Source organism: Trachurus trachurus (assembly GCF_905171665.1).
Source record: "Trachurus trachurus genome assembly, chromosome: 18".
Lineage (NCBI taxonomy): Eukaryota > Metazoa > Chordata > Actinopteri > Carangiformes > Carangidae > Trachurus > Trachurus trachurus.
In genome coordinates, this window is record NC_139909.1 from 6,384,785 (window position 1) to 6,528,963 (window position 144,179).

Here is a 144,179-nt window from a genome sequence, read left to right on the forward strand (position 1 = left end):
CAATAAATCTTTAAATGAAACTTCATGATAAAAAATATTAGCTGAGAAAAAGCTAATTAAAGTAATTTTGACAAAGCCTCAGTGTTTTCACCATTGAGGCAACTGAAAGCATCATGATCATTTCTAACCAGCAGGTGGTGGTGTTGCTGATGGTTTTACTTTGCCCCGATAGATGAGAGTGAAGTTGGATGGCAGCCCCCGTCTGATGAGCTCATCTCTAAGCTGTAGAGAAAACACACAGTGTGAGAACAGGAAGTCGAACCCATATTCAGATCAATAACATATAATCACAGTCATTGTAGATTAAATTGCCAAATTCATCTACTTTCCATTTTTGATACTGTAAGTATCCTTCCAACACGTTTTACTTATGTTTTATCAAGATTGATTTATATTCATGTTTTTAATGACACATAGTAAAACATATTTTTTTTCAATGAATACAATGATGCATATGTTGTTTACACATGACTATTCATTTCTGCATGCTCTTGCCTGATTTTAAAACTATGGCACATATTGTTACTAATTTCTCCAAATTGACCTGTGGAGGAGAAGACCAATGCTGCAAATACAGAGTTGTTTTCACATATTTTTTTGTTTCTCAGACTGAGCTCCCTCTGTTCATTTTGGTGGCAGATTGCTATGATTTACTCACTGATAAAGTGAGGCAGTGTCCGCCTGAAACAAGTTAAGCTTGATTTCTGTTCATTATTAGCAGTGGGATGAATACTACTACAGGCTACTGTAGGAATATGGACGTCTGATTAGATAAAAGTCGACTGACTTCTGAGATGATGGACATCCTGATGTCGTCCTCAGACAGAGGGAACACAGATGAGGTGCTCACTGTCAGACGAAGGACAGCTGTAAAGAGAGTCAACATCACCAGAGAGGTCAGGAGAAAACCACAGGGTATAACTACTGTTACCACACAACATACGCTCCACCATAGAATTATTTTACATTACACTACCTGATTATACTCACTAATAATGTCATAACTATTCATTATGAGAAAACAAGCTCTTCATCTGTAAATGTTGTTGACCCAGACAAAGACTAGCTATGACTGGGATTCAAACCACCAAACTCCCAATCCAAAGCAAATGCCATTATCCAGCTAAACATGGGTTAGGGTTAGGGTTAGGAACATGGCCAGGAGGAAGGTTAGGAAAACAGAGGAAAAGCGACCGGACTTGCATAGTTCCCCTCTAAGTAGAGTGATTGACTCTGCTGCTATAGTTTATATATATAATGGTTGTACTTTGTTCGGATCCAGGTGTAGGTTTCATTGTAGTTTCTGGTGTAGTTGCTGGTGTAGTTTCCGGTGTAGTTGCGGGTGTAGTTGCTGGGGTAGTTTCCGGGGTAGTTGCGGGTGTAGTTTCCGGTGTAGTTGCTGGTGTAGTTTCCGGTGTAGTTGCGGGTGTAGTTGCTGGTGTAGTTTCCGGTGTAGTTGCTGGTGTAGTTTCTGGGGTAGTTTCCGGTGTAGTTGCGGGTGTAGTTGCTGGTGTAGTTGCTGGTGTAGTTGCTGGTGTAGTTTCCGGTGTAGTTGCGGGTGTAGTTGCTGGGGTAGTTTCCGGGGTAGTTGCGGGTGTAGTTGCTGGTGTAGTTTCCGGTGTAGTTGTGGGTGTAGTTTCCGGTGTAGTTGCTGGTGTAGTTTCCGGTGTAGTTGCGGGTGTAGTTTCCGGTGTAGTTTCCGGTGTAGTTGCTGGGGTAGTTTCCGGTGTAGTTGTGGGTGTAGTTGCTGGTGTAGTTTCCAGTGTAGTTGCTGGTGTAGTTTCCAGTGTAGTTGCAGGTGTAGTTTCCGGTGTAGTTGCTGGTGTAGTTTCCAGTGTAGTTGCTGGGGTAGTTGCTGGTGTAGTTTCCAGTGTAGTTGCTGGGGTAGTTGTGGGTGTAGTTTCCGGTGGACTAGTGGTTTGAGGCGGAGTGGTCATGTTTGATGCTGAATCAGTTAACAGAGGTCAAAATAAAAGTTTAATAAATCAACTTTATTTGCAAAACAGGATCAGACAGAAAATGGCTGCCACACTCGCTCTCACCGTTTCCAACACTGACGACGACACATCGCATCTCTGAGTGGTACTTGGTTGAACTGAGGAAAACAACACACCTCAGTTAGACGGTAGACCAAATAACCAAGTATTGTTAGAGGTCATCTAGAAACTCAGAAACTCTTTTAGACAAACTTGTTCACTGCTTGGACAACGAAGCAGATGGGTAGACTCTGTCCGTCTTCCTCCTCAGATGGTGTCCAGGTCAAGTTGAACTGTCCTGATTCTGGTCCAGTCTCATTGACATTGTGCGGTGAGCTGAGGAGCAGCTCAGAGATCCTTCAATGAGCAAGAAGAACAACAATCAAAGTGGTTAAAAAGACATGCATAATCCTTGTAGATGACTTTTGACACTTTTAGGGACATTTTTGAGAGAATTAAATTCAATGAGTTGGTCAGATTTTCAGAACTTGTAAAGCTTTTAGAGAATGCTGTTGATTGCTTGGGTCCCCTATTTATAAGCAGTTTCTGCTTCTTTGGGTTTCCCTTTTATGTACATCTGTAGCAACTGCTCATCTGTAAGACATTTTCTTTCTAAGTACATGAATAAAATATCTGAATATCTGAATTCCATTCATTGTCACAGGAAGAATGGCTTCTGTCTTTGCCCCCTGCTGGTCTGACTTTAAAACTAATTTGGTTTTTGGTTCAATTTCAATTCAATTTTAATTTATTTAAAAGGGACAGTGTACAGTTAAAATATAAACGTTGCCATTTGATGCACTGTACCAGATTATAGCTTTAAGATAATTTGCATCTGTAGTCCCTTGGTTGAGTTTTCACTCACATAGATATGTTTGCTTCTGCTTTGATTCTGATTTCCAGAGTCTGGTTTACAGGGATGAACAGGTGAGCTCTGTTTTCTGGAGTTGGAGGCAGGAACCTGGGCAGGTAGACTCCTTCAGTGCAGGAATCCACTGCAGGATCCACTGGAACAACAAAGAAAATCAAAGCTGGTCAAAGATCAACTCAGCAAAGATTCTCAGACTTTACTGCTAAAGGTAGAACATGTAAAACATCTCACCCTGTACAACAAACTGGACAGGTAGTTTGCCGATTGCGTCGTTGGGAGTTCTGATCTCTGTCGAGCCATTGGACTGAGTCAGGGTGATGTTCTGTCTGGGAAAGTCCTCCATCACCAGCTGGATGACATACGGACCTCTAATGGTGGTGTTGGTTGGTCTGAACGACAGAGAACATGACTGCAAAAGGATAAAACTAATTATTTAAAAATGTGGCTGCTTTTTGAAGCTCCAGAAAACCAACAACTTCACCGATGCCACTTTTCAAACTATTGAAACTACTTAGCTACTCACTGATGAGATACTGAGAAAAGACGGTGGTGAGCAGGGTTCACACTGTGCCAGGGATGTGTTTCCATATCTGCATCTGACCTCATCTCCATCAGGGTCAAAGGCCAGCAGGTTGAAATCTCTCTGACAGTTTACAGGAACTCTGAGAAGGAGAAGAACAAGTCAGATGGACGTGTCTTTGACACAGGGTGTTTAGGAGTCAGAGGAGGCGTACCTCAGTATAGGCACTACGGTGGTTTGTGGTGATCTGTTGGCTCGGCCGGTGTCCGATCGGTTCCTCGGTTCCACCAGACCCGGAATTTCCCACAGTTGGTCGCCATTTACAGTGTTGTTTGTCCAGTCACCCCTCAACCTGAGGTCGAGGTTCACAGGAAGTTGCTGTGTCATTTGCAGCATTTCAAATTTAAGGCATAAAAATCTCTTGTGAGTTGTGGTTGTCATGGTCCTCTTACGTAAAATCTATGGGAGTGTATCTCAGAAACGCAGTGAAGATGAACTCAAATTGACACCACTCTCCACTGCTCTCATCGACCTTCCCACAACTGAGGCACAACGACTCGTCTATTTCAGTGCAATTATCATAGTTCAGCTTCCAACGAACAACCACCTGCAACAGAGATAAAATTATCAAAACATCCACAATGACAGTTTAGTTTTCCATCTCCTCTCTCAGCGTCTTTCAGCTACCTTTATACTGTATGGAGCTTTAATACAAACATCTACTTTTATACCCTATGGAGCTTTAATACAAACATCTACCTTTATACCCTATGGAGCTTTAATACAAACATCTACCTTTATTTTGAAGGAGCTTTAATACAAACATCTACCTTTATACTGTATGGAGTTTTAAAGGACAATTCCTGGCAAATTCAATTCGGGGCTGTATTTTCCTAACACTTAAGGTCTAAAAGAATGAAACGGAAGATTTTCAGTTTTCAGTTCAGCTACTGTTTTGTATGATGTTTTCTTCATTTTTTTTTGTCTTAATTGCTTTATTATCTCAATTATATTGTATTTTGTGAAGCACCTAACCCTGGTTTTTGAAATGTGCTATATAAATAAAGTTTATTATTATTGTTATTATTATTATTATTATTATTATTATTATTATTATTATTATTATTATTATTATTATTATTATTATTATTATTATTATTATGTCTTCATATGTAGTTATTAAAGAGGTTCAAAAGTTGTTTCAATGAGTATTTTTATGTGTGTCGTATTCAGATTCAATCCAGACAATGAAACTATAGTGAAGTTGTCAGTTTTGTGTGATGTTGTTGGTACGATGTCAACGATCACCATCAACATCTTCAACCATATGCAACACAAATCACCAGCAGTACAACAGCATTTAAACACTCTAAAATATGTTTGGAGTGTGAATCCACTTTTTTATGTATCTGTGAAGCACTTTGTGAGTCTTCTCTTTGAGAAGTGCTATATAAATAAAATTTTACTTTTATTTACTTTTTATATACGTACCGTGAGTCCAGTGCTGTCCATCTCCTTTGTGTGGTAGGTAAGGACTGACATGAAGGATTGAATGGCCTGAGAGCCACAGACCAGCAACAGCAATAGAAAGAGCAACATGGTCCCTCAACAAACAGTGAATAAACACACACACCTTTCCTCTCTCTGTCTTCTTCTCTCAGTTTATCTCACCAGAGTTTGTCTTTATCAGTGAACCGAACACCTGGAATGAGGAAATGTTGTAGAAAAGCTGTCCTGGGGAATGTATGGGTAAATTCCATGTTTGTGGCAGTGATGGACTTGAAGTGAGAATAACCTGGGAAATATAATAACACTATCATTTAAAAAAAAAATAAAGCGTAGTGAAAAAAGCTCAGCAGAGACAATATTTCATCAGGCTGCTGAAGAAGCCTGGACTCAAACATCCAATGGTATTGCCTTTTAAGTGACATAAATGTGACTTAATCTTTTTTATTATAGCCTACCATCAGTCTTTTTGTGTTTTTATGACAATAGTCCACTATTGCCCTGTGTAGGACAATATTGGATATTGAAAATTTAATTATCAGTGTTTCAATTTTCATATAAGGATCATATAAGTTTGTATAAAAAAAATGAAAATTGGAGCATTATTGCATTGTTGTTTGTTTGTTTTTTCTGCTTAATTTTATTTTAGTAAGGTACCCAACATTAGACCTGGGAAGAATGAGTTTGTGGCTGAGCAGTACGCTGAGTACTAGTATGCACTCAGTTTTATGAAGAAAAATGAAAACACAAGAGCAGATTCACTTGCTAGAAAGCTACAGAATAACAACCTTACTGACTTCTGGAAAGAGGTCAAAGTCATGAATAACAATAAAACTCCCCTTGAAGGTGTTAGCAGCCCAGAAAAAATGAGTAACCTTTTAAATAGTGTCAAAGGTAACTCAGTTAGAAGAATCAATCATACTGATCTCTCTGCACACATTATAGTTAGGGCAGCAGATGTCTGTAATGCCATTAAAATGTTGGATAACAACAAAGTATGTGGCATGGACTGTATCACTGCAGAACATCTAAAATATGCCAGTGATAAGCTCTGCCCTTTGCTTTCCAGGTGGAAAGCAAAGGGCAGAGCTTCCTGGTTCATGGGGTCCTGCCCAGTTCTATTACTTCTTAGTGCCTGTGCTTAAAGACAAGGCTGGTAAGCTCAACAGTATGGACAATTATCAACCTATTGCATTAGCCAGTCATTTGTCTAAAGTACTGGAGAGAATATTGTTAACAAAGCTGGAAATGTAACTGTAAATTGAAACAATCACGAAAAAGTATTCTTAAAATTGCTAGATAGAGGTGTTCCTAGATTTTTAGTGAGAATTTAAGTGTTTTGTATGCCCATCAAATGTTTCAGGTTAAATGGGACAATGTGGTATCTGCTCCATTCTGTGTTAGTAATGGAGTGCGACAAGGAATTTTGTCTCCAATTTTATTTAATGTAGATGAATTATCAAATCAGTTAAATTGGTTAAAGAGTGGCTGTCTTGTGGGCAACACCACAGTTAATCATCTAATGTACGCAGATGACTTGGTCCTGCTCTGTCCATATAGTGCTGGACTGCAGCAGATGTTGAAGGTGTGTGGTCTATGTGTTCTGATTCTGTGAAGTGTTCTCTGTTCAGAACATACATAACACCTTTACTGCTCAACTGTGGTCTAACTATAAGAAAAAGAGCATGCAGAGGCTCAAGGTAGCATACAACGATGCAATGAGGCTACTGCTTTGTGTCCCTAGGTGGCACATTGCCAGTCAATTGCTTGTGTCCAATGGAGTGCCAACCTGTGAGGCACTCTTTAGACAGGTTTTATGTATCACCTGGACAAATCAGAGAACCACATAACTGAAGCCCTAGTCAACCCCTTGAAAAGCTGCTACAGATTCACGTCTAGGCTAAGGTGGCATTGATGCAATAGCCTGTATATTTTATAAAATGCACAATTTTCTTGTATTTTTGTATTTTCCTTTCTTTTTCAACTATTTATATTGTATGATGTGTGATATGGACCTGATTTGTGTCTGAAATAAAGCTTATATTATTATTGTCATGCTCACAGAGTATAGATGTGTTCTGGACTCTATTCACTTCCTGTTTTATTTTGTTAAGCTCTGTTTCATCCTTGTTTCACTCCCACTTCCTGTCAAGTTTCCCGCCAGTTCTCAGCCACACCTGTTTGCCATCACTAATCATCCACTCAGTACTTATACACCGAGGGTTCCATACCTACCTTGCCAGATTGTCAAGGTTCCTCGGTTCCAAGCTCTCACGCGTTCTTCAAGTGAATGTATACCCGTGTTTGACCTCTTGTCAGTATTTTTGACCCTGCTCTTGCCTTGCCCTGTTTGATACTTTTGCCTGTGGTTTTTGGACTTTTGGACAGTTTTTGATTCTGTCTTTGTCTAGCCCCTGCCTGTACTTTTGCCCCGTGGACTGCCTTTCTGTGAATGACCTCTGCTCGTCCTGTAATAAAGTGTGTGTTTGATCTCTGCACTTGAGTCTCCAAGCCTGTTCGTTACAATTATGGTATTATTAAGACAGTGCATGGTGTGGGAAATGGAGAAACATCAAATGTTTTAATTGTTAAATTGTTATATAATATGGCGATAATAGTAGCCTGACGAGCCAGACTATATCACTAAAATGTATAGTCTGGAAACGACCGGTAGACCTCGGCTCAATCCAGGGGGCGGGATGAAGGCTGTCTTTCAAACTGCCTCTGCACGCAATAGGGTAGCGCTAGCTAGCGCTACGACCAATCAGAGCAAAGAGCAGGATGACGTTAGCCTGACAAGCCAATTAAAATGTATGTCGTCATCACGTTAAGCCCGCCCAACGACTCTCTAAACAGATAGAGCGCTGTGATTGGTGAACACAATCGGTGTTCGAGACTCAAAAAGTTCCTATGGCTCGTTTCTAGACCCACCTGCGGAGCAAATATTTTTGCTGCCGCTAGGGTGCGTCTAGATTTCTAGGCTACGATAATAGTGCAATTTGACCTGATTCTACACTTTATTTCATTTATAGAAGTAACCACAATCTCGATACTGATAAAAACAACAACAATGAAGTACTATATATTTTGTTTTCTCTTGCACTGCCGGCTCAGTTAGATGGATCTCAGCTGTCAATGATAAAATCAGTTTGGAAGGTTTTGACTCAGTGTTGGTTTTTGATGTGTCACTTTGGCAACAGCTCCCTCTGCCTGTTTGCTGCTGGTTGTTGGATTTCATATTTCATAACTGATCCAACTGACATTAAAGAAGATGAGACAAATTTGAATTTGAAAAACAAAAAACATGCAAAGCTTTTAATAAAAATAAAAAAAAATTACAATTCAACACCCAATACATTTGTTTAATCATCTGGAAAAGAGAGTTCAGACACTAATGTTTTCTTGAGCCTCCATATATCCTAAATTCATCAGGAATATATTTACTAATTTTCATTATGGTGTGTGGAGATGCTGAGATATTAGAGGGAGAAATAAATGCAGGTATGTGAAATCAAGTGGGGGAAAAAATGAACCCTGATGACATACATTTAACTCAATACTTGATATATGAATTCATTCAAAAACATAAAGTACATATCACTATACTAGTTGTAAGAAGTAGGGGGAGGTGAGGTGGCACCTTTACCCCTCTCTATAGACCGGCCGCTCGTAACCCAATATCTCCTCACGCTCAATATACTTATTTATGCTAATTCGCCTGTGCTCTGTTGGGTAGATGATCCCCACAACCCGCAGTGTAGCGTCCGCTGGCAGTCCATGTCTTCTCAGTAGTTCATAAAGCTGGAGGTGAAAACAGGCAGTGGAGTTGAGATGTGAACATTGTCACCTCGCTCAGTACACACAAACATTACAATATTACTATAACAATACTGACCATAGTGGGCTGTGCTGGGGATTTTTTTTTAGAGAAGCCATGAATCCAAATTTGAATTTTTATTTTAAAGGGATAGTTAAACCAAAATTCAAATTGCACTCATTATCTACTCACCCTCATGTCGACTAAGGGCTGGGAGAAGTTTCAGAGTTATCCGTGGCTTCTCTGAGTTACAGCGGGGTCTTGGCGTAGCACTGCATGTCCATATAACGGTTGCAAATGGATACCACCAAAAAACATCCAAATACCTCCATGCTGCTCATATGTAATGTCCGTCTTGTATTGAAGCCCGAAATGCAAAATTGTTCCGAAAAAAATTAAATAAGTCTATATTTCAAGCTTGTTTAGCGGAAGCTCCTCTTCCTGGTTCATCCAAATTGGACGGACCAGGAAGAGGAGCTTCGAGAAGCTTCCGCTACAAACAAGCTTGAAATATAGACTTATTTAATTTTTTTGGAACAATTTCGCATTTCGGGGCTTCAATACAAGACGGACGTTACATACGAGCAGCATGGAGGTATTTGGATGTTTTTTGGTGTGTCTTTTTGTTACGAAGACAGTTGGTATCCATTTGCAATCGTTACATGGACATGCACTGCTACGCCGAGACCCCCTGTAACTCAGAAAAGCCACGGAGGACTCTGAAACTTCTCCCAGCCCTTAGTCCACATGAGGGTGAGTAGATAATGAGTGCAATTTGAATTTTGGGTGAACTATCCCTTTAAAAAACACATAAAATATGATTAATGTCTCTGCAGTTCGACAAACAACAATCTTGCCTTGAAGCCCAAAGGTGACAGAGGCAGAGGGTTATAATGACTCGTAGTTGTCTTTGTTTCTAGGTGACATCTAGTGGCATCTGGTGGTCAAAGCAATTATGACATGGGGGAGAAGTGACTGACCTGCTGTCTGATGAAGTACGGCATTCCCTCATGCAGTGGAAATGAAGAAGAGATCCCCACTCTCAGACCAATGACAACTGGAATTGACATCACAATGGAGAACGGAAGGGTGAATAATACAGGATAGGACACACTCTGTAATGTCGAATAATATTAATAAGAGTTGCCATACTCACTCTGATTCAAGCTGTTGGATGGGGTAGTTGTTGAGGGTGGAGCTGTGCTTGTAGTTGGCGTGGTTGTTGTAGGCGGAGTAGGTGTTACAGTTTCTGTGGTTGTAGTTTGTGTAGTTGCTATGGGTGGAGGAGGGGTTGTAGTTTGTGTGGTTGTTGTAGGTGGAGTAGTGGTTGTAGTTTGTGTGGTTGCTGTGGGTAGAGTAGTGGTTGTAGTTTGTGTGGTTGCTGTGGGTGGAGTAGTGGTTGTAGTTAGTACGGTTGCTGTGGGTAGAGTAGTGGTTGTAGTTTGTGTGGTTGTTGTTGTAGGTGGAGTAGTGGTTGTAGTTTGTGTGGTTGCTGTGGGTAGAGTAGTGGTTGTAGTTTGTACGGTTGCTGTGGGTAGAGTAGTGGTTGCAGTTCGTGTGGTTGTTGTAGGTGGAGTAGTGGTTGTAGTTTGTGTGGTTGTTGTAGGTGGAGTAGTGGTTGCAGTTCGTGTGGTTGTTGTAGGTGGAGTAGTGGTTGTAGTTTGTACGGTTGCTGTGGGTAGAGTAGTGGTTGTAGTTTGTGTGGTTGCTGTGGGTAGAGTAGTGGTTGTAGTTTGTGTGGTAGTTGTAGGTAGAGTAGTGGTTGTAGTTTGTACGGTTGCTGTGGGTAGAGTAGTGGTTGCAGTTCGTGTGGTTATTGTAGGTGAAGTAGTGGTTGTAGTTTGTGTGGTTGCTGTGGGTAGAGTAGTGGTTGTAGTTTGTGTGGTTGTTGTAGGTGGAGTAGTGGTTGTAGTTTGTGTGGTTGCTGTGGGTAGAGTAGTGGTTGCAGTTCGTGTGGTTATTGTAGGTGAAGTAGTGGTTGTAGTTTGTGTAGTTGCTGTGGGTAGAGTAGTGGTTGCAGTTCGTGTGGTTATTGTAGGTGAAGTAGTGGTTGTAGTTTGTGTAGTTGCTGTGGGTAGAGTAGTGGTTGTAGTTTGTGTGGTTGCTGTGGGTAGAGTAGTGGTTGCAGTTCGTGTGGTTGTTGTAGGTGGAGTAGTGGTTGCAGTTTGTGTGGTTGTTGTAGGTGGAGTAGTGGTTGCAGTTTGTGTGGTTGCTATGGGTGGAGTAGTGGTTGTAGTTTGTGTGGTTGCTATGGGTGGAGGAGGGGTTGTAGTTTCAGAGATTGTTGTAGATGGAGTAGTAGTTGTAGTTAGTAGAGATGTTGTAGCTGGAGAAGGGGATGTAGTTTGTTCGGTCGAAGGAGGAGTAGTAGTTATAGTTTGTGTGGCTGCTATGGGTGGAGTAGTGGTTGTAGTTTGTGTGGTTGTTGTAGGTGGAGTAGTGGTTGTAGTTTGTGTGGTTGTTGTAGGTGGAGTAGAGGTTGTAGTTTGTGTGGTTGCTGTGGACAGAGGAGGGGTTATAGCTTCAGATATTGTTGTAGGTGGAGCAGTAGTTGTAGCTAGTAAAGGTGTTGTAGCTGGAAAAGGGGTTGTAGTTTGTGTGGTTGTTGTGGGTGAAGTGGAAGTTGTAGTTTGTGTGGTTGTTACAGGTGGAGGAGGAGTTGTAGTTTGTGCGCTTGTAACGGGTGGAGGTGGGATTGTAGTTTGTGTGGTTGGTGTAGGTGGAGTGGAGGTTGTAGTTTGTGTGGTTGTTGTAGGTAACGTGGAAGTTGTAGTTTGTGTGGTTGTTGTAGGTGAAGTGGAGGTTGTAGTTTGTGTGGTCGTTGTAGGTGAAGTGGAGATTGTAGTTTGCGTGGTCGTTGTAGGTAACGTGGAGGTTGTAGTTTGTGTGGTTGTTGTAGGTAACATGGAAGTTGTAGTTTGTGTGGTTGTTGTAGGTGAAGTGGAGGTTGTAGTTTGTGTGGTCGTTGTAGGTAACGTGGAGGTTGTAGTTTGTGTGGTTGTTGTAGGTAACATGGAAGTTGTAGTTTGTGTGGTTGTTGTAGGCAAAGTGGAAGTTGTAGTTTGTGTGGTTGTTGTAGGTGAAGTGGAGGTTGTAGTTTGTGTAGTCGTTGTAGGTGAAGCGAAAGTTGTAGTTTGTGTGGTTGTTGTAGGTAACGTGGTGGTTGTAGTTTGTGTGGTTGTTGTAGGTGACATGGAGGTTGTAGTTTGTGTGGTTGTTGTAGGTAACGTGGAAGTTGTAGTTTGTGTGGTTGTTGTAGGCGAAGTGGAGGTTGTAGTTTGTGTGGTTGGTGTGGAGGTTGTAGTTTGTGTGGTTGTTATAGGTGAAGTGGAGGTTGTAGTTTGTGTGGTTGTTGTAGGTGAAGTGGAGGTTGTAGTTTGTGTGGTTGTTGTAGGCGAAGTGGAGGTTGTAGTTTGTGTGGTTGTTGTAGGCGAAGTGGAGGTTGTAGTTTGTGTGGTTGTTGTAGGTGAAGTGGAAGTTGTAGTTTGTGTAGTCGTTGTAGGTGACATGGAGGTTGTAGTTTGTGTAGTTGTTAGAAGTGGAGGAGGGGTTGTAGTTTGTGTGGTTGTTGTAGGTAACGTGGAGGTTGTAGTTTGTGTGGTTGTTGTAGGTGAAGTGGAGGTTGTAGTTTGTGTGGTTGGTGTGGAGGTTGTAGTTTGTGTGGTTGTTGTAGGTGAAGTGGAGGTTGTAGTTTGTGTGGTTGTTGTAGGTGGAGTGGAGGTTGTAGTTTGTGTGGTTGTTGTAGGTGAAGTGAAAGTTGTAGTTTGTGTGGTTGTTGTAGGTGAAGTGGAGGTTGTAGTTTGTGTAGTTGTTGTGGGTGAAGTGGAGGTTGTAGTTTGTGTGGTTGTAGTTTGTGTAGTTGTTGGAACTGGTGTAAGGCTAGGTGTTGTGGTTAGTGAGGTAGTTGTTGAGGGCGGAGGAGCGGTTGTAGCTGTAGTGGTGTCAGTGGTGCTGGTTGTTGGAACTTGTGTAGTGGTGTTTGTTAAAGATCGTGGTTGTCGTCTGCGTGGTTGTTGTGGTTTGTGTGGTTGTTGCGTGGGTGTTGTGGTTGGAGTTATTGTTGTAGTTGGTTCTGTAAATAAGAGTTAAAATAAAATGTTAATCACATATTTTTCATCAACATTGTGAATTAGAGATGGAATTTGGAAACATTATCAACTGACCTGGTCCAACTGTCACAACGACACAACGAAACTCTGAGTGAAACTTGTGTTGGACTAAACTGCAAAACACAAGAGGTAACACAAAAAATAAATAAACAAAAACATGAATAAAACAAATCAATAAGTTTATACTCATAAACATCTCTAAAGGTTTATGTATAGTAAGATACAAACCCTAACCCTGCAACTAGATGGCGCACCAGACCACCGCAATCACAGACCAACTAACACAATGATTCACGAGGGGCAACAACGAACATCATATGCTAACGCTCTGTTAGCATAGGCTATTACGCTAATGGAAAATTCATGACATCAAGAAGACAAGTTAGCTAACATAATCAAGCCTGAAGCTGGTCACAATGAAAACAGACATGTAACATTATGTCACCGTCAGATTATCATGGAGATAGGAAGATGGTCGTGATCTTCGGCAACTTGTAGGAATCGAAAAGGACGGACAGATGGCTCTGGGTCGCAGTTGGACTGGGAAAGAAATATGATCTTGGACTTATCCACTGGGACCAGTGAGTTCAAATGGTCCCCCCTTGTTTTGATGGTCCAGCAGCTGATAAGTATTTGATGAAGCTTCTTTTTTTTTTAAAGAAAATTCCAGTGCAGGAAATTCGGGAAAGTCAGTTTCACTTAAAAATTGTGTGTGGGTGGTTACTCTGTGTTAATCGACTTACTTTTGTACATAAAATACAAAATATTATCCTGTCAATTAAAGGCAAAAAAAAGCCACCCAAAAAATATACTTAAAAAAAAACAAAAACAAGATATACTTGTTTGCTCTTCATCGTCCTGTGACTACATTGTTTCCAGAGGTGTCAGTTGGGGATAAAATACACTAACTTGTCATCTTCCTGGATGAGGAAACAAACGGCATGGCTTTCTCCATTTTCAGCCTCAGATGGCGTCCACCTCAGTGTGAAGTGACCTACTCCTGGTTCCGTCTGCGTCATGTTGTGTGGTCCGCTGAACACCAGCTCAGAAACCCTTCAACAAAGAGAAGACATTGGTTTTGTCCAGGAAGATATCGAGAACCTCACTGGGATCTGGGAATTTGGTGTAAACACAAAAAAGTATGCAAACCAAGCTGTAGACTTAATTGATTCTTTTTTTTATGTTTGTGATTGGCTCACGTGGAGATGTTTGCTTCTGCTTTGATACTGATTTCCAGAGGCTGATTTACGGGTGTGAACAGCCGAGCTCCGTTGGCTGGAGTTGGAGGCAGGAACCTGGGCAAGTAGAGTCCTTCAGTGCAGGATGGCACCGCTGGATCAACTAGAGACATAAAGCAAAGCACAGGTATATCAGGATGGCACTCCTAGTCAGGTAGTCCACCACGTTTCTGGTGAAGAATTTGATTCTTTGATACCTTACCCCTTAAAATAAACTGGACAGGTATTTTGCTGATGGCGTCGTTGGGAGTTTTCACCTCCTGCGAACCGTCAGTTTGAGTCAAGGTGATTGCCTGTTTTGGGAAGTCCTCCATCACCAGTTGGACAGCGTACAGACCTTCATCAGAGCTGCTGGTTGGGCTGAATGACAGGGAACAAGACTGCAGACAAAAACAACAACCAAAGAGACCAAACTCAACTTCTGAGGCTGGAACATGAAGCATCAACACTGAAGAAGCAGCAGCAGCTGCAGTTCCTCTCCTGACCACTAGAGTGAATCTCCAAAAGTGAGTCAGTCCCCATAGACTCCACAAAAGTTAAAAAGTCCACCTTTACAGCCTGGTACTTGAATTACTCACTGATGAGAGGTTGAGGACAGAAGGTGGTGTGCAGTGGTCACACTCCGACAAGGACTCATCTCCATATCTGCATCTGACCTCATCTCCGTCAGGGTCAAAGGTCAATAGGCTGAAGTCTCTCTGACAGTTTGAAGGAACTCTGACAGGGAGACAGAACATGAGCATGAGCATGTTGTGTAGTGACTCAGTAGTGACCACACAGTCCGTGAAGAGGGCGTAGCTACCTCAGGGTCGGCAGGATGTCGGTCTGTGGCGAAGTGTTGGGTTTACCCGTGTCGGACCGGCTCCTCAATTCAACCAGAGTCACTGCTTTCACCGATGTGACGCCATTTTTGGTGTTACCTATCCAGTCCGTACCATCCAACCTTTAGTGGGAGTTCGCGCTCATGTCAGTTTGTTCTGTGCAGCACATAACCTGAGTGTACCCACATAGACATATGTCCCTATAACATTTATGTTCCCCTACAAGTCACATATAAAGAAATACACACCATCTGCATAGAGGATGATATAAGCTTATAGTAAATTACAGTAAATAAACAGTAGTTTCTAACAGATATGAAACATCAGTGGTAGAAATGCATCTGTGCATATTAAAATTATCTATATGATGCATTTCTACATGTTAATGATATACATTTAATTTATGTGTGCAATTTTTTTTTTTAATTCTGGGATGTCTCAGACTTTTAGTATGAGCACAGTTATGTAACACACGTCTATATTATAAGCCTACATACATAAATATATAAATAAACATATATATTTCTATTTCATATAATTCAGCACATGTAAACACCTAACAACACAGCACATCTAAAGTTTAAACACATTCAAGTTTCGAAGGGAATCAATGGAAAAGTTCACTTGAAGCGTTTATTGCGTCTATTATTTGAAAGTGACTCACAGCAGCTGAAACGCAGTGTTGCTGGGAAGCGGCCGAGTGGTGGAGAATCCTTCCCTCTGACACCACTCTCCACTGTCGCTGGAAACTTCCTGGACAACAAAGCTCTGGTTCCCACAGTTTCCACGGTGACAGGTCCAGGAAGCCGTGGCCGTGCACGAGAGGAAGTTCAGCCTATAGCGAACGACCACCTGCAGCATCAGATTAAAGGGGTGATTCCCCACCTGACAAGAAACCTTCAAGTCAGTTGTTTGGTTGGTTTTTACGAGTGTTTGAAACAGGCAGAAAATATATCTTTTTAGATCAAGTTAACTGATCTAAGGCAAAGACAAACACACTGAACTTGAGTTAAAGGGATAGTTCACTCAAAATTCAAATTGCACTCATTATCTACTCACCCTCATGTGGACTAAGGGCTGGGAGAAGTTTCAGAGTCCTCCGTGGCTTCTCTGAGTTACAGGGGGTCTCGGTGTAGCAGTGCATGTCCATATAACGGTTGCAAATGGATACCACTTTTCTTCGTAACAAAAAGACACACCAAAAAACATCCAAATACCAGGGTCCGTCCTCTCCCTGGTCCGTCCAATTTGGACGAACCAGGAAGAGCAGCTTCCGCTACAAACAAGCTTGAAATATAGACGTATTTAATTTTTTTCAGAACAATTTTGCATTTGGGGGCTTCAATACAAGACGGACATTACATACGAGCAGCATGGAGGTATTTGGATGTTTTTTGGTGTGTCTTTTTGTTACGAAGACAGTTGGTATCCATTTGCAACCGTTATATGGACATGCACTGCTACGCCGAGACCCCCTGTAACTCAGAGAAGCCACGGAGGACTCTGAAACTTCTCCCAGCCCTTAGTCCACATGAGGGGGAGTAGATAATGAGTGCAATTTGAATTTTGGGTGAACAATCTTGAAATAACAGATTTTTTTTTTTTGGGGGGGGGGGGGATGGCACCAATTGTTCCGTCTTTATCTAATGATGCTTACGTTTTACTAGTGAATTGCTCTATTGTAATGTCTCCAAACCGAACGGAGGCATAAAAGACCCGATCTGTTTAATAATACACTGGTAAAACAAGATCCAGTTCTGGGAGCAACAGGATAATTTGCATCACATGACAGTTTGGTGAATTGTTTTTATCCCACTTCATATCACCACCATCAACATCATCATAACAGTTAACAGATTGTTATCATTACAGAGGTTTATCACCGGTCTGCAGCTTCATTAAGATGCACGGGGACTTTCAGCTCATTCTGTATTTGTCTGATTGATACATTTACCCTCAGTCCAAAACCCCACTGTGCACCACCTGCTCTGCACCTGTCAGTTAATAACAAGCTGAAACTTTGGGAGACAAGGTGGCTACATGGCCTTAAATATCAAATCTGATTAATTTAAAACCCAAAACAAGTGTTTCTGGTTAGAAATAATAAGAATATATATATTTTTAAAAGTGTACGTACACTGACAGATCCATTCAGGTTGGGGATCTTTGGCTGATAGGTCATCACCGTCCCCAGGAAGTGAGACGTGTGGGAGCCGCTGCAGACGAGCTGCAACAAAAACAGCAGCAGAGAGAGCGACATGGAGAAGATGAGAGTCCCTATAAACACCTCCAACAGCCAACACCAACACCACTTCTTCTCCTTCTCCTTCTTCTTTGCTATAATCTGGTATGAGGAGATGGCCTGTCCAAGAGCCGACGTGACGGGTGAAAAAATGAAGCGTTGCGAACACAGCTGTATTATCTGAGATCACATCAGCAGTTCAACCGGTTCTGTGAACCTGTTCTGTAATCCCAACATCCACATCAATTAAAGCCTGTTGCTACGTTGCACAGTAACAGACAGTGTCCACCCTATGAGTCGTCAGGGAGTTTATTAGGGACACACACAGATGGACAGAGTACTCAACCCCAGTACTTGAGTAAGAGTAAAAAAGTACTTGCTTCTAAAGGTACTTAAGTATCCAAAAGTACATGCTTTTAAATTCATTTTAAGTAAGAGTAAGAGTAAATTTCTTATTTTTCACATCAATGAATTACTATATTTTTTTCTAAATGAATTTAAGGAGCTTTTAACTCTTGTTTCTGAGAATTAACTCTTTGAAAGCAGCTGCACTGATGTGCTGCTTTTAGGGGTTAGGGTTTCCTTCTTTGACAAACACAGCTTGTGTCCAATAGGATTTTAGAAAAAAAAAAGAGCAGACCTGAAGGTAACAAGTACTTTTCAGCCTTTCTAAAAATTAACTCGAGTAAAAGTACTTGGAAATGTACCCAAGTAAGAGTAATAAGTACCAAAGAAATCTCTCTGGATATGTACTTCAGTACAGTACTTGAGTAAATTTACTCTGTTACTGTCCACCACTGGACACACAGTGCAGGTGTGGACTGTAATTTACACTTTGCTGACTCTGAGTGTGATATTAAAGTCCACACCGACATGCCAGTGGGGGTTTTATTGATCCCCCATCACAGACAGACACCGGGGTACAACGCGGTGTATTTCAGTTTGCAGAACTCCTCCCTCCCCCCTGGTGTTTGTGCTGATTCACCCTTCCCGGTGTTTCCTCCTCGTCCCTCCATCTGTTTCAATCAGGGCGCGGCGGCCCGGTTTCCTGCTCGTCACATTAAAATATCACACTTTGATTTATCAGAAGATACCGTTGATACTGTATCTCCAGTTTTTGCATATTATACGTTCTTTAAACCAGCAATTCAAGTGCATCACTATTCAAGAGACTGAATAGTGAAGCACTTTTTTTTAAAGATGAATTGCAAATTTGAAATGTATTTGTTGCATATGATATTTCCATGAGATAACATTTGTTTATAATGCACATACTGTAATTTCAAATCAGATAAGTGGATGTCTGATCTGCTGTGTCATGTCAGTGAATATTGAAACCACAAGATGGCAGCAGTCATCAATCAGTCAATTCGTTTTCTTCCCAAGTCATTCATAGAAAATAAAATACATTAAAACATTTCATGTTTGTGCAACAATTACGTCTCAGAATTGGTTCAGTTTGTCCTGCTGCAGTACACCTAACCTGTTTATTTATCTACTAAAATAACATGACAGTGCAATCTTAAAACTCAGGATTAGCCTATATTTACATATTGTATTTTTTTTTACCGTACACACATTAATATAATGACTTATCTTTTATTTTTGCATGTTATGTATATTTGTATTTCATATAATTGTTTTTGTAGCCTATATATTTTTCTTTTATCTTTATTCTCTTCAATTTCTCTATTCTCAGAGAAACTATAATTTAGGATGGTTCTTCAAGATTCAAGATACCTTTATTGTCATCGTACTGGTGAAACAATACAACAAAATTTGGTTCAGCAACAATCCATCCATAGCAGCGTGTCTAAATAAATAAGAGTGATGGCTTGTTGCAAGTGCATTAAAATAAAAACATTTTAATAATTTAACATTAATGTTTAACATTGAAACATTAATGTAGACAACTGTTTGTTTTTTTGTTTTGTTTTTTTACTTGCCTATGTGTTAATGTTTATCTGTAAAGGGTCCTCAATGATGCTATTAATGTGAGTGATCTATAAATGTCCTTAACTTATTGAAAATACCACACTTGCTCATTCACCAACAATGCAGAGATGTCAGTTCTTGGGCGCTTTTGCAAAACCCATATTCCACCATCAGGAGGCGCTTCCATTGGACCTTTTGCTCTAAGTCGGACCACTGTGTCTCTGTCAACGAAACCTTGGTTCATTTATTTGGGTCTTGCCCTGTGGTGGCAAAAAATGTTGTTCCTTATTTAAAAAAGGATGACTGAACACGTCCGCTGTCTTTCTTGAGTTTTAATAAAAGGCATTCATGAATGGATTCACACAAACACAACCGAACAGGAGTACAGTCAGTGAGTGAGTGGCCCAAAAATGTTCTCAGGCCGCTATCTTTATAGTTCCCAAAACACATTGAACAGCAGACAAAATATATGGCACTCTGACAGTTCTGCCTGGCTTCACCGCCAGGACACAACACCAGCTGAGTACCACTTTCCACAAGGAGAAGGGAAATTCACTTAGTTAACATGGTTATATAGCGCTCGTAAAGCATACTATGGGTTATACCAAAATTTCCCATTACAGCCCACACACCAGACAACTCTGGAGCAGGCTGGCACGCTTTATCAGTGATCATATTTATCCCCAGTTTAATTTATGCTGGAAAAATGTTTTGTTTGGCTACACTGAATATGATAAAAAAAAAAACTAAATTCTCAGTTTTATATGATTAATTTGTTAATTATTTTATCCAAATTTTATATAGGCTACATAAGTCTAAATATTCTGGTAAGAAGCCAAACTTCTTGGAACTGTCTGCATATGTTGGTCAATATATCTCCTCCCTCTGTGATTGTGAGAATAAAAAAGCTGTTAAAACGTATGATCTTTGTAAGCTTTACAAAATATTTATTTAAGAAGTAAGCGGAATATTTGTGTTCATATAAGTCTTAAATAGTTCTATCTTCCGACAGCAATCACTTACATAGAGTGTTTGGTCTGAAACACGGGTCTGTCAGTCACTCTGCTCTGCTGTAAGCCGAGGAGAAAACTTTCCTTGTATCCTACAACCTTTATCCAATGAGGGGAGAGAACGGCATAAAGGGGCGGTCCTCTCTGTGTGTGCAGCCAAGGGATGCGTGTGAATGTGGTGACGTAGGGACGAGGGCGGGGACTGCTAACTCCATCGGCTGACAAGAAGTTAGCCAAAACGACCGGATCGCTAACTTCTGCTTTAAAGTGATAGTTCAACATTTTGGCAAATTGGCCCATTGCCATAATCCCTATAGTCATAGCAGTAGGTTCGTTACCTTTATTTGTCGGTGCAAGCTATTTTTAGAACGGTGGAGCGGAGCCGCGAGCTGCTCAGAGCTACGCTACGGAGGCTGAAGGAATTTCTTGGTTTCCCTCATCAAACTCATCAAATACAAAATCCCAAAACTCCAAAACGCTTTCGTGGACAGGTTGTGACCTGCACATTCACCACGCTATGAGATAATACACAACGTTACCAGACAGAGTTGTTTTGGAGGGAAATGCAGAGACTGCTTGCTGAAAAGCTGTCCCTGAACGCAACGTGCATCAGTGGTTTTACATGAATTTCCCTCTAAAACAACTCTGTCTGGTAACGTTCTGTTATTATCTCATAGCGTGGTGATTGTGCCGCTCACAACTTGTCCACGGCAGCCTTTTGGAGTTGTTGGGTTGTGTATTTGATGAGTTTGACGAGGGAAACCAAGAAATCCCATGAGCCTCCGTAGCGTAGCTCTGAGCAGCTCACGGCTCTGCTCCGCCGTTCTAAAAACAGCTTGCAACGACAATTAAAGGTAAGGAACCTACTGCTTTGACTATAGGGATTATGGCAATGTGCCAATTTGCCAAAATGTTGAACTATCCCTTTAAGTTTATGTTTTTTATGTCTTGCTGTCAACCCCTGGCGTATAATGGTTTGGTTGTATATGGTGTATACACTTATTTCATCTAACTGTATTCAGTCCTGTGTATACTCTTGTTGTCAATAAAGTTTCTAAAAAAAAAAGAAAAAAAAAGTCGGACCACAGTCACGTGATCTGATGTTTTGTTGTTTCGTTTCCGCCTCCCTCCTCCTCCTCCTCCTCCTCCTCCGGTCGCTCCACTGTTTTCTCGCCGTGTCATGTGGACGACGTCAACCTGACAGCAGGGCGCTTCTCTCCTCCTCTCCTCCTCTCCGCTCCTCCTCTCCTCCTCTCCTCCTCATCAGCAGCAGCAGCAGCGACTCTTCCAGAAACCCGCGGCGGAGCTCCGAGGACTTCCTGCCGGGCTGCGGAGACTCTTTCCTCCCTCCTCCTTGTTACTATCTGGGGGAGTTAAATAAGCGATGGCGGACGGGGAACGGTCGCCGCTTCTGTCCGAGCAGCACGACGGGACCAACGGCTTCTCTCCCGGCGGCGGCAGCTCGCATGGATACCCGGCTAAACCGCAGAGTAGGTCCCGCTGTCCGCTTGGTTGTTGTTGTTGTCACACCACACGGACCTTTTTTTAAATTATTATTATACAGCTTATTTAATAAAACAAACGACCAATTAAACAAACAAACAAACCCTGACAGTTTTAATGATATGCGTTAATAAGATCTGACAGTGTCAAGTTGTAAACAAATGTTAGCAGTTAGCATGTGGCTAGCGTTAGCTGTAAATGAAACAACGTTACTGTACTTCATTCACAAATTGATTCACTTACACGTATTTTACGGCCTTTTTTAATGTAGTGAGTGTAATCTTGTGTAATAAACATCACAGTGGATGTGTGGTGCATATTATGGGGTGTAGGAAATGATTGAAAAACAGATGGAAGGCTGATTATTTACTGATATAAAACAGACAGAAGGAGACAAACTATCTGTTTTATATTGTCTTACTATTGTTAATGATAGATAGATAGATAGATAGATAGATAGATAGATAGATAGATAGATAGATAATTTATTAGTACAGACTCTGGGTCCAGTTAAAAACACAAGAATGAATGTTAACAGGAGGTTATTTAATATTTCTGTCACGACCAATAATCAATAATGATTGAAGAGGAAATGACAAGAAGAGGAGGAGGAGATTGTTAAAGACACTGTTCAGTCAAAATGAAAATAAAAAGCAGAAATCATCTAATTTTAAATCAGGTTAATAAGATCTGACAGTGTCAAGTTGTAAACAAATGTTAGCAGTTAGCATGTGGCTAACGTTAGCTATAAATTAAATAATGTTACTTCATTCACAAATTGATTCACTTTACACGTATTTTACGACCTGTTCACAGAGTTAATGAGCGTTTTTTTTAATGTAGTGACTGTAATCTTGTATAATAAACATCACAGTGGATGTGTGGTGCTTATTATGGGGTGTAGGAAATGATTGAAAAACAGATGGAAGGCTGATTCATACTGATAAAGACAGAAGGAGACATTCATGGACAATTCGTCAACTATCTGTTTTATATTGTCTTACTATTGTTAATGAATGTTAACAGGAGGTTATTTAATATTTCTGTCACGACCATAATCAATAATGATTGAAGAAGAAATGACAAGAAGAGGAGGAGGAGATGTAGAGCAACACCTTTCAATGTATTTAAAACTGAAAATGATAAGACAATGTTCAGTTAAAATGAAAATAAAAAGCAGAAATCATCTCATTTGACTTCAGGTTGTAATGCTGTCAAAAGTACACGTCACATGACATTTTATCCATGATTTATGTTAGATTTTAAAATGCAGAGTCAATTTTATAAATCAAATTGATCAAATGAAGCTACTTGAGGGCATCGTCTTTAACTCTGAGGATATTTTTCCACTATTTTCTTGCATTTTCTCACTAAAAGGGTAGTTATTTAATGAATACATAGGCTATAGGCTATGTTTACAGATTAGCTAACTGATATAATTAGCCCTGATTTTAGTCCATTGTTTTTATTCTTTCATTAATCTGTGCTATCTTTTCCTGTCTTCCTCTTCCTCCTAACTCTGATGAACTTTAATCTTTTATTTTACTCTCCGTCCATCCCTCTTTCCATCATCCCACCTGATAAAGTTTGGCCTTTGGGTGTGTCGCTCACTGATAATGTTGTTTTCTGACCAATTAATGAGTCACCTCGTGTACATTAGCCACCGTAGGTTCAGGTTGATTAGTTAATGTGTCACTGGAGATAACTTAATACGCTGCAGCTTATAAACTGTAATAAACTCCTCTGTGTGGAGGGGGAGGGGGTGGTTTTTTTTTGTTTTGTTTTGTGGGAACAAAGAGGAACATCCTGTTTAAATCACTATATCAGCATTGTCACTGCCATAAACCTGACTGTGTGTTTGTGTGTCTCGACATGAGATAACACCACTCAACAGTGGTTTTAATGCGAGTCCATTGATACTGCAGATTAGATTTATTATCCTTAGATGTGTTTGTTGATTGATTTTTTTTATTTCCAGTGTCTTGTCTCGTAGTTTTACTTTTGGACGGATTCAATAAAGAGTAACTTTCTTTTTCAGAGTGGTTTGATGCCAGGGTTTACCGCAGGAAGTTGTAGAGCTCAGACCGTAAAATGAAAAAAAACGCCCAGAGTACTAGTGGCACACATGGTTAATGTTTGATTTGTGACGTTGTATTTCTGTCAGTCCAGGCTCATCTATGATAAACACTGCAAAAATCTTTGACCGACTGTAATTTAAATGAACATTTTAACAGTTTTTTTCTCTTCCTCTTCATCATTGAAGCAAAGATCTTGTGCAGCTGCAACAATTAGTCAAAAAGCTGATCAAATTATTTCTTTTTTTTAGCAACGTTTCTGTTTAAAACTCGAAGATTTCCTCTTTTTCCTCTGTTTTTTTTTGGTCTGTTTTATGCTAGTCAGTTAGCCTGGTCGGACTGTTTCCTCATTTTCCGATAGCGAGTCACTGCAGCTGAAGCTCTCAGCAAAACCGCTAAGCTAACTTTCGTTAAAGCCAATGCCATCAGCAATGACGTAGAAACAGATTAACAGATTTTGATTAACTTCAATGCTATCGTGCATACCGATTAATTTAGCAGCTGCCACTAAAACTCGCTAGTATCTCTTAATGCAGGTTCCCATTGCACACGCTCAAAAGACTGGCTCACACTGCAGGTTCCCTCGGTCAACACCGAACTTGGAAAGGCTAGTTTTTCTTACTGTTGCACCTACAACCTGGAACTCTATGCAAAATCATCTGAAACTTACCTCACTTTTACCAATAGGGCAATTTAAATCCATAATTACATCATATTTGACCTCTAACTGCTCCTGCTTTTAACTACACTTATGTACTCAAGTTATGCTTATGTATGCTTGTTATGTCTGAATATTTATGTATGTCTCAATTGTTTTGTCTTCTGTCATTATATGTTCTGTGTTTCATCTCGGTTATATTGTAAATGAGGTTGCTCCTCAATACAGTATATCCCCGAGTTTAAATAAAAGTTATGAAATGAAAACCTGCTCCGAACGACATCCAATCACGGATTTAAACTCAATCTTTATTTATAACTTATAAATAGACAGGTGAACTATGCAACTATATGCATTTGTTTCCAACAACGAAGAAATCCATCCATGGAGCGGTGGATAAGGTTATTTATCATCTACCATGTTACCATGTGTATATCTGTGTAGTCTTATCTGTCATAAACAAGAGATTACGGGTTACGGGGCGCGTTTGTGTTCGATTCCCGGCCCCTCCAGGCCACATGTTGAAGAGTTTGAACCCACATCTGGTGCACTTTGATCCTCCACATGTTACATAGTAATCTAAATCAACTGTTGTTTTGCTTCACATTGACGCTCGACATCCGTCCTTCCCGTGTCTCTGCAGGTTTAGCGCCGTTCCCCAGCTTGGCGGCGGTGGCGCCGAGCGACCCCCCGCCCCCGTACTCGCCGCAGGGCAGCCCGGACAGCAGCAGCGCTCCGGTCATCAGCTGCCGCGTCTGTCAGAGCGCCATATCGGTGGAGGGCAAGACGCACCAGCACGTGGTGAAGTGCAGCATCTGCAACGAGGCCACGGTGAGTCGCACACGCTCACACACTATATTGTGGAACATTTTCACTGGGAAAGAAAGTGGAAAAATGCTTGTATACATTTTGTCATGACATTTTAACTTTCATATATATTTTAATTACTATACTATTCTTCAGTGCAATTTCTTTTCATTGTGGAACATTTTCACTTGGAACTCAACAAAAACAAATTAACAACAAAGAAAAGGTCACATTTTAACTTTCATACACATTTTTTATTACTATACTATTCTTCAGTGCAATTTTGCTGCTTTTTGCACACGTAATTAGTAGTTTCTTTTTTAAAATACATATATGGGATGTTGTATATGACCTGATGAGTGTGGGAATGTACTAAACGTTGTGTGTATTTTATGTTTTATGGACTACAGATGGAAATTAGCTTTGTGCTAAATCTGGTGCACCCATCTCTTCTTTTCTTTTTTCTTTTTAAAAATGATTAATGTAAGTGCACATTGTCCCTAAATCAAATCAAAGCTTTAAAAACAAACTAGAGAATGCATTCCCTGAAGGAAATACGGGTGAATGCTGGAAGCTGAATGAGCTGAATAAATTGTTAAAACAACGCTGAATTAAGTGAAGAAACTGCTGAATCAATCTTAAAGAGATGAAACAATATATGAAGAGTAAAACTATGGAGGCTGTACGAAATGGTTGGAAATTACTTGAATTGTTGAAGATCAGTATGAAGAAATTGAAATGCTGAAGTCTACTCAGATTTATTTAAAACTGACAGTTTGAAAACATTTTTGAACCATTACTAATAAAGATGAAACAATATCTGAAGAATAAAATATAGAAGTAGTTACAATCCGTTAAAGGAAAGAATAAGTAAGAATAACTACATCATATCTGAAGGGTAAAAGTACAACATGTTAACAGTAGAAATGTTAAAAAAAAGTTTAAGGGAAAAATGTAGAAATCCTGCATATTTATAGTTTAACAGTTGAATGGTTGAAATCTGAAATAGGTGAGAAAAGATTAAAAAGTAAAACTTATAAGAGGGATGTTGAATTTGTATGAAATGTCTGGAAAATTGCTTGAATTTTTTAAGATTAGTGTGAAAAATTAACATTTAAGTCTTCTCAAATGAATAAATATATTGTTAAAGCATTTTCATCATAAAGTTTTCAGAAACCATAAAGATAGGGAAGAAGCGCTGGTGAGTCTCGGTCGGAGTTGTAAAGACGTGAACCACTTGGGGAAGTGTGGAGACGGCGAAACTGAACTAGTGTTGAGTTTGTGTTTTCTTATTTCCTCCTTTTATTTCCCCTTTTTTAAAAAAAAACAAAATTTTTGTCTCTCTCCGTCCACAGCCGATAAAGAACGCTCCTGTCGGGAAGAAGTACGTCCGCTGTCCATGCAACTGTCTGCTGATCTGCAAAGTCACGTCGCAGAGGATCGCCTGTCCACGGCCGTACTGGTGAGACGCTGAGACGGGAAGAGACAGGGAGGAGGGATCGTTTTTCACCCGTCATCATCAGCTCCGGCTTCTGACCGCACTGAAAAACACAGTTATTCTGCTTTTACAGGGATTTTAAATACATGTTTCATAGTGTTATTTGGATTTTTAAAAAACTTTTTCCTTTGGTAGAAATCATGTTTTCAGCTCTGATCAAAAACACACATTTATCAGAGAAAGCAAACAGGTCGGACTGGTGTCGTTTGACATTTTCGGACACTGTAGTGGCTATTTGTCCTCTGTATCAATAATCAAAATAGACTATACTATAATTAAACATAATCAAATCAAACGGCCACTGAGACACCTATGTAAACTCACCCAGTGCGCTCCAGCTACCCAGTACCTTCAAAATAAAAGCATACCCAAATTAACTCAAACAATAGCCTACTAAATATCAATATAGCAAACTAAAGGTGTATTCCTCAATACTAAACCACAAAAAATAACAAATAACTCCAACAGACACTATTACCACAATAACACTAAACGACAAAGTGATTAAACCCCACATTCGTATTTTATTTTAATTTTTTTTAAGGCAAAACTTCTTAAAGGGACAACGAGGAGTTTTGGAAAAGTGAAGTGTTTCCACACTACATTTATGAGCCTCCGTACCGTGAAATTCTTTGACCGGCGCAAGACAGACTCATGTTTTCATTCATCAAGAATTAAAGTCAGAGGTTGGAAGACGATCACATACCGTCGTAGTTCCGACCATAACGGCGATTCGGCGGCGTTATTCTCATGACTCGCCACGAAACCGAAAGTAAAGAAATGCTGGTCGAGCCCGCCACCACTAATAATAACAAAATAACGATAGAGACAAAACGATATATTTATCGAAAATGGGCCCATTAACAAGTGGTAACGTAGATTCATCCACATTAATATGAGACTTTTTTATAACCAAATAGAAACTCCTCGTTGTCCCTTTGAATTTAAATGCTAAGTCCCAAAACAGACGGAGGTAGTAACTTAAAGAAGAGAAATAATATTCACATACCTTATGCAAGGTAGAGAAATAACAAAATAAAAAAGTAAAAAAAGAAAATGAAGAGAAGGGAAAATGATGATAGTAAAAATAATAGAAGTAGTAATGATAACAGCACGTCCAGAAATTTTAAATAACTATATTTCTCTGGTTTTGTTTTGTGTCAGTAAACGCATCATCAACCTGGGACCGGTCCACATCGGGAGGGACAGTCCTGAACCGCAGCATCAGCCCGTCGGCATCCGAGTCATCTGTGGACACTGCTCCAATACATTCCTGGTACGACGCACACGCACACACACACACACACACACACACACACACACACACACACACACACACACACACACACACACACACACACACACACACACACACACACACACACACACACACACACACACTCTCTCTCTCTCTCTTTCTCTAACTCCTCATGTCCTCTTTCTCTCTCAGTGGACAGAGTTTTCAGACCGGACTCTGGCTCGATGTCCTCACTGCAGAAAAGTGTGAGTGTTTAGTTGAAACAAACTTCCCGTCCAGTCCTGTTCCGTTTGGTTCGTTCTGTTGATCGTTCACTTCACTTCATGAATTCATTCATTTTCTGGTTTTCGATTTGCAGCTCCTCGATTGGTCGGCGATACCCGAGGAGGAGGAGCCTGCTGTGTTTCCTGTTGTTCGTCGTCCTCGCCGTCTCCACTGCAGGACTTCTGGTCTGTATGCACCACTTCATTCATTCATTCATTCATTCATTCATTCATTCATTCATTCATTCATTCATTCAGTCTTTATCAGGATTCTTACGGATCCTTAAAAAGTCTTAAAAGGCATTGAATTCATTAATCTAAAAACAAGGCCTTAATTGGCATTAAAATGTCTTAAATCAATTTTTCAAAAGTCTTAAAAATGTTAACACATGGTAAGTGGTATTTTATGGTTGTAATTAGTCTCAAATCTCAAAATAATTGGTAACATTTCGACATAGAGAAGTTAGTGGCGGCCGTCAATGCTAAATTTCTTTCCGCCTCCAGCTCCCGAGTCAGTGTTGTTTTTTTTGGGACTTTTTATGCATTTATTTTGAAAGGACAGCTGGAAAGAGAATCCAATGTTCATGTAGCAGTCACTTTACCTTGGATCACATAGGAAAGTGGGTCAAATTGTCCCTAACCCTATGTAATTGATGTGGTGCATTTGTGTTTATTATGAAGTCAGTCTTAAATTTAATTTCAAGTGGCTTTAAAAAAGTCTTAAAAAGTCTTGAATTTAACTTGGCTTAAGCTGTAGGAACCCTGTTTATACACTCACAGCAAAACAAACTAAATATTTGGAAAACAGACTGCTCTCTATGTGACAACAACATTCGCTGCTCTGAACATCTGGATGTCTAAATGGTCAATCATGTTAAACTCTGTCGGTTTTGTTCCATAAACGTACAGCGGCCTCTTGGTGCCACAAAAATGTGTCCATTCATATGATAAATTTGAGAATTTAGTCTTTTGTCTTTTTGTCTCGCAAGTTTTTGTTTTCTTTTACTTTTTTTCATAAATTTGCAAATTCTTTTTATTTTATTTTTGTTATTTAACCAGGTGAGCAAATTAAGAACAAAATTCTTATTTTCAAGTGCAGCCTGAAGGGGAAGGGGGATGGGAGTGCTAAAAGTGAAAACAAGGTTATATAAATTACACTGAAAAATTCAATATAATACAATACAATGCAATACAATAAAACAGTTAATCAATAGGGCATGACAGAGGCCTTTTACTGGAAATTTGGGACTAATTTCTTGCAAATTTGAGACTTGATGATGTGAGAGAATTTCAAAGTTTTGTCGTCATAAATTTGCAATATTTTTAAGTTTTTTTTTCTCACATATCTGAGAAGAAATGAAAGTTTTTTCTTATAAATTTATAACTTTATAGCAGTTTTTCCATGGAAATATGCTGGGGTTTTTTCCCCGTAAGTTTTGCAGGTCTCCTCTAGATCTTTTTCTCCAAACAACAGTATCCTTGATACATTGTGTTTGTGTGTGTGTGTGTGTGTGTGTGTGTGTGTGTGTGTGTGTGTGTGTGTGTGTGTGTTCAGGTGGGGACGTGGAAACCGGCCCAGGAGTCCAAAGGGATCTACGCGTCGTGGGCTCTGATGATCCTGCTCGCTCTCTTCACCATGGTCAGAACGATCTACTGGAGGTGTCTGAAGATCAGCGACCCCATCTCCAACATCACGTAGACAGACAGAGAGAGAGAGAGAGAGAAGGAAGGAAGGAAGGAAGGAAGGAGGAAAGGAAAGTAGGAAGGAAGGAAAGAAGGTGAGAGAAAGGAAAAAGCAGTAGGTGAATTAAACTGTTGTCGTTGGAGCGAATGCCAGAGTCGACCGCACTGAATGAGGCCTTTTGTTAATACGGAGAGGAAGAGAGGGATGGAGAGAGTGAGGAGGAGGAGGAGGGGGGAAGAAAAGATGTTTTGAACTTCATACAAATATTCCACAGTCATGCCAAACTTGTTTTCACCATCAGAGCGTGGACGGAGCAGGAACAATGTATTTAATGTAAGTTTGACCCTGTAGTTTCCTCCTGTGTTGTTTCAGAGCCTGATGCTGCTATGTTGTTATTGTTGTTCTTATTATTATTGTTCTTATTTTGTTTTTTTTCTTTATCAAAGCTGCCAGTATCTCATTATTCTCCCACAGAATATCAACTTTAAATAGGTGAATATTGTCACTGTTGTGCCACTAAATCACAAGTAAGATGCTAGTGAAACGATCTCGGCACAGACGTTCATGGAGTTGGAACAAAAATGGAGAAAAACTATAATATTTCCAAAACTGAATATGTTGGAGGGAAGAATAATTTTTGTTATTACAAAAGCTGAAATTCATTCCAGTCATTTTTATTTTGTTTTATTTTTGTCCGACCGAAGAGTTTTGAAGGAAATCGGCTTGTTCGGCTAAATACACAGGGTTATCTTAGCGCAAAGACAGGAAATGGGGGGATACACTAGATAAACTAATTAAAGCATATAGTTTTTTTTTGTTTTGTTTTGTTTTTTGTTTTATTTGGACAATAACTGAAGTGAAAGTTGTTTTTTTAATTTGTGGTGTTACTTCCTGTCTCAAAATATCAAATTTTACTCACTTCAAGTCACATGGATTTTATAGATTTGTGGAATAAAACCCTAAAGTTAAAAACCAAAATCAAAAACAAAACATCTGGAAATGGGAACAGGCGCCATGGCAAGTTTTTTTTTTTTTTACTTCCTGCAGATGAGTAAGTGGATGAATCTGTCATTGATTTACTACTACTACTACTAAGAATATCTCAGTAACCACTTAAAGTCAAAGTGCACATATCATTTTAAAAAAAAACAACATATGCTCTCTGCTCTTGGGTTTTTTGGGGACGTTGTTTTGTTTATAGAAAAGATGATTTTTAAATAAGTTTAATTTAAATAGTTTAGGTTAAACTTTGCTTTAAAGGTGTTTGACTTGGCACAGGGAGGTATGGTCAAACCTGCTAACCTGACCACATGTTACAATATGTTAAAATAACTTATGTACATATTATTATTATTAAAGAGGAAATAATCATTGTACACAGGGGAACTTAAAAGACGAAACACACAGGCATTAACTGAGAATAAGCGGCATTGTCATTTTTTTTTCTTCTTTTTTTCTTTTTGCGTTTTGGAGGTCAGTCTGGGAGCACGTCGTCGTCTCACACTGGGAATTATTATGGGAATTAGATTTTTGCCTCATCACCAGTTTCATGTTTGAGTCACTGATATGAATCACTGGGAAGCACACACACACACACCAACACACACACCAACACAGGGAATGATTTATTTATTTATCTCGTCTGAATCAAACTCGCCTCGACCGGTCGCTGTCTCGTCCTCGGTTGTAAATAAATAAATCCAGTGGGTGTCGATTATTTCGGGGCTGTACAGAATAATCGGGGCCGTTGCTTCTTCTCCCCCCTTGTGGCTGATTAATGTAAGTTCTCACTGACTGTGAAACATGTTGCACTACATTGTACTGATGTACTACTGCTGTATGTTTTTGTCAATGTATTTCCAGTGGATGGATTGTTTTTTTTTGTATATTGTGGAACAAATAATACTTTTAACAACGTCCTCCGATTCAAACACGTCTCATTTTTCTCACTTGTCATGTCGTCGAACAGGAACATTGATGGATGGAATTTATTCCAACATTCAGTAGTAAAAAAATAACAAAAGTCTCAAAAGGTAAGTTAGAAAAATACTCATCAAAGTGTCGGCATCACTGCTTAAAAATAACTAGAAGAGACGGAGTTGGTGCAGTAGAGTTCATCCCAATGGAGAAATGGACATAAACCCTCAGCTGTCGATCTCTACCTATTTAAATTTCTCTCATATCCAAACAATGAGTGGAAATGGAAACCTTCTTCAGTGTAATCCCCACCTTGAGCCAGGCGCAGGGTGGCTTTCACTACGGTGGCCTGGAGGTGCAAATCAACGTTACAAAATCCGAAACACTTTCACAAAGCTTGAGACAAATTTATGTTTTAGAAAACATTTCTACATAAACAAAATTACATTACCATAACACATTTACAAGTCCCAAAACAAATTTACATTTCAGAAAACAAATTAACTGTTGAAACACTTTTACTTTTTATGTCCCAAAACAAATTTACAAGTAACATATCAACCGAAAAGGGAATGTATGAACTACCGGAAGTGATAACGGGAGCAGCCAATACGAGTTGTTGTTGTTCATGGTGACCCAAGATGGACAGCGATCGGTGCTGTCACCGGCAGTAGACTAGCCTAAGTTAATTTGCGGCGAATTTCCATAAGGGACTTTAAACAACGGCAGATTTTGCCACGGCTAGGCTACAGCACCCGGAAATAAATCTCTCCTGAAATCTCCTGTCATTTTGTTTTATGATATGTAAAAATGTTTTCTAAAATGTAAATTTGTCTCAAGCTTTGTAAAAGTGTTTTGGATTTTGTAATGTTGGTTTGCACCTCCAGGCCACCGTATTTCACCCCCCTTTACTCCATTAGATTCTTTCTCCTCCTCCTCCTCTTATCTTATCTACTCTACGTGACCTTCACTCCCCCCTGTTCCTGGTCCTGCTCTCTCCATCCTCCCCTCACTTCTCCACTGTCTCAGAGCTCGGTGTTGTTTCCTTTTTTCCCGACAACATATTATTACACCACCGGTATTTAAATGTTCTTTACTTCTCAATGAATCATACTAAAAGCAGAAAAACAAAAGAGTTAAATTCCTGGGGAAGCTGTCAAACTTGAAAAACAATGATAACAAACAATCGTAATCAATCAGGTACATTTATTCTTCATTACCATCAACTTTATAAACTTGAAATGTCCCTTTATTTCTATTTGTATGATACTGATACATAAATAGGCCTCATTTTCTCCACATCTATAAGAGTTTGAATGTTTGAATCTTCTCGTGCACTCACCACTCAGAACCACCAGAGGTCACCGGTGAGCCACTTTCCTCATATACAGCCCAGGAAAGACCCTTCACCTCCTCTGCTGCTGAGCTGGAGGTCGCTGTGACCCAGGCTTGTTGCTACTCAACTCTATCTGGCTTCAGTCATGATTTACCTCACTCAGTGTGTAAGGAGAGATACAAACAAACCCTCAATGGGATCATTTAGTCACCAGAAGACCTGACTTCTCTCTGGTGTAGATTCTGGTTAGGGTTTCTATACACACAATGTATTATGGGTATATTATTGGCAAATATTGACGTTGATAACATATTTCTATCTCCCACCTGCCATTTAAATATGTCTCTGTGTGTGTGTGGATGTGATCAGATTCAATTTCCATGATCCAACTAGTCAAATTTGTCCACCCACTTTTTCCACAGAGTTTCTGCTTTTCCTTGTTTTTCCTTCCACTTTTACACCCTCACAGACTAGTTGGGGAATTGAGAATGAGGTTATCAAAATTTAGCCCGCTAAACATGAATCAGTTCAATCATGGCAACTGTCCAAAGTAGCACCTAAGGCCTAAGGTACTGTGGGAAAGTCCAGCAGATTGAAAATACCTGTAAAAAACCCAACAGGTCAAAGCCAGAGAGGTCATAATAGGCAGATGGACCACCTATATATAAATCCTTCATTTCTTTGCTCTTGAAGTATCTTTCCTCCCTAACCAACTCAAGACACCTGCAGGAACTTAAAAGTAAATGCTTGGTACCAAGAACCAACATAAGCTCAGTTGGAAACTTTTGCCGTTTAATGTCTCGTGACCCCGTGTGGCCTTTAAGTTCTTGTTTTCTTGTTGTTCTATCTCTCAGTACCAAGAACTGGTTTGTGTTCCCATGAGCCTTTCCTAAGGATTTAATAGTAGATGCTTTTTTTTTTACACTTGAAGACTCAGGGCATGTGAGGTTTTCACACTTCAACTCTTTAACCTAAACCATTTCTAACCTTTTTATTTATGTCGTCCATGTTTGTGTCGGGACGAGGGAGTGGGATCGGTGTATTGTGATGCGAGTGACAGTGATGTGAGTGACATCGGGGCAGCGTGGCTTGCTGCGTTCAAGTGTCGCCATTTAAATTGGTTTAAGTTTAAAACATAAACACATCTTCCATATTGGCAGGTTTAAAAACAAAAAAGGCAAGGCCTGGCCTGTGTCCGAGGTAATGATGTAGTGATTGCCTGAGTTCATGAATGACCTGTTGGTTGGTTTCATTCAGTTTTGGATTATCTTATCTATAACTCTTCAGGTAAGAGGTTTAAATCCTGACAGGGTACTTGAGACCAGGTGAGCTGAGGCCTATAAGAGCAGGTAAGTATTGGCAGGACTTGCCCCTTTTGGAGCATTCTTGTACAGCCTCGTTGGCCAGTAGGTAAAATCACATCAGACACCCCTCCTCCGCTCTCCCCGTCAGGGATGAGGCTGATGGCAGCAACCAGACAGAAACAGTACAGGGAAGTAGCTGCAAACTTGGTGAACGTACAGTCACCGAAAGAAAAGTCTCAGTTGATGACACTTCTGAGGGTACCATGCTTCTCAAAACCTTAAAGGGATTTCCACTGCCATTTGCTTCAAGATTTTAATTCTCAGGTCTGTATTTTCAGCTGCCATTTTTTATGTACCAATTAAGGGCAGATGCCTCCAACTGCCACCCCCCATTCCCCCCCTTTCTCTTGCTGTCAAGACTGGTCTGTCTGTCTCTCTCTACCCCTGCCTCTCCCTGTCTGTCCAGCTGCTGGCTCAGAGGGACGGGTAAAGAGCAGTGCAGCGTTCCTCTCGATTCGCCTTTCAGTCTCTCGTGGCTCATATCCCGCTGACCCACTAATGGCTTAAGCCCTCAGAAATCTGAAATGTTTGAGTTCGGGAATGTCAGAAATTCCAAAAATACGGGAATGTCTTTGGACCTTATGGTTTTTAAAGCTGGGAAGATTTACTGATTCGCTTTTGTGGCTGTTTTTTTAACTTTTGGTTCAGTTGTGGAGTCAATTTTCTGGAACTGCAGGAGGATTTTCTACCTCAAGAATTCCCTCTTCTGGATTTACTGTTGGACAAAAGAAATTTCTATTTTTTTCTTCATGGAAGTAATTCCAAAAAACTGTCTGGAAAAACAACCTCTCTTTTACGTTTTACGTCAAAAATTTTGGGATTTATCTTTTTGGAATTTGGAAGTGTCCAAAAACATCTGACGGACTCACCAGTAGCTCTTTATGGGTGTATGTGTATGATTTAAGACGTACTGGTGTATTGTGAATGTCTGTCTGTTTTTGACCATGTTGGACGAAAAGAAGGCCCAAAGTTCTCGGCATCGAAGCTCAGCAGATGCGAGTCGCCCGAAAGGGCCAAAGAGCAAAAACACAACCAGTAACTTGGCTGCGGGTAAAACCAACAACCACTTCTCCAGCAACAGCAATGCCATCGACCCTGCTCGCTGGTGAGGCCACAAAAATGTTTCTATGTGCAGAAGAAAGTCCAACAGCATGCAATTTACTGATTTTGTTAACAGGACATGCTGGTTAGCTAACATCTGCTAACTGCTTGTTTAGCCTTACGTTGCCCCTGTTTTTTCTCACATTATCTTGACAGTTGAGGTAAGTATCAGTGTCCGATGAGAAAACTGCAGAAACTTAAGGGTGGAAGCAGCAAAACTTTTATGGTACAAATGAGGTAGAACTGAGTAAATCTGAAAGTGAGAGCAGGCTATCCAGGACAAATTAATACATGTTGTTTAGCTCCTCTATCCACAGTGACTTTACATTCTTGAACAGCCGTGTGTGCATATGGAGCAATTAGCAAGTGTGAAATAGCCCTCTGGTATTAACCCTGGCTAGCCCTGTTGACCCTATAGCTAAAAGAAGAAGACAACTGTATGTCAGAGTATTATGCATGTGTATGTGGGCGTTTCATCTGTCCAAATCCAAGGCTTTAAAAGTTTTCTTCAGCTATGCATATCATACATAGTGTGCAGGCACGAAGCACCAGCAAACACTGTGTTGCTCAGTTTCAGCTGATGGCAGTATGTGATGGAGTCAAGTTTCCAGAGATATGACCAAACTTTAGCTGCTGATAGTGAATATACTTTCTATGTGGGTATAGATGAGTGTGAGCCAAGGCAGACCAAAGCATGAGATGAAGGTGTTGGATGTAGACATCTAATAGCACTGAAAAGCTACGCAGGACGAAATTAAACCAGAACAGATCACATATAGCAATGTCTTCAAGTGGTCTTAAGAGAAAAGGTTAAAAGAGTTTCTCTGGTCTTAGATTACAACACCTGGAATTTGTATTTTAGGACTTTCAAATGCTTTCCATTATCATATGAACCAAAGAAAACAATCTATTATTTCCCTGGACTTTCGTTATTTAGTGTTTGAAGGAGGGGGAATGATCACGAGCACGAGTCTATGAGGTGCTTTTGATTAAAGATGGGTAAAGTTTGTTTTGTGCTGCTTTTTAATGAGCTGTCATCACTCTTTGGTAAGTGTTAGCATTAGCATCATACTATTTTAGGATTTCTTGTAGGAAATGCCTGTTTTTGTTTGGTTCCTTGCTTTGTTCTGTTGAGATAACATAAGATAGAATAAGATATAACCTCTAAACTTACTAGTTCTTAACCACAATCACTAACAAAAACACAACGAGCCAAACAACTTCAGAGCCTCATGACAACTTCATCGTCATTGCGACAGCTGTTATTGCTTTAATCTTTACTCTCCATTGTAACCATGGTCAAGTCAGTGTTATTTTGTCTTTCACCTTCACCCTGAGTTCGCCTGTCTGTTGCTTTCATCTTCATTCACCAGGCTGAGATTTATCCTTCCATTCATCTACTCCATTCTGCAGTAATTTCTGCATATATTCTTTAATTTCACGCAGAAACGCGTCTTTTCATTTGTTTATTCATTCAGTCCTGCAATCAGCCATCCGCTCAAGTCTCTGTGAGAACTGTAAAGTCAGTTAATCCCAGTGACGGTAATGTGTTTTCCACGTTCAATCAGTTCTCCAGTGATCTGCCAACAATCATTGGGAAGTTAGCGTTATCTTGTGATTTTATAGTCTTGCACGCTGAAAGAAAAGTATTAGTTTACAAAACAGCTTTGAATAGTTTTGCACAAACAGCTGAGAGAGATAGAGAGGTGTTTATTACTGTGGTTGTGTTTCTGCGTTGCCCGTCTCATGCCTTGGGGCCATTATGGGCCTTGGCTGGGCTCTGACAGGATGATGTTAGGTAAACAAAAAGATACAGCAGGGTTTAACCAATAAACTGAAACAGTGAAGGTGAATAGAAGACAATGTGATTTATTGGAAGAGAGAATAAAAGAGAGATGTCGTGAAATAGCTCCGGTGTGAAGTAAGGCTTTGCTCTGAGCACTCTGTTGCTGTGGATTTAGACGGCTGGATTTAGGAGTGTTGATGTGTGTGTTTGTGTGAAAAGTCTGTCTGATTTACCTCCTGTGTGTCCAGGTTTTATCACAGCTCTGTCATCCGATGCTTCTACCACAGTTTATATTAAGCCTGATTTACAGTCAAACACACACTTAGGGTTTGGGTTGCTGACTGGAACAGGTTTTGGTTGTAGCGTCAAATTGATGATGATGATGATGATGATTTTACTCAGACCGTGCATCAAGAGGAAGTTGTACAAGAGGGCCCTTGTGACCAGTTTCTTGAAGACTTGAAAGGGTTTTTGATGGGACTGGTCCATGCTTGTCCTCTGTTTAAAAGAGCCAGTACATGAGGTAGAAAACACTAGGAAATTAAAGTAGAGTACTAGCCTGACAAGCCAGACTATATCATTAAAATGTCTAGTCTGGCAACGACTGGTAGACCTCGGCTCAATCCAGGGGGCGGGATGAAGGCTGTCTTTCAAACTGCCTCTGCACGCAATAGGGTAGCGCTACGACCAATCAGAGCAAAGAGCAGGACGACGTTAGCCTGACAAGCCAATAAAAATGTATGTCGTCATGGCGTTAAGCCCGCCCAACGACTCTCTAAACAGATAGAGCGCTGTGATTGGTGAACACAAACGGTGTTCGAGACTCCAAAAGTTCCTATGGCTCGTTTCTAGACCCACCTACAGAGCAATTTGCTGCCGCTAGGGTGTCTAGATTTCTAGGCTAGTAGAGTACATCAAATGTTCAGAAAACAGGAGGATGATGTCCTTCATGGTCAGAAAAACACAAAATTGTGTTTGTAGATAAATTAATCTTGAACCACGTGCAACTTGAACTAACTTTTGAACTCCTTGGGCTTGAAAAACACACCGACCTTGTGCCGAGGCCTCTGTAACAACGTCGTCTCATTCATGCACACATTTAGGCTGCAACATATGACCAACCACCTCGTAAATTTTTGAAAGGGTTTTATGGTCTTTTACCGGCTGTCATTGTCAGAGAGAGAGAACAGGTGGATTTAACAACACAGCTGCTGTTTTTAACCATTTTGTTTCCCCCTTTACCTTCTTTTTACTTATGTATCATTATTTCTTCACCACTCTTCCTCTTAAGTGTACGCACACTCCTTAAGTTCACACCCTTGTTTATCGTTGTCCTGATCTTGAATCTGCTCTGCTCTCTGCCACCTGTTGACCGTTAACACTTTAACACGATGTTCTGTGCCGTCTTGCTCCAGTTTTACTGGATAAACTGCTTCAAGTTTAGCATCACACTGCGTGACGTTCAAGGTCATTTGACTGGTTTGTCTGCGGTCCATCATTAATAGAAAAACATGGGTTTCATTATGGCAGGATAAGACAGATGAGGACAGATGACATCGATCACATCTTTGGTCCAGAATGAAATACCTCAGTGAGTTAACAGCTGTTCAGTTAGCAGTCTGGAATAAACAAGAGTTCAGCGTAGAGAGAGCTGAAGCTCTTGCCAAGTGACTGTCACCACCACCTGCTTCTGCAAGAAACCATGTTTGGTGGTCCACCTTACAAACGCCCCCTTTAAGGCTGATGCTTTTCTGAAGTGGTTGATTCTTCAATGAAGAGAGCAAAGGACTAAAACTAAGTACTAATAGCTAAAATCTGGTACCATGTCAAGTGTTTTGAGGGTGAAGTCTCCTCAGTACAGACTTGTCGACTATTGGCTGTGGCGTTTAAACTGAGTGATCACTTTGTGTTGAGCTCTATTAGTTCATCCACTTGTGAAAAGACTATCTGGGTCAACCAGCCTGAGAATCAGGGTATTATCTGTGATAACTGTGGACAGGACGCCATGGTACAGAGCCTGCAGTCACTGACATGATTTTAAAACTGTATGTGTGAGATTAAAGGGAAACGATAGAAGATTTGAGAGTCTGTATCTATAAAATTAGATAAATCTTGAGGCATCCCTTTCTCGTATTTCTGCATTGCTTTCTTTGACTCAGTTTATATATATTTTTAGTCTTCCTCAGTAGCAGAAACTTAAGGACTCATACCTCAATGGTGATGAAAACTACTCAGCTGCACATGAAGCTTTGGTGTGAGGATGTTACGCGATCTAGACACACACGCATATTCACACTATGCTACAAGTAGCAGTGTCACTATCGTATTCCGCTGTTCGTCTCATCCAACCTTCCAGTGAGGTCAGAGAGAAGATATTTCTTCAGATTTTACAGACTGACAGTCTAGAGTCTCACACTTGTGGCATTTAGACATGTGACATGTATTTGATGTTTGAGGAACCAAACACCATCTTAGTGTAGTTTCCATCTCCTCTGGATGGAGCTCTGAAGCTCTAGTAACAACAGGTCAGTGTCAGCCAATCAGAAGGGAGGAGGCTCTGGGCCTCTGCTCTGATTGGCTGACTGTTGATCCAATAAGAGCAGATTTCAGGTAAGGGAAACTCAGAGAAACCAAATCCTTCAAGTGTTGGATGGTGGGTCCAGATTGGCGGGGCTTAGTGACGGCTTTGTTATGACATCACAAAGTCACAGGAAGTCCAGATGGCTCATTTTGTTACACTTTCCTCTAAACCTAGACCTGCTTTATTGTCAAACACATGGACATCTACCTTTGTTGCACAACATGGGGCCATTAATGGAACGCTCCAGTGGATATCTACCTTTCAATGATCAAATTCACTCCCAGGCAGCTTGTTGAGGACGACCACAATAATTCACATGGCACAAAAACAGAAAAAATGCCCGGAGAACCTTCTCATACTACAACTGAACCAGAGAGTTGTCATAATGCTTCAAACTTTAACGAAACCAAAATAATATTCTTAGAGACTTGTCCTGGACCTGTTTATAGTGACTCCAAATTTAACATCAACATGTGCCAACACATTTAAAAACAGCTGTATATAAATGAATAGATCAACCAACACACCATGTTCACATACTGGAGTGCACCGAAACGTACATAAAATTATGATATGTCAACTATAAATAGTTTATTGCCTCTCTGCACATAGAGTCCAAGGACAAACTATTTCCCTGAGTCAAGACTTGTGTGTCACAGACACACAGACACACACACAGAGAGGTCCTAACATTGTGATGAGTGATGGCAGCGCTGTGTTTGAGCCAGTGCTGATTTATTATCATCAACGCTTATTAGGCCCTTTGCTAACTGCCCCTCAGAGGATGGCACACAAACAGTCAGACATTTGTATAATTACATGTCTCCTCTTAAGGATTTTATTTTGAGTTTATTGTATTTCTAGTTTATCAGGTGAATCAGACGAAATAAACTGAAGGACCAAGAATGTAGTGCAAAGAAAAAAAGATCTGGATATGTTGATTATTTTATGATGAGAAATCCTTAAAGCAGAAGTAAGCGATCCGGTCGTTTTGGCTAACTTCTTGTCAGCCGATGGAGTTAGCAGTCCCTGCCCTCGTCCCTACGTCACCACATTCACGCGCATCACACAGAGAGGACCGCCCCTTTATGCCGTTCTCTCTCCTCATTGGATAAAGGTTGTAGGATACTGTAATGGAAATGTTTATGTTATGACCCTTGATTGAACTTTGAAGATGTATGCTCATGAACTTTAGGTGCACTTCGAAGATAGCGCAAGTTGCACTTTTCTGCTGTGCATGAGGCAGCATACAAGTGTCCGACTGGGTTCCTGTTATTTTGTGATGATAACGCTTAAGCAAGCAGTTGTCTCACAGTGAGATGTCAAAGAAATGTCAACTCACTGAGGTGTGAAAAGACCACATCAGACCCTCGGTTACAGACAACCACGAGCTTCCTGCCTTCACATATGAGTTGATCTTATAATAACCCAAGATATGCCAAAGGCGCTTAATGCAAACTGTGCAAACTTATTCTGCAAGAATGCAATAATGTAATTGGACAATGTATGATGCCGCCTCCAAGGAGGAGCACATGGCTCCTTCCTGCTCTTGTGCCTATTTAACCTGACGTTACCAATTCTCAGTGTGCACTCTCGTACAGACTTTTGTGTGTATGACAGTCCACCTCTTGCAAGATAAAGTACTTAAAGTGAAACCTCAATTTGCTGGACTTACGATTTTCTCTCTCACAAGTTAAATTAAATTTCCACAACAATACAAGGAAAGTTTTCTCCTCGGCTTACAGCAGAGCAGAGTGACTGACAGACCCGTGTTTCAGACCAAACACTCTATATAAGTGATTGCTGTCGGAAGATAGAACTATTTAATACTTATATTAACACAAATATTCTGCTTACTTCTGCTTTAAGAGAAGTTACAGAAGATGTAGGCATAGTTGTTGACCCTCCCCACCTCATGTCTCCTTCCCTTCATACGTCAAAAACATCAAAATGTAATAACTGCAGACACTGCAGAGAGATTTATGACGCTGACATGTGTAGCAGCAGGGTGTGCCCGGTGTGAGTTACCATGTGCACCCCCCCCCCACTATTACCCATTACTCGTCCATTGCTGGGCTTGTCGCCGAGGACACAGGAACCCCCATGCCCCCCACCCCACCCCACCTCACGCCCCCGACCCAGGAGACACTGATGTAACTGCAAACCACAAGGTCACATGATGTTGGAAAAGTGTTGGGAGGGCGTCTCGGGTGAGGGTTGGCAGCAAAAGGGGTGATAATTAAGGTTTTCACCGTCTCCATGACCAAGGGAGTCATGGTTTGACCTATAATAATGTGACGGGTATTTTGTTTACAGTTTGAAAAGTCAAACAAAATGGATCTGTGTTTTTTTTTTTGGAAAAGTCCCCATGTGGAAGACAGCTACAAATTTGAGATTTCACATTCTTCGTCAATCTCGGTAGCAGAAGCCAATCGTTGTCACTGATCTGGGGTCAGGATGCCTCCAGCCAGGATTGTTGACGTCATTGGAGAAAATCTGACCTTGTTGACTGGGGCAGGGGGAGTAGATAAATGAGTTTATGAGTCTTACGTGTGTTGCCATGCGCCCAGATTTTTCTTTTGCAGCCTTAAGAATTTTAGCCATCCAGGTCAGCGTCCAAGAAGAGACAAAAGGCTTTAGGTCTTTGAAAGCCCTCGATTCAAGGGCCAGCGTAGACTTTGCGCATCCACAACAAAGGCCAGTTGTCCTCCATTTGTCTCTTCTTGGATAATAACACTGATGACAGTGACACAATGACAAATTGAAACCTTCTTCTCCTGCAGCTGCTTCAGTGCTGCCGCCCGAGGATGAAAGTAATTAGAAAGAGAGAGGCGAGCATGCAACCTTCTCTGCGAATCGAGTGAGTGGACAAGTTTTTGACATGAGCTTGCGATGACAGCATCCATAACCGGATCCTGTAACAGAACCACAGACCGGCAGGTGCCCACCACAGAACTTCCTCTGCAGGTCTTTCATCGCAGTCTTGCCGACTTTTCTTAATGTTTTTTTGTCCGTCGGTGCAGAAGTCTTCGTCACCAGACATTTCCTGTGGCCCAACTTAATTTGATTGAAATATACTGAGCCGGCCAATGTAGACTCTAGACTAGACTCAGGATTGGCAGACTTGATGGTGTGAGGTTGACACCCGGTCGAGTCCAAGTAAAATCTTGGTTTTGACACTAAGTAATACAATACAATACGTACTTGGGTATAAGAAATATTAGACTTGACTTGAGCTTGTAAACGTCCTGACAACACTGATCACGTACAAAGATAGAAATCCAAGATGGCCAAAGACAACTAGAGATTACTCTAGAGAAAACTCTGGGGTTTTAGTCAAATTAACACACAAAGCAAATCTCTCATTTTCATGTCTTTTCATGAATTCACCCCACAACTCTGCATACACTTGACATCTCTTCGAGTGTGTGTGTTTGTGTGTGCGTGTGTGCTCAGCGGTGAGGTCACCGCCATGAGACCAGGCACCCATCAGGATGTCGATGACAGCCGAAAATAAAACCGAACTTCTTTTGGCTCGACCCCCCCCCCCCTACCAGACACATGCAAACACACACACTCCTACATACACACAGACACAAACACACACACACTGGTGGAGCACTGCCAGTCAGCTGTTGTGTCATGGTCGGGCGTTAAGCCCTGTGGTTCGGGGGAGGGGATAAAGGGGATATATTGGTAATTTGCTGCAATACCCAGTCGAGAATGATCCTTTAATGAAAATATTCATCATCGCCTTTTGATAAACTGTTGATTCAACAGTCTGTAAAGTCAATAGCTGTTCATTATCTAAGATTTCAAGCTCATATATCGGCTCTTAGTATAGCATACATCTGGTTGTGTGTCATTAAATCCAATTGGGGAATCCGGAAGAGCTTTTGAGCGTGATTGGCTGGTGTTGTCGTCGGCTGTTCTGCCGCCATACTTAGCAACAAGGCGAACTTGGCAACTTTAGGGGGCTCAACAAAATCCTTCCTGATTCATGTGTTTATTTGCAGGACGAGGGTTTATCACCTTCTTTTGTGGGGGCTTACGTAACTTTATCAAATGTGAATTAATCTGTAAATTATATGGGACTTTAATACGTGACTGAGATTGTTAAACTCATTTGTTTATATTTCTCGTTCTAAGTGTTTTTGTCTGGAGGCCATAGTTTATCCCCAAAATCTTTTTTTTATATATATTATTATTATCTTTGAATAAAGCATCATTATGATTACTATCTCATGTGTGTACAAGAAATCTTTAATTTCTCAAGAGAAGTACTTTAAAAAAGGGTTAGAGAAAAAAGAGGACTGATAAAACTTCCTCCTGCCATCTGAATGGATGAGCTTTAAAATGGCTATTCTATTTAAGACAAAAAAAATAGTTTTTCATATTAAAAGCATCATCACCTTAATCTACCACAAGAAGCTGTTAACAACCCTTTAAGTTTCGTTTTACCCATAAATCTGATGGGAAATGGTACCAACAACAGACTGATTTGTTTTTTTCGAGTTTCAGTTTTGAGTGAAACCTGCTGTGAATTTCTGTGCCAAGAGCTCCACTGTGTGGCAAAAACATCACCAGCATTATTAGAATCTTGTCTTCAGCTTGTGGGTGTGGGTGTTTTTTTTTCCTGCAAGAATATGGATTTTTTTTTTAGGCCTTTGATCATTTCCACCGAGCTCTTTTTGGGGACGTATGGCTTTTCATCTTTATAAAAGTAACTATGTAAACGTTGGAGTTGTTGGAGAGGAGGTTCAGAGACAAATTCTATCTTTCAGCGTCCGTGCTTTTACTTTGAAGGTCCGTATTTTTACTCTTATTTCACAACGGCTGTGATGACGGAGGAGTGCCTCTGAGTGCAGTTTGGGGGCATAGCGGAACCTGATAACGGAAGGTACGTTGTAAAAACTAATTATTAGATCTTATTTCTGTCTTAGGTCAAAAGTTTTGTTTTCAGAGTCGTCAGCAGGACCGTCACCGTCAGTCCTACAAACTTTTAAATAACAGTAAATATCGTCAAAACTGCGCAGTTTAAAAGTTAAATACGGTCAAATCACCTCGGTTTAAATGTTTGTACTGTTAAAATGTGCGAAATCACGCCAATTACAACAGGCCACATTTACTTTATATCCCAATATATGGATTTCCCTCGCTGTTTAAACCAAGTAAATGATAAAATACAGTCTGCTGCAGGCATTGGGCTGGCTGTGAAACAGCATACATTGCATTCTCATGGTAAATATCTACCTGTTCTGTTATTGTCCATGTGTCAAACTTGCTGCCTAATAATTATTGATACAGATTGTTGATTTGGAAGCAACCAAACATGAATGTTTTAAACGTCATGGGGATGAAAGGAAATTGATGAAATGAAACAACCTTTAAGCAAACACATGGCCCAACAGATAAGGCTAATAACTCCTCAGGTCCAGTTTCAGCTGTCTATTTACACATAAAGGAAAAGGCACACTACTTTGAGGACAGCAATGTTAAGATTTTAGGCAGGGCTGGAGGCTGAGGCAGCCAATTTAGGCTCCTCAGCTGATTCCCTACACCTGGCAAAACGTCTTCCCAGACAAGTCCAGTTGCCTTCAGTTCAATTTGTTGCCCATGTAAAAGAATAAATCAGTAAAAGATGAATATATTGAGATGATACTTCAGCCCCTTGGCTAAATTCATCACAAGATTGGGAAGATAAATGTAGAAATATACACAGGAATGAGTAAAAAATAATAAGTACATAAAAATATGAAATAAATAAAATGATTTATTTTTGCTTTACCATATTGTTGTGCTGATGTGATGTATATTTTGCATAGTACATCCACTCTTTAAGTCTTCAAATGCCACGTAACAATGAAAAGTGATGTGAATTGAACTGAATCAGTTGATCAGTGATGCAGAAAGAGCGTGACTGTTTAAGATCTGCTTTTTTTTCAACTCCTTTCAACTGTTGGCAGGAAGGATGAGGTAGAAAGTAGAGTGTTGTAATGGAGAGTCCGAGTAAAGTTAAGGTTTCATGAGTAACTGACACTGTTGTAAGTTTAATTTTAAAATCCCACATAAGGCTGGACACCAACGCCTCTAAGAGTTTTTCCTTTCTCTATATTGCTCTTGTTCTTCTATTAGAACAATGCATGATGTAGAATAACAGTAAAAAAAAAAAAAAAGGTTGAGTCCTGCAGTGGAAATCACCTAATATGTTTCTCAGTGCAGCACACTTACTGCAGCAGCTGCGTCTTCATGTAACCTTGTTGAAACTGAATTTACTCTTGCAGTTTTCTGTCCCAGGCGTAGAAGGCTGAGAACAATGCAGATTTTTTGAAACAATATGTTATTTCCCCAAAGGGATTATCCACGACACCCTTGAGACAGCCATTTGAAGATGTTTTGGCTCAGTACTGTATACTGTATATCAGAAAATAATAGGGAACTCAAGAAGAGGATTTAATTCAAAGAGTTATTGGGGGAAACCCTGAGAGTGTCTCTGACTCTCTACTGTACCATTCACTTCTATTACAGTTAGACACGGATAACAAATCATAACCGTTAAGAAAAAACAATAGCCGTTTACACGCCTTTTTTTCCCTCTTCCTCGTTCATTTCTCACCAATAGGCCTATAGTAGGGGGTGATAACGTTGCCTGAAAGCTTCAGATAATAATGGAACTGCGTGTCAATCCCCCTCTCACTTTCTCCGCAGCCTACCCGTCTCTCTCAAGCTGTTCCTTCAAAATAAAGGCAGAGGGGAAAAAAAACACCAACTCATCCGGCCTGTACTGCGAAGGAGGCTCAACATAGCCAGGCTATGTGTTCATGTTCCATGTTGCTTAACAAAACCTCAAGCCCCGCGGTCCGAGTTAACGCGGTAGTACGAAGCTTATCAAGCTCCTGACGCTCGGCTCAACAGGAATGGTTGTTACCCAACCCAGAAGCGAAAGTCCAGTCCTGTTTAATGACCATTTTCTTTGTTTTTCTTAACTTTTCAGCTTGGCATTGCTATTGCAGCGTGGAGTCCCTTCACCCGTTTCTGGGCCTGTAACAAACCCTCTACTTGGAGGGCTCACAGGGAGCTCAATCCTGATTGGGCAGCAGGCTGTATCATTGCATCTGGCTCAATTGAAAGCCCAGCTAGCATTTGCGCAGATAAACAATGCGCTTAGTGTTGGCAGTCGAGCTACAAATGTTCGAACACCTCCCTCCCCAACTGCTGCAGCCATCAATCTGCTTAACCTTTTAAAGATTGCAAACACTATGGCTCATCCCCTTTATAACCCCTTTGTTTCTGGAAACCAAAGTTCCACCCAAGGGCAGCATGGTGTTTCCAGTATGCAGACAGAGAAGGACCCTCTGAAGGCATCACCGCACCTTGGACCTGGATTCAACTTTTTTGCAGCTGCTACCAACTCTGGGGGTATGATGCCTTCACCTCTGGGTCACTCTGATGTTGCGAGTGGCAGTAGCTCTGTGGACGGATTGGGAAATTACGGAAAGCCTACTGTTGATGATTCCTCTGAATTTTATTTATCACCTGCTTCATCTAGTACAAGTAGTGGCAACATTATGTCTAATACCTCAAGTGAAAGAGAACACAATATGCAGCCCATTCCAAGGTTGGGTGATTGTGATTATCGAGGTCCAGACCAACCTGAAGCCGGTACTAAGACTAGTCGCCCAAAGTACAATAATGAATCAGCTGCTAAAATCATTGCACGCTTTGGACTTGATGAAGAGGACATAAACTGTCTTATCTCCTACCCTGAAGACCAGATCACCGCTGCCACCCTGCCATCTATCTTAAAAGAAATCAACATTCAGAAGGCAAAGAGAGCTTCAGCTGCAGGACAGTCAAAATCCTATCCTGAATCCCAGCCCAGTAGAGGTGTGACTAACTCTGGAGGGGCAGGGACATGCCCAGACGGAGTGTCATCATCTATTATCCAGCCAGGCAAAGTGATTGACTATGGACATAGTAGCAAATATGGTGCAGGATTAATGGATGACAGTGGAAGAACCTGTGGCAGAATAGGAGACAGCGGTGGGAGTAGCAGTGCATCGGACACTTATGATGGTAGTAGCCACAGTCGAGATCTGCTGCAACAAAATGTGACAGAGGTTAAAAGCGGCGCCCTGGGTTCTTCATGTGCTCAGGGTAGCTCTGTTTCCAGTTCTTCATACAGTTCAAAGCTGAGCTCTGTAGCCTCCGCAAGTAATGATCCAACTAAACGATTGCACACCCAGGCACCACAATCTTCTCAAACAACCGTCAGCTCTTTCTCTCCACCAAAGAAAGTCACAGTCATAAGAGTCTTCAAGACCAAAGTCTCCAAGAACCTTCCTTTGAAAGAACCGAAGGCAGAGTCAACATCGAAAAGCCAACCTTCCTGCACTCTGTTTCACGGTATGCATCCTGGCCGACCTGGCCTTGTGCTCATTGGCCAAAGTGATACCAATGGCACTAAGGATCAGAGTAAATCTCAAGATGAAGGGTCAGTGGTTGCACAGAAACAGCACGTGAAGCAGCAGGAACAGAAGCAGCCAGTACCAAAAAGAGTGTGGCCTCCAGTTTACCCTGCAGTGCCAACAGTTCCACCTGCATCGGTCATCCCCAGCAACACAGATAGCTCAGGGGCCACACAATGTTCAGTACTTGTCACCAGTGATAGTTGCCCATTGGATAATCCCTCAGCTCCACCGCAACCAAGCCAAATGGACATCAAGCGATCGTTGACGTCTTCTAGCAAGCAGTGTCCACCACCGGGCTCCAAGGGTCTGCCAACGGCGGCCATGATACATGACTATGCAGGGGCCACACCAGAAGTCTTTCCACATACCTGTTGTCTGTGTGACAAAGAATGCACAGGTATGAAGGTGAGTGGACCTTTTTAGGAAAGGAGTTTTGTTTTATTCCCTTAATAGTTTTGCATAGACTGTAACAGATTCTTCATTTCATCTCTGTTGAGCGATTGAAGCTGATTGTAGTTGTGATGATATACTGTATATCTAAATGCTGTATGTTTGTCTCTCTGACTACTAGGATTGGCTCTACCACCTGTACACCTGCATTCATCTTTTGAACTGCCAACTCCTCCGGACACAGTCAGTATTTTGGTTCTTATTAATATTCTTCACTCTGTTATTTTTGTTTGATAAATAAGCACCAATGCACTGTCGAGGTAACCCTGGCACTTTACACAATGTGTTCAACACCTGTGAAGCGTATGTCACTATTTCTGACAGATTTTCCATATGTGGCACTGGCTATTGTGCTCTTTAAGGGTAAACAAATTACACAGTATGTCTCGAACTTACAGAATGTGAAACATTAGGTAGATTCAGAGAGGTTCATACTTGTTTGTTCAACAAGGACAGTCTGTTAAAGGGTAGAGGTACTAGATCGATTACATTTCATAACTCATCAGGACAGAAACCAAGTTTCCCATTACACTGTGCTTTGTGCACTGTGGTAAAAACAGGTGTTTTTTCTTTGGCTGGTGTATGCTCTGTGCTTTCCCCAACAGTGTCTTTGTCTCCACTCTGTCTTGCAGGCGGCCGTTATCTACTCTACCCGACCTTGACTCCCCCTGCTGTAGTTTCTCATGCTAGTGAACACATTTACCTTCCCCTGCTATTTCTTTTTTCCAACAAACTATCTGCCTGTCTTCTCATTGGAAGTTACCATCTCTACCCACACCCCTTGACAGCCTGCGCCAGGGCAGATATCAGGGCTTTGTGATTGTTTTGTTCCCAAAACAAATCTTCCATCTTGTTGGGTTGGGAGGATGAAGTCAAAACCACCATTGATGCTCTTTTTGAATTCTCTTTATTCAACGAACATTATTGCACTTTAGCAACACTACAGTGGGGGAATCTGTCCAATCATGAACTGTTGTTCAGAATAATGTAATAATCCATAAATGTACAGTATTATCTAGTTCCAACAGTCCCTTGATTCTCTAACCCTAGTGTGACGTCTTTCTATATTTGAGGAGCTATTTTCCAAAACATTTTACAAGATACATAAGATGCATCTTAGAGGATAGCAGAAAAATATACCTCAGCTTCTATTGTCAAAATGTGACAGATTAGCTGTTTTAATGGGTGTTTTTATATTTGTTTTTTTTTCACAGATATCCAGAGTGGGATGGGGAGAAAGTAGTCAAGCCAAGGTACATGTTGTTTTTGTCTTTTTACAAGCAGAAAGTTGAGAACTTGTTCCGTACCTTTTTTTGGAAATATTCTTTGCCTATATTTCAGGTATTCAGGTACACTTATCCTGTTTATTGCTCTCTTCAGTCCTGCAGGAAAAAATGATGAGCCCATATCCTCAACTGCTGCCCATACTTCCCAGTGTCATCCCCAAAAAACCAGGCATGCAAGTCACTCCTGTTCCCGCTCCCCTAGCCCCCGAAGGCACCGTGAAAAAAGAAAGAAACCCAGCCGATCACAATCATCACACAGCTCCAGATCCACTAACAGGTTGGTGAGACAAAATCTGATGTAACCAACAACAATGGTGAACATAAGAGATACCACTATTGTATTGTATTGAAATTTGCATTAGGATTCATTTAAATATCACTTGGGAGATGTAAAATGTTCAATAATTAATCAACTGGTCATTTGAACTTCTCCATACTTCAGTTCCAGGTCTCGTTCTCGTTCTCATAGTCCACGGCGTGGCCGCCTTACCTCCTTCCAACATCGCTCTCGTTCACGGAGCTACGAGAGACGATTTTCACCGAGCAGGAGAGATCCAAGACAGTCTTCACCAGGACAAAGTGATGAGAGGAGATCATCTCCTAGAAGCCGTGAAAGAGGGCGGCCGAGGAGGGTTGACAAGAGACCATCATCGCCAAGAAGGAGCCGTGAAAGAAGAATTCAGAGGAGGGTTGACAAGAGACCATCACCTCCAAGAAGGAGCCGTGAAAGAAGATCGCCAAGGAGGGTTGACCATAAATCATCTACTAGAAGACTCTCACCAAGCCGGGGAGATAGGAGGAGATCAACTCGAAGACGGAGCCGGGAAAGACGATCATCCTCAGAGGAAAAGCGTCTGGTGGAGAGACTACTGAAATATTCAGGTTTGAAAAAAACTGCTATAATAGTAACACCTTGGGCCTTAGAAGCCTGTAAAGGTGTTTTCTAATAATAATTATCACCTACATCTATCAGTGTGGGTACCACTAATATAATCTCAAATCAAATTTTTGTGTGATATTCTAATATTCAAAGACAGTACCTATCTCGTTTACAGTATCAATCCACAGCTAACAGAGGTTAGCATAGATAAGATAACTCTTGGGTAGAACCATGTTCAGGCCACAATGTCAGACACTTCAGCTTTTATTAGACCTGTGTGTATCTTCATGGAGCCACTGCTATGGGGTATCCAAGAAAAGCTCAGTTTAGAAAATGGTGTTCAAGGTTGTTGTTAAGGAAATACTAAGTAGAGGAAATGATGATATTATGTAAGACGATGATCTTTTCACTTTCTTCTCTAGATGTTAAATCTCTGCCGAAAGACGCTTCCCTGGAGGTTGTGGTTAAAACTCTAGCTTCTGCTGTAGTGGCTGAGGCAGCCAAAAGAAAGACTTCCTCACCATCATCCTCTCCATCACCCGTAAGAGGAAAACGCTGCCGGTCTTCTTCTGGCGGAGAGAGCTCATCCTCAACCACCTCTTCCTCCTCAGCAGAAATGGAGAGTAAGAGAACTACAGCTACTTTGTTTGAACAAAAGTCCACTGTCTGCAAGACAGAGGCTAGTGCTTCTACAAAAACTAAGGTTGGTGTGAAAATCTGGCAACAAATTGTAAAAATATCTTTCTTCCTCTCTTCTTCATTTTGAGTAGTGGCATAAATACCAAAAACACTTTATTGATAAATATGAAAATAATACTCTAGAATAGTTTGTACACTTAGACAGAGATGCACCTTTTTACTTCTAATCATTAAAGACAGTTTCTGTTGTGATTTAGTGTTTGCCAAGTTTACATTGGGTTCTCTCTTTCTCTCTTAACTTAGTTGGGTAAGTCTTCTCCTCCGACCAAGGTGAAGCTGGAAGGGATTGCTACTTCTCTCTCACACAGGGATGTGGTCGATGCTGTGGAGCAGTTTGGAAAAACAAAATCAGTGATAATCTTTCGGTCCAAGCTGGAGGTGTGTACAGAGGCAGATGCTCCAATATTTGTTAAACACGATCAAAATTAAATCAAATGAAGTGTGTGTGGATGTGTTGAGTCCTGATGGTTGTAGTAATCCAAAAATATCTGTTTTCTGTCATTTGTATGTTTACATGAAGGCAACCGTGTTTTTTGAGAAAGAGGAAGATGCTAAGAAACTGAAGAGCATCAAGAACTTCAAAATAAAAGAAATGTCAGTCGATGTTTCCAAAGAGGTATTGCTCTTTATCTGTCTTTCTGTCCATGTCGAAGGGAAATTACTTGTGGTCTTCTGCTTCAGCATGTTCATTCTGAAATAAAATAGCAGACACTACAAACAAGTACCCAGTAACTAAAATAACAAATGTCATTTGGTTTGTTTACAGGATACTCTCCATAAGAAGCAAATGACAACTCATCAGAAGTAAGATATGCTTCACACAGACACACACAGAGGTTTTGTTTTGTTCCTGTCAGTATATCAAGGCAAAGGGGTCAATGAATATTTATAGTAATATCAATTTTCTTATCCCCAGTTTTTACTTAATCTTTTAAACATTGTGTTTTTATATGTTCAGAATTTACTGAGCTTTGCTGCATTCACCTTTTGGGAGCAGTCAACCTTTGAAGGACAATCCTTATACAGTCTTATTTCAGAGAACATTAGACTGATTATTGGCATGGCCACCATTCTGCATTTTTATGATAATCAATATCAGTTTTTTTGTTTTTGTTTTTACTGATAACTGATTAAATTAAATGTATTTCAAAACAACTCCTTTGGCTATGATACAACTCACAACTCTTGGCTGTGTAACAATGTCCTTCCCACTAAACCAAGATGTGTGTTGTTCTACAAAAATGGATGGTCTTTTTATACAGATTTTCACTGTGTACAAAAAAGAAACAAACAGTATACCATTCAGTCTTACCCCAGGTGTGCTACTCTAAATTTTGACACCAAAAATTTATTTTTTTACCACAAATTAATATCAGTTCTAAATATCAGGTATTCTTTTCTTTAATTACTAATAAATGATATAGGTATCAGTCCTGAAAATACCATATTGGTTGATCCCTAATAAAAATATCCATTCCCTTGATCGTCCTTAATCATCCTCCTGCGTGATGACCATTTAGCTGTCTTTTGTTTACAGGAAACCAGCAATTTCCAGCGAACCTGAAACCAAGGTTGATAAATCAGCAAATAAAGGCATAAATGTTTTGGTGTCCAAAGCAAAAACGGCTTCAACCTCCCAGAAACCCAAAAGACCAGGGGGCCAATTGACTGCAACAGGAGTTGTAAGACAAGAAAAGGGGGAAAAAACAGCTGAAAAAGCCCCAAAAGCACCATTAAGAACTACGGCTTCAGAAAATCGTCCTGACACAAAGACCTCCCTGTCCAAAGAATCAGAAACAAAGGTTCAAGAATCTGTTGTGCTGCTGGGTGACACGGCTAAGGTTGGTCAAGTAGGAAACGCGGTAGTTTCTGAATTGAAAGTTGATGTCAAAATGAAGGAGACCAAAGAAACTGAACCAATTGATCTTGGAGAAACAGTGGTTGAAGCTGCAGAGCCCATGAGAGTGGAAAGTTGTGCTGATAAAGGGGGAAAACTGACAAATTCAGAAGCTGTACCAGACAAATCCAATGAGAGTCAACCACCAACCAATACAGATGAGACCAGGGAAGATTCATCTCTACCTGAACCTTCCACTGTTCCACCTCAGACCACAGAAGCAGTTCCTGAATCTTCAGACACAGATGCTCTGTGCACGGACACCATTATAACAACTCCAGAAAGCTCTGTCAAAGCATCATCACAAGTACGGCTAAGTGCTTCAGCAGAAGCTGAACCCACTGTACAAACCATGAAGACCAAGACTGATGCTTTACGAATGCAGCAGCAGGCCGCATTAAGTTCAGCTGAAGCTGCTATAGAGATAAAGACCAAGCAGCAACTGGCGGCAACCACATCTTCAACTGAAACAGTGAACAAACAGCAACCATCAGCAACCACATCTTCATCAGTTGCAGCAGTGGACAAGCAGCAACCAGCAGCAATCACATCTTCAACTGAAACAGTGAACAAACAGCAACCATCAGCAACCACATCTTCATCAGTTGCAGCAGTGGACAAGCAGCAACCAGCGACAATCACATCTTCAACTGAAACAGTGAGCCAACAACAACCGCCAGTAACCGCATCTTCTTCAGCTGAAGCAGTGAGTATGCAGCAATTGAAAGAAACCACATCTTCAGCAGTTGCAGCAGTGAACAAGCAGCAACCAGCAGTAACCAAATCTTCATCAGCAGAAGAAGTGAGTAAGCAGCAACCGGCAGCAACCACATCTTCAGCTGAAGCAGTGAACAAGCAGCAACTGGCAGTAATCGCATCTTCTTCAGCTGAAGCAGTGGGCAAGCAGCAACCAGCAGTAACCACATCTTCAGCTGAAGCAGTGAACAAGCAGCAACCAGCAGTAACCAAATCTTCATCAGCAGAAGAAGTGAGTAAGCAGCTACCAGCAGTAACCACATCTTCTTCAGCTGAAGCAGTGAGCAAGCAGCAACCAGCAGCGACCACATCTTCAGCTGAAGCAGTCAGCAAGCACCAACTGTCAGCAACCACATCTTCATTAGTTGCAGAAGTGAGCAAGCAGGAACCAGTGGCGACCACATCTTCTTCAGCTAAAGCAGTGGGCAAGCAGCAGTCAAAAGCAACCACATCTTCATCAGTTCAACCACTGAACAAGCACCAACTGTCAGCAACCACATCTTCATCAGTTGCAGAAGTGAACAAGCAGCAACCAGCAGCAACCAAATCTTCATCAGTCGCAGAAGTGAGCAAGCACCAACCGGCAGCAACCATATGTTCAGCTGAAGCAGTGGGCAAGCAGCAATCAAAAACAACCACATCTTCATCAGTTGCAGCAGTGAACAAGCAGCAACCGGCAGCAACCACATCTTCATCTGAAGCAGTAAGCAAGGAGCAACCGGCAACAACCATATCTTCAGCGGAAGCAGTGGGCAAGCAGCAATCAAAAACAACCACATCTTCATCAGTTGCAGCAGTGAGCAAGCAGAAACCAGCAGCAACCACATCCTCAGCTGCCGTTACCCCTTTGACAATTGGGGAGATGTTAGAAAAGTACCTGCATCAACATAGAATTGGTAAGAAAAAAGATTGTTTGTCTGACTGAGGTAAATCTATCAATATATTGATCAATGGCTACATGTCATCATAATGAATGATTTTGAATGTTTTTCTGTTTGTTTTTACAGCGTGCCTCAAGAAAAAAGATTGCTACTCAGCAAGTGTAGGTTGTCTTAGCTTCCTTGAATTAACTATTGCGAATGCGTATGAAATGAAGTGGGTTTTGAATGTGTTGTGGAAATGAGTTGTTTAAGTAGACTAAAATGTCCAAATAACCCCAGTAAGTATTTTGTGTGGTTTTGTGTTTATTTTTCAAGTTTCCATTCTCTGGGAAGAAGATCATGCTAATAACCAACCTGCCTAAGTATTATGATGGCTGCTACACTGTGGAAGACCTTGCCAACCTCTTCATACCATTTGGATTCAAGTATGAAGAGGAAAACATCTATGTTCTTCCTCAGGCTCAGAAGGTAGATGCCAAGTTGTTGTTTTGGTCTTTTAGTAATCCCTTCTCTCGATAGGTCTGTAATTGATTATACATTTTTGTTCCTGGTTCTCATCTTCAGGCCTTTGTTCTGATGCCAACAGTGCAGGAGGTGGACAACGTTTTGACTAACACAAGGTTTAATAACTTGACTCTCAAAAATTCCAAACTTTCAGTACAAGTAGTGAAGGATGGCATATCAATGGCCCCGGTACGCACGTACACAACATTGTTTGTTTTTATTGACAGATATTTCTAGATGTCCTGTAGGTTTAATAAAGCTCACTCTGTTTTTATTTCAGCTTGGGTTTTACAAATCACTGATGGTTCTCATGAATTCTGTAAGTTCCCACCCTCAGTTTTCACTAAACACAAATTGAGTGCCTTTAGAGACAGAAAGTGTGAATGTTTGCTTGTTCTTGATGCAGCCGGTGGATGATGATGGAGAGAGAATGATCTACATCAAGAACATTTCACCAAGGGAGGCCAAAGACCTCAAGGAAGCTTTGAAAAAAATAGACTCTGTCAAAAACTACATGCCTCTCCTCAGCAAGGTAGAAACACACACACATACATACACAAGTGCATGTGTTTTAGGAATGTGAAAAAGACTTCCTGTTGGTTTTATCTGTATGTGTTTCAGTTGTTTATTGAATTTGAGTCCAACCGTGATGCTGATCGGCTTGGAGTTTGGTATAGCCTCCTGAAACAGGCCCCTACTTACAGAGTCTACAGGATGAAAATACCAAACGTTGGCTGTGCAGCGCTACGTAAGTCTTTGGCTTTAAAATTTAAAACTGCTCTCTTACGTCAGGTGCATTCAAAACAAAGCTCTACTTGTTTTTGTTCTTGCAGCACCAAGATTTGCCGCAAACGCTATTCCAGACAGCAAGGATGTTCTTCCTGGGACAACTGTCCCAACAAGCAAATTTGGTGTTCCAAAGGGCAGCCTCTCACCGTTTTGGGTCACATTGACAACTTGTCCCTTTGTGTTCCCGACTGTATCTCCTTGGTTTATCATCCCAGGTAAGAGAGTTAGCTGGACAAAACAGTAACATGAATATCTGTTGTTCAGGAAAGTGACTGTCCTCATTTTTGGCCCCTAGATCATCTGACGGTCAAAGAAAGCAGCGACATTACGGTAAGCAGATTTTTCCTCATAATGGCATCTATTTTTTGTTGTTTTTTAAATTCATGTTAAAATGGCGCTCATCAAGAAAAACATGTTGGGGAAAAAAAGAGAAGGCACTCAGCATTGAGAGAGTGAGAAGGGAGGTGTGTGTGTGTGTGTGTGTGTGTGTGTGTGTGTGTGTGTGTGTGTGTGTGTGTGTGTGTGTGTGTGTGTGTGTGTGTGTGTGTGTGTGTGTGTGTGTGTGTGTGTGTGTGTGTGTGTGTGTGTGTGTGTGTGTGTGTGTGTGTGTGTGTGTGTGTGTGTGTGTGTGTGTGTGTGTGTGTGTGTGTGTGTGTGTGTGTGTGTGTGTGTGTGTGTGTGTGTGTGTGAGACTGTGTGAGACTGTGTGAGACTGTGTGAGACTGTGTGAGACTGTGTGAGACTGTGTGAGACTGTGTGTGACTGTGTGTGACTGTGTGAGCCACCTGCAAAGATAAGGAGGAAAACCAAGAAGAAAGAAAACAGCCTGCAGCTAATAGAATAGGAATGTAGGGCTCTATACAGAACATAAAAAAGAGACATTCAGAGAGGGCTCGAACCCTAACCCCTAACCCTCTACTTCACCAAGCTCCGTCTTACCTGATCTTTTTAAGAAGTATTTTTCTAACCTATTGAACAACCTTAAGGATTGCTATTTTGTACTACTGATTGTTTGAAAAGAAGAGTTCCCGCACACATGGCCAACTTGCAGAATTTATTGCATTGCAACGTTTCAGTGCTAGACCTTTTTCAAGCAAAAAAAAAACCAAACATTTTGCTTGAAAAAGGTCTAGCACCGAAATGTTGCAATGCAATAAATTCTGCAAGTTGGCCATGTGAGCGGGAACTCTTCTTTTCTAATTTGGACTTAAAGTGTTCATATAAGTCTTAAATAGTTATATATTCTGACAGCAATCACTTACATAGAGTGTTTGGTCCGAAACACGGGTCTGTCAGTCACTCTGCTCTGCTGTAAGCCGAGGAGAAAACTTCCTTGTATCCTACAACCTTTATCCAATGAGGAGAGAGAACGGCATGAAGGGCTGTGTGTGCAGCCAAGGGATGCGCGTGAATGTGGTGACGTAGGGACGAGGACCAATAGATCCATGACGAGGGCGGGGGCTGCTAACTCCATCGGCTGACAAGACGTTAGCCAAAACGACCGGATCGCTTACTTCTGCTTTAATTGTCACCCTTCGACGCACCTGCACATTTGTTGCTGTTTCAGAGGACGTAACTTCAAAGAAGTACCATTGCAACCTACAATTCACTTGCTGATTTTGATCGAAATGTTTTAGCCCAAAACATGGTTTGACTCCTCTGGATTAACAAGATAAAACTATTAAGCTCCACATACTATGGTTGTGTAGCGTTGATTGAACTTCATGTCGCTCTTTACTGCTCATAGTCTAAAGAAAGTTTCACAAATTAAATTTATGTCCAGTTTTATTAACTCACGGTTTGAACATTGTGTCCTATAGAAGGCCAAGTGTCAAGCCGCAGACTTCACCATCATGTTGACGGGTTTGCCAGAGGGAAACTACAAACACGAGGACATCGCCAAGTTGGTCTGGCCTTATTTCACCAAAAAACGCCGAAACCTTCACTCCCTGTACTACAACGTGATCGTCTTGACACTGCAGAAGAGGGTAAGGAGAAGATTCTGCTTTTTGATTGATTTAATGGTCATTGAACTACATTATTAATGTTTTTCCTTTCTTCTCTCTGCACCTCCAGGCTTTTGTCCGTTTCAGCAATTGGTCTGAATGCTGCAGTTTTGTTAGAGATCACCTCAGAAATCCATTTTCTGTCCAAGGCTCCACGCTGCAGGTCCACTTCGTCTTGGAGAAGACCTCTTTAGTATCAAGAGAGGTATGGATACCTAGGAAATAATTTCAGGATTCACCCTAGACTATAACACTGGAATACTAACATGTACAAGTTCCTTTATTTTTGTTTAACTGCTTGGTTCTTTATCTTGAAGCCTGTTTTAGAGTTCCTCTCTCTTTCAGTGATTTCCTCTAATCCCTTCTGTAGAAATTTTAGACTAGGAGTACATGTAAGCACAGAAATACAAACATGTATGCACACAGTCATCTGTATCTGCACCTCTTCATCTTTTTTTGCAGGAGCTCATGTATAAAACTCTGATGAAATGGTGCAACTCTGTAAGTCATTGAACATTTTTATGTCAGTTGGAAAGCAGCCATCTTTTTGACTCTTTGTTCCTAAACATAAGCTGTTTTTTTTTTTTCAGCGTGTCCCTGATCTGGAGTCTCTGGAGGAGAGGCTGCTCTGCGTGGAGATCTCTCAGACAAGTTTGGATGTCATCAGGATTGTCATGGACGTGGTATCATCCATCGCTGCTTTTGTCGGCTTCCTGCCACTTGCCAACAGGGTACAACAGCAACTTGGCTCGTTAAAGCTCGGACAGATTTTGTAACACAACCTTGAGAGCTACACTTTGTTCTTTCTACTTGTTTTTGTCTTGTCACTTTCTTTATTTTTTCTTTTTCACTTTCTACCTCAGGTGTGTGTTGAGATGGCTGACCCCAGTGGTGTAACAAAGGTTTTGCGGGAGTACAACACTTTCTCACCACACTCTGCGAGTAAACGTGTAACATGGTATGTATGTTGATAGTCTCCACACTGTAAATGTCTTATTTTCTAATCCCCTTTTCTCAACAACTAAACTAACCAACTGATTTTATCTCTGCAGGAGTAAAGTTCAACGTTTTGAGTCGTGAGTATATTCACTTGTTGTCAGATTAGTCAAATTATGTGACCAAAATCTTAACAATAATCAGCATGATAAATGATATGACCCACATTATTTTGGCTCCACATCAGTTGATTGACATGCATAAATATATTTTGTATTTTAGTTTGAAGAGTCTAAAACAGCGCCTTGAGGAATCCAGTGAGGTAACGCTAAACCTTGAACAGGGCACCGTCAAGGTTGAACCGAAGCAACAAACAAAGCCTCCTCCTACTGAAGTTTCTGATAAAGAGTCTCAGCCTGTTGCACAAACCAGTATCTCAGCTCCTGCTAAACCAGCAGCTCCTGCTGGCTCAGGACCGAGTGCCACTGATTTAAGTGACCAAGCAATGGAGGAGGCCACTGAGAAACTGGGACCTGAGACTACCATGGAATCCACCATTTCTCATAAGACCAATGAGGATGTAGAAAGAGTTAAGAGGGAACCAGGGTCACCAACAACTGTTCTCACTACATCCAGTCCAACAAGTGCGGTCAAATATGCAGAAAGTGGCACAAAACTTCTTCATATTGAGCAGGAGACTTGCAGTAGCCAGCACAAACCTACCCAAGGAACCAGGACCCACACTGAGGAAAAACACGTAAGGCCTCTTCAAAATAATTTCCTATTGTATGCTGTGTTTCATCACATTTGAACCCTTCAGAAAGATAGATCTCACTGCAGTTTAAGGAAATTCTCACGCCATATGTTGAATTTAATTCGTCACAAAATCCAGAACCAAATCTCAAGTTTGGTGGTCAAAGGTCACTGGTTGACAAGGCGAGGATGTAATTCTTATTTGCTGTAAATGAAGTGGTCAAACTATTGTTTATCTGATTAATGGCTTCACTGTTTTCTAAATGAATACCTTCTTTCTTCTCATTCCATTGTCAGGGAGATTTGACAAATAAAGTGATTCCCTTGGACTCTCACCTTTTCGATGAGAAAAATTTCAAGAAGGAGAACTTTCTAACTTCTGATGAAGTTGGTGACCAACAGTGCTGCTCCCTCCCCAAGAAATCCTTAGTAGGTAAAAGAGAAGAGCAAATCTCAGATGTACCATCTGCCATACAGACCTCAACAGTGGCCTTGGGTTTAGCCTCTCCCTCATCTTCTTCATCCTCTGCATCATCCAAGTCCATGAACAACAACTCCTCCTCCTCATCTCCTACTAAACCCTCATCTGCTGGTCCTTCTTCAAAATCTCCAGTCAAAACCACCAATGAAACATCCCTGAGTGGTGGGGTTGGATCGTCCACCACTATGCATGAAGAGAAAAAGGTGGAATCAGCAGCTGCTGTTGAGGAGTTGGTAAAGACTCATCCTGAGTCATGCAGAGAATCAAAAGCCCCAGAGAGTGCAGTGGCAAAGTCTGAACCCGAGGTGTCAGCAGAGCCCACTGCTGCAAAAACTGTTGAGTCAAAGAAAACAATAGAAACGCCATCAGAGATGCATCCACCTGCACAGGAACTGAGTCAAGGCCAGATTTTGGAGATTGATGACCAGTCTCTTGAAGCCTGTGACACTGAAGACCTTGACAATGACGTCACTGAACAAGAAACCTTTGAGATACTGGATTCAATTGATGATCAGGTGGGAATGGAAGGTCAGGGCCCTGTACTTGAAACTTCCATTGATCAGATGCCTAAAGAAGACATTAGGAACTTAGAATTGAAGGAAGACACCTATCAGGTAATTGATTCTGAATATCAATCAACAAATACAGAGGCAGAGACTGAAAACAAGAGGAAAAGAACCAATAAACTAGTAGTGACTGTTGGACAAGATGGTCAATCTTCAAGGAGGACCAGCCTCAGGACCAGAGGATCGAATTCTGAAGAGAAGGAGAAATCGCCAAAGAAACAGGACAGATCAGTCAAGAAATATGGAAGACAAACAAAGACAGACACCACTGCAAGAGGTCCTAAATTAGACAAAGACATAGAAGACATCACTGGCGAGATGTATGAAATAGTAGATTCTGCTGAGGATGAAGTGGTTCAAGATGCACCTGTCACAGAAAGGTGTGGTAGAAGGAGTAGTGCTAGAGGAAAGAAAGAGGAGAAAATGACATTGACTCTCAATGAAGAATCTAAAAAGCCTGATAAGAGGGAGGCTTCCTATGAGATTTTAGACTCTGTAGAGGATGAGAGTGCCACCAAAGAAACAATCTCTTTGAGAAGATCAACCAGAGGGAAAAGTGAAAGAACCACTTGTAGAGATTCTTCGAATGAGAAAACAAAGAGAGAGGACATGCCAAAAAGGAGGGGCGCTCCTGCTCGGGACGCACTGGAAAAAACATCTAGGGAGAAGGAACCTCAAAAGGAGAGCAGGCAGACACATCAGATAGAGGAAAAGAGGGAAGACAAAACAGACATCAAGAATGAGGCCAAATCAAGAATCAAGTCCCCAAGGGATAGCACAACACCAGTGAAGAAGAGTCCATCAGAGTCTTCAGTAAGTGCTATGGTGATCCAGGAGCAAGACCAGGAGTGTAACGAGAGGAGGACCAGGGAGAGGGAACGAAGACGCACACAGAAGGCCCACCCACCCAACATGGAGGGAGACTCAGTGGAGGTAAAGATCGAGATTATCATCTGTTCTCAAATCAGATTTATACAGACCAGATTGTTTGAAACGCATAACAACCATGTGAACTGTGTCAGAGTTTTCCATTGACGCAATTCACATCCCATCTCTGTGCCAAAGTAGAAGCTATAAGTGATACAAGCAACATAAGTTCTCCTTTTCCTCGTTCTTCTCCCTATTTATAATCTGCTTCCACATTTGCCTGCTCTGTGAGCTAACACTGAAAGTGAAAATGCTGACATCCGACTGTTGCCGCCATGCTTCCCGTCTCCTCTTTACTTCCGTACACAGGGTGCTGTGTGTGACGTCTTGTTGCTCTTCTGCTCATGCGGCTCACATCAGGGCCATGACCAGTTCACACTGGAGTTTAAAATTGGCCAACAATTAAAAGAGAATCTGAAGTTAAATATACTGTATGTAAAGGAAAACACACATTTGACACCATACACTGATGTTCAACTTCATCTCTCTTTCTCTCTTCAGACTTTTGTGACTTTAGATGAAGAGAAGGCAGAGGCAGACCAGAGTGAAACTCTGAGAGCTTCAACATCTGCAGAATGCAAACATGACGATGAAGCAGGTGTACCAGGTATTTAGAGTTATAACCACACCACCAACCTCAAGGTTCTGGCTACGCTAGCTGTTAACCATGGGGAATAATAATAATTAGAAAAAAAGACCCCTCTGGTTGAGCTGCCATTGTCATCGTTTTCAACTTTAAATCCTTAGTCTGAAATTGTTTCATTAATGCAAAGCTAAATCAGTGGAATATTCTTCTTTTAAGATGCATTGTTTGTACGATCTGAGTCAGTTTAATATTGTCCAAAATGTAAACCTAACATTCAGCCTGGTTATCTTGTTACCTCAGGCGGCCATGGATCCAGAAATAAGAGTTACTGTTAATGTTCTCCAATGTCAATGTTAGATAGATCGAAGTTTCTGACTAGAAACATTGAATCATGAAAACAAACAGCCACTCCTTTCCCGTCAGTGCATAAGTTTGGTAAAACAACAGTTTTCTTTTGGTATCTTCCTTCAGAGGAGAGTTCAAACTTTGTGGCGGTTGATGAGGTGGCAGAGGTTGAAGAGGAGAGAGAAAAGGAAACAACCAGGACGAGAAGAAGCCGCGATAAGAAGAGGACCGGACAAACCCCTGGTGACACAAACACACACACACACACACACAGAGCTTATTATTATCTTGCCTTTTTACTTCTTCACTTATTTGTCTAATCATTTCATTGACTTTTACCTCAGTAAGAAGATCTACAAGACGGGAAAATGTCATTGCACAAGACGAGAGAGAAGAAAAGGAATTGGCTGGTTCTGATCCACCACCAGTCGCTTCACTCGATGCCTCATCACCTTCAGACAAAGATCAGCCGACGTTGTCAAGTCCCAGTGAGCAAGAGATCCAGACGGCAGAAGTGGAAAGAGCGAGCGATAGCAACATCTGTGTAGCTTCTGGTGGACAGGATCTGCAGCCTGAGAAGCAGAACCTGGAGCAATGCATGGAGCAAGGAGAGGAGGAGAAGGAAGGAGGGAGCGGGAAAGACATAAAAGGTACAGAGAGAGGTGAGTGTTTAAAGGGATAGTTCACCCAAAATTGAAATTTCACTCATTATCTACTCACCCTCATGTGGACTAAGGGCTGGGAGAAGTTTCAGAGTCCTCCGTGGCTTCTCTGAGTTACAGGGGGTCTCGGCGTAGCAGTGCATGTCCATATAACGGTTGCAAATGGATACCAACTGTCTTCGTAACAAAAAGACACACCAAAAAACATCCAAATACCTCCATGCTCCTCGTATGTAATGTCCGTCTTGTATTGAAGCCCCAAAATGCGAAATTGTCCCGAAAAAAATTAAATAAGTCTATATTTCAAGCTTGTTTTGCTTCTCGAAGCTTCCGCTACAAGAGGACAGACCCTGGTTCGTCCAAATTTGACGAACTGGGAAGAGGAGCTTCCGTTACAAACAAGCTTGAAATATAGACTTATTTAATTTTTTTCGGGACAATTTCGCATTTCGGGGTATTAGGATGTTTTTTGGTGTGTCCTTCTGCTACGCCGAGACCCCCTGTAACTCAGAGAAGCCACGGAGGACTCTGAAACTTCTCCCAGCCCTTAGTCGACATGAGGGGGAGGAGATAATGAGTGAAATTTCAATTTTGGGTGAACTATCCCTTTAACGGACTTGTGGTTGCAGGTCAGGTGATCTGATGGTTCTTCCCTCTTCTTCTTCTCCTTCAGCTGTTAGTAAAAGGAAGAGTGAGCTGGTCGGACCTGAAGCAAAGAGATCTCGCTCTCAGTCTCCTTCTGTTGCTGCCGACTTCAAACTGCCACCGTTCACCCCTAACCAACCGTTTGGTCAGAAACACACACATAATAATGCTTTCGTTGTACATATACAGTATGTTGTTTTGTGTTTATTTTATAATGCCATTGCTGTTTCTCTCCAGGTCAGGAGTTTGTCGTCCGCAAGTCAGGGTATTTTTGTAAACTCTGCGCTCTTTTCTACTCTAACGAGAGCACGGCCAAGGAGCTGCACTGCAGCAGCCAGAAACACTACGACAACCTGCAGGTACGCAAACCCCTTTGAAAACCCCCGGTGAGAAAAGGATCATTGAGTGTGACGATGTGCATGTGCTCAAGTTTTTTTCTCCCTAACCTAGATGAGTGTTGCATCTCTTCTTGGATAGATAGATGGATGGATGGATGGATAGATGGATGGATAGATAAATAAGATAGATGGATAGATAGGATGGATGGATGGATGGATGGATGGATGGATGGATGGATAGATAAGGTAGATGGATAGATGGATGGATAGATAGATAGATAGATAGATGGATGGATGGATGGATGGATGGATGGATGGATGGATAGGTGGATAGACTTTATTGATCCCAAGCTGGGAAATTACAGCATTCTTGTCTTGTGCTTGAGTGTCAACAGTGAACAGGAATGCATGATGGTTTCCAATGGCAACTAATTGCATGGTAAACATCACATTGTAACCACAGCCAATGTGCTGTACAACAGATTTCAACTTGCATTGACAGGGCAGTTGTAGCTATAAACACAGAGACACCTTAAAGGGATAGTTCAACATTTTTGAAAATTGGCCCATCGCCATGATCCCCCTAGTAATAGCAGTAGGTTCGTTACCTTTAATTGTTGGTCCAAGCTGCTTTTAGATCGGGGGAGAAGAATACCGAGCGGCGCAGCTACACTACGGAGGCTAATGGAATTTCTTGGTTTTGCTCATCAAACTCAGCAAATACACAACCAAAAAACTCAAAAACGCTGTGGTGGACAAGTTGTGACCTGCACATTTACCACGCTATGAGATAATAGCGGAAAGTTAAGAGAAGTGAAGCAAATACTCGGAACTACTTTCTTCAGTGAACCACTGGTCGGAGGGACACAGTGTGCGCACCTCAGCCAGTGCCGTAGTATACGGACGTATCTGCAGTAAACAGGCGCTTTTGAAATCACTCCGCCGAGCAGCCGTCTAGAGTGTAAAGTCCGACTTTGCCTCTAAAACAACTCCATCTCGCAACTTTCCGCTATTATCTCATAGCGTGGTGAATGTGCAGGTCACAACTTGTCCACCACAGCGTTTTTGAGTTTTTTGGTTGTGTATTTGCTGAGTTTGATGAGCAAAACCAAGAAATTCCATTAGCCTCCGTAGTGTAGCTGCGCCGCTCGGTATTCTTCTCCCCCGATCTAAAAGCAGCTTGGACCAACAATTAAAGGTAACGAACCTACTGCTATTACTAGGGGGATCATGGCGATGGGCCAATTTTCAAAAATGTTGAACTATCCCTTTAAATGCCCACATAGGCGATGATTGAGAGTGTGTGTGTGTGTGTGTGTATGTGATCTGTGTATCTGTCAATACATTGTTATTCAGGCCAGTCCTGCATAGTGTACCTTTCAGTCAGTAGTACAGTAGTTTTTCAGGTCTCAATCAACTCTGGACTCTTCTTGCAGCGAGCTCAAGGAACAGACGTGTTGAAACACACCTCTGGTTCATTTGAAGAAGTGGAAGTGGAAAAGATCTGTCAGAGCTCTGACTCGGGGAATCTCCAGCTCCCTATTGGGAGTGGCGACCTCCCGCAAGCACAGGAGACCCGTCCAATCACCATCGACCTGACCAGCGCCGACCAGGAGCAAACCGACTCCATCATCCCAAGTCGGGAAGGGCCTTCCAAGGCTCCTCATGTAATGAACAGGACCAATCCGCTCCCCGGGGTCCCGAATGCCTCCCACGTCGCTGCGAGAGCGAAAGAATCACTATTGAAACTTTTTAACTGTGAAAACCAACTAATTTCGCAGAGGGCCCTGAGGGACGCCAACAGCTGGAACGAGATCTGTTACGCCAGACGAGGAGCAGTCCCACTCAAGAAGACGCCCTACTGGTCTCCATCGCCGGCTCATCTTTGGCAGGTTTTGGCAGAGTCCGTTCACGCGTACACACGACTGCCGCCAGAGGAGGCGCCGGGCAATCGCTGCGCGGTCGGGATCGTCATATACAGCCACAGCGACGGCCCCTGGTGCGAGGTCCGTGCGCGAGACCTCACCCACGTCTGTTTCTTGGCGGCGCCACCGTGAAAACCTTTGAGACGGCAACATCAAGGACAATCCTCCTGCCGAGAAGGGGAACTGGTCTTTGATACGCAAGCAACAGGGCACAGAAGAACAAGAGTTAGTGCAGCTCTGTAGCCAGCCCAGGCCTTACCACAGTAATCACCTGTGTGACTCTCACCAACGGCTGTACTGTCGATCTCCCAGGGTGCATTGTGTTGTGTGTTAACACCACTGGTGATGATTGATAGCCTTTTAAAACCTGTGTGCATTATGAATGGTTTGAAATGGTCATGGCTTGTAAATAATGGCATGTTAAGCTGTTTCATGCATGTTATCACTCGTTTCATATTTAAAAGGATAGTTCAACATTTTGGCAAATTGGCCCATTGCCATAATCCCTATAGTCGTAGCAGTAGGTTCGTTACCTTTAATTGCCGCTGCAAGCTATTTTTAGAACGGCGGAGCAGAGCCGTGAGCTGCTCAGAGCTACGCTATGGAGGCTCATTATGGGATTTCTTGGTTTCCCTCATCAAACTCATCAAATACACAATCCAACAACTCCACAACGCTCTGGTGGACAAGTTGTGACCTGCACATTCACCACGCTATGAGATAATAACAGAACGTTACCAGACAGAGTTGTTTTAGAGGGAAATTCATGCAAAACCGCTGATACGCGTTGCCGTCAGGGACAGTTTTTCATCAAGCAGTCTCTGTATTACCCTCTAAAACAACTCTGTCTCATAACGTTCTGTTATTATCTCTAGCGTGGTGAATGTGCAGGTCACAGCTTGTCCACGACAGCGTTGTGGAGTTGTTGGATTGTGTATTTGATGAGTTTGATGAGGGAAACCAAGAAATTCCACTAGCCTCCGTAGCGTAGCTCTGAGCAGCTCACGGCTCTGCTCCACCGTTCTGAACATAGCTTGCACCAACAAATAAAGGTAACAAACCTACTGCCAAGACTATAGCGATTATGGCAATGGGCCAATTTGCCAAAATGTTGAACTATCCCTTTAACACATTAACTCTGGGTCAAGCCTATAATACAGTGGCCTTTCTTATTTTATGCTTTTACGCTATGGAGACAGTAGCACTTAGATAAAAAGCCTTTTTTTATAAACTGGATTATAGACCATTATCGTGAGCTTTTTTTTTTAAAGAAAAATAAACTTAAATAAAAATAGATTGTACACTCTGCAATCAAATTAAAGTTCCTGTGGTTGGCCTCTTTTCTGAACGCTTCCTGGACAGTCCGACTAACAAAGGTAAGTGGACAGACAGTCAGAGTATATTTAGAATGCTAAAGTATGGACTGAATTTACTTGATTTGAGTTGTTTCTGAAGTTTGACGCTTCCTCTTGATTCCTTGTCAAGTGACACAACCAAGCCAATTACCAGCAGCCAATCGTAGCTTTTACAATAATCTTTGCATATAAATATAGAAGCATATCATATTATGAGGCCATGGGGTGCAGACATCTCTGTGTCATGTTGTCATTGCCGGTTTTTGTCCTACTCTCTGTTCCCAGAAACGCCACCAGAAGTTTCCACAGAAACCATCAAGACGTTCAGCACAACACTGTCAAGGCCCCACGTCTCATTGATCCAGACCTGACCACCTTTTAAAAAAACAAAACAATAACAATGTGAAAATGGTGACCCTTATTCATGTGAATATTGTAAATTGTGAATCTTTTATCTATTATTAATATTTTTCTATGACACTGTACTATTTTTGTATATTTTAAATACATGATCTTAGTGCACTGACTTCCACACTGGTTTTATAGCACTTGACCATAGCATACAGGCATAGTAGTAATGCACAGGTGTGATGGTTTTTAATCCATAAATTGTCAATGTTTGATAGTTTCTACTGCAAAATGTAGCAGCATTTGAAGAATCAAGTGTTGCCCAGGGAGAGTCAGTATAAGCAAAGCACTGAATTCAATCTTGCAGATGAGATAAGGTACAAACTGAAGGGTCCAATCTGTTGATTTATTTCTGTTGTCTAGTTTGCTTTGTTCTGTTTTTCTTTGATATATAAAATTAAACTTGAGTGTCTCTTGATTTCTGGACCACTGATGTCCTTGTATTGTAGACCTTTACCTCTGCATAAAAAAATTTATTTATATATTAAACCTATTGATTGAACCTATTTTTTGTTAAATTAGTTTTTAATGTGTTCATTTGTGTACTGTAGGTGTGTTGATTAAATATTTTGTATGTTATATAAATAACTTTATGCCTCTGAGTCTGCTGTTCTGTCTGAATTTCTATGAGAATAGTGTTGGGTAAAAAAATAAATGTCCAAAAATGGGCCAGTTGAGATCAAGGATCATTTATTTTCCAACATTCAGAGTAACAAAAATCAGCTAAACGTTTTTGATACATTGGTTAAACATGTAAATTAGTGAGATATATTAGTCGAAACTGTTGCTCTGGTATTTCTTAACAAGGTGTTATCTATCAGTGAGGTGGTAGCACACCTGGATTTTAGGTACTTTCCAGCAGAATACTCCCCCTACTGACTGGCCACCTGTTAGGAATACTTGCAACATGAGCACCTGCACTCACCCCTCCCTTCTAATTCCTCTACTGTCTGAGCTGTTTCCTTTTTTCTATCCAACATTGGTGATCAGTGCTGTTCACTTAATAATATTTTCAACAATAGTGCCACTCTTATTTAAGAATAAAATTTTGCATTTATTTTATTCCCAGTCAGTATCTTCACTCTCTTTGAATGATTGCTGGGTAGCCTACCTCCTCCGTCAACAGGTAAACACAAGCTTGGTCAAAAACTCATGCTCTGTTACAAAGTTTTTGACCAAGCTTGTGTTTACCTGACCTGTCAATCTATGCTGGACTCATGCCCTCCACTCAGCATTTCAGCTGCTGCCCTCAGGCTGCAGACTGGCCATACCAAGAATAATGGCTACAAAAAGTAATGTATACCATCAGCTGTGGCCCTCCTCAATAAGGAATTGTTATGTTCAACACACGTTTTTAATACACAAACATGTTTTTAATACATGCAGGAATGTTCTATCTATTTTAACCCCCACCCACACAGAGTGCTGTACCGACATTGTTTTTATTTATTTAATCTATTCATTCACATATGAATTTTCTGTTTGTCTGTCTGTCTGTAGGATGAATGGACAATAAAGTTTTTTTCTGAGTACTGGGATCTGAATTTTAAAGCGTTTTTATCATTATTTATTTATTTTTTTTTTTTTTAAATCAAAACAGGTTTGATTGATATGTCATATGTGTATCATTTTTAATAAGTGGCAGCAAAAAATTAAGGATTTTTCGGTAACACTTCACAATAAGGGTCCCTTAATTAACATTAGTTACATTATTAAGCATTAATTAACTGTTTACAGATATATTAACAATCATTATCATGTATTACTTAGGATTAGGAAACACATTAATTAATGTAGCCTATTAGTAAGCAGTTAATTAATGTTTACTACTCAAAGTAAGTTAATAAATTATTAAGTAATAGGCCTAATAAAAGTTGAATAATGTAATTAGTTATTATGCATTACTCAGCATTAGCCTAATTAACACATTAGTTTATATATTAATGCTTAATAATGTACTAACGTTAATTAAGGGACCCTTATTGTAAAGTGTTACCGATTTTTCAAGTAAAAAACAAAATCTCATCATCTCGTAACGTCTTTCAACGGTCCGTGCTTTTACTCTGAAGGCTGGGCACCAAACCGGAAGTGGTAATGGTTCCGCGACATCTGAGATTTCCTGCTGCTGCCGAGAGACCAGAGGAGCAACCCGGAGAGGAGTTTCAGGCTGCACGCCGAGGACCAGATACTTAACACGAGTTACGGTGGGTGTGTAAAAAACAAACAACAGTGTTTTTTATAAAACTCGGAGCGATATTTATCCGCACGTACAGTCGCTTTTACGCGGTGTTTTGTCGGTCGGCGGCGGCGTTTGTTCGTCACCGGACCAACGGTAACCGTAGAGCCTGCTAGCAAGTTAGCTAACATTAGTGAAGCTGTGGGCTTCAACTCCAAACACCAGGGATGGTTGTGTGTCTTTCTCTGCCACTAAAGGGTGCAGGCTGGCTGCTACACGACATAAAATACTGATTTATATCACTTGATCTGACAGTGTTTTGGCGTGCAGAGGGTGTCGGGATTAACGAAGTGAAATGCTACGCTGATATGACGCAGATAAAATAAAAAATAAAAAGAAGGGGTGCGCTTCATGGATTTTTTTCTTTTTCTTGAACAGTTGAACTGTGTCTAATAGTGTTGCCACGTTACTTTTCCCAAAAAGCAACTGAGTTACCACATCATAAATATAACTAATTCCTTGGAAAAGTAGCCTAACTAGTTGATGGACTCAAATAAATGTGTAACGTCCACTTTAACTGGTGTATTATTTTGTGACTGCATTTTATTGTTAGTAATGGTAACAACTTTATACTGGGGGAAACAGTAACTTTTAGGCTACTTACTGAAAAAAGTAGGCCCTAACGCCGTTATTCCCATCACTGCTTTCTATGTAGACAACTAACAAGCAACAGTATGAGTACTTTTCATAATACTCCTACTATTCATCTTCAGGCCTGTTAATATTTGTCTAACTAAGATTCGTGACTGGAAACCAAAACTAATATGGATACTGTGAACAAAGATCTGCTCAAACTATAGTTGGGTGATTCTTTGAATTGGTGCACTTTGTGTCCCTCAGGTTTGCCTCAAAGATTTTCAAATAAAACTTTTTTTTTTTTTTTTGCATTTTAAAGCCATAAATTGATGAGTCCATGTGTCTTTGGATTATAAAACACGGGTTGCTAAGAAGTAGCCTAGATGACAGCCAAATTTGTATCCCTGTTGACCAGAATCACTTTTTCAATTGGATTTAAAACAAATGAAAATTGCAATGAACCTGTTATATATTTTGTTAATATAATAATATTCCTGACTACTTTCACCAAAACAATACAAAAATTTGCAGCAATATTTTATCTCGTCCCTCAGTTTTGTTCAACTTTGTAACAACATACCAATTCCCCCTGTTTTAAAAATAATGGTTCAGTTGAGGAAGTGACATGACATAAGACTTTAGAAGAACATACTATAAAGAGAAGAAAGTGTCAGCATATTTTCCTACTTCATAGTTTTTATTGTGAGATTGACATGGTTAAGCTCAAACTTTCAACTCCATGATAGTTGGCAACTGTTTAGGAAAAAACTAACAGTAGTGTTGAAAATTGTTATAATTTCTTGATTTCCTAAAGTTATGTGATGCTACTTACCTTGGCTAATGGATTTTGGGCTACTTTTAACCAAAATCTTACACCCTGTAACAAAAAACACTGTTGGGGGATGAACTCATTGTTACAGGGTTGAACGTTTTTTTTTTAAAATCTGACAACCCAAAGTGCACCGAATTCAGAGAATTACCCATTTCAGTTAGGGATGCACATTGTGAATTTTTTTTCTGACTGATAGTTGACGCTCGTTAACCGTTTATTAACCGTTAACCGATAAGATTAAGACACTCGCAGTACAAGGAAAAAAAAAAAAAAAAAAAGATCACTCCAATTTTTTTTTGTGCCATTAAATACACACGTGCGCTGCGACAGCTGATCAGCGCCACGTGCCCACATCCACTGTGCTCTGTCACAGCTGATCGCCCTCATATGGAGGTTAGATCGTCCATTGTAGAACTATTTTGATACAAAGTGCAGCCAAACACCAGACTGAAGGAAAAGCAGAGCTCCTCTGACGCTGCAGGAGAGCTGCAGGTTAACCAGCTGGAGAGCAGCGACGTCCTCTTTTTTTTTTTCAGCGCCGTAGTTACAGGTGATGCATGTAGGTTACATTTATTGTCTGACCTTCCTTCACTGTCAGTCCTCCTGTGTAACTTTTTGCTGTGAAATATGACTGAAGGCACGTGAAATCTGCATGTGTCGAAACGCCCCCATGAGTTGACGACATAAGGAGCTAATAAAAGAAATAAATAGCCGATAGTATTAATCGGTCAAAGTTCTTGTTATCGGTTAATGGTTAAACGGTTAATCATGTGCATCCCTAATTTCAGTAATCGTTTGTTTAATGGAGTGGATGAGATATTTAAACGAGAATAAGTACAAAATACGGATTTTGTACAGACCTCTCTGTAAAACATTGTTTTCAAGAATGTCTCTCTGTACAGATATGATTTTGAAAGGCCTTTCAGTGGATGAGCTTGCAGTTTTCTAGCTGGGCTCCAACACTTGGGCCAGTTCTGTGACTACAAATGTCCGTGGGTCAGTCACTGAGTGAGGGATCTTAATTCCAGCATTGGTCAACTGAATGCCGAAGACCGATTTTCAGCTTAACTGCCAGCTGTTGCTCTTTCAAAATGAATTGGTTCAAGCAGTTTCCATAAGTGGGTGTTCACTGCCTGTTGTTGTTGTGTGTTGCCAGTTTAGCACATTTGTGGATAAGACTTTTTGGCAGGACCTCCATTTCTCCATCCCACTGCTATGACAAATTATTCAACATAATTGGTCCTAGCAGTATTTGAGTATAAAGCCTCACTTTCATCTGCTGGAGTTAAAGACCTGACACTATGTGATACAAACCTGCAACCATTTCATATAAATAGTATTCTAGCACTTTGTTGAACAGAATCCCTTTTCAAAGCTTTCGTTTCAGTTTCCTTCTTTGATTCTTCCTGATTGGACCATATAAGTTTGAGTTCCATCTACTTATGTTTCATTTAAGGTGATAAATAAATTATGATGCACACAATTTTTCGAAATCTGTAGATTATTTTCTGGCCATTCCATTGTAAGTCACATGAATGTCATAATGACCTAATCTGTTCAGTATCAGTTCTGTTGCATTGCCCAACCGTCTTGTCCTCTCGAGTTATAGCCAGAGTTCAGTCCGACTTAAAATGCTATTCAGTACCGGGGTTTAGCTCAGTGTTGTACTGTGATTTATTGGAATGAAAAATGTTGCTGTGAGGCAAGGCAAGGCAAGGCAAGGCAATTTTATTTGTATAGCCCGTTTTTACAAACAGTTTGTCTCAAAGGGCTTTACATGGCATCGTAACAACATCCTCTGTCCTTAGACCCTCACATCGACTGAGGAAAAACTCCATGGAAACCCTTTTAACAGGGAAAAACAGGAGAAACCTCAGGGTGAGCAACAGAGGAGGGATCCCTCACCCAGGACGGACAGACGTGCAATAGATGTTGTTACAGACAAGAAAACAGTTTACAGTTTGTCACAGAATGTGCGGAATATGGAAATGTTAGCAGGGGTTGATGAAGGCAGTCTCTAGTGAGGGGAGGGGGGGGGGGGCAGGGAGAGCCGGTCAGCTCGATGGGAGGACTGGGTGGCAGACTGGTCCATGGGAAGGGAGGGGAGGCCGGTCTAACGGCAGGGGAAGGGGTGGGATGGGGGCGATGTAGGCGGCGGCTGGTGCAGAGAGATGGAGCTCCGGTGGATCTGCGGAAACACAGAGAGAGTGCGAGACACCAAGGCCAAACTACAAAGTACAACAGAAAATGACAGTTCAAAAATATACTGAGGAGAGGAGAGGAGAGGAGAGGAGGGGAGGGGAGGGGAGGGGAGAGGGGAGGGGAGGGGAGGGGAGAGGAGAGGAGAGGAGAGGAGAGGAGAGGAGAGGAGAGGAGAGGGCTCTGAGTAACCAGATGTGTCCCCAGCAGTCTAAGCCTATAGCAGCGTAGCTATAAAATGGTTCAGAGCTACCTGAACCAGCCCTAACTAAAAGCCCTGTCATAAAGGAAGGTCTTAAGTCTAGACTTAAATGTAGTTAGAGTGTCTGCCTCTTTGACCCATGGAGAGAGCTGGTTCCACAGTAAAGGAGCCCGGTAACTGAAGGCTCTACCTCCCAGTCTGTTTTTAGAGATACTGGGAGTCACTAACAGACCTGCATTCTGGGAGCGGAGTGCTCTGGTAGGACAGTAAGGAATGATTAGTTCTTTCAGATAGGTTGGAGCTTTATCATTAAGAGCCTTGTAAGTCAGCAGAAGGATTTTGAAGTCTATTCTAAATCCTACAGGAAGCCAGTGGAGAGAAGCTAAGGTGGGAGAGATGTGCTCTCTCTTCCTAACTCCTGTCAAAACTCTCGCTGCGGCATTCTGGACCAGCTGGAGACTCTTTAGAGAGTTTTTCGGACATCCTGACAGGAGAGAGTTGCAGTAGTCTAGCCTAGAAGTGATAAATGCATGCACTAGTTTCTCAGCATCACTCTGGGAGAGAATATTCCTAATCTTAGTGATACTGCGCAGATGGAAGAAGGCGGTCCTAGTCACATGTTTTATGTGGGAGCTAAAGGAAAGGTCCTGGTCAAAAATGACTCCAAGGTTCCGCGCGGTTGTACTCGGGGTCAGGGTGATGCCATCTAGAGTAGCGATCTGATCAGAGAAAGTGTCCCTGAGATGTTTAGGTCCAAACACAATGACCTCAGTTTTATCTGAATTCAGTAGCAAGAAGTTAGAGGACATCCAGGATCTAATGTCTTTCAGACAGTCTTGCAGATTGATGAGCCGGCTTCTGTCATCTGGCTCCATGGACAAGTAGAGTTGCGTATCATCCGCATAACAGTGAAAATTGATTGAATGCTTCCGGATGATGCCACCTAATGGGAGCATGTAAAGAATGAAGAGGATTGGCCCTAAGACTGAACCCTGCGGTACACCATGCGTAACTCTGCTATACTCTGAATGGTCGTTATTAACATTAACAAATTGAAACCTGTCAGATAAGTATGACTTAAACCATTTCAGGGCGGGCCCTTTAATCCCTATTTCATGATCTAGTCTCTGCAGCAGGATGCTGTGGTCGATGGTGTCGAATGCAGCACTGAGGTCCAAAAGTACAAGAACAGAGACGAGACCTCTGTCTGAAGCTATAAGAAGAGGTGTTTTGCGGTGTTTTGCGGTTTTGCAATGTGCTTTATATGTCTGCTGCTGATGCCAGTCTCAATTGTTTTCGCCAGAGATGAGCATGGAAACGAAATAAATTACTTTGTCTGCGTTCTGAATGTTTCCTCTCAACAGCCATGACCTTGTTTTTTCTCTGTCTGTGCTTTGTTGCTTTTGCCTCCCCTCATTTCTTGCTAGTGAAGACCAGTCCAGGAAGTGAAAAAGATGGGCTGAATCCCAGTCCAACCAGATGCACCAGAGCAGACCAGTCCAGACCAGTCCTTCCTGATGATGGATGTCGCCCAACCAAGACGCTGATTTCCATGTCCATTAAATAACCACTTGTTTTGTTTTCTGAACTTTTCAGCTTTGCGTTGCAATTGGAGCGTGGTATACCGTCTCCTGTTCCTGGGCCCCGAAATAGCCCTCTACTCGGAGGGCTCACAGTGAGCTCATTTCTGATTGGATGGCAGCCTGTATCCTTGCAGCTGGCTCATTGAAAAGCCAAGCTAGCACTGATGCAGAAAACAACACTCTCACTTTTGGCCGTTGAGCTGTGAACTTGACATCCAGCTCAAATTGAACTGTTTCACATATATCTATCTACCGAACCGCTAACTGTGCTAAACCATCTGAAGACGTCATGTCGCATCCCTTATATAACCCCTATGCCTCTGGGAACCAGAGTTCCACCCAGGGGCAATATGGACTCTCTAGGGTAGAGAGGGACCCTCGCCTTGGTCCGGGGTCTGGCTACAGCTCGACTGGAAACGCTTCAACAGCTCCTGCTAGCTCTGGGGGAATGGTTCCATCATTGATGACTCAGTCAGGCAATTACAGGCCTGAATCAAGTAGAAACATGATGGAGGACATACAAAGGTCTGTAGACATGCATATTAGCAGAGCTAGAGAGGAGGTGGGGTTTCTTGGCAATCCGGCGCATCAGCCCATTGGTACTCACTTTCCCAACACGCAGAGAGACGAGTTACACTCCGCAGGCACAGGGATGACCTCTTATCCGATGCCCTCAACCTCTGCCGCCCTTGGACAAAGACATTCTAATGTTGAAAGTGGCAGCAGCGCTTTGAACTGGTTGCCAAACTACAAAAGGCCAACTGCTGGTGATTCTTCCAATTTTTATTCGTCTGCTTCATCGAGCTATGCAGGTGGTGATGACAACAGGGTTAACCCCCCAAGAGAAAAGGAACGCAATTTGCAGTCCATTCCAGGGTTGGGTGATTATGACTATCAAGCGCCTAACAAATCTGCAGTTTCTGCCGATTCAACTTGCCCCAAGTACACTTCTGAATCTGCCACTAACATCCTTTTGCATTTTGGACTTGAAAAGGAAGATGTGGAGCATCTCATCTCCTACCCCGAAGACCAGATCACCCCTACCACCCTGCCATTCATCTTGCGACAAATCCGCATTCAGAAGGCAAAGAGAGCTTCAGCTGCAGGACAGTCAAAATCCTACCCTGAATCCCAGCCCACCAGAGGTGCAACAAGTTCAGGAGGAGCAGGGATATGCCCAGAGGGAGTGTCATCACCTATTCTTCAGCCCAGCAAAGTTATTGACTATGGACATACTAGCAAATATGTTGGAGGTGTTTTGGATGAGATTGGAAGAACCAGTGGCAGAAGAGGGAACAGTGGAGGGAGTGGCACTTATGATGGTAGTAGCCACAGCCGAGAACTACTGCAACAAAATATGACAGAAGTTAAAAGCGGTGCCCCGGGTTCTTCTTCATGTGCTCAGGGAAGCTCTGTTTCCAGCTCTTCATACAGTTCAAATCTGAGCTCTGTAGCCTCCTCAAGTAATGATCCAACTAAACGATTTCACACCCAAGCACAGCAGTCTTCTCAATCGACTGTCAGCTCTTTCTCCCTACCAAAGAAAGACACAGACATAAGAGTCTTCAAGACTGAAGCCTCCAAACACCTTCCTTTCAAAGAACCAAAGGCAGAGTCAACATCGAAAAGCCAACCATCCTGCACTCTGTTTCACGGTATGCATCCCGGCCGACCTGGCCTTGTGCTCATTGGCCGAAGTGATACCAGTGGCAATAAACCACAGAGCAAATCTCAAGATAAAGGGTCAATGGTTGCTGAGCAGATGAAGAAGCAGCAGATGCAGCAGCAAGAGACGCAGAAGCAGCTCGCACAGAAACAGCAAGAGAAGCAGCACGTGAAGCAGCAACAGGCACAGAAGCAACCAGTGCCGCAAACAGTGTGGCCTCCAGTTTTCCCTGCTGCGCAAGCGGTTCCTCCTGCGTCTGTCATCCCCAGCAACATACAGCGCTCAATGTTTAACACCGGTGATCCTCGCCCAATTGTTAATTCTCCAGCTCCACCTCAGCCAATGTCAAACCCCGTGAACATTCTGCCCCTGATGACACCTTCCAGCAAGGGAATACCACGAAGGCCAGGCTCCAAGGGTCTGCCAACGCCGACCATGATGCATGACTATGCAGCAGCCACACCAAGAGTCTTTCCACATACCTGTTCTCTGTGTAACAAAGAATGCACTCAAATGAAGGTGAGTAGAAGACCGCACTCTGTTTTTTGTCCCTTTTAGGGAATTGCGGATTATTTGTTTAATTTTTTTGTCATATATTGTAACTTACCTATTTCATTTATTTTTTTTGCTTGTTTAGAAATACTGAAATGTAAAAAAAAAAAAAAACACACAATGGTGATGGTATTTGATCAATGTAAAACATTCTATTGAATTTTAAAGGATCAGTAATTTCTTAAAAATTGCAAAGCCTGACATGACCTATAAGATGAATACCATTTTGCAAAAACAAGTTTGGATTACAAACTTGTGGAGAGATTGTATAAACCTGTGAAAAATTATGACAGATTATATTGTACCAAAATGTCATAACTTTTTTTTGCATGATTTGGCTTGATGGATGAAGTTCAAAGTGCAATGGCCATCGCTAGATTTACAGTGACTGTTGACTTTTAATTCAGTATAAAATCTCAAGTGGTGGCCATCATCTCAGACGATTGTCGGGAACGGGACTAAAAGGGATCAGCGTGACCTGGAAAAATCTACAGATCTGAACAATTATTTCATCGAAAGATGTTGGCTTTTTTTCTCTTTTTTTCTACAGTCCTATATTCAGTTTGAATACACTGTTAGTTAATGTAAAATTAGCATCTTTTCCCCACAACGCCAGTTTTTTTTTTTTTTTTGCACTTTAATTGATTTAATTGTAGGATTTCTTTCCCCCTTACTACTGTTATTTTTGAAAGAGTTGTTTTTGTTGTTTAAAGCTTTCTTGTGTCCAGTAAGGAATTACAGTTAGTACTAGACTAAAAGTACTGCAACCACTATGAACTTTGAGAAACCCAACAGCAACCATCCCACTTCAAGAATTGCAAAATCAGATTTCTTTTTGTCCTTTTGATTTTGCCGCCCCCACTTCCTTTTCGGACATTGCATTTTAAATTTTGGCCACACAACAACGACCGGCTCCGTTTCCAGTTTCCACATCGACCTGCCTCTACTCCAGACATGGTGTGGTTTTGTCCAGATCCATTCTTGATGGTGACCTCTGCCAAGATAACCCGAAGAGCAAAATTAAGAAGACTTTTTCAGTTTGATTGCTACTGGCACTGTTTGTCATGTTTCATAAAAAAGACTTGTTCCTGAACTCAAGCTAAGTCTGTTGTTCCAAATGTTCTAAAGGATTCATTGCCATGCTAATTATTGTTTATATCTAATTATTTTCATTTGTTTTCATGATTATTTCTTAGAATTTTTGTACTATGAAGCATCACTCTCATGCAGCTTTTTCCTTTCTGGGGTGTTGGCTAATGTCACGGCTCCTCAGTTAATATGAACATGTATCAACAAAAGTTGTGATGTTTTCCATACGGAAGCTCATTAGTTGACAGATTTTGGACGTTAGCTTCAGTACAAACTTTGAATTTCAAATACATGTCTTAATGAACCCATAATGTTGAATAAACACGTTCTTGTGTCTTGGCAGTTGAGATATTTAAAGTCGTCGGTGCTATGATGAGGTATAATATCGTGTGTTTGTTTTTCTGACTGCTAGGATTGGATCTCCCACCAGAACACCAGCCTCCACCTTGAAAACTGCAGATTTCTACGTGCACAGTCAGTCTATTTTTCTTTCACATCATTTTAACTTTATTTTTAATGAGTAGATGGTAAGGTATTGTTGAGGTGAAATGGGACTGAAAGGGAATCCTACAGATTGTTTGTCCCTGATGAGTTTTTACCCAAGTGTTTGCTGTAACCTTTTGTGTTTTAATAGGTGCATTTAAATTATTTCGTCTTTCATCCTTTGTTTTCCACAGATACCCTGAGTGGGATGGTGACATAAGACTTCAGTCCAGGTATTTTTTTTCACCAGCAACTGCTAGTTGAAACCCAGTACCCTGCAGGTTTTTTGAAAATTTCTTTGGCTCATTGACCTGCTTATTTTGTGCCATGCTCTCCTCAGTGCTACAGGAAAAGATAAGGCATCCTCATCCTCCTCCCAGACCTCCCAACATCGTCACCAGAAAACCAGACATGGAAGCCGCTCCTTGTCCCGTTCACCTAGTCCCCGAAGGCACCATGAAAGAAGAGAGAAACGCAGTAAATCACGATCACCGTACAGCTCCAGATATACTCACAGGTCTGTGGAGACGCAAATTCTGATCTAAGCAGTTACTGAATATGGATGTAATGTCATTACAACTCGAATGATGGACTGTTAACTTTAATTTGTCCTTCAGCACCCGGTCTAGATCTCGATCTCGGTCTCGGTCTCCATGGTACGACCGTCCAACCTCCTCCCGATATCGGTCACGTTCACGGAGCTATGAGAGACGATCTCCGCCAAGGAGGAGAGATGAGAGGCGGTCCTCGCCAAAACGAAGTGAGGAGAGGCGATCACCCCCAAGGAACCGTGATAGAAGATCCCCAAGGAGGGGAGATGAGAGACGAGCGTCCCCAAGAAGGAGCCGTGAAAGACGATTGTCGTCAGAGAGGTCACCCCCTCAACGGAGGAGGTCAAGCAGTGCAGAAAAACTGGCCAAGAAATTACTGGAAAAATCAGGTTTGAGAAATTGCCAAATTCTTAATTTTTATCAAGTTTACAAATCTCTTCTTCTTGACGTTAAAGTTTATTCACGAAGAACACGCTGTTTGCAACATACATAATGTGATGATAATGTGGTAATATATCCGTTTCATCTTGGTAAATGGCTCCCAGGAACAGTGAAAACCCTAATAGACTGCAGTTTTGTTTTTACACTGTTTTTTTTTTTTTTTTCCAACTTTTGTCACTCTAGCTGTCCAGTCTCTGTCAAAAGACTCAGACCTGGAAGCTGTGGTTAAAAGTCTAGCCCCTGCTTTACTGGCTGAGCTGGCCAAAATGAAGTCTTCGTCATCATCATCATCCTCTTCAGCGTCCAAAGGAGGAAAGCGCTCATCCTCTGCTGCCTCAACATCCTCAGCAGCAGCAGCTAAGGCAAAGGAGAAGACAACAGCCGCTCTTAAAGCAAAGCCTAGTCAACAGAAGAAAGAGGCAAGTGCTTCTACAAAGACTAAGGTGTGTGTGTGCGTGTTTGACTTTGTCAATGAAATTCAACAGAAAATTATACTTGTAAAATGTGACACTTAAGAGCTTGAACACACTACAGATGCATTTTTCCCCCATCTAATCATTAAAAGACAGTCAGTTTTTGTGTTGACCAAATCAGCAATTCATTTTTATCTCTCTGATTTTACTTAGTTGGGTAAATCTCCACCTCCGACCAAGGTGAAGCTTGAAGGAATTCTTACTACTCTGTCTCACAACGACGTGGTTGCTGGTGTTGAGCAGTATGGAAAAACAAAATCGGTCATACTGTTTCGGTCTACACAGGAGGTATGTACAGAGACAAAATGAGAGTTTCTACTGGCCACTGTGATATTTACTAAACACAATCGAAAAACACCATCTTAATTTAGATGATTTAAAAGATCCCCAGATATGTAGCACCCTTAATATTTTGGAAAAGCTGTGAAAGAAGACTTATATTTCTGTTTCTTGTAAACATCTGAAAAAAAGGAAAGGCTCTTGAAGGTTTCCCAAAGTAATTTCTCCGCAACAAATCAGCTTTTCTGATTAAATAAGTCTTTTGTGGTTTTAAATCATTTGTATGAAACTTTAATTGTTGTAGTAATCCATGTGTTGGTGTCTGTGTTTTTTTGTTTACATATAGGCAATTGTGATTTTCGAGAAAGTGGAAGACGCAAAGAAACTGAAGAGTGTAAAGCACTTCAACATAAAAGGAGTGGCAGTCGGTGTCATCAGGGATCGGGTATTCCACTTTAACTGTCTTTCTGTCCATGCCCAAGGGAAATACAGTCTAGTGTCTTGTGTGGTCTCAAGACTCTCTGATCAAACATATTCAGTGTTAAGTAAAATAATGGATATGTGTTGGTCTGTGTATTTTATTTTCAATTGAATGGGCTGACGCATAAAGCCTGGGGAACAAAAATATGTAACTATGAATACCCTGGACTGTGTATGAACTCTATTGTGTGAAGAAGTGTCAATGTTCAGACAAATCTAAAATAACAAATCTCATTTGTTTTGTTAAAAGGACTCTCCTCCAAAGGAGCAGAAGACGACTCCTCAGAAGTAAGATATTCTTCACACACACAGCTCCGTTTAACAGTAATAGAGGTTGAAGGTTTTATTTTGTTCTCGTCAGAACGAGAATCAGAAAGCTCAACCTTTTGAAGGATAGTGAAATATTTACACAGAGGAATGTCTATGACCTTGATCTTTCATTTCTTATTGATCTTCCTGCTAGATGACGATGAAACTCTCTTTTGTTTACAGAAAACCAGCAAGTTCCAATGTTGCCAAACCTGAAACCACTAAACCTACAACTACCAGTACCCCCACAAAGTCTTTACCCTCTGAAGCCAAAAAAGCTTCAAAGGGCAACAATACAAATGAGAAAACAACTGCAAAAGACAAAGGGAAAGGATCATCAAATGTCACTAAAGCAAAAGTTCTGGTTTCAAAAGCCAAAAATGTATCAACCAAACAGAAAGCCAAAGTGGTAAAAAGTGTGGAGCAGAAGAAAGGGACAGCAAAGGTTAATAAATCAGGAAATAAACGCACAAATGTCTTGGTGTCCAAAACACAAAACGCCTGTACTTCCCAGCTACCAAAAAAAACAGGGGGCAAATTGACTGCAATGGAAGCTACAAGGCAAGAAAATATGGAAAAAACAGCTGCAAAAGCCCCAAATTCGGCTTCAGAAAATTGCCCTGACGCAGAGACATCCGAGTCCAAAGAATCAGAAACAAAGGTTCAAGAATCTGTTGTGCTGCTCGATGACACGGCTAAGGTTGTTCAAGAAGGAAATGTGACAGTTTCTGAATTCAAAGTTGATGTTGAAATGAAGGAGACCAAAGAAACTGAACCAATGGATCTTGGAGAAACAGGGGTTGAAGCTTCAGAGCCCATGAGAGTGGAAAGTTGTGCTGATAAAGGGGGAAAACTGACAAATACAGAAGCTGTACCAGACAAATCAAATGAGAGTCAACCACCAACCAATACAGATGAGACCAGGGAAGATTCATCTCTACCTGAACCTTCCACTGTTCCACCTCAGACCACAGAAGCAGTTCCTGAATCTTCAGACACAGATGCTCCGTGCACGGACACCATTATAAAAACTCCAGAAAGCTCTGTCAAAGCATCATCACAAGTACGGCTAAGTGCTTCAGCAGAAGCTGAACCCACTGTGCAAACCATGGAGACCAAGACTGATGCTTTACGAATGCAGCAGCAGGCCGCATTAAGTTCAGCTGAAATAGAGACAAAGAGCAAGCAGCAACTGGCGGCAACCACATCTTCAACTGAAACAGTGAACAAACAGCAACCATCAGCAACCACATCTTCATCAGTTGCAGCAGTGGACAAGCAGCAACCAGCAGCAATCACATCTTCAACTGAAACAGTGAACAAACAGCAACCATCAGCAACCACATCTTCATCAGTTGTTTCAGTGAGCAAACAACAACCGGCAGCACCCACATCTTCTTCAGCAGAAGCAGTGAGCAAACAGCAACCGTCAGTAACCGCATCTTCTTCAGCTGAAGCAGTGAGTAAGCAGCAACCGGCAGTAACCACATCTTCTGCAGTGGAAACCGTGAGGAAGCAGCAAACGGCAGTAATTACATCTTCTTCAGCTGAAGCAGTGGGCAAGCAGCAACCGGTGGCAACCACATCTTCAGCGGAAGCAGTGAGTAAGCAGCAACCGGCAGTAACCACATCTTCAGCTGAAGCAGTCAGCAAGCAGCAACCGGCAGCAACCACATCTTCTTCAGCTGAAGCAGTCAGCAAGCAGCAACCAGTGGCAACCACATCTTCTACAGCGGAAGCAGTCAGCAAGCAGCAACCAGTGGCATCCACATCTTCTTCAGCGGAAGCAGTCAGCAAGCAGCAACCAGTGGCAACCACATCTTCTTCAGCGGAAGCAGACAGCAAGCAGCAACCAGTGGCAACCACATCTTCTTCAGCGGAAGCAGTCAGCAAGCAGCAACCAGTGGCAACCACATCTTCTTCAGCGGAAGCAGTCAGCAAGCAGCAACCAGTGGCAACCACATCTTCGGAAGCAGTGAGCAAGCAGCAACCAGTGGCGACCACATCTTCAGCGGAAGCAGTCAGCAAGCAGCAACCGGTGGCGACCACATCTTCAGCAGAAGCAGTCAGCAAGCAGAAACCGGTGGCGACCACATCTTCACCAGAAGCAGTCAGCAAGCAGAAACCGGTGGCGACCATATCTTCTTCAGCGGAAGCAGTGAGCAAGCAGCAACTGGCGGCGACCACATCTTCAGGCGTAGCAGTCGGCAAGCAGCACCTAGCATCAACCACATCTTCTTCAGCGGAAGCAGTGAGCAAGCCACAACCAATAGTGACCACATCTTCTTCAAGTGAAGCAGTGGGCAAGCAGCAACCGGCAACGACCACATCTTCTTCAGCTGCAACAATGAAGAAACAGCAACTGGCAGCAACCACATCTTCAGCTGCAGCTACCCCTTTGACAATTGGGGAGATGGTAGAAAAGCACCTCCATCAAAATAAAATTGGTAAGAAAAAAGAGATAGTTTGTCTTCCTAGAGTAGTTCACTGTCAATAAATGTCAATGTTAATTTTTTTTTTTTTCTGTTTGGCTTTCTCTTACAGAGTGCCTCAAGCATAGCGCCTGCATGTCACCAACGGTAGGTTTCTCAACAAATAACTACAGAAGTATTTAAACACATGACTTGTTCTGGTTTGTAAATGAGTTGTTTCAGTAGCAGTTTCTGTGTCTGATTGCAGTTGATTATCACAACCCCAGTAAATATTTTGTCTGTTTTTATTTGTATTTTTCAAGTTTCTATTTTCTGGTAAGAAGATCATGCTCATAACCAACCTGCCAAAGTATTATGATGGCTGCTACACAGAGAGAGACCTTGCCAACCTCTTCATACCATTTGGATTCAAGTATGAAGAAGAAAATGTCTATGTTGTTCCTCAGGCTCAGAAGGTAGGCACCAGAGTCAGTTTGGTTTGTTAATCCCAAATTTTGGTGTTGTGGCCGTTGGTGATCCCATTCCTTGTTCTTTCCTCCAAACATGTGATCTGACATTATTTTTATGTGGTATACTCTTAATCTGCAGTTGAACATTATTTAATGAGAGAACTTTCCGACTTGCACAGAGTTTCAGACTGATTGTAACTCCAAACTAATATTACTACTTAAAGCATTAATGTCTATTTTCCCCCTTGTTTTCCTCTTCAGGCCTTTGTTCTGATGCCAACAGTACTGGAAGTACACAAGGTCTTGACTAACACCAGGAGTAAACGCTTGTCCCTCAAAAACTCCAAACTTGCAGTACATGTAGTGGAAGATGGCATATCAATGGCCCCGGTACGCATGTACACGTCACTTTTTGTTTTTATTGACAGATATTTCTAGATGTCCTGTAGGTTTAATAAAGCCCACTCTGTTTTTATTTCAGCTTGGGTTTTACAAATCACTGATGGCACACATGAATTCTGTAAGTTCCCACCCTCAGTTTTCACTAAACACAATTTTGTGCCTTTAGAGTCATTTTAAAGACAAAAAGTGTGAATGTTTGCTTGTTCTTGATGCAGCCGGTGGATGATGATGGAGAGAGAACGATCTACATCAAGAACATTTCACCAAGTGAGGCCAAAGACCTCAAGGAAGCTTTGAAAAAAATAGACTCTGTCAAAAACTACATGCCTCTCCTCAACAAGGTAGAAACACACACACACACACATACACAAGTGCATGTGTTTTAGGAATGTGAAAAAGACTTCCTGTTGGTTTTATCTTTCAGGTGTTTATTGAAATGGAGTCCAACCGTGATGCTGATAGGCTTGGAGTTTGGTATAGCCTCCTGAAACAGGCCCCTGCTCACAGAGTCTACAGGCTGAAAATACCAAACGTTGGCTGTGCAGCGCTACGTAAGTCTTTGGCTTTGAAAATAAAAACTGCTCTCTTACCTCAGGTGCATTCAAAACAAAGCACTCTACTTGTTTTTTGTTCTTGCAGCACCAAGATTTGCCGCAAACGCTATTCCAGACAGCAAGGATGTTCTTCCTGGGACAACTGTCCCAACAAGCAAATTTGGTGTTCCAAAGGGCAGCCTCTCACCGTTTTGGGTCACATTGACAACTTGTCCCTTTGTGTTCCCGACTGTATCTCCTTGGTTTATCATCCCAGGTAAGAGAGTTAGCTGGACAAAACAGTAACATGAATATCTGTTGTTCAGGAAAGTGACTGTCCTGTCATTTTTGGCCCCTAGATCATCTGACGGTCAAAGAAAGCAGCGACATTGCGGTAAGCAGAATTTTCCTCATCATGGCATCTATGTTTTGTTGTTTTTTATTTTCATGTTGAAATGACAAAAGGTGGAACTTCAAGTCACTTTCTGCTTTTGGTTTGATTCTGGATTTACGAGGCAAAACTAGCAAACTCCAAATTCTGTGGTTGTATACCACTCAATTGTGTCCCAATTAAGATCAGAGTTGACTAAAAGAAAGTTTCACAAATTATAGGGATTTGCTTATTGCCACAATCCCTATTGTCATAGCAGTAGGTTAATTACCTTTAATTATCGGTGCATGCTGTTTTGAGATCCGCGGAGCAGAGACATGAGCTACTCAGCGAACACAATGGTGGTGAATGGTACAGGTCCCCTGTCCTTCATCAAAATCATCAAATACACAATCCAACAACTCCAAAGCACTCTCGTGGAGAAGTTGTGACCTGCACATTCACCACGCTATTAAATAATAATGTAACATTATGAGACAGAATTGTTTTAGAGGCAAATGCGTAGCTGGAACATTCCAGACACGGCTGCAGGGCGGAGTGATTTCAAAAGCGCAAGTAGTCCCCAGTATTTGCTTTGTGTGTCGTGACATTAAATAATTATAAATTAGATTATTCCATAGCGTGGTGAATGTGCAGGTCACAACTTGTCCACGAGAGTGTTTTGGAGTTGTTGGATTGTGTATTTGATGAGGGACAGGGGACCTGTACCATTTACTTCCACTGTGTACGCTGAGCAGCTTGCGTCTCTGACCCACAGATCTCAAAACAACATGCACCGATAATTAAAGGTAATGAACCTACTGCTATGAGTATAGGGATTATGGCTATAGGCAAATTTGCCAAAATGTTGAACTATCGCTTTTAAATACAGTGTACAGTTTTATTAACTCACGGTTTGAACATTGTGTCCTATAGAAGGCCAAGCATCAGGCCTCAGTCTTCTCCACCATCATGTTGACGGGTTTGCCAGAGGGAAACTACAAACACGAGGACATCGCCAAGTTAGTCTGGCCTTATTTCACCGAGCAAAACCTTCAGTCCCTGTACTACAACGTGATCGTCCTGACACTGCAGAGGAGGGTAAGGAGAAGAGTCTGCATTTTGATTGATTTAATTGAAGTTTGCTGTTTGTATTGAGATTTGTCATTTAAGTTTTTCCTTTTCTTCTCTCTGCACCTCCAGGCTTTCGTCTATTTCAGCAGTTGGACTGCATGCTGCAGTTTTGTCAGAGATCACCTCAGAAATCCATTTTCTGTCAAAGGCTCCACACTGCAGGTCCACTTCGTCTTGGAGCAGATGTCTTTAGAATCAAGAGAGGTATGGATACTGGATTCTCTGCTTCACTTGGTTTTTCATCTTGAATCTTGCCCTCTCTGATTTCCTCTAATTCCCTTGGTAGATGGTTTTAGATGGAAGTAACAACAAGATTTAATAGTATGGTAGTGCTTCTGGTTTGAAATTGTAAATGTATTATACACTACCTACATTATCTCTGACTATCTGGGACTCTTCTCTTTTTTTGCAGGAGCTCACATACAAAACTCTGATGAAATGGTGCAACTCTGTAAGTCATTGAACATTTTTATGTCAGTTGGAAAGCAGCCATCTTTTTGACTATTTGTTCCTAAACATAAGCTGTTTGTTGTTTTTCAGCGTGTCCCTGATCTGGAGTCTCTGGAGGAGAGGCTGCTCTGCGTGGAGATCTCTGAGACAAGTTTGGATGTCATCAGGATTGTCATGGACGTGGTATCATCCATCGCTGCTTTTGTTGGCTTCCTGCCACTTGCCAACAGGGTACAACAGCAACTTGGCTCGTTAAAGCTCGGACAGATTTTGTAACACAACCTTGAGAGCTACACTTTGTTCTTTCTACTTGTTTTTGTCTTGTCACTTTCTTTATTTTTTCTTTTTCACTTTCTACCTCAGGTGTGTGTTGAGATGGCTGACCCCAGTGGTGTAACAAAGGTTTTGCGGGAGTACAACACTTTCTCACCACACTCTGTGTGTAAACGTGTAACATGGTATGTATGTTGATAGTCTCCACACTGTTAATGTCTTATTTTCTAATGCCCTGTTCTCAACAACTAAACTAACCAACTGATTTTATCTCTGCAGGAGTAAAGTTCAACGTTTTGAGTCGTGAGTATATTCACTTGTTGTCAGATTAGTCAAATTATGTGACCAAAATCTTGGCAATAATCAGTGTGATAAATGATATGACCCACATTATTTTGGCCCCACATCAGTTGATTGACATGCATATATTTTGTATTTTAGTTTGAAGAGTCTAAAACAGCGCCTTGAGGAATCCAGTGAGGTAACGCTAAACCTTGAACAGGGCACCGTCAAGGTTGAACCGAAGCAACAACCAAAGCCTCCTCCTACTGAAGTTTTTGATAAAGAGTCTCAGCCTGTTGCACAAACCAGTATCTCAGCCCCTGCTAAACCAGCAGCTCCTGCTGGCTCAGGACCGAGTGCCACTGATTTAAGTGACCAAGCAATGGAGGAGGCCACTGAGAAACTGGGACCCGAGATTACCATGGAATCCACCATTTCTCATAAGACCAATGAGGATGTAGAGAAAGCAAAAGTAAAGACAGAGGAAGGATCATCAACAGTTACCGGCGATACTGCGGATGGAACAACTGCTTCCACTCTTAAAGCCACAAGTTTGGTCCACTCTGAAGAACTGGTCCCTGACTTCCAACATATTGACCAAGATATATTTAAAGCCCTCACTGCAGCAGTACGCCAGCACAGACTTGCACGGGCAAAAATGAGTCACCCTGAAGAGAAACAGGTGATATAAATATTTACTTTTACCATTAGATTACTATGGCCCTAATCTGAAGGATTTAGGCGTTTTGTGTGAACAATAGAAAGAATATAAAGTGTTTTTTTTTAATGTGTATTAAAAAAAAAAAACTTTACAGGTGAAATTTTTGTTGTTGTAGTGTTGACTTGCGTTTTGCCCTGCGTTTTGCCCCATCATTATAGACTTGCAGATTTTGTTTAATTTCACCTGCCACTAATCAGCATTATTTGTCGTTGCCTATTCTTTTTGTAGAGTACAAGTTCCAAAAGTCCAAAGGATAGAGATGCATCACAGGTAAGAATCAACATCATTGTTTTTTAATCAAGCATCTTATACTCACTGACTGTTCCTCTAGAATTAGACCCTCTACCACCAATGATAAGCATTTCCCAGATTTAGCTCAAGACACTTTTTGTCTTTTTCACCAGTATTTTTCAAAAAACTGTTTGCAATAAACAAATAGGTTAAATTATCAATTTCATCTTATGAGGTAGTTGTGTCAGAGATTGATTCCTTCTTTTTTCTCGGTCCAGGGTCAAGATGACTTTACTGATGGCTTTTTTGATGAGCAAAATTTCAACTTGGAGGACTTTGTCACAGTTGATGAAGTTGGTGATGACGTGCAGGACAGAAGCCCTGACCACCAGAGGTCCTCCTCTCCCAGGCGGTCGTCCAGGGGGAGAAAAGAAAGGCAAAGCTCAGACACATCATCTACTACCAAACAGACAAGGTCGTTGAAAGACCCTGTGAGCTCAGCCTCTTCCTCATCTTCCTCCTCATCCAGGTCGACTAAAGACTCAATGAAGAGAAGCTCATCTTCAAACTTGTCCTCTGTGTCACCGAAAAAGGCCAAGGACTCATCTGAATATACAAAATCTCCCACAAAATCCCCATCCTCTGTCAGTGTAGGTAAAACCTCTGCAGTCTCCTCTTCGCTGTCTCTTGAAACCCCTTCCTCCTCTGGTCAGAAAGCACAACAGAGCAAAACAAGATCTCCAGCCAAAGCATCTAATATGTCATCCTCAGGTAGGACTCGGTCGTCTTTGCCTGCATGCGAAAGGGAAAAGGTGGTATCACCTGCAGCTGTCAAGGTGTCTAAAGAGAGTCATCCTCATCAAGAGGCAAAAGCCACAGCAAGTGCAGTGGAAAATACTTACCACAAGATGTCAGCAGAGGCCATTGCTGCAAAAACTGTTGAGTCAGAGGCCATTGCTGCAAAAACTGTTGAGACAGAAATAGAAACGCCATCAGAGATGCATCCACCTGCACAGGAACAAGGGTTAGAACTGAGTCAAGCCCAGATTTTGGAGATTGATTTTAAAGACAACACAGTCAAAGACCTGGAGAGAAGCGAAGAAAGAAAGAAAGATGATGGAGTTGACAAATATCCAGAGGAGGATGATGATGACAGTGACAATTACCAAATCCTTGATTCACTTGACGAAACGGATGAACAGATGGATGATAGGGACAAAGGAGGCAGCTCTGAAACACAGCTTACAGAACTTGAGCAGAAGCCAACTTTGTATGAGGGAGCCTTGGACAAACAGGCCTTAAGCAGTGTCAAAAATGAAAGCAAAGCTTACCTTGAGGGGAGCAGTGAAAAGGGAATGGATGTTTCTTTTCAAATCATCGACAGCACTACTGAAAATCAAGCCACAACAGGTTTAGAGGACAGCCGCTCAGTTGAAGGTAACAGTTCTACAGTAAAACAACAGCCTGAAGAAGATGTGATTCAAGCAGGGAACAAATCTGATGATACATTTTCAGGTAAAGATGTAATAGATAAAGATCAAGATATAAATAACGAAGATAGAGCCCAAGTGTTGGATACAGGTAGCAGACAATATCCAAGAGGTAAGGGAGATGGAAAGAAGGCAAAGCAAAAAGAAGAGGTGGCCAAAGGCGAAATGATTTCAACAGAGTCCTGCAAAGTCTCCAAAGACACGGAGAGCCCTGGTGTAAAAGAAGACGACCCTTTGAACAACCTTGACAGTGACTTTACTGAACAAGAAACTTTTGAGATACTTGATTCAATTGATGATCAGGTGGCAATGGAAGAAGACAGCCACAACCTTGAAACTCCCATTGATCAGACGCCTCAAGAAGACAACAGGCACATAGAGGAAGAGGAAGAAGACTCCTATCAGGTGATTGATTCTGTGGAAGATCAACCAACAACTACAGAGGCAGATTCTGCTTCTGACAATACAAAAGTGGTGGTGACTGTCAGACAAGATGATAGATCAACAAGGAGGACCAGCCTCAGGAGCAGAGGATTGAAAACTGAAGAAAAGGAGAAATCACCAAAGAAACAGACCAGGTCAGTTAAAAAAAATGAAAGACAAACAAAGACTGACACCACTGCAAGAGGTCCAAAATTAGACAAAGACATAGAAGACATCACCGGCGAGATGTATGAAATTGTAGATTCTGTTGAGGATGAAGTGGTTCAAGATGCACCTGTCACAGAAAGGTGTGGTAGAAGGAGGAGTGCTAGAGGAAAGAAAGAGGATAAAATTACTCAGAATCTCAGTGAAGAATCCGAAAAGCCTAATGAAGAGGAAGCTTCCTATGAAATTTTAGACTCGGTAGAGGATGAGAGTGCTGCTAAAGAACCAGCTCAAATGACAAGATCTACCCGGGAAAGAAGGGGAAGAAGAAATCAACGAGATGCTACGGATGACAAAACAAAAAGAGAGGACACACCAACTGCTAAGAGGCACAATCCTGCTAGGGGATCAAAGGAAAGAACATCAAGAAGAGATGAGAAAACACCTCAAAAAGAGAGCACACCAACAAAGCAGAGTGAGGTAGGAGAGGCAAGTCAGGAGGATTCAATCTACAAAATCTTAGACTCTGTGGAGGACGAGGCTGCTAAGGATGAGCAGCCTGCTACAGGAGGAAAACGGAAAAGGGGAAGACCAAAGAAAGAGGTCAAATCATCTAAAAATGACACAACACCACTAAATGATGAAAAAGGTGCATCTGAAAAAGTTGGTGATGAAGATGAGGTGACATATCAGATTCTGGATTCTGTGGAGGATGAGATGGTTGACAACCCCCCCTCCACAGAGCAGATTAAGGAGGAAATTCCAGGAGACAAAGACGAGCAAACAAAGGAAAGCGAATCTCTCACTGAATCACCCAAAGATGAGGAGGAAGAAGAGGAGCCAATGTATGAAGTTGTAGATTCTCTTGAAGATGATCAAGTTCAGGAAGAGCTGATGACCACAAAGGAGTCAAGTATAACGGAAAGAGTTATGACAGAGGATGAAGCTTATTCAAAAGTAGATGCACCAATATGTAGTATTAATGAAGCAGAAGCAGACCTAGTGGCCCTCAGGGAGATAATTGATGGTCCATCTGGTCCAGAAGAGTCTGATATAGAGAAAAAAGAAAGAACACCAAAAACGGACTTTGATGAAGATGGAAATACAGCTGCAACAAACTCTCTGGTAAACCTGGATGAAGTGAGCGAGGAAGAGGAGGATTACCCCGACGACACGGTCGAGAAGGAAGAACTGAGGAAGAGGCAGGCTGCTGCTAAAGACAAGCAGCTCGCCAAGGAGCGGGAAGATAGGAGGACCAGGGAGAGGGAACGAAGGAGCCGGAGCAGCAGCAGCAGTAGCAACAGAGGAGGAGGCGGCAGCAGCATGGGAGGGACAAGGAAGGCCAAAGAGAGGAGAAGGGAAGAGGAGGAGGAGAAGCTAGAGGTTGACACCAGGGAGCTGGTAACTCTGGATGAGGTGGGAGCAGATGAGGCTGAAGAGGAAAGAGCCTCTCAGGGTCAAGAGTGGGATGGTGAGATCACGGAGGGAGAGCTGCAGACGCTCGTCACTCTGGATGAAATTCTAGAAGATGAGGAGGAGGAGGGCAAGGATGAGCAAAGCATACAGGAGGCCCACCCACCCAACATGGAGGAGCAGAGTATACAGGAGGCCCATCCACCCAACATGGAGGATGAATCAGTGGATTCCCTAAACCCAGAGGTAAAGATGGAAATTTGGAAATTATACACACTGTAAATGCAGATTTGGCATCACAGAACATATCTTGTCTCTGTTTTTAGACTTTGGTGACTTTAGATGAAGCCGCTTGTGATGAAGAAGAGAAGGTCGACGAATATGAAGCTCTGAAAGCCTCAACATCTGCTGAAGACAAATCTGACGTTGCTGCAGGTTTGTCACATTAACGTGCACTGAATTGTTTTAAAATTAGCCCATTGCCATAATCCTTATAGTCATAGCAGTAGAACCTTTAATTGTCGGTGCAAGCTATTTTTAGAACGGTGGAGCAGAGCCGTGAGCTGCTCAGAGCTACGCTACGGAGGCTCATGGGATTTCTTGGTTTCCCTCATCAAATACACAATCCAACAACTCCAAAATGCTCTGGTAGACAAGTTGTGACCTGCACATTCACCACGCTATGAGATAATAACAGAACGTTACCAGACAGAGTTGTTTTAGAGGCAAATGCAGAGACTCCGACAGGAACGTACATCAGCGGTTTTGCATGAATTTACCTCTAAAACAACTCTGTCTGGTAACGTTCTGTTATTATCTCATAGCGTGGTGAATGTGCAGGTCACAACTCTCCGTAGCATAGCTCTGAGCAGCTCGCAGCTCTGCGCCGCTGTTCTAAAAATAGCTTACACCGACAAATAACAAACCTACTGCTATGACTTTTACAATCATGGCAATGGGCCAATTTGCCAAAATGTTGAACTATCCCATTAAGGTTTAGTGTTGATGTAAGCCTGAAAATGTTTGTTTTTTTTTTACTTCAGATGAGAGTGTGAACTTTGTCACGGTTGATGAGGTGGGAGAGGTTGAAGAGGACGGAGAGAAGGAAGAGAAGGAAACAACCACGACGAGAAGAAGCCGAGCCAAGAGGAGGACCAGACAAACCCCTGGTGACACAAACACACAAGTCTTATCTCTGGAGTCTTACATGAAAGATTTGTCATTTGAATGTTTGCTTAATCGTTTCATTGACTTTCACCTTAGTGAGAAAATCTGCCCGAGGGAGAAAAGTTGGTACAAAAGATGAGAAAAAAGAAGAAAAGGAATCGACTGGTTCTGATCCACCACCAGTCGCTTCACTCGATGACTCATCACCTTCGGGCAAAGATCTGCCGACGTTGTCAAGTCCCAGTGAGCAAGAGATCCAGACGGCAGAAGTGGAAAGAGTGAGCGATAGCAACATCTGTGTAGCTTCTGGTGGACAGGATCTGCAGCCTGAGCACCCTGAGAAGCAGAACCTGGAGCAATGCATGGAGCAAGGAGAGGAGGAGAAGGAAGGAGGGAGTGGCAAAGACATAAAAGGTACAGAGATGAGTGGGTGACGAGTTGTAGCGTATATTTACTCAGGTATATCAGTCAAGTAAATATCTACCAGTTGAGAAATTGACTTAACATTGCAGCCCTAGTACCATTGCCAGGGTTTAAGTGATCTGATGGTTCTTCCCTCTCCTCCTCCTTCAGCTGTTAGTAAAAGGAAGAGTGAGCTGGTCGGACCTGAAGCAAAGAGATCTCGTTCTCAGTCTCCTTCTGTTGCTGCTGACTTCAAACTGCCACCGTTCACCCCTCACAACCCCCTCGGTGAGAAACCAAAACACTGATTTCATTTCGTATCGATTAGATTCGGTTTTGTTCTTCTGTTTCTTTTAAACTGCTGTTTCTGTTTCTCTACAGGTCAGGAGTTTGTTGTCCCCAAATCGGGGTATTTCTGTAATCTCTGCTCTGTTTTCTACCTGAACGAGGGCACCGCCAAGGAGCTCCACTGCAGCAGCCAGAAACACTACGACAACCTGCAGGTACGCAAAAACACGTAGAGTAGAGAGATAAAAACATCACACAAAAATTAAGGAAATTAATGTTTGGTAGATTCTTTTTTTGTTGTAACAATATCTCTTGACAATAAATCTTATACCATTGGAATGCCTGTTTATTTCCCTTTTTGGACAATTTTTCATGGGCGCACATTCCTTATAAATGTGGAATTGTTTTTAATGGTATAACATTTATTGCAAAGAGGCATTGTTACAACAAATAAATAAACTACTATTTCCTTACTTTTTGTGTGATGTTGACATGAAATGCAGCATGGTCCCTCATTTATTTGAACCTATCAGAACGACAGCAGTCGTGATCAGTTAAGTATTCTCTACTTGTCCCACGTTTCGTTTCGTTTTGCTAACACACAAAGACAAACCAAAAGGGAAAGATTAGACATTGTTACATTAGAGGATGCGGACACCGCGGACAGTGAACAGATGAGTCGGTTCTCACTTCCTGTTGGTGGCCAGCAGAGGGAGAGTCAAAGGCAGCAGGTCCCAGTGTGGTAAGAACAAAATAAATAAACGCAAATAGGGTTAACATTCAAATGTATTTGTTGTTGGTCACACCCAGTCGGTACTCCAGGCCAAATGCTAAATTGGACCCATGAATGATTTCATGTTTAATCTCCATTTCATTGTAATTTAAATATTTACAACAGAAGTGTAGAGTGAATTGAACTGAATTTCTTAAGGTCCTCTCCAAGCTAACAGAGTTACCGCCAGACTAGCCTGAAAGCTGTAGCTCATTCACTTGGTCGCTGTATCTGTAGACTTTATAAGAAGTGATATAACCATGCCGGTTATCTCCCGCCGTCAGTCCACGCTTCCTTTACAGACTCTAAATTAAATTGTACATTGTTTATGTTGCTCCCCTCTCTGTTTTCAGAAACACTACCAGAAGCTTCAACGAAAACCATCAACAAGTTTAACAAAACATTCGAAAGGCTCTGTTTCTGAATGATCCTGACTTCAGCTGACCTTTTGTTTTGTCCTAGAAATAAAAATGTGAATACTGCAAGTGTACTACAAATCAATTTGTAAAGGTCACATAAACTAATGTCTGTCTGGCATCATCTTTGATGCAAATAATTATAAATTATACAGCCACCATAACTGGACGACTGGAGAAACATTTTTGGTCAGAATGGTTCCTTTGGGAAACTCGTGTGTCTTTGGAGTGAGAAAAAAGAAGATGGCTGCGATTAATGTGAGGATGGTGTTGTAACTACTGAGAACAGCTGGAGTTATCCCATCACAAGGTGGTAGTTATCAAAATCTTGTAAGGTGTTTTAATGCAGAAATATTTGTTGATAAAAAAATCCTATAATTTTGCCATGCACATTGATTCAGTTGTCGTTTAATTAATCAAAAATCATAATATGTGTCCTGTGTTGTGAAAGGTCAGTGTTCACACTGACTTGGTTACGCAATTTTTTATTTATTTGGCCCAGACCAGGTCACTTCTGGCATTGGTTGCTGTGTTTTTTAACAAGGGTCCAATGTGTTGAGTAATTTCAGTTTGCCTTGTTTTCTTTTTATAAAATATAAATAAAATGAGAGTGTCTCATGATGTCTGGCCAGTTGTCGTCCTTGTCTTCTAGAGCTCAGTCATCGCATTGAAGATCAAACATCTGTGACTAAAAAACTTGAAGCTAAATCTTTAATTTCATGAACCACATTTTGCAGGAAAATCTTCCTTGTATCTCTGAGACTCTGTTCAGTAAGACAGATACATGAACTGCATTTAATGTATTTAATTATCTCATTCCAAAAAGCACACAAGCAACATCCAAGGCCAAAACCACATATTTTTAAGTTTGAGAAAAATAGAAATTTGATTTCTTTATATAAAATCGATTAAGAAAACTGTATGTAGACAAAAGAAACCCAAATGTATTTTTTCCACATTTGTGCAGAGGTAATTCTTTGATGGTGAGTGAAACCACTGAATCAGTTGAGAACAGGAAAGAAAACTGCTGCATGTATGATCTGTCACACCTACGGACAGATCCAAGGATCCACCCAATCATCCATGCAGACACAAAAAGCAATTAATTTTTAAGCAACAAACCTTAACCATGTAGCCGCCACTATTCGTGACCTGTAGTGTATGTTGCACTTCCTCTTGACTCGTAAAAAGCCTGAGGGAGGTTTCTAAAGGAGGAACTCTGAAGACGCCTCAGGTAGGGATTTCACACTGGCTGAGCTCCGTGATGGTTCCGGTTCGCAAAGCCAATTTTGAACCACCCGGTGTATTCAGCCCGAAAAAATAATAGTTTCAGAACCTGAAAAGCTGGTTCTCAAGGGAACCACAAAATAGTTGTTTCTTTCCTGGGAACCGTGAAATCATCAGTTGGGGTGTCTTATTCTAGGCTGCGAGGATGAGCAGGAAGGCAGAGCCAGTGACTACGGAGCCCCAGATATGACAAAAAATAATAATTTGTGGCCATGAAATACTAATTTGTTCCCACGAAATAGATAACGTGCGCACGAAATACTAACGTACGGACAGCTGGGCGAGCAAATCGAGCGCCAGTAGTACAGTAGTAGTCAGTAGCCAGTAGTACAGACTTTTTATTTTTTATCCCTGTCCATTGTGTGACAGCGTGACTGTTCCTGTTTGAGAAGGTGCGCTCGATTTGCTTGCCCAGCTGTCCAGGAATAATATACTATTATGTTTTAGTATTTCGTGCGCACTTTATACCTATTTCGTGGCCACAAATTAGTAATTCGTAGGAACAAATTAATATTTTGTGGCCACAAATTAGTATTTCATGGGAACGAGTTAGTATTTTGTGGCCACAAATTATTATTTTTTCCCCGCATGGCATATCTGGGGTTCCGTAAGTGATTGACAACATGGAGAAAAAATACTTTGTTGAGGAAACTTTGGTGGTGGTTTGGGCAAGAAAAGAAAAGCTAGAAAGCAGAACAAGAAAGAACAAGTGGCATGAATTTCCCTTTGGGGCTTAATAAAGTAAAGCAATTATTTTCTTTGAACTCTGGGAAGAAATGGACAAGGCTGGGTTGACTCCAGCACCAGACCAAATAAAGAATAAACTTAAAAAAAAAAAAGCTTAAGAATGAATACAGAGACAGCAAAAGAACAAAAATGTGTAGTAATAACATACTCTCACTTTGGTTCCACTTTACCTGAAGTGAATGCGGGCTGGTTCACCAGAAAGCACCAAGGTTCTGAGACTCCAGAACCAGAACCAGAACCGTGTCTGTCTGAAAGCACCCTCAGTGGCCCCTGCCAGAGCTGGAGGCAGGTAGGTGAACATAACCACTTTAACAAAGAGTCATAGTATGCTTCACAGCCAGATACTGTCGAGTCAGTTTTTAAAAGAAACCATTGATGTTCTTGATGAAGTAGTGAGATAAGACAGATGATTTCTACCCTCTGTTTTCAAGTGAATCTCATTCACTCACCATTCTTTTTAGTCCCCTTTGTCAACATTGAAGACAATCTTTTAACTATTACACAAGATGAATGTTTCCTCATACCAGAATAGCTCTGGTTGTTTGATTGACAACTAAGTGCTAGAAAAAAAAACAATGGGTGGTGGAATCGGGGGTTGTTCTTGTACGTGTTGGTATTAAAGAGCTGCCTTTGTGTAGAGAGACTAATCCGTTCACCATGTCGCTCTCTCTGGTGCTGCTGCTGCTTTTCGTTGGCAGCTCCCAGGCTTCTCATTTTCTGGGGACAGTGATGACCTACCATCCAAAAAACACTTTCTCAGATGGATCTGTCCAGGTATGTTTTATTATGTTTTGTTTGAGTGTTTTGCTATTAGAATAACTTATTGTAATTTGTAATAACAGTATTTAGGTGATGTTACATTATTTAAAGTTTAAAAGTACAGTAGATGTTTTATTTAAAGTCTACAGTCACTCACTCAACAAAAGAGCAGTCAGGATAATTATCAGAGATGGTTATAGGGATCATACAAATCTATTGTTTTTACAGTCAAAGTTATTGAAAATGTATTAGTCAATTACAACATATAACTGCCAGGAAATATCCAGAGCATGATCAGTCACAGAGAGGGAACATACGTATAACTTCAGGAGATTGTTTAAGTTCAAGAAGGCCAAAGTGGGAACTTCCAGTAAAAGTTTTTGTGTGTCTGTATGTGGTGTGAATGATGAGCGCGGAGAAAGTCTAAATATAATTTATGGAGAAAGGGTAGGATTAAATAAGCACTGCTTCTTCTCACTCCTTTTTGAATGTACGGTTGTATTTTTGTTATGACTTGCTTATGTTATTTCATAACATTCTACATATGATATACAGTATATACATATACAGTATGTGCCGTATTTTACTTACTTATTTTACTTAGTTCAAGTCCTCAGAAAAAGAACAATGCAATGGGAGATTAAGGTAAAGATGAAGAACAAAACAACAGAAGCAAACCAAGGAGAACATAGAATCATTTGATTAATGTAGGTCTTGAATATCGGGAGGATCACAAAACAAAATGCCTTCATCAGAGGAACTTCATTTGTTGCATGTCTTTACTGTTTTACTACAGGTGGTGGTTCGCTACAAGTCAAACTTTCATAATTGTCTAAGACTAACTTGGAGTTGCCACAGTGGCGTTTGTGGGACTGAGAGTTTGATAATGACTAATGTTGACATGGAAAACACTAATGACGAGTGGTGTCAGACTGAGACAAAGTCCACTCGGCTGGTCCCCAGCAACGCTCCTTTTCAACTCAGGTAAGGGCATCATGAATCTGCAAAATGTCCTAATGCTTTCCACCTAATCTGAAAATTCAATTGTTCTTTGTTTTTTGTTGTTCTTTTCCTCTCTTTGATTTATGTGACAATGTGTTGAAACTTTGTGCTGTCATTCTTGGCCAAGTCTCTCTTGCAAAAGAGATCTTGGATCTCAATGGGACAAATCTGGTTAAATAAAGGTTATAATAATAATAATCTATTGTGTGATAGGGCTGAAAAAGGAGTAATTTTAGCATTTAACATTGAATATCCAAATCGAAAATGTTCTAAATAAGATATAGCATCCAGATGATTAATGCCAATGATCAGTGCTGCAGGAACAGAACAAGTATAACTGATGTGATCTGTGACCTTTGACCAAAGTGTGGCCGGTGGTAACTGGATCAATAACATCAAAAATAACATCGTATCATGGGCAGCTGTGACTACGGTTGAACTGAGAAACCGGTCAGACACCAGCAAAGCCAACACATCGCCACAGACTACCATCATACCTGCTGTGAGGTAAGCCTCCTCCCTGTTTGTCAGTAATCATACATCCATATTTACATGGGGAGTAATGAAGAGGGTTACACATTTGTTCCTATGTTCCTCTCAGAGTTCCTTCAAACTGTCAGAGAGATTTCAACCTGTTGGCATTTGACCCTGATGGAGATGAGGTCAGATGCAGATATGGAAGCACACAACTGTTTGAGTGTAACCCCTGCACACCACCGACTGTCCTCAACCTCTCGCCAGTGAGTAACCAGCCTTATAGTGTAGTGGCAGAAGGATTTGAATACATTTCATTCCAAATTAACTGTACCATCTTGCATTTTATCGCCTGGGAGAAAATGTTTGCTCATGTACACATACTGTGTTTTTTTTTAATTGTTTTGTAGTCGTGTACGTTGTCATTCAGCCCCACCATCAGCTCAGATGAAGGTCCGTACGCTGTCCAGCTGGTGATGGAGGACTTTCCCAGACAGAACATCACCCTGACTCGTACTGACGGTTCACAGGAGGTGAAAACTACAAATGATGCCATCAGCAAGATACCTGTCCAGTTTGTTTTACGGGGTAAGAGCTCATGTTTTCACAGCCTGGAGTTTTGTAATTGCTACACTGGCAATTTTACCTTTAAAGGGACATTGTGTAGGAATTCCTCCCATCTAGCGTTGCGGTTGTACTGTATATTGCAAGCAACTCAATCGTATTTTTCATGCTGCATTCACGTGAAATTCGGCAGACGGCAGACGGACGACAGCCGCTGCACGTAACGGCATAAACAAGCCTCTATGTAAACAAGTGGTCCGTCAGCATGAGGCAAAACAATACACGTGACAATATGTTGTCATGGCAATGTCATATTGTTTACCTGACCCACGTTTTACCGGCTTTCTCTTGACTTCTGTGACTAAAATGACATCTGGTTTGTTACCGACGGCCGTCTGCCTGACTGCAGGTGAATGCAGCATCAGTGTAACGCTCCATTCCTCCTCACTGCGTTACCGCGGTGACTCACAGACACAGACGCCACCTCGACCTGAGCCGACAGCTCCGGTGTCTCCGCTGAGTTTCCGTGGTTTCCTACCGTCACGCTGCCACTGAACATAAAAACATGGCGACACCACATGGCAGCCAGCACCGAGCTTACCCGCTCCATGGAGATATGAATGATACGAACGGCTCATTCAGAGCTGAAAGGAACACTTAAGTTTGTTGATGGGGGGGGGTTACTGATTAATGAAAAACAGACTTTTGAACGAAGTAATCGATTTTCCTGAATAGATAACTGTAAAAAGTTACACATTGTCCATTTAAGAGGTGGAAATGTGAGTGTACTGTCAAACTTTATTCTTTTACTCACTAACAGCTGTCCAGTTCGGGAAAGTAATCCTATTAACTCCTGACTGTCATGACTTTTCTTCTGCTACAGTTAGCAGTCTAACCAGCTAGCTGCAGCTCGTCTTGTCAATTTCCTATAGAATTGAATATTCTAAATGCTAAGTGCTGCTCAGAGACCTTATTATAACTTGTGCTAAAACAGTGACCAAAGTTCTTGTCGAATGACAATCACCACCAGCTGTGCTCGACAATGTACCCCAAACTAAACCTTTGAAAACCCAGTAAAATGAGCCCTGTATTTTTTAACAGCTGCACGTGTCACATGGTTGAACAACATTTGAAACTTACTCCCCTCAGTCATTCATGGTACAAACATTTCTGCTGCCCTCATGGATGATTCGTTTTCTTTGTTGTTCCAGTGGATCCAGCGGCACCGTCCTGCACAGATGGAGACTATCTGCCCCGGTTCCTCTCTCCAACCCCAGCCCACAGGACTCAGCTGTACGCCCCTGTGGGTCAGTCCCTGGAAATCAGTATCAAGGCCCAGGCAAACTCCTCCAAGTAAGTTATGTAAATGAAAAGCAGCAGTTGTAGAAACAGTATGTTGAATATAGCTTTCAGGACCAAGAGAAAACATGGAAGACTTTCTACAATGCGTGTCAATGTGTCACAACTGTTGGTGGTAGGTTGTTGAGCTTGTTGTAGCATAACAACCTCAGATTTTTGCCATGTTGTTAGACCACAAATGCAAAAACAACAAATATATCCCCACCCTCTTTAACAAGAAAACAAGATTCAAAAGAAATCTGAGTCATCAAACATTCTCTTGTTTAGGAAAAGCCTGCACTGCACCATTTGTTGACCTAGGTAACAAGATCTTGCTCTCCTTGTTTTTCCAAGTATCACTGAGCTGCTGTTCAGTGGGCCGTCCAACATGGGCGAGAGCACACCTGCAGCAGGAGAGTACATCCTGAGTTGGACACCTTTACAAGACGAGGAAGGAGAGAGCCATCCTGTCTGCTTTGTCATTCAGTCATCCAGCATGTCAGTCTCTTGTCCAATAAGTTAAACCCTAAGGGAAACCTATGCAGAAACACTTAAACTAGACTAAAAATCTATCTGAACTAATTCTGTTGATGTTATGAAAAACAGTTACTAACTAAGTTCCTGTGTTGGTTTGTTCCCTCAGGACAGACAGCAGGAAGTATCACTCGGAGCTTCGATGTGTCGTTGTGACAGTTGGAGAGGGTCAGTCCAGTCTTGACTTGTCTTAATCATGACTCATCTCAATCCACAGCTTTGATGATGTTCAATGATCAATGTTTGACTTTGATTCCTGTTCACAGCCCCAACAACGACCACAACTACGATTGCAACTACAACCACACCAGCTACAACTACAACTACACTAACTACAACTACAACCACACTAACTACAACTACAACCACTCCACCAACAACTACAACCATACCAACTACAACTATAACCACTCCACCAACAACTACAACTACAACCACTCCACCAACAACTACAACCATACCAACTACAACTACAACCACTCCACCAACAACTACAACCATACCAACTACAACTACAGTAACTACAACTACAACCACTCCACCGACTACAACTACAACCATTCCACCAACAACTACAACCATACCAACTACAACTACAACCACTCCACCAACAACTACAACCATACCAACTACAACCACTCCACCAACAACTACAACCATACCAACTACAACTACACTAACTACAACTACAACCACTCCACCAACAACTACAACCATACCAACTACAACTACAACTACTCCACCAACAACTACAACTACACTAACTACAACTACAACCACTCCACCAACAACTACAACCATACCAACTACAACTACAACCACTCCACCGACTACAACTACAACCATTCCACCAACAACTACAACCATACCAACTACAACTACAACCACTCCACCGACTACAACTACAACCATTCCACCAACAACTACAACCATACCAACTACACCTACACTAACTACAACCACTCCACCAACAACTACAACCATACCAACTACAACTACACTAACTACAACTACAACCACTCCACCAACAACTACAACCATACCAACTACAACTACACTAACTACAACTACTCCACCAACAACTACAACCATATCAACTACAACTACAGCCACTCCAACTACAACCACACCAACTACAACCACTCCACCAACAACTACAACCATACCAACTACAACTACACCCACACCAACTACAACTACAACCACTCCAACTACAACTACAACCACACCAACTACAACTACAACTACAACTACACCCACACCAACCACAACCACTCCAACCACATCAACTACAACCCCTCTCCTGGCCACAACAACTGGCTCTGCCCCTGTAAACAGCACAGATCAGAGTGAGTATCAAATCCTACTCAGTCATGTGTTGATGGATGTTCAGTATATAAATGAAAACCACATTGTGACACACTGGCCTGCTGTATAATGCTGAGTCATTGTTCATCTAGTTGTCTTGGGTCTGAGAATAAGGATCACCTCTTCAGTTCCACTATCTGATGACGACATCAGGAACACTGTCATACAACAAGTGAGTTTCTTCTTATCTAATATTGTTAGATAGCTGTACCTGCTGCAACTAGTTGTGCACCATATGAAACATAACACAGTGTGTTGATTAAAAGTAAAATTCAATTACTGTCTGCCTCCACCTCTATGAATACCTCTCATTATTCAGAAGTATCATGCAGTGATGTTACCAGTTCTCTTCATGCCCATCATATTTCAGAAAACCACAATCAATCACATTCAGATTTGTATTTCCTTCTCCAGCTGAAAGAGGAACTGGTACAACAAGGCCTGTCAGCTGACAGCACCCTGCGCCTCTTGAGCAGCACCTCCCTGAACACGACTGTGACATAGACCCCTGGTGACTCACTTTGAAAGTCTATCTACCAGTACAGTTTTAACAGGACACATCCCTTCCCTCCTTGACAAGTCACACAGAAACTACCCAGCCTGTTCTACCCAACCATGTTCCCCAGACAAACGCCAAATGTGGTAAATGGCAAGGCATACATACATCTGTGACTGGGCCAGATTAAAACTATGATCAGTTTGAATGCAACTGATTTTTAATAGTGTTTGGTCATCTTATATGTTTTGTGTTGTTGTTGTTTTTCCGAGTGTGTTTCCTGTCTCCTGTTTCCGTCTGGTCTGCTCAGACCAGATGTATAGTTAGTCCATTAATCTTATGTTTCTGTGACACTGAGACACTTTATATTACAACCTAATTACAAGAATGAAATCTATTCGTATTAACACATTTTATTCTTTTGTCAAAATGTTATGTGTCAACATTGTGTCCCTTAATGATTCAAGACCCAGCTTCATTTCAAGCACTAATAATTTCTCAAAAACCTCAAGTTTATTTCCAAAGCACATGCACAAATATCCGAACAACGCTGCTTGCCACATTGTCTTGATGAGACAAGACAGGAGATGGACATCGCCATGCCAACAAAGATAACAGAAATGGCAGATGTGGTGTTGAGCCAGCTGCTAGAGACAGTAACCTGCTGCTGCCACAAGAGGGAAGTAAATTACAAGGTGCTAAGAGGCAGCAGAGCCTTTAAAAAGAGGGATTTTTCCTCCATTTCTTATTGATGTGTATTTTCTAGCTTTACCTAAGCGCCCAAGCTCTGTTTACCATCTGACATCAAACTGTTGATTATTTTATCCACACATTTTCCTTTAAATTAAATTATGATAGGATTCCTTATTGTAAAATTTCAATTTGATTTGATGGTAACGCCATTTTAAAAAACACTGCAGCTCTTGTAGAGAACCGGTGTCCAGAGTAGGTTGTGTTGGTTCCTTCAGGCTTCTTTTATCTGCTCTGGGGCAATATGATTCAATTACAGCACCCCCCCTGAAGAGGATCAGTAACCTCTAATTGATTTGATGGAAGATGCAGGTGGGTGTCATTTCTAACAAAGCATCACATGAAAGCGGATTAGTCGTTCAATGGAAAGGAAGTGACATTTCAATGTGACACTTAAAGGTATAATATGTAGGAATTACCCCCATCTAGCGGTGCGGTTTCATATCGGAACGTATTCTTGATGTTGCATTCACGTGAAATTGGGCAGACGTCAGACAGACAACAGACGCTACACAGTGGTGACAGTTTTAACAGGCGCTACCTTGAAAACTTTCTCCCAGAGCCGACAGCTCCGGTGAGTTTCTGTGGTTACCTGCAGTCATGCTGCCACTGAACGTGAAAAATGGCGATGCAACATGGTAGTCTCGGTTCGGTGTGTCCCCGACTAATGTATTTGTAACAACTTGTAACAACTCATTCTAAGGTACGAGAAAGCTTTCATTTGCATGTGGGTGTGATTCGACTTCAGTGAAATACGTATATTTATGAAAGCAATATTTGATATTTTCTAATAAAAAACCAAATAAGTTACACACTGGGGCTCTAAAGTTTAGAAAGCATGAATACATTTTACAGTGTCACCTGATGGAAAACCAGAGAAAACAAAGAAGTAACAATTTTAGGTGGAAAAACATATAAAATTATAATTGTAACTAGTATATTCTATATTACAGATCAGCTGTGCATATCCCTATAACATATACAATATGTAACTCAATATCATGTCACCGAATAAGGTCAAGGACTCATCTGAATCTACCAAATCTCCCACTAAACCCCCATCCTCTGCCAGTGGTAAAACCTCTGCAGTTTCCTCCTCGCTGTCTCTTCCTCCTCTGGTCAGAAAACACAACAGAGCAAAACAAGATCTCCAGTCAAAGCATCTAATATGTCATCCTCAATTAGGACTTGATCATCTTCTGCTGTCTGCAGCATGCGGAAAAGGTGGTATCACTTGCAGCTGTCAATTGTCTAAAGAGAGTCATCCTCATCAAGAGGCAAGGGCCACAGCAAGTGCAGTGGAAAAGACTTACCACAAGGTGTCAGCAGAGGCCATTGCTGCAAAAACTGTTGAGTCAGAGACAGAAATCGAAACACCATCAGAAATGCATCCACCTGCACAGGAACAAGGGTTAGAACTGAGTCAAGCCCAGATTTTGGAGATTGGTTTTAGAGACTTTTTGGGTTTTTTTTTTTTTTAGAAACATTGAAGCTAAATCTTTAATTTCATGAACATATTTTGTAGTAAATACTGCAACAACAAAAAAATTTGACTGTTTAATGAGACAAATACATGAACTGCATTAAATGTATTTGTCTAATTATCTTATTCCGAAAGCACAATGGAAACATCAGGACACTGGATTTCTTTATATAAAACCCAAGAAGAAAACAGTATGTATAGGGGAGAGTGGGGTAATGTGAGAAACCCCCTGTATCTAGAAAACGGAACACATTTTTGGTCATGTGACCATTATGTTTTCAAGCCCCTTCCATTTCCCCATGGCCATGAAGGAGAAGACCTCATGATGCTGTGGAAAGCATGTTTTTTTCACAAAAATGTCGTTTTTGCATGTAAAAGTAAATGTTCTTGCTGTGAACTTAATCAACTGTTGTGCCAAAGCAAATTGATTCACGTAGAAAAACTTATATGATACATGATGATGAACGACCAACACATAAAACCATGTGATGATGCTGGCTGAAAATTAGCCTGAATTTCTAAGAGAGGTCGTTTTTTCTAAAATGGGGGTGTTGGGGTAAAGTGAGACAAATGCTGTGGGGTAAAGTGAGACCATGGATGTATTATAATAAATCCATGAGTGAGACACTGTGAACACACCATACACAAAGATTTACACTAGAATCACGTCCCCCAAGCCAGAAATCTTACGTGATCACACATGATGTAGCCATGCTATGTGCTCTCAGTCAGCTCGCTTATTTATTGGTTAATTAACTCAATTAGTCACATTCCACTTTGTCGGTTCCCCCCACATACAAGAGGACTTTTGATCAAAATGGTCATGATTGTCGGGGCCTACAATCTGACCCCCAGACTGTGTTCTAATCTAACTGGTTCTATCTGTCATTTGAATGTTAATTAAAACATTTTGTGTTGTATTTGAGTTTGTTCTTGAGTCACTTTGTGTTTAGAAAAATGAAGTGCTTAATTGACCAATCCCCATGATTCTGCTACTAGTCCGACATTAGTTTTGGGAAGTGTGGTTGTCAAGCTAGCTGTCAGGATTCTAACTGTTACAACGTGTGTTGTTATGGTAGTTTCAGAGTGGAAAAAGTAAGTGGATCAGTTTACCCCCTTGATTTCTCTAGTCTGTCTCAGTTTACCCCTGAGCTGGGGTAAAGTGAGACGCAAGACCATTTTTTAAAAACAATCATATTTTCACTGCCCTTCGTTCTCAATACATTCTGATAATTTCCATTGCTAGGAAACATCCTGAATTAATGGGAAATGTGTACATTTTACTGATAAATCATTTTAACTCGCTTAGAGGGGAGCAAATGTAAAAAATGTCTCACTTTACCCCACTCTCCCCTACACAAAAGAAACAGAAATGTATTTTTCCACATTTGAAATGCAGAGGTAATTCTTTCTTTGATGGTGAGTGAAACCACCAAATCACTTGAGAACAGGAAGGAAAACTGCTGCATGTATCACCTGTCACCCACCAGCACACACCTGCAAACAGAACCAAGGATCCACCCACGAGTCAACCTGTCAGACACAAAATGTTTCTTTGTTCTTTGTTTGTTAGTCGACTGTGAGGAAGCTTTAGTAAAATAACATTTGAGACAAGACAATGCTTAAAGGCAACTTTTCATGTTCATTCAGGACATTATTGGGCTTGATCTTCTGCATCAGTGACCAAACTTACAACATTTGCAGCATCAAAGAATTGTTGCATTAATTTTGAAAAAACCATACCAGTCAAAGCAAATACAAAACGCATAAAAAGCAAACATTTGTTCTGTAATTTTTGAGCAACAAACCCGACAACCATGTAGCCGCCACTATTCGTGACCTGTAGCTAGTGTATGTTGCACTTGCTCTTGACTCGTAATAAGGATTTTGAGGTTTCTGAAGAGGCCTCTCAGTGGCCCCTGCCAGAGCTGGAGGCAGGCAGGTGAACATAACCGCTATAACAAAGAGTAATAGCATGCTTCACAGCCGACAGAGACTGTCTAGTCAGTTTTTGGAAGAAACCATTGATGTCCTTGATGAAGGAGTAAGATAAGACGGATGGTTTCTACCCTCTGTTTACAGAGGCGCACTCACACTAGGGCCAGTTGTTCTGTACCGTGCTGAAGCCTGAATGCCCCCCCTCCCCTGTCCCCCGGTGGCCCGCACTCACACTACCTCGAACCCAAGTGTGCTCAAGCATGGTTGCCTCCGACACAAACGTCATCACGCTCTGACTGCAGAAAGAACGGCACTTTTTAACTGTTTGACCGGTTGTCATGGTTATCTTGAAGTTTAATCAAAGCGATGTTTAAGACGCGACGTAATCGTTAAGTGACTGTTGTTTACACGCGGTTGCAGACACGTGGTGGAGAACGAGCCCGCAGCATTAGGGTGCACTCACACTCGGCAATCGTACCGTGCCCAAGCACGTTTGCCCCCTAAAGTCCGGATTCTATTGGTAGTGTGAGTGCAAGTGTTCCGTGCTTGAGTACGGTACACTTCCCTGGCCCGGCACGGTTTGGAGAGGTGTGCTTAGGCACGGTACGCTTGGCCAGGAATGCGCACAAGCACGTAATGCGCTTCGGGTTTGTTCTCCACCACGTGTCTTCAACCGCATGTAAACAACCGTCACTTAACGATTACGTTGCGTCATGCGTATAACACTGCTAGCTAACATCGCTTTGAATAAACTTCAAGATAACCATGACAACCGGTCAAACAGTTAAAAAGCGCCGTTCTTTCTGCAGTCAGAGCGCATCCGCTGTGTTGGTATATCAACGTGATGACAAATGTGTCGGAGGCAACCGTGCTTGAGCACGCTTGGGTTCGAGGCAGTGTGAGTGCGGGCCACCGGGGGACAGGGGAGGGGGGGCATTCAGGCTTCAGCACGGCACGGATCAACTGGCCCTAGTGTGAGTGCGCCCTTACTGTGCGCATTCCTGGCCAAGCGTACCGTGCCGGGCCAGGGAAGTGTACCATACTCAAGCACGGAACACTTGCACTCACACTAGCAATAGAATCCGGACTTTAGGGGGCAAACGTGCTTGGGTACGGTACGATTGCCTAGTGTGGGTGCGTCCTACATTACATCTGTGGAACACAAGTGGTTTCAACAACTACATTCTTTTTAGTCTTTGTTGCCATTGATCATATTTTTTTTGCACAAAACATTTCCTCATACCAGAACAGCTCTGGTTGTTTGATTGGCAACTAAGTGCTGGACACAAAAACAGTGGGTGGTGGAACCAGAGATTGTTCTTGTACGTGTTGGTATTAAACTGCTGTCTTTATGTAGAGAGACTACTCCGTTCACCATGTCGCTCTCGATCCTGCTGCTGCTGCATTTCGTTGGCAGCTCCCAGGCTTCTCATTTTCTGGGGACAGTGATGACCTACTATCCAAAAAACACTTACTCAGATGGATCTGTCCAGGTATGTTCTATTATGTTATATTTTATTTTTGATTTGTTGCAATAAAATAACAATTTTAACAACAGTTATTGTAATTTGTAATAGGAGTATCTCTGTGATGATGTGCAGTAGATTGTGTATTTAAAGTCTACAATCTCTCTTTATTAAAAAAGAGCAGTCAGGATAATTATTGGAGCTGGTTTAGGGATCATACAAATCTATTGTTTTTACAGTCAATGTTATTGAAATTTTATGCGTATAATACAATATCTAACATCATATTTAGAACATGTTCAGTCACAGAGAGGGAAATATAACTTCAGGGGATTGTTTGATTTCAAGAAGGCCAAAGTGAGAACTACCGGAAGTTTTTGTGTTTCTGTATGTGCTGTTTGAATGATGAGCGGAGAAAGTGCAAAAACCGAATTCTTAAGAGGTACAGCGATGAAGGTGTCAAATGGGACTGAGTGCTCACATTTTCTTGACTTGACTTTCTATTTTTCTTTTGTAAACAATGCAACACTAGATATGTTCTAGTGTATGAATGTAAACATATAGAAATATATATGACCATATAGAAGGCTAATATTGCTCCATACAGCAAGTGTCTCTTCTCCTAGGTGCCAGCTGGTGCAGGATGAATAGAAGTTGAATAATTTTGATTGTTCATAAATATAGATCTCTCATGAAGTATATAATAGCCATAAATGATTTCAGTCATGTTAAATGGATAAATGAATGTAAGTCTAACTTTAATGTGTCTGTCTTTACGGAAGCTGGATAAATGATTTATAGAGAAAGGCCGGGATTAAATAAGACCTGCTTCTTCTCACTCCTTTTTGAATATGTACAACAAATTAATTGATTATGTTTTGACAATCTTGGATTTTTGTTATGACTTGCTGATGTTACTTCATGACACAATAAAAGTATAAAAAAGGAGATCATAGATTCATTTGATTAATGTAGGAATCTAAGTCTTGAATATCGGGAGGATCACAAACAAAAGCAAAATGCCTCTCAGGGGAAATTCATTTTTTAGCATGTCTTCACTGTTTTACTACAGGTGGTGGTTCGCTACAAGTCAAACTTTCATAGTTGTCAAAATCTATCTTGGAGTTGTCACAGTGGAGTTTGTGGGACTGAGAGTTTGATAGTGACGACTCCAGCTACAACTACAATCACTCAACTGACTACAACCACACCAACAACAACTACAGCCACACCAACTACAACTCCAGATACAACTACAACCACTCCACCGACTACAACCACACCAACTTCAACAACAACCACGCCAACTACAACTATGACTCCAGCTACAACTACAACCACTTCACTGACTACTACCACACCAACTACAACTACAGCCACACCAACTACAACTCCAGCTACAACTACAACCACTCAACTGACTACAACCACTCCAACTACAACTACAGCCACACCAACTACAACTCCAGATACAACTACAACCACTCCACTGACTACAACCACACCAACTACAACTACAGCCACACCAACTACAACTACAACTGCAGCTACAACTATAACCACTCCACCGACTACAACCACTTCACCGACTACAACCACACCAACTACAACTACAACCACACCAACTACAACTACGACTCCAGCTACAACTACAACCAATCCACCAACTGCAACCACACCAACTACAACCACAGCCACACCACCGACTACAACAACACCAACTACAACTACTATAACTACAACTCCAGCTACAACTACAACCACTTCACCAACTACAACGACAACCACACCAACTACAACTACGACTCCAGCTACAACTACAACCACTCCACCGACTACAACCACAACCATACCAACTACAACCACACCACCAACTACAACCACAACCACACCAACTTCAACTACGACTCCAGCTACAACTACAACCACTCCACCGACTACAACCACACCAACTACAACTACAACCACTCCAACTACTACTCCAGCTACAACTACAACCACACCAACTACAACTATAGCCCCAACAACCACACCTACTCCAACTACAACTCCAGCTACAACTACGACTCCAGCTACAACCACACCCACTACAACAACAACCACACCAACTACAACTACAACTCCAGCTACAAATACAACCACTCCACCGACTACAACCACAACCACACCAACTACAACCACACTAACTTCAACTACGACTCCAGCTACAACTACACCAACTACAACTATAGCCACACCGACTACAACAACAACCACACCAACTACAACTACAGCCACACCAACTGCAACTTCAACTCCAGCTACAACTACAACCACTCCACCGACAACAACCACAACCACACCAACTACAACCACAACAACTTCAACTACGACTCCAGCTACAACTACAACCACACCAACTACAACTACAGCCACACCAACTACAACCACTCCACCAACTACAACCACAACCATACCAACTTCTACTACAGCCACACCAACTACACCTCCAGCTACAACTACAACCACTTCACCGACTACAACCACACCAACTACAACTACAGCCACACCAACTACAACTACGACTCCAGCTACAACTACAACCACTCCACCGACCACAACCCCACCAACTACAACTACGACTCCAGCCACAGCTACAACCACACCAACTACAACTACTCCAACTACAACTGCAAACACTCCACCGACTACAACCACACCAACTACAACCACAACCACACCCCCGACTACAACCACACCAACTACAACTACTCCAACTACAACTCCAGCTACAACTACAACCACTCCACCGACTACAACCACACCAACTACAATCACAACCACACCACCGACTACAACCACAACCACACCAACTACAACTCCAGCTACAACTACGACTCCAGCTACAACCACACCAACTACAACAACAACCACACCAACTACAACTACAGCCACACCAACTACAACTCCAGCTACAACTACAACCACACCAACTACAACTACAGCCACAACAACTACAACTACAGCCACACCAACTACAACCACTCCACCAACTACAACCACAACCACACCAACTACAAACACGGCAACTTCTACTACAGCCACACCAACTACAACTCCAGCAACAACTACAACCACTCCACCAACTACAACCACAACCACACCAACTACAACTACGACTCCAGCTACAACTACAACCACTTCACCGACTACAACCACAACCACACCAATTACAACTACAACTCCAGCTACAACTACAACCACTCCACCGACTACAACCACACCAACTACAACCACTACCACACAAACTGCAACTACAACCACACCAACTGCAACCACACCAACTACAACTACGACTCCAGCTACAACTACGACCACTTCACCGACTACAACCACACCAACTACAGCTACAACTACAACCACTCCACTGACCACAACCACAACCATGCCAACTACAACTCCAGCTACAACTACAACCACTCCACCGACTACAACCACACCAACTACAACCACTACCACACAAACTGCAACTACAACCACACCAACTGCAACCACACCAACTACAACTACGACTCCAGCTACAACTACAACCACTCCACCGACTACAACAACACCAACTACAACTACAGCCACATCAACTACAACTACGACTCCAGCTACACCTACAACCACTCCACCGACTACAACTACAGCCACATTAACTACAACTCCAGCTACAACTACAACCACACCAACTACAACTACAACCACGCCAACTACAACAACAACCACACCAACTACAACTACGACTCCAGCTACAACTACAACCACTTCACTGACTACAACCACAACCACACCAACTACAACAACAACCACACCAACTACAACTACGACTCCAGCTACAACTACAACCACTTCACCGACTACAACCACAACCACACCAACTACAACTCCAGCTACAACTACAACCACTCCACCGACTACAACCACACCAACTACAACCACTACCACACAAACTGCAACTACAACCACACCAACTGCAACCACACCAACTACAACTACGACTCCAGCTACAACTACGACCACTTCACCGACTACAACCACACCAACTACAGCTACAACTACAACCACTCCACTGACCACAACCACAACCACGCCAACTACAACTACAACTCCAGCTACAACTACAACCACTCCGCCGACTACAACCACACCAACTACAACCACTACCACACAAACTGCAACTACAACCACACCAACTACAACTACGACTCCAGCTACAACTACGACCACTTCACCGACTACAACCACACCAACTACAGCTACAACTACAACCACTCCACTGACTACAACCACAACCACACCAACTACAACCACTACCACACAAACTACAACTACAACCACACCAACTACAGCCGCACCAACTACAACCACACCAACTACAACCACAACTGCACCGACTACAACCACAACCACACCAACTACAACCACAACCACACCAACTACAACCACAACTGCACCGACTACAACCACACCAACTACAACCACAACCACACCAACTACAACCACACCAACTACAACTCCAGCTACAACTACAAACACTCCACCAACTACAACCACAACCACACCGACTACAACTACGACTCCAGCTACAACTACAACCACTCCACCGACGACAACCACAACCACACCAACTACAACTACGATTCCAGCTACAACTACAACCCCTCCACCGACTACAACCACAACCACACCAACTACAACCACAACTACGACTCCAGCTACAACCACAACCACAACCACACCAACTACAACTACAGGCACAACAACTACAACTACAGCCACACCAACTACAACCACAACCACACCAACAACAAACACGCCAACTTCTACTACAGCCACACCAACTACAACACCAGCTACAACTACAACCACTCCACCAACTACAACCACAACCACACCAACTACAACTACAGCCGCATCAACAACAACTATGACTCCAGCTACACCTACAACCATACCAACTACAACAACAACCACACCAACTACAACTACGACTCCAGCTACAACTACAACCACTTCACTGACTACAACCACAACCACACCAACTACAACAACAACCACACCAACTACAACTACGACTCCAGCTACAACTACAACCACTTCACCGACTACAACCACAACCACACCAACTACAACTACAGCTACAACTACAACCACTCCACCGACTACAACCACACCAACTACAACCACTACCACACAAACTACAACTACAACCACACCAACTACAACAACAACCACACCAACTACAACTACGACTCCAGCTACAACTACAACCACTTTACAGACTACAACCACAACCACACCAACTACAACTACAGCTACAACTACAACCACTCCACTGACTACAACCACAACCACGCCAACTACAACTACGACTCCAACTACAACTACGACTACTCCACCGACTACAACCACACCAACTACAACCACTACCACACCAACTACAGCCACACCAACTACAACCACAACCACACCAACTACAACCACAACTGCACCGACTACAACCACAACCACACCAACTACAACCACAACCACACCAACTACAACCACAACTGCACTGACTACAACCACAACCACACCAACTACAACCACACCAACTACAACTCCAGCTACAACTACAACCACTCCACCGACTACAACCACACCAACTACAACCACAACCACACCGACTACAACTACGACTCCAGCTACAACTACAACCACTCCACTGACGACAACCACAACCACACCAACTACAACTACGATTCCAGCGACAACTACAACCCCTCCACCAACTACAACTACAACCACAACCACACCAACTACAACTACGACTCCAGCCACAACTACAACCACTCCACCGACTACAACCACAACCACACCAACTACAACAGTTTTTGGGACTGAGAGTTTGATGGTGACTATTGTTGACATGGAAAACACTAATGGCGAGTGGTGCCAGACTGAGACAAAGTCCACTTGGCTGGTCCCCAGCAATGCTCCTTTTCAGCTCAGGTAAGTGCATCATGAATCTGCAAAATGTCCTAATTCTTTCCATCTATTGTGTGATAAGGGTGGAAAACGAGAAAGAGTAATTTTAACATTTAACATTGAATATCCAAATTGAAAATGTTCTAAATGAAATAAAACCCGCTTGACATATAGCATCCAGATGATTAATGCCAATGATCAGTGCTGCAGGAACAGAACAAGTATAACTGATGTGATCTGTGACCTTTGACCAAAGTGTGGACAGTGGTAACTGGATCGATGACATCAAAAATAACATCACATCATGGAGAGCTGTGACTACGGTTGAACTGAGAAACCGGTCAGACACCAGCAAAGCCAACACATCACCACAGACTACCATCATACCTGCTGTGAGGTAAGCCTCCTCCCTGTTTGTCAGTAATCATACATCCATATTTAAACAATTTCTGCGGGTTTGCCCTTTACATTGGGAATAATGAGAGGATTACACATGCGTTCCGGTGTTCCTCTCAGAGTTCCTTCAAACTGTCAGAGAGATTTCAACCTGTTGGCGTTTGACCCTGATGGAGACGAGGTCAGATGCAGATATGGAAACACACAACTGTTTGAATGTAACCCCTGCACACCACCGACTGTCCTCAGCCTCATGCCAGTGAGTAACCAGCCGTATAGTGTAGTGGCAGAAGGATTTGAATACATTTCATTCCAAATTAACTGTACCATCTTGCATTTTATCGCCTGGGAGAAAATGTTTGCTCATGTACTGTACACATAAAATCCTTTTGCAGTCGTGTACGCTGTCATTCAGCCCCACGATCAGCTCAGATGAAGGTCCGTACGCCGTCCAGCTGGTGATGGAGGACTTCCCCAGACAGAACATCACCCTGACTCGTACTGACGGTTCACAGGAGGTGAAAACAACAAATGATGCTATCAGCAAAATACCTGTCCAGTTTGTTTTATGGGGTAAGAGCTCATTCAGCCTGGAGTTTTGCTATTTCTACATTGCCAACTTTATCTTTAAGAGGTTTTTACTTACTGGAAATGTGAGTGTACTGTCAAACGTTATTTTTTTTACTAGCTTTTCACTTTTCTATAGCGTTGAATCTTCTATCAAGACATTGTGCTGCTCAGAGACCTTATTATAACTTATTGTGCTAAAACAGTGACCAAAGTGATTGTCGAACGTCAATTACCCCCAGCTGTGCCCGACAAAGTACCCTAAAGAAAACTTGTGAAAATCCAGTAAAAATCCTTTAAAGCAGAACTATGCAGGATTTCGGCTGTAATTATTGTGGCTCAGAGTCACTGTGATGGTAGAGTGACCTATTATGAGGTGAATGGGGTCTAGGCCAATGCGCTCACCCCCCCCACTGGCTGAAAACCGCACTTGCAAGATCAGTCCTCCGTCTCGGTGTAAATCTCATCAATGGATAGAACTATCGCGAGAAACTGCCTTACGGCAGTACGAGATAAGAACGCAGATGACGTCATGCATGTCATGAATCGTGATTGGTTTGAGTTCGGAAAGTCGGAGGAAACCATGGAAACATGTTTGTACTGATGAAGTTCGGCTTGTGGCTAACACGGAGCTAATGCTAACAGACACACACACACACACACCATGGATCTTTTATAAGATAATGTAATACATCATGACACACACACACACGCCTTCGCGTTTTGGAACCTTTATTCATGTGTGTGTGTATGTCTGTGTCTTTGTGTCTTTGTCTGTGTGTGGCCGTATTAGCGTTAGCTCCGTGTTAGCATTAGCTCCCTGTTAGCGTTAGCTCCGTGTTAGCATTAGCTCCGTGCTTAGCAAACACCGCTCTCTACCTTCAGCAGTAAACACAAGCACGTGTAGGGAGGGGGTGGAGGAGGTGGGGCGGCGAGTTTTTTTTTTTACGACAGTGACATGTGCCTCCCAGAACTGTGGGGGAGCCCCGGAGAGGGAAAAAAAGAGAAACCAACGAAGGAGCGAGCTATTTCCGGCCAAGTTGCATAGTTCTGCTTTAACAGATGCGTGTGTCAGATGGTTGAACAACATTAGAAACTTACTCCCCTTAGATGTTCATGGTACAAAGATTTCTGCCGCCCTCATGGAGGTCTACGTTTTCTGTGTTGTTCCAGTGGATCCAGCGGCACCGTCCTGCGAAGATGGAGACTATCTGCCCCGGTTCCTGTCTCCAACCCCAGCCCACAGAACTCAGCTGTACGCCCCTGTGGGTCAGTCCCTGGAAATCAGTATCAAGGCCCAGGCAAACTCCTCCAAGTAAGTTAAAAGAAAAGCAGCAGTTGTAGAAATGGTACTTTGAATATGGCAGCAGATGCTTTCAGAGCCAGGAGAAAACATGGAAGACTTTCTACAATGCATTGTATGTCAATGTCTGTTGGTCTTGTCCCTTGTTATTTCAGTTGTAGCGTAACAAGCTCAGATTCTCGCGATGTTTTTAGACCACAAATTCCACATCCCCACCCTCGAGAAAACATGATTCCAAAGACATCTGAGTCATCAAACATTCTCTTGTTTAGGAAAAACCTGCACTGCACCATTTGTTGACTAATATAACAAGATCTTGCCCTCTTTGTTTTGTTTTTTTCCAAGTATCACTGAGCTGCTGTTCAGTGGGCCATCCAACATGAGCGAGAGCACACCTGCAGCAGGAGAGTACATCCTGAGTTGGACACCTTTACAAGACGAGGAAGGAGAGAGCCATCCTGTCTGCTTTGTCATCCAGTCATCCAACATGTCAGTCTCTTGTTCAATAAGTTAAACCCTAAAGGAACCTATGCAGAGACACTTATACGAGACTATCAATCTATCTAAAGTAGTTCTGTCAGGACCACTATGTCAAAATAATATTTATTTACTTGCACAGTTTAATTTGGCGGTATGGTACTGTTCTGGGACCCCCTGCTCTTCCACGCGCTTGCGTGGAAAGCCTGAGGCAGGAAGAGCACCTCCCTGCCCTTCACGAGCCATCATGAACGGCATAAGCAGGGAGTGCAGCAGCAAAGAAAACCCAGACAGAGCAGAGCAACCAACATGAATACAATGACAGGAGGAGCTGGGGTGGAGGTGGGTTGCAAAAAAGCCGGCAGAGGAAGCAGCAGCAAGGGAGGTGACGTCGGACTAGAGCAGTTTAAATAGCGCGCTCTGAATGCAGTTCCCCAATAGGAAGCAGCCACAGGGAGTCAGCTGAGCCATCAGCTGATTTGCACAGGTGATGACAGTTACGCTGTGCTGATTAAGAGCTTGACGTCATGGCCTGCCAGAACTAACGCTACGCTTAATTTCTGTTGATGTTATGAAAAACAGTTACTAACTAAGTTCCTGTGTTGGTTTGTTACCTCAGGACAGACAACAGGAAGTATCACTCGGAGCTTCGATGTGTCGTTGTGACAGTTGGAGAGGGTCAGTCCAGTCTTGACTTGTCTTTATCATGACTCATCTCAATCCACAGCTTTAATGATGTTTAGGATCAATGTTTAACTTTGATTCCTGTTCACAGCCCCAATAACGACCACAACTACAACTGCAACTACAACCACACCAGCTACAACTACAACTACAACTACACTAACTACAACTACAACCACTCCACTGACTACAACCACAACCACACCAACTACAACTACAACCACACCAACTACAACCACAACCACACCACCCACAACAACAACTCCAACTTCAACTACAACCACAGCCACTCCAACTACTACAACCACACCAACCACAACTCCAACCACTACCACAACCACTCCAACTACAACCACAAGTACAACCACATCAACTACAACCACTCCCCCGGCCACAACAACTGGTTCTGCCCCTGTAAACAGCACAGATCAGAGTGAGTATTCTACACAGTCATGTGTTGATGTTATGTTCAGTATATAAATGAAAACAACATTGTGACACACGGCCTGCTGTATAATGCTGAGTCATTGTTCATAGTTGTCTTGGGTCTGAGAATAAGGATCACCTCTTCAGTTCCACTATCTGATGACGACATCAACATTGTTGTACAACAAGTGAGTTTCTTCTCATGTAATATTATTTAGTAGCTGTACCTGCTAGCTCTGCAATATATGAAAAATAACAGTTTTTTTATTTAAAAAAATGTAGTGTGTAGTCAAATTCAAGTACTGTCTGCCTCCACCTCTTTGAATACCTCTGATGATTCAGAAGAAAACTGTCTTGTTACCAGTTCTTTCCATACCCATCATATCTCAGTAAACTACAATCGATCACATTCAGATTTTTATTTCCTTCTCCAGCTGAAAGAGGAACTGGTACAACAAGGCCTGTCAGCTGGCAGCACCCTGCGCCTCTTGAGCAGCACCTCCCTGAACACGACTGTGACATAGACCCCTGCTAACTCACTTTGAAAGTCTATCTACCAGTACAGTTTTACCAGGGCACATCACTCAACCTAACTGGTCACACAGAAACTACCCAACCTTTTCTACCAAACCATTTTCCCCAGACAAACGCCAAATATGGTAAATCTGCTCTTAGTTTCCCCGCTGCATCAACCTGGAAACTGGAATACACAGGTGGCCTTGGGCCAGCTTAAAACTATTTGGTCAGCTGATATGTTTTTTGTTGTCATTTTTCTGAGTGTGCTTCATTCGTCTTTACGTTTTTCTCTGTACTCTTGATATCATTGCAAATGAAGGTGATTTATATAAAGATCAAATTAAATGAAATGTTCATGTTCATGAGGTGATTCAAGACCCAGCTTCATTTCAAGCACTAATCAAATCTCAAAAACCTCAGGGTTATTTCCAAAGAACATGAACAACCATCCAAACTGCTTCAACTTTAACTCCAAATGCTGCTTGCCACATTGTCTTGATGAGAAAAGACAGGAGATGGACATCACCAAGCCAACAAAAATGACAGAAATGGCAGATGTGGCGTTGAGCCAGCTGCTAAAGACACTAACGTGCTGCTGCCCCTAGAGGGCAGTAAATTACAAGGTGCTTAGAGGCAGCAGAGCCTTTATAAGGAGAGATTTCTCCTCCATTTCTTATTTATGTGTATTTTCTAGGCATATAAGCACCCAAGCTCTGTTTACCATCTGACATCAAACTGTTGATTATTTCATCCACACATTTTCCTTTAGATTAAATTATGATAGGATTCCTTATTGTAAAATTTCAATTTGATTTGATGGTAACGTCATTTTAAAAAACACTGCAGCTCTTGTATAGAGAACCGGTGTCCAGTGTAGGTTGTGTTGGTTCCTTCAGGCTTCTTTTATCAGCTCTGGGGCAATTGAAAATTCAATTACAGCACCCCTTCTGAAGAGGATCAGTAACTGCTAATTGATGTGATGGAAGATGCAGGTGGGTGTCATTTCTGTCATTGAAAGGAACTGATGCTTCAATGTGACACTTAAAGTTTAGAAAACATGAATGAATGACTTTGTTGCACTAAGAAAATAATTACTGGTTCCTGATGGAAAACCAGAGAAAATTATAGCTGCTGCGCAGCGATGGGTCGGGTCCGGGCTACTTTTGGGCAAATTTAGGCAATTCTGAGCAACAAACAGGAGAATAGGAAGACAAGACAGTTGACCTTATAATGTTCAATTTGCATCAGTTGAGGATTGAACCCACAACCTCGGGAACCAAAGACCATTGTCTATCGCACTGAGCTAATTGACAAGTGGCAGATCAACAGTGGCTTCACAAATTGAGTAAGCCATTCACTGTCGTGTAGGCAGATGGGTGGTTGACATATAAGCCGAAAAAAAGATTTTTTTTAAAACTTCAAATATTATCCCTGAAAATTACTTTTTTGTGTTGTCGTGACTCTTAACTTTACACATATATATGTTTTCTTGAAGATTTTGCATCAAAATTAGCATTTTTTCATCAATTTGCTGTATTAGTGCCTTAAATTGTCATACGGTGTGACATGAAAGCTATGTTATATAAAATGAAAATGGGGTACTTTTTTCTTTTCTAACTGACTGCATCATACATTTTAATCATGACTGATTTGATATTTAACATTTCCTTGTGAAAATATATTATATTTTGGATTATTTTTCAAAGTTATCATACAAAGGATGACATCGCTCCTCAATCTTTCAAGATATTTTAGAATAATTCTGTTAAACCTTGTTATAACTCTAACACAATGCTTGAGACTCTTGGTAGTTCTATTTTCCTTGTGGTCTATGGATATTTTCACAATTTATCACTAACAAAGCTGTTTTATTGTCACAATTGTGAGCGTCACACCAAATGACATGAGTGTCACACCACATGACAAACTGCACCAAAAATGCAAAAAAGTGTATTTTATGTATTTGACATTCAAACAAAAACAATTGAGGACATATCTTGTAATAAAAAACTGATTTTGGGCACAGGTTACACGGGAATTCCAATTGCTGAACTAAAGTCTTAGAACAATAACATTATCCACAAAACCATGGTCCAATATAGACACAATACATTACATTGTGTACTCAGCATGAATTAGCATTTAAAATCTACTTATGAGTTAATGTGAATATTTTATGATGAAATGTTAACATTTCTACATTAGGACAAAAAATTATCAACACAGTTTTGAAAAAAACATCAAACATTTAACATTATTTCCCAGTCGGGGGTGCTCAGTGGTCAAGTCGTTAGACAATATGTCCCATGTTGGCATACGACTGAAGCCCTGATTGCCACTTCGACTCCTGACAGAGACGATTCTTTCCATATGTCATTTCACCAGTCTCCTTAAATTTATTTTTAAATAGGATCTGTTAATATGCACAGCATGGCAAATGGTAAAATATGGTTACATGAAATATAAAATTGGAATATGAAATATTATTTGTATAGATAAAAACATCTAACATCAAACTTCTTAAATTTGTGTGTTTTGTATATTTATTTATATTAATATTAATGCAAAATAAAGTGAATGTCATATGGTGTGACAGATATGTCATATGGTGTGACTTAGAAAAACCGTCACACCGTTATGACAAAGTGTCACACCACATGACATTCTGCTCAGTTAAGTTAATATATTAGCCAACTAAAAACAGCTAGCCTATAGTTATCATGTTATTCACCACATGGCAGCAATACTTTTTAAGCATTAATAAGTAATATTTGTGAAAAATAATTATTTTTCATGCAAATAATGTCACACCATAAGACACAAAACATTGACCACTATTGATGATGTCAGATATATTGCTTTTTAAATAAAAATCTAAAAGGCAGAACTCACCTCTTGACCTGGCATACCACTCCAGAGATGTTACTGTAACTTCCTGGTTGAGTGTGGTCCTCTTTATCATTAAGATGTCCAAATTATTGCCCATTCAAAATATACAAAATAGTGTCACACCGTATGACGCCCATTTTGCGGACAAAATGTATTTGGTCAAAACTTGTTTGGACATTATGCACAGACATCAAATCTTTCTGTGGGCTTTAAAAACACCTCATTATTTTATATGCATTGTACAACTATCAAATATTTATAATTTATTTGGAAATATGCTCTTATTATTAAGGTCACACATATGCCGGACAGTCACACCGTATGACATTTTTGATGTTTGGATCAAAATTCTGAGTAGAAATCTTAATACACCACCAACAACTTTGGTATTATTGTACTATATCTTGTCAGAGGAACAACATTTACATATATATTCTTAAAAAATATAATTTTTTATCAGTATGTGACACCCGGACAGTCAGAATTGTGTTATTCGTCAACCACCCAGATTTGAAACCACAGTAAAAAGAAAAATCAGTTTTTGAGGTAAAATAATGATATTTGTCAAACATCTACTATGAGTCTAAGATGTTAAGAGCCTTCGCACATGGACCAGTCCAAGCTATTTGGTTTTTTTTTTAATTTAGAGGCTTGCTGTGATGCCACCATTAGGACAATTGTCTTGTGTTTCATATTGAGGTCAACTGACATTTTGATCTGTCATCATCACCATCAGCCTTGCTGGGTCTCGAACTCACAACCTCTGACACCAAGAACCAGCTCCTAACTCGCTGAGCTAATTGGCTGGTAGTTAGACCTGCTGTGTAGCTTCATTTATCCACTCAGGTGAGCCAGTGCCCAGGCAGCTGTTGTCAACGCAGATTTCAGAAAGTCAGAAATTCTATTATCTAAACAAAAATCTGTTAATACATAAATTGCATTTAGACAGCAAAACAGCTTAAGGACATGTGACATTTTGATCCGTCATCATCATCATCATCATCACCCTTGCTGGGTCTCGAACTCACAATCTCTGACACCAAGAACCAGCTCCTAACTCACTGAGCTAATTGGCTGGTAGTGAAACCTGCTGTGTAGCTTCATTTATCCACTCAGGTGAGCCAGTGCCCGGGCAGCTGTTGTGATGAAATGGTCAAAATGTCAATAATTCAGTCATCTAAACAAAAATCTGATAATACATAAATTGCATCTTGACAGCATGGAAATGTTGGTGATTTGTTTTTAATGATAAGTGTTTTGCTTCATAAGAGAAAATCTGATGTTTATAAATTCCACTCTCACATTGACTGCAGTTGTTCCCATGAGAGCAGAATTCAAAATGTTCTCAAAAATTCAGTTTTTGAGTTAAAATTCTGATATTTGCCAAACTTCATCAACCATGACTCCAGAATATTGTCATTTTTTTTCAGGAAGATTGAAAATGTATTTATCAAGAATTTGATGGTATATGTTTACAGTACTGTTTGCAGTCAAACGTTTTCATGCACTGTAGGCTCAATTTTTGCTTAATCAAAAATCCGAGAAACAAGTTTTGTGGAGGACGGTCTGGAGATGCTCTGTAGCAAGTTTGGTGTCAATTGAGCAAAAATTGTGGGAGGAGATACATTTTAAAAGTTTTACAGTTATTGAAAAAAACAGAGTGATGGACTTCATAATTTGTAATAAGTTTAAGTGGACAAAAGTTTCAGCAGTATTGAGGCTACATTGTGGTGAAGTTTCAACACTGTAGCATCTACCGTTGGTTTGGTAGGAATTTTTAAAGTTTTTAAATTTAAACGCTTATTGTGCCCCCCCTTGGAGGGGGGGGCACATGTCCTTGGAGTTGAGTGAATCTGGCATGGGACTGAACCTTTGTGCAAAGTTTGGTGAGTTTTCGCCCATGGGAAGTATGACTTCCTTGGAAGAAGAAAGAAAGAAAGAAGAAGAAGAAGAAGAAGAATTCCTAGGAATACAATAGTGTCCTGTCAGCTGCGCTGCCCGGACCCTAACAAAGAAGTAACCAATTTAGGTGGAAAAGTATCTATGAATTTAAATGATTCTTTTTTTTTTCGCTAACAATTGTGGCAAAGGTTCATATATATACACTATACTATATGTATGTGTATATATATGAAAACCTTACAGGTGAATTTATTGTTGTAGTGTTGACTTGCATTTTGCCTGAGCATGACTTGCAGTCTTTGTTTAATTTCACTTGTCACAAATTGTCACCTGTTGTTTTTTAAGAATCAACCTCTGTTTTCTTTTTTAATGAAGCATTTTGTATTTTTGTCTTATCAACTGTTCCTCTACCACCAATGATAGGCGTTTCCCAGATTTAGTTCAAGATTTTTTTCCCCTTTTTGCCAGTATTTTTCAAAACTGTTTGCAATAACGAAATAAGGCAAATTGTCAATTATATCTTAATGAGTTAGTTGTGTCAGAGAGTGATTCCTTCTTTTTTATCGGTCCAGGGTCAAGATGACTTTACAGATGGCTTTTTTGATGAGCAAAATTTCAACTTGGAGGACTATGTCACAGTTGAAGAAGTTGGTGATGACATGCAGGACAGAAGCCCTGACCACCAGAGGTCCTCCTCTCCCAGGCAGTCGTTCAGGGGGAGAAAAGAATGGCAAAGCTCAGACACATCAAAAAAAGGCCAAGGACTCATCTGAATCTACCAAATCTCCCACTAAATCCCCATCCTCTGCCAGTGTAGGTAAAACCTCTGCAGTTTCCTCCTCGCTGTCTCTTGAAACCCCTTCCTCTGGTCAGAAGACACAACAGAGCAAAACAAGATCTCCAGTCAAAGCATCTAATATGTCATCCTCAATTAGGACTCGATCGTCTTCTGCTGTCTGCTGCATGCGAAAGGGAAAAGGTGTTATCCCCCACGCAGCTGTCAAGGTCTAAAGAGAGTCATCTTCATCAAGAGGCAAGGGCCACAGCAAGTGCAGTGGAAAAGACTTACCACAAGGTGTCAGCAGAGGCCATTGCTGCAAAAACTGTTGAGTCAGAGACAGAAATAGAAACGCCATCAGAGATGCATCCACCTGCGCAGGAACAAGGGTTAGAACTGAGTCAAGCCCAGATTTTGGAGATTGATTTTAAAGACAACACAGTCAAAGACCTGGAGAGAAGCACAGAAAGAAAGATGATAGAGTTGACAAATATCCAGAGGAGGAGGATGATGACAGTGACAATTACCAAATCCTTTATTCACTTGACGAAACGGATGAGCAGATGGATGATGGGAACAAAGGAGGCAGCTCTGAAACACAGCTTACAGAACTTGAGCAGAAGCCAACTTTGTTTGAGGAAGCCTTGGACAAACAGGCCTTAAGCAGTGTCAGAAATGAAGGCAAAGCTTACCTTGAGGGGAGCAATGAAAAGGAAATGGATGTTTCCTTTCAAATCATCGACAGCACTACTGAAAATCAAGCCACAACAGGTTTAGAGGACAGCCGCTCAGTTGAAGGTAACAGTTCTACAGTAAAACAACAGCCTGAAGAAGATGTTATTCAAGCAGGGAACAAATCTGAGGAGGTCAAAGGTGAAATGATTTCAACAGAGTCATGCAAAGTCTCCAAAGACACAGAGAGCCCTGGTGTAAAAGAAGACGACCCTTTGAACAACCTTGACAGTGACGTTACTAAACAAGAAATGTTTGAGATACTTGATTCAATTGATGATCAGAAACTTTGATGGTGAGTGAAACCACCAAATCACTTGAGAACAGGAAGGAAAACTGCTGCATGTATGACCTGTCACTCACCAGCACACACCTGCAAACAGAACCAAGGATCCACCCGCGAGTCAACCTGTCAGACACAAAATGTTTCTTTGTTTTTTGTTTGTTAGCCGACTGTGAGGAAGCTTTAGTAAATAACATTTGAGACAAGACAATGCTTAAAGGCAACTTTTCATGTTCATTCAGGACATCAATGGGCTTGATCCTCTGCATCAGTGACCAAACTTACAACATTTGCAGCATCAAAGAATTGTTGCATTAAAGCAGAAGTAAGCGATCCGGTTGTTTTGGCCAACTTCCTGTCAGCCGATGGAGTTAGCAGTCCCCGTCCTCGTCCGTACGCCACCACATTCACGCGCATCCCTTGGCTGCACACACAGAGAGGACCGCCCCTTTATGCCGTTCTCTCTCCTCATTGGATAAAGGTTGTAGGATACAAGGAAAGTTGTAAAACTCCTTGGCTTACAGCAGAGCAGAGTGACTGACAGACCCGTGTTTCAGACCAAACACTCTATATAAGTGATTGCTGTCTGAAGATATAACTATTTAAGACTTATATTAACTCAAACATTCTGCTTACTTCTGCTTTAATTTTGAAAAAAAGATGTTACCAGTCAAAGCAAATACAAAACGCATAAGAAGCAAACTGTAATTTTTCAGCAACAAACCTAGACAACCATGTAGCCGCCACTATTCGTGACCTGTACTGTATGTTACACTTGCTCTTGACTCGTAATAAGGATTTTAGGTTTCTGAAAGCGGAACTCTGAAGAGGCCTCTCAGTGGCCCCTGCCAGAGCTGGAGGCAGGCAGGTGAACATAACCGCTTTAACAAAGAGTCATAGTATGCTTCACACCCAACAGAGACTGTCTAGTCAGTTTTTGGAAGAAACCATTGATGTTCTTGATGAAGGAGTAAGATAAGACGGATAGTTTCTACCCTCTATTTACAAGTGAATCTCATTTCTGTGGAACAGACAAGTGGTTAAAACAACTACATTCTTTTTAGTCCCCTTTGTCGCCATTGATCACAATCTTTTAACTATTACACAAGACGTTTCCTCATACCAGAACAGCTCTGGTTGTTTGATTGGCAACAAAGTGCTAGACACAAAAACAGTGGGTGGTGGAACCAGAGATTGTTCTTGTACGTGTTGGTATTAAACAGCTGTCTTTATGTAGAGAGACTAATCCGTTCACCATGTCGATCTCTCTCCTGCTGCTGCTGCTTTTCGTTGGCAGCTCCCAGGCATCTCATTTTCTGGGGACAGTGATGACCTACCATCCAAAAAACACTTTCTCAGATGGATCTGTCCAGGTATGTTCTATCATGCTTGTTATTTTATTTTTGATTTGTTGCAATAAAATAACAATTTTAACAACAGTTATTGTAATTTGTAATAAGAGTATCTCTGTGATGATGTGCAGTAGATTGTGTATTTAAAGTCTACAATCTCTCTTTATTAAAAAAAGAGCAGTCAGGATAATTATCGGAGCTGGTTTAGGGATCATACAAATCTATTATTTTTACAGTCAATGTTATTGAAATTTTATGCGTATAATACAATATCTAACGTCATATTTAGAGCATGTTCAGTCACAGAGAGGGAAAATATAACTTCACGGGATAGTTTGATTTCAAGAAGGCCAAAGTGAGAACTACCGGAAGTTTTTTTGTTTCTGTATGTGCTGTTTGAATGATGAGCGGAGAAAGTGCAAAAACCAAATTCTTAAGAGGTACAGCGATGAAGGTGTCTTATGGGACTGAGTGCTCACATTTTCTTGACTTGACTTTATATTTTTCTTTTGTAAACAATGCAACACTAGATATGTTCTAGTGTATGAATGTAAACATATAGAAATATATATGACCATATAGGAGGCTAATATTGCTCCCTATTATTATATACTATGTCAATATTTATTATATTATCATTTACCTCTCATGAAGTCATGAATGATTTCAGTCATGTTAAATGGATAAATGAATGCAAGTCTAACTTGAATGTGTCTGTCTTTACGGAAGCTGGATACATGATTTATGGAGAAGGGGCGGGATTAAATAAGCACTGCTTCTTCTCACTCACGAATATGTACAACAAATTAATTGACTATAAGACTAAAGATAATGAGCAAAACAATAAAAGCACAAAAAAAGGAGATCATATAATTATTTGATTAATGTAGGAATCTAAGTCTTGAATATCGAGAGGATCACAAACAAAACCAAAATGCCTCTATCAGGGGAAATTTATTTTTTAGCTTGTCTTTTTTGTCTGTTTTACTACAGGTGGTGGTTCGCTACAAGTCAAACTTTCATAGTTGTCAAAGACTAACTTGGAGTTGCCACAGTGGCGTTTGTGGGACTGAGAGTTTGATAGTGACTACTGTTGACATGGAAAACACTAATGGCGAGTGGTGCCAGACTGAGACAAAGTCCACTCGGCTGGTCCCCAGCAACGCTCCTTTTCAGCTCAGGTAAGTACGTCATGAATCTGCAAAATTTACTAATTCTTTCCATCTATTGTGTCATAGTGGTGAAAAAAGAGTCATTTTAAAATTTAACATTGAATATCCAAATTGAAAATGTTTTAAATTAAATAAAACCCGCTTGACATATAGCATCCAGATGATTAATGCCAATGATCAATGCTGCACTGCTGCAGGAACAGAACAAGTATAACTGATGTGATCTGTGACCTTTGACCAAAGAGTGGACAGTGGTAACTGGATCGATGACATCAAAAATAACATCACATCATGGAGAGCTGTGACTACGGTTGAACTGAGAAACCGGTCAGACACCAGCAAAGCCAACACATCACCACAGACTACCATCATACCTGCTGTGAGGTAAGCCTCCTCCCTGTTTGTCAGTAATCATACATCCATATTTAAACAATTTCTATGGACTTGTGCTTTACATGGGGAGTAATGAAGAGGGTTACACATTCCTGTGTTCCTCTCAGAGTTCCTTCAAACTGTCAGAGAGATTTCAACCTGTTGGCATTTGACCCTGATGGAGACGAGGTCAGATGCAGATATGGAAGCACACAACTGTTTGAGTGTAACCCCTGCACACCACCGACTGTCCTCAACCTCTCGTCAGTGAGTAACCAGCCTTATAGTGTAGTGGCAGAAGGATTTGAATACATTTCATTCCAAATTAACTGTACCATCTTGCATTTTATCGCCTGGGAGAAAATGTTTGCTCATGTACACAAACTGTGTTTTTTAAAAATCCTTTTGTAGTCGTGTACGTTGTCATTCAGCCCCACCATCAGCTCAGATGAAGGTCCGTACGCCGTCCAGCTGGTGATGGAGGACTTCCCCAGACAGAACATCACCCTGACTCAGACTAATGGTTCACAGGAGGTGAAAACTACAAATGATGCTATCAGCAAGATACCTGTCCAGTTTGTTTTAAGGGGTAAGAGCTCATGTTTTCACAGCCTGGATTTTTGCTTTTGCTACTTTGCCAACTTTATCTTTAAGAGGTTTTTACTTACTGGAAATGTGAGTGTACCGTCAAACTTTATTTTTTTACTAGCTTTTCACTTCCCTTTAGCGTTGAATCTTCCATCAAGACATTGTGCTGCTCAGAGATCTTATTATAACTTCTTGTGCTAAAACAGTGACCAAAGTGCTTGTCGAACGATAATCACTGTGCCTGACAAAGTACCCTAAAGAAAACTTGTGGAAACCCAGTAAAATGAGCCCCATATCATTTAACAGCTGCGTGTGTCAGATGGTTGAACAACATTAGAAACTTACTCCCCTCAGGCGTTCATGGTACGAAGATTTCTGCCGCCATCACTGAGGTCTACGTTTTCTGTGTTGTTCCAGTGGATCCAGCGGCACCGTCCTGCGAAGATGGAGACTATCTGCCCAGGTTCCTGTCTCCAACCCCAGCCCACAGAACTCAGCTGTACGCCCCTGTGGGTCAGTCCCTGGAAATCAGTATCAAGGCCCAGGCAAACTCCTCCAAGTAAGTTAAAAGAAAAGCAGCAGTTGTAGAAACAGTATGTTGATGAATGTTGACGCTTTCAGGACCAAGAGAAAACATGGAAGACTTTCTACAATGCATTGTGTGTCACAACTGTTGGTGGTAGGTTGTTGAGCTTGTTGTAGCGTAACAAGCTCAGATTTTTGCCATGTTGTTAGACCACAAACGCAACAACAGCAAATATATCCCCGCCCTCTTTAACAAGAAAACAAGATTCCAAAGAAATCTGAGTCATCAAACATTCTCTTGTTTAGGAAAAGCCTGCACTGCACCATTTGTTGACTTAGGTAACAAGATCTTGCTCTCCTTGTTTTTCCAAGTATCACTGAGCTGCTGTTCAGTGGGCCGTCCAACATGAGCGAGAGCACACCTGCAGCAGGAGAGTACATCCTGAGTTGGACACCTTTACAAAACGAGGAAGGAGAGAGCCATCCTGTCTGCTTTGTCATTCAGTCATCCAACATGTCAGTCTCTTGTCCAATAAGTTAAAGCCTAAAGAAACCTCTGTAGAGGCACTTAAACTAGACTAAAAATCTATCTAAACTAGTTCTGTTGATGTTATGAAAAACAGTTACTAAGTTCCTGTGTTGGTTTGTTACCTCAGGACAGACAACAGGACGTATCACTCGGAGCTTCGATGTGTCGTTGTGACAGTTGGAGAGGGTCAGTCTAGTCTTGACTTGTCTTGTCAATCCACAGCTTTAATGATGTTAAGGATCAATGTTTGACTTTGATTCCTGTTCACAGCCCCAACAACGACCACAACTACGATTGCAACTACAACCACACCAGCTACAACTACAACTACACTAACTACAACTACAACCACTCCACCAACTACAACCACAACTACAACAACACCAACTACAACCACAACCACATCGCCCACAACTACGACTCCAACCACAACTACAACCACTCCAACTCCAACTACAACCACACCAACTACAACCACAACCATTCCAACTACAACTACAACCACACCAACTACAACCACAACCATTCCAACTACAACTACAACCACAACCACTCCAACTACAACTACAACCACTCCAACTCCAACTACAACCACAACTACAACCACTCCAACTACAACCACAACCATTCCAACTACAACTACAGCCATTCCAACTACAACTACTATCACTACAACTATACCCACACCAACTACAACTACAACTACAACCACTCCAACTACAACCACAACCACTCCAACTACAACCACAACCATTCCAACTACAACTACAACCACAACCACTCCAACTACAACTACAACCACTCCAACTCCAACTACAACCACAACTACAACCACTCCAACTACAACCACAACCATTCCAACTACAACTACAGCCATTCCAACTACAACTACTATCACTACAACTACACCCACACCAACTACAACCACAACTACAACCACTCCAACTACAACCACAACCACTCCAACTACAACCACAACCATTCCAACTACAACTACACCCACACCAACTACAACTACAACCACTACAACTACACCCACACCAACTACAACTACAACTACAACTACAACTACACCCACACCAACCACAACCACTCCAACCACATCAACTACAACCACTCCCCCGGCCACAACAACTGGTTCTGCCCCTGTAAACAGCACAGATCAGAGTGAGTATCAAATCCTACACAGTCATGTGTTGATGGATGTTCAGTATGAAAACCACATTGTGACACACTGGCCTGCTGTATAATGCTGAGTCATTGTTCATCTAGTTGTCTTGGGTCTGAGAATAAGGATCACCTCTTCAGTTCCACTATCTGATGACGACATCAGGAACACTGTCATACAACAAGTGAGTTTTTTCTCATGTAATATTATTCAGTAGCTGTACCTGCTAGCTCTGCAATATATGAAAAAATAACACAGCTTGTTGATTAAAAAGTGTGATGTAGTCAAATTCAAGTACTGTCTGCCTCCACCTCTATGAATACCTCTGATTATTTAGAAGATAACGGTCTTGTTACCAGTTCTTTCCATACCCATCATAGCTCGGTAGACATTAATCAATCACATTCTGATTTTTATTTCCTTCTCCAGCTGAAAGAGGAACTGGTACAACAAGGCCTGTCAGCTGACAGCACCCTGCGCCTCTTGAGCAGCACCTCCCTGAACACGACTGTGACATAGACCCCTGCTAACTCACTTTGAAAGTCCATCTACCAGTACAGTTTTACCAGGGCACATCACTCAACCTAACTGGTCACACAGAAACTACCCAACCTGTTCTACCAAACCATTTCCCCCAGACAAACACCAAATGCTCTTAGTTTATCTGCTGCATCAACCTGGAACAATTTACAACTTAGACTTAAACTCAATACACTATGATCACTTTGAATGCAACTCAATTTAATAGTTCGGTTTAGGGTTAGCTGATAAGTTTTTTGTTGTCATTTTTCTGAGTGTGCTTCATTCGTCTTTACGTTTTTCTCTGTGCTCTCGATGTCATTGAAAATGAAGGTGATTTATATAAAGATCAAATTAAATTAAATTTTCATGTTGATGAGGTGATTCAAGATCCAGCTTCATTTCAAGCACTAATCAAATCTAAAAAAACCTCAGCGTTATTTCCAAAGAACATGCACAACCATCCAAACAATGCTGCTTGCCACATTGGCTTGATGAGACAAGACAGGAGATGGACATCGCCAAGCCAACAAAAATGACAAAAATGGCAGATGTGGCGTTGAGCCAGCTGCTAGAGACAGTAACCTGCTGCTGCCCCTACAGGGAAGTAAATTACAAGATGTTTTTTTTTTTTTTTAAGTATATTTTTTCGGCTTTTTGCTTTTTTATTTGATAGTGATGACAGTAGAGATAGACAGGAAATGGGGAGGCAGAGAGAGGGGGAATGACACGCAGGAAAGGCCCCTAAATTACAAGATGTTAAGGGGCAGCAGAACCTTTATAAGGAGAGATTTTTCCTCCATTTCTTATTGATGTGTATTTTCTAGCTTTAAGCACCCAAGCTCTGTTTACCATCTGATATCAAACTGTTGATTATTTCATCCACACATTTTCCTTTAAATTAAATTATGATAGAATTCCTTATTGTAAAATTTGATTTGGTGGTAAAGTCATTTTAAAAAACACGGATTGGAAATTCAACTACAGCACCCTCTCCGGAGAGGAACAGTAACCTCTAATTGATGTGATGGAAGATGCAGGTGGGTGTCATTTCCAACAAAACATTATATGAAGGTGGATTAGTCGCTCCATGGAAAGGAACTGACGCTTCAATGTGACACAAGTTTAGAAAACATGAATGAATGACTTTGTTGCTCTAAGAAAATAATTACTAGTTCCTGATGGAAAACCAGAGAAAACAAAGAAGTAACCAATTTAGGCGGAAAAATATCTATGAATTTAAAATTATAACTAGTGTATCCTATGTTACCAGCAATGTTTGTTGTCACCTGTTGTATTTAAAAAATCAACCTCTGTGTTTTTTTAATGAAGCATTTTATATTTGTGTCTTACTTACTTACTTATTAACTGTTCCTCTACCACCAATGATAGGTGTTTCCCAGATTTAGCTCAAGCATTTTTTTCTTTTTCGACAGTATTTTTCTAAAGCTGTTTGCAATAAACAAATAAGTGAAATTGTCATTTAGTTGTGTCAGAGATTGATTCCTTCTTTTGTCCAGGGTCAAGAGGACTTTACTGATGTTTTTTTTGATGAGCCAAATTCAAACTTGGAGGACTTTGTCACAGTTGATGAAGTTGGTGATTACGTACAGGACAGAAGACCACCAGAGGTCCTCCTCCTCTTCCAGGCGGAGAAAAGAAAGACAAAGCTCAGACACATCAAGACCAAGGACTCATCTGAATCTAACAAATCTCCCACTTAACCCCCATCCTCTGCCAGTGTAGGTAAAACGTCTGCAGTTTCCTCTTCGCTGTCTCTTTAAACCCCTTGCTCCTCTGGTCAGAACGCACAACAGAGCAAAACAAGATCTCTAATATGTCATCCTCAGGTAGGACTCAATCGTCTTCTGCTGCATTCGAAAGGGAAAAGGTGGTATCACCTGCAGCTGTCAGGGTGGGTATAAAGACTCATCCTTATCAAAAAGCAAAAGCCACAGCAAGTGCAGTGGAAAAGACTTACAACAAGGTGTCAGCAGAGGCCATTGCTGCAAAAACTGTTGAGTCAGAGACAGAAATAGAAACGCCATCAGAGATGCTCCCACCTGTACAGGAACAAGGGTTAGAACTGAGTCAAGCCCAGATTTTGGAGATTGGTTTTAAAGACAACACAGTCAAAGACCTGGAGAGAATAAGAAAGAAAGAAAGAAAGAAAGAAAGACAGAAAGAAAGAAAGAAAGAAAGAAAGAAAGAAAGAAAGAAAGAAAGAAAGAAAGAAAGAAAGATGATGGAATTGGCAAACGTACAGCGAAGGAAGATGATGACCGTGACAGTTCCTAAAACCTTGATTCACTTGACGAAACAGATGGATGATAGGGACAAAGGAGGTCTAAAACAAGGCAGGGCAAGGCAATTTTATTTGTATAGCCCATTTTTACAAGCAGTTTGTCTTAAAGGGCTTTACATGGCATCATAACAACATCCTTAACCCTCACATCGACTGAGGAAACCCCCCCCCAAAAAAACCCTTTTAACAGGGAAAAATTGGAGAAACCTCAAGGTGAGCAACAGAGGAGGGATCCCTCACCCAGGACGGGCAGACATGCAATAGATGTTGTATACAGACAAGAAAACAGTTTATAGCACAGAATATGCAAAACATGGAAATGAAAGGGAAGGCAGGGAGAGCAAGCCAACTTAATGGGAGGACTGGATGGCAGACCGGTTCATGGTAATGGCAGGCAGGTCGGTTAAACAACAGTTTGGGTGTCTAGGTGGCAATTGGTGCAGAGAGATGGAGCTCCAGTGGATCTGTGGAAACAGAGAGTGCGAGACACCAAGGCCAAACTACAAAGTGCAATAGATAAAGATAAAGATAATGACAGCTCAAAATGTGTGAGAGGAGAGGAGAGGGCTCCATGTAACCTGATGTGTCCCCCAGCAGTCTAAACCTATAGCAGCATAGCTATTCAATGGTTCGGAGCTACCTGAACCAGCCCTAACTAAAAGCTCTGTCATAGAGGAAGCCTTTTAAGCCTGAACTTGAATGTAGAGTGTCGGCCTCTCTGACAGAGCTCACAGAACCTAAGCAGAACCCAACTTCGTATGAGGAAGCCTAGCCAAAACAAATATAGCACAAAAAGCACCGTTCATGACCGGTAGTGTATGTTGCACTTGCTCTTGACTCTTAATCAGCTTTATGAGGTTTCTGAAGGAGGAATTCTGAAGTGGCCTCTCAGTGGCCCCTGGGAGAGCTGGAGGCAGGCAGGTGAACATAAATACTTAAACAAAAACTCATAGGATTCTTCAGAAACCACCGTGTCAGCTTTCAGAAGAAAACATTGATGTTCTTGATGAAAGAGTGAGATAAGACAGATGATTTCTGCCTTCTGTTTAGAAGTGAATCTCATTTCTGTAGAGCAGACAAGTGCTTCAGACAACAACATTCTTTTTACTCCCCTTTTTAACACCTGTCGACATTGATCACAATCCTTTAACCCATTACACAAGACGTTACTTCATACCAGAATGGCTCTGGTATGAGGTCTGCTTGTTTGATTGGCAACTAAGACGTCTTAAGTGCTAGAGACAAAAAGCAGCAGGGGTGGGTGGGGGGGGGGGGGGGGGGGGGGGGGGGTTGTTCTTGTAGGTGTTAGCGTTGGTATTAAACTGCTGTCTTTGCGAAGAGAGACTAATCCGTTCACCATGTCGCTCTCTCTGGTGCTGCTGCTGCTGCTTTTCGTTGGCAGCACCCAGGCTTCTCATTTTCTAGGGACAGTGATGACCTACCACCCAAATAACATTTACCCAAATGGATCTGTTGAGGTATGTTTTGTTTTGTTTTGTTTTATTTTATTTTTATTTTTATTTGTTGCATTAGAATAACAGTTTCATCAACAGTTATTGTTATTTGTATTTAATTTCACAGTAGTTTGGTAATGTTAGTGTTGTATGGAAGTACAGTAAATGCTGTATTTTAAGTCTACAATCTCTGTTAATGCTAAGAAATGGTTGTAGGGATCATACACACACCTATTGTTTTCATGGTCAAAGTTATTAAAATGTATGGATCAAATACAATATAAAACAGTAGAAATTGTTTAAAAAATCAACTACCAGGAAATATTCAGGACATGTTCAGTCACAGAGAGAGAAAATATAACTCAAGGGAATTGTTTGATTTCAAGAAGGTCAAAGTGAGAACTACCAGGAAAAGTTTTTGTGTTTCTGTATGTGGTGTGAAACTATGAAACAGTTTGAATAATAAATTGAGGTGATGACCAAACATTAAGAGAAAGTACAAAAACATGATTATATTTATAATAGAAGGGTGAATCTACACACAAATGTGTATATATATTAGGGATGTCACGATTATAAATTTTCTTGGTACGATTATTGCCAGAGAAATAATCACGGTACTACGATTATTATGCATTAATTAATTTCACAACACTACGAATGTGTAAAATCAAATATAGTCAAAATATAATTACATTACTCATTGTTTACACAAAATGTTTCAAGTATCTATTAATATATGACCAATTCTTAATCCCCAGGGGAAATGTTTGAAATATTCAGGTCATGAATTGTTATCTATACCAAATGTTTGCATTTATTATAATCGTTTTTTGTTTTGCTTTTTTTTTTTAATTAAAAATGAGACGCTAACATTTAAATTCCTACCAATTCAATGTTACGTTAGTTAAATGGACCAATATCTGTGCATTTATCATTATTTTTGTGCACATCTGCCAATAAGGTTCCAACATCAAATTTTTGTGAAAGTAACGGTTTTTGGGAATCTTTACGATTAAATAATTGTGGCGTTTAATACCACGATTAATTGTGAAAACAAGTAATCATGACATCCCTAATATATATATATATATATATATATATATATCATAAAGTAGCCACAAATGATTTTTGCTATGTTAATTGGATGAGTGAATGTACATGAATGTAAGTCTAACTTTGATGTTTCTGTCTTTAAGGAAGCTGGATAAATGATTTATTAATGATTGATGGAAAAGGGTTGGGGTGGGGTTGGTAACTGGATCAATGACATCATACATTTTCGAATATGTACAACAAATGAATTGATTATGTTTTGACAATCTTGGATTTTTGTTACATGACTTGCTTATGTTATTTCATAACATTCAACATACAAACTTGTGCCTTATTGTACTTACATGTTGGAAAGAAATTCATTTCAATTCAAGTCCTCAGAAAAAGAACAATGGAAGATAAATGTAAAGATAATGAACAAAACAATAAAAGTAGCAAAAAAAGGAGAACATAGAATCATTTGATTAATGGAGGTCTTGAATATCGAGAGGATCACAAACAAAAGCAAAATGCCTCTATCAGAGGAACTTCATTATTTAGCATGTCTTCACTGTTTTACTACAGGTGGTGGTTCGCTACAAGTCAAACTTTCATAGTTGTCAAAGACTAACTTGGAGTTGCCACAGTGGCGGTTGTGGGACTGAGAGTTTGATAGTGACTACTGTTGACATGGAAAACACTAATGGCGAGTGGTGCCAGACTGAGACAAAGTCCACTCGGCTGGTCCCCAGCAACGCTCCTTTTCAGCTCAGGTAAGTACGTCATGAATCTGCAAAATTTACTAATTCTTTCCATCTATTGTGTCATAGGGGTGAAAATAGAGTCATTTTAAAATTTAACTTTGAATATCAAAATTGAAAATGTTCTAAATTAAATGAAACCCACCGTGCTTGACATATCCGGATGATTAATGCCAATGATCAGTGCTGCAGAACAGAACAAGTATAACTAATGTGATCTGTGACCTTTGACCAAAGTGTGGACAGTGGTAACTGGATCGATGACATCAAAAATAACATCACATCATGGAGAGCTTTGACTACGGTTGAACTGAGAAACCGGTCAGACACCAGCAAAGCCAACACATCACCACAGACTACCATCATACCTGCTGTGAGGTAAGCCTCCTCCCTGTTTGTCAGTAATCATACATCCATATTTAAACAATTTCTATGGACTTGTGCTTTACATGGGGAGTAATGAAGAGGGTTACATATGCGTTCCTGTGTTCCTCTCAGAGTTCCTTCAAACTGTCAGAGAGATTTCAACCTGTTGGCGTTTGACCCTGATGGAGACGAGGTCAGATGCAGATATGGAAGCACACAACTGTTTGAATGTAACCCCTGCACACCACCGACTGTCCTCAACCTCTCGTCAGTGAGTAACCAGCCTTATAGTGTAGTGGCAGAAGGACTTGAATACGTTTCATTCCAAATTAACTGTACCATCTTGCATTTTATCGCCTGGGAGAAAATGTTTGCTCATGTACACATACTGTGTTTTAAAAAAAAATCCTTTTGCAGTCGTGTACGCTGTCATTCAGCCCCACCATCAGCTCAGATGAAGGTCCGTACGCCGTCCAGCTGGTGATGGAGGACTTCCCCAGACAGAACATCACCCTGACTCAGACTAATGGTTCACAGGAGGTGAAAACTACAAATGATGCTATCAGCAAGATACCTGTCCAGTTTGTTTTACGGGGTAAGAGCTCATGTTTTCACAGCCTGGATTTTTGCTTTTGCTACATTGGCAACTTTATGTCTAAGAGGTTTTTACTTACTGGAAATGTGAGTGTACCGTCAAACTTCAGTCTTTTACTCGCTGTCCAGTTGGGGAATGTAACCCTAATATTAACTCCTGACTATTAGATGGTTGAACAGCATTAGAAACTTCCTCCCCTAATGCGTCCATGGTACAAACACCATTCTCATGGACGTTTACATTTTCTTTGTTGTTCCAGTGGATCCAGCGGCACCGTCCTGCACAGATGGAGTCTATCTGCCCCGGTTCCTGTCTCCAACCCCAGCTCACGGAGCTCAGCTGTACGCCCCTGTTGGTGTTGGTGTTTATATCATCATCAGGGCCGGGGCAAGTTCCTCTTCGTAAGTCAAAAGAAAACCAGTGGTTGTAGGAACAGTAAGTTGAATATTAACAGCTACAGATGCATTCAGGGCCAAAAGACATACATGGAAGACTTTCTACAATGCATTGTGTGTCAACGTCTGTTGGGCTTGTACCTTGCTGTTTCAGTTTTAGCATAACAAGCTCAGATTTTGGGAAATACCCCTGCCCTCTTTGACAAGAAAACAAGACTTCCAACTCTTCACTTGATCAGGAAAAACCTGCGCTCCACCATTTGTTGAGTTAAGTTAGCTAACAGAACCTTGCCCTCTCTGTCCTTTTTAAAAGTATCACAGAGCTGCTGTTCAGCGGGCCATCCAACATGATCGAGATACAAAGAGAGAACACAAATACGGTAGGAGAGTACGCCCTGAGTTGGACACCTTTCCAAGGCGAGGACGGAGAGAGCCATCCTGTCTGCTTTGTCATCCAGTCATCCAACACGTCAGTCTCTTGTCCAATAAATAGAAACACTGTAGACTAAAAATCTATCTTAACTAATTCTGTTGATTATGAAAAACAGTTACAAAGTTCCTGTGTTGGTTTGTTCCCTCAGGACAGACAACAGGACGTATCACTCGGAGCTTCGATGTGTCGTTGTGACAGTTGGAGAGGGTCAGTCCAGTCTTGACTTGTCTTTATCATGACTCATCTCAATCCAAAGCTTTGATGATGTTAAGGATCAATGTTTGACTTTGATTCCTGTTCACAGCCCCAATAACAACTGCAACTACACCCACACCAGCTACAACCACTCCCCCGGCCACAGCAACTGGCTCTGCCCCTGTAAACAGCACAGATCAGAGTGAGTATCAAATCCTACTCAGTCATGTGTTGATGGATGTTCAGTATATAAAAGAAAACCACATTGTGACACACTGGCCTTCTGTATAATGCTGAGTCATTGTTCATCTAGTTGTCTTGGGTCTGAGAATAAGGATCACCTCTTCAGTTCCACTATCTGATGACGACATCAGGAACACTGTCATACAACAAGTGAGTTTCTTCTCATCTAATATTGTTAGATAGCTGTACCTGCTGCAACTAGCTGTGCAACATATGGAACATACTATGTTTTGACTAGACTAGAGGCTAATGTGTAATATTTCAAAGTAATGTCTGCCTCCATAAGCACCATGCAGCGATAACAGTGATGTTGCCAGTTCTTTCCATGTCCGTTATACTCAGACAACCACAATCAATCACAATCTCATTTTTTCCCCTTCTCCAGCTGAAAGAGGAACTGGTACAACAAGGCCTGTCAGCTGACAGCACCCTGCGCCTCTTGAGCAGCACCTCCCTGAACACGACTGTGACATAGACCCTTGGTGACTCACTTTGAAAGTCTGTCTACCTCTACAGGGAAAATCTGTTGCTGGTTTTCAGGAGTTTTTTCAGCTGCATTTTCATCAGTATCACTGTGCTCTGTATGAGGAGGTGGGATGGACCCATCAGGAGAGATATTCACTGGTACAGTTTTAACAGCACACATCCCATTTTACCTCAGCAATTTACCAAACTGGTCACACACAAACTCCCCGACTCGTCCAAGTGATTACGTAACGCTCCATTGAACCATGATCAGTTTGAATGCAACTCATTATAATGGTGTTGGTCAGCTGTTGTTGTCGTTTTTCTGTGAGTGTGCCTTTTAGTTTTTCTCTGTCATTGAAAACGAAGGTCTGCCCTCAAAGACTCCTCGAGATTTAAATAAAGATTAGATTAAATTAAATATTGATGAGTTGATGAGGTCACATTTCTACGGAAGCGTATTGCATTCACATCAATGAAAATAAAAAAAAATCCGTTTTTTCTGAGTAATTTTTTTTCCTGTTTTTCTGGCTATTTTTTTCCCTGTTTTTTTGAGTAATTTTTTCCCCTGTTTTTCTGACTTATCTTTTTTTCCTGTTTTTCTGGCTATTGTTTTCCTTGTTCTTTTGAGTAATTTTTTTCTGTTTTTCGTCTATTCCTCATTTATATACAGTCCATGGTCTACTCCTTCCCTGCTACATTGAGCAACAGGCTTACAATAGAAGGATAAAGTCTAAAACATAACAGGAGTATCATACCCTGTGTGTAACTATATCACATGAGGTCACCTTAATTGACCCGGTACGGTATAGAAAGTTGAAGACGGGGCATATGTGCGGAGCAGGAGTCACCATAGATGGGAGTCTTGCAGGTTGGATGTTCTCGCGAGATTTCAAAGTATCTCAGAGAAAAAAATTAGCATGAAAAACAGAAAAAAATGCTCATAAAAACAGGGGAAAAAATTACCTCAAAAAACAGAACAAAAAATAAGATTTTTTTTTTATTCAAGTGAATGCAATACGCTTCCGTGCATCTCCACCAGATTTAGTTCTCATTAGATTAGGTTAGACTGTAGTGAGGGTTATTTGAATGTTATGTTTCTGTGACAATCAGACACTTTATATTACAACCTGTTGAAAAGAATAAAATCTCTTTGTATTAACACATTTTATTTCTTTTGTTAATATGTGCTGTATCAGGTTGGGTCCGTTCCTTCAGGCATCTTCCATCAACTCTGGAATAATTTGATCGGAAATTCAATGACAGTAGCCTAGAGAGGATCAGTAACCTCTTATTGATGCGATGGAAGATGCAGGCGAGTGGCATTAGTTTCTAACAAAACATCACATAAAGACGGATTAGTCATTCCCGAAAAGGAAGTGAGCTGCACGCTTCAATGTGACATTTAAAGTAGAGAAAACATGAATGAATTTTACAATGCGACTTTGTTGCACCAAGAAAAGAATAACTGGCTCCTGATGGTGCTTCAATGTGCGGTGGCAGAAAACCAGAGAAAACAATGAACAAATTAAATGGAAAAACATCTTTGTCATTACAATTATAACTAGTAGGCTATATTCTATTTTACAGCAACTTTTTTTCCCCATATAGTAACATACCCAACCCTAGTAACCTTGTATTTACAAACCAGTAAGAAACTAGTAAATCTGCTATTTGAAACGTGTGTCCTGATAAACACTCACACACACACACACTCCCAAAATGTGTTGATGACTCAACCGAAGCCCAGTGGGTCATGCTATAAATAGAGCACATTCTCCGCCTTTCACCGACTCACTTAGCTGCGATCAGGTGAAGTGAAGAGGTCGCAGTTTTCTTGTCCAGTGAATCGTGAAATTGACCTTAGACTCAAACGTTGCCTTAAAAACCATTTAAATTCCTTCACTCTGCCTTCTCTTGAAAAACTGGTTTTAACACACGAAGGTCACATGAAGCATCTTCACCTCCACATTTTAGTGTTTGTCAGGAGTTCCTCCACAGAGCTTGTGACTTCCAGCTTGTTTTTCTTTTAAGATTCCTTTCCTCCAAATGTTAAAGCCCGACTGCGGAGGAATAGTTTGTTTTGCTTTATGGTTGCAGAGCCTTAAGCAAAATTTTAATTTTGGGGCCCTCTATTACTGCGAATAATACTGATTATTAATTACTCACACACCTACTATAAACTGATTTCATTTTCTAATCTGTCATTACTGATACACTTTCTAGTGTAGTTAGATTGTAATCCACAGTGGAAGCAGACAACAGATTTGTAAACTTGTAAGCAGAAAAATATGGAGAAGTCAGAAACTCCCCCTACTGGCCACACAGAGAAGTAAAGACATGAAACCTCAGAGAGCTGCACAGTTGCAGC

At 41.4% G+C, this 144,179-nt stretch overlaps 3 protein-coding genes across 6 annotated transcripts; all 3 read left to right on the plus strand.

Moving 5' to 3' along the window:
- The first annotated feature begins 21,249 nt into the window (after positions 1 to 21,249).
- LOC311002127 (type I phosphatidylinositol 4,5-bisphosphate 4-phosphatase-A-like) lies at positions 21,250 to 31,679 on the plus strand. The gene is made up of 7 exons (XM_083993372.1): positions 21,250 to 21,535; positions 24,925 to 25,112; positions 26,444 to 26,550; positions 27,751 to 27,862; positions 28,037 to 28,089; positions 28,203 to 28,293; positions 29,663 to 31,679. Exons 1-7 carry the CDS (start codon positions 21,430 to 21,432, stop codon positions 29,804 to 29,806), a joined length of 801 nt encoding a protein of 266 aa, XP_083849498.1. The 5' UTR covers positions 21,250 to 21,429; the 3' UTR covers positions 29,807 to 31,679.
- Positions 31,680 to 34,821: 3,142 nt separating this feature from the next.
- LOC311002097 (uncharacterized protein) lies at positions 34,822 to 69,007 on the plus strand. Of its 4 annotated transcripts, none has more exons than XM_083993327.1 (33): positions 34,822 to 35,513; positions 46,871 to 48,752; positions 48,919 to 48,980; positions 50,012 to 50,050; positions 50,178 to 50,360; positions 50,526 to 50,965; positions 51,386 to 51,666; positions 51,906 to 52,040; positions 52,183 to 52,278; positions 52,429 to 52,466; positions 53,200 to 55,211; positions 55,323 to 55,357; positions 55,512 to 55,664; positions 55,761 to 55,889; positions 55,981 to 56,019; positions 56,107 to 56,232; positions 56,322 to 56,448; positions 56,534 to 56,704; positions 56,785 to 56,819; positions 58,310 to 58,477; positions 58,566 to 58,700; positions 58,958 to 58,996; positions 59,086 to 59,226; positions 59,359 to 59,453; positions 59,548 to 59,571; positions 59,714 to 60,188; positions 60,482 to 62,164; positions 62,660 to 62,765; positions 63,216 to 63,332; positions 63,434 to 63,751; positions 64,425 to 64,541; positions 64,634 to 64,755; positions 68,300 to 69,007. In XM_083993327.1, the coding sequence occupies exons 1-33, from the start codon at positions 35,353 to 35,355 to the stop codon at positions 68,372 to 68,374; spliced, it is 9,759 nt and encodes a 3,252-aa protein (XP_083849453.1). In that variant the 5' UTR covers positions 34,822 to 35,352; the 3' UTR covers positions 68,375 to 69,007. The 4 variants fall into 4 exon arrangements, with proteins under 4 accessions (XP_083849453.1, XP_083849451.1, XP_083849452.1 ...); XM_083993325.1 differs by lacking the exon at positions 68,300 to 69,007 and adding an exon at positions 66,171 to 67,201; XM_083993326.1 differs by lacking the exon at positions 68,300 to 69,007 and adding an exon at positions 66,171 to 67,201 and having other exon boundaries at positions 63,434 to 63,739.
- Positions 69,008 to 70,553: 1,546 nt separating this feature from the next.
- LOC311001832 (uncharacterized protein) lies at positions 70,554 to 96,787 on the plus strand. The gene is made up of 34 exons (XM_083993011.1): positions 70,554 to 70,626; positions 76,064 to 78,235; positions 79,770 to 79,831; positions 80,035 to 80,073; positions 80,181 to 80,357; positions 80,458 to 80,780; positions 81,016 to 81,275; positions 81,459 to 81,593; positions 81,931 to 82,029; positions 82,315 to 82,352; positions 82,557 to 84,820; positions 84,918 to 84,952; positions 85,108 to 85,260; positions 85,516 to 85,644; positions 85,736 to 85,774; positions 85,872 to 85,997; positions 86,081 to 86,207; positions 86,296 to 86,466; positions 86,549 to 86,583; positions 87,496 to 87,660; positions 87,763 to 87,897; positions 88,106 to 88,144; positions 88,234 to 88,374; positions 88,507 to 88,601; positions 88,696 to 88,719; positions 88,858 to 89,380; positions 89,648 to 89,689; positions 89,929 to 93,387; positions 93,468 to 93,576; positions 94,185 to 94,310; positions 94,405 to 94,722; positions 94,882 to 94,998; positions 95,092 to 95,213; positions 96,124 to 96,787. Exons 2-34 carry the CDS (start codon positions 76,340 to 76,342, stop codon positions 96,196 to 96,198), a joined length of 11,598 nt encoding a protein of 3,865 aa, XP_083849137.1. The 5' UTR covers positions 70,554 to 70,626; positions 76,064 to 76,339; the 3' UTR covers positions 96,199 to 96,787.
- The last annotated feature ends 47,392 nt before the right edge of the window (positions 96,788 to 144,179 follow it).

Bases quoted from the DNA above. Each gene is read 5' to 3' on its own strand.
- LOC311002127 (XM_083993372.1), top strand. From the start codon at position 21,430: ATGGCGGACGGGGAACGGTCGCCGCTTCTGTCCGAGCAGCACGACGGG. The intron at 26,551-27,750 runs GTGAGACGCTGA...GTTTTGTGTCAG, and splicing joins GCCTGTCCACGGCCGTACTG to TAAACGCATCATCAACCTGG. The intron at 27,863-28,036 runs GTACGACGCACA...TTTCTCTCTCAG, and splicing joins ACTGCTCCAATACATTCCTG to TGGACAGAGTTTTCAGACCG.
- LOC311002097 (XM_083993325.1), top strand. From the start codon at position 35,353: ATGTTGGACGAAAAGAAGGCCCAAAGTTCTCGGCATCGAAGCTCAGCA. The intron at 50,051-50,177 runs GTACATGTTGTT...TGCTCTCTTCAG, and splicing joins GAGAAAGTAGTCAAGCCAAG to TCCTGCAGGAAAAAATGATG. The intron at 63,333-63,433 runs GTGACACAAACA...CTTTTACCTCAG, and splicing joins GAGGACCGGACAAACCCCTG to TAAGAAGATCTACAAGACGG.
- LOC311001832 (XM_083993011.1), top strand. From the start codon at position 76,340: ATGTCGCATCCCTTATATAACCCCTATGCCTCTGGGAACCAGAGTTCC. The intron at 82,030-82,314 runs GTATTCCACTTT...TTTTGTTAAAAG, and splicing joins TCGGTGTCATCAGGGATCGG to GACTCTCCTCCAAAGGAGCA. The intron at 87,898-88,105 runs GTATGGATACTG...CTTTTTTTGCAG, and splicing joins TGTCTTTAGAATCAAGAGAG to GAGCTCACATACAAAACTCT.